Genomic DNA, 114,641 nt, shown 5'->3' with positions numbered 1-114,641 from the left:
CCAACGTATGTGCACACCCTGTGGGACATGCATGGCACAAATTCTGACAGATGACTGGGCAGACAAACTGACAAGGGCAAATATAAGTGTGTCAACCCTAAATAATTTTAGGGGTATACAAACTCACAATAACAAATGTAAACTAGAAAATGCTTTTGTAAAAAAGCGCATGTCTCCCCCAATGCAAAGTCCTATAGGCAAGAAGTCAATGCAGGAGTGAAAGTCAAAGAGACACTGATGGTTGGCTGCAATAGGGATCATCTACTTGGCATGTCCAATCATCCTGCTAAATTTCAACACTCTTGGCCTAGTGGTTCTCAAGTCACTGTTCAGGCTTCTGTGACCTTGACCTTTGATCAAGTGACCTCAAAATAAATAGGGGTCATCTACTCTGCATGTCCAATCATCCTATTAAGTTTCAACATTGTAGGTCAAGTGGTTCTCAAGTTATTTCCTAAAAATGATTTTACATGAACAGGCCACTGTGACCTTGACCTTTAACAGAGTGACCCCAAAATGAATAGGGGTCATCTACTCTGCATGTTCAATCATCCTATGAAGTTTCAACATTTTGGGTCAAGTGGTTCTCAAGTTATTGATCGGAACTGGTTATCAATGTTCAGGCCCCTGTGACCTTGACCTTTAACGGAGTGGCCCCAAAAACAATAGGGGTCATTTACTCTGCATGAACAATCATCCTATGAAGTTTCAACATTCTGGGTCGAGAGGTTCTCAAGTTATTGACTGGAAATGGTTTTCCATGTTCAGGCCCCTGTGGCCTTGACCTTTAACAGAGTGACCCTAAAATCATTAGGGGTCATCTACTCTGCATGACCAATCATCCTATGAAGTTTCATCATTCTTGGTCAAGTGGTTCTCAAGTTACTGACCAGAAATGGTTTTCAATGTTCAGGCCCCTGTGACCTTGACCTTTCACAGAGTGACCCCAAAATCGTTAGGGGTCATCTACTCTGCATGACCAATCATCCTATTAAGTTTCAACATTCTGGGTCAAATGGTTCTCAAGTTACTGACCGGAAATGGTTTTCAATGTTCAGGCCCCTGTGACCTTGACCTTTAATGGAGTGACCCCAAAATCGATAGGGGTCATCTACTTTGCATGTACAATCATCCTATGAAGTTTCAACATTCTGGGTCAAGTGGTTCTCTAGTTATTGATCGGAAATGGTTTTCCATGTTCAGGCCCCTGTGACCTTGACCTTTGATGGACCCCAAAGTCAATAGGGGTCATCTACTCTTCATGACCAATCATCCTATGAAGTTTCAACATTCTGGGTCAAGTGGTTCTCTAGTTATTGATCGGAAATGGTTTTCAATGTTCAGGCCCCTGTGACCTTGACCTTTGACAGAGTGACCCCAAAATCAATAGGGGTCATCTACTCTTCATGACCAATCATCCTATGAAGTTTCAACATTCTGGGTCAAGTGGTTCTCAAGTTACTGACCGGAAATGGTTTTCAATGTTCAGGCCCCTGTGACCTTGACCTTTAATGAAGTGACCCCAAAATCAATAGGGGTCATCTACTTTGCATGTACAATCATCCTATGAAGTTTCAACATTCTGGGTCAAGTGGTTCTCTAGTTATTGATCGGAAATGGTTTTCCATGTTCAGGCCCCTGTGACCTTGACCTTTGATGGAGTGACCCCAAAATCAATAGGGGTCATCTACTCTGCATGACCAATCATCGTATGAAGTTTCAATATTCTGGGTCAAGTGGTTCTCTAGTTATTGATTGGAAATGGTTTTCAATGTTCGGGCCCCTGTGACCTTGACCTTTGACGGAGTGACCCCAAAAACAATAGGGGTCGTCTACTCCAGCAGCCCTACAACCCTATGAAGTTTTAAGGTTCTAGGTCAAATGGTTCTCCAGTTATTGCTCGGAAAGGAAGTGTGACGTACGGACGGACGGAAGGACGGACGGACAGGGCAAAAACAATATGTCTCCTTGGGGAGACATAATGAGTCACTTTCCGAATCAATAAACAGTTAATTTATAATACATCAGACTTATATGACATTATACAGCATGAGAGCACCAGATTTTGTTTCCATTGTTCCATAGGAAACAGCTGGTAAACTGACACGGAGAAAATCAAAACATTGCTCATCAATATAAACAAAATGATGCAATACTACTAAAACACAGACTTTTTTTTTTCTTATGGCCTGAATTTCCCTTTACACTTCAAAAGTTAGGACTGAGACTAGAAAATCTATGCATGAAGGTGTGTGAGAACTATAAGTGCCATTGATGTTGAAGATTCCAAACTGATACCTGTGTGTAAACACTCCTCATTATGTGATATCTATGAAAATATTCCTACCACTTTCAATCTTGAGACTTTAAAAAAGATAAGTATAACTTATATGTCAGGGAAAACTGTTACTACCTAAACAGAACTGGCAGTATAACTTACTTTTGTCCTGTTGAACAAGGTCGCATCAAATACTGGCACATTGGAAGCAACAGAAATGCAAATGCAACTGTAGCTAACACTGAAATGAAATAACATGTTTTCTTCAACATTTGACTTCAACATTTTATTAACATTTTTGATAGATTGACTCCTAAGGAATGTATGAAATTTAATTTTAGAAAAGGTGATTTTCGAAATATCAACTACATATATATCAAGCAAATAAGTCCAGTACATGGCAGCCAAGTATTTTCACAGATTCTAGAGGTTCACCTGAGGAACATTCCTGGAAATTCATACTGAAATCTGGCCATTAGTTCCAAACAAAAAGATTTTCAAACTTTCCTTCAAATATTATACAGAGGCCCTAAGTGCAATCAAGCAATACTATTTGAAAGTTAAATGATGCTTCTCACCAAGTCTGTTGAATATCCATTAAGCAATTCATAAGAAGCAACAGTTCAAAAGGTTTTGTTTCTATTTTTAGCTCTGGCAGCCCCTTGGAGCATTCTAGCTTAATTATCTAAGGTCCATACAGACCAAGGTTTGTGTAATTCTTAGCATAGTGTCAAAGATGTTAAAAGTTAAAACTAGTGGGGATTTATATAACTATTTACCTGCAGTGCATATTGCAAACACCATTTGTAGGGAATCAAAAAACAGAAACATAACAAGTAATGAAATTGAGGCTCCTAGAGGCAAGAACGCCGCTTGACAAGTGTCAATTGTCTGAACATCTGAAATGAAAAAGAAGGTAATATTACACACAACAGAATAAAAACAAGGAGCTGCATTAAATAAACGCTTGATGCCACCCGGTGGCATCCTTGTCGATACAAAGCTACATAAGTCTAAAATGAGGTCAAGGTTAAACTGAGGTCAGGTGATGTTTGAAGATGAGGAATGGTCACAGATTACATCTGTATTAGTATCAATTCATTCTTGTAAGTGGTATTAATGCTAGATGAAATGGTCCCATTTTGGTTAACCAAGAGATGGCCCATATAAAGCAACCTAAGTCCAAAATGAGGTCAAGGTCAAACTGAGGTCAGGTGATGTTTGAAGATGAGGAATGGTCACAGGTTACATCTGTATTAGTATCAATTCATTCTTGTACGTGGTATTGATGCTAGACGAAACGGTCCCATTTGGTTAACCAAGAGATGGCCCATATGAAGCAACCTAAGTTGAAAAAGAGGTCAAGGTCAAACTGAGGTCAGGTGACGTCTGAAGATGAGGAATGGTCACAGGTTACATCTGCATTAGTATCAAGTCATTCTAGTAAGGGGTATTGATGCTAGACGAAAAGGTCCCATTTGGTTAATCTCGTACGGACGGACGAACGGATGGACGAACGAACGGACGGACAGGACGATCACTATATGCCTCCTGCATCAGTAGATGCCAGGGGCATAAAAAGTTGGATGTACTTAAGTTACAGCTGGATAATTATGTCACAGGGTGAGACTTCCTCTTGGTTGAAATGAGCTAATACTATATTCAAATGATCTGTATTCAGCAGCATAATTGGATCAGTGATCAAAGACACTAAAGCTGGAGGTTGCTAGGGTTACAATCAAACCATCCCGTATGAGGGGGGGGGGGGGGGGAGGGTGCAAGCAGGGACAGTAATGTGGATTGTTGCACACCTCTAATCACCTCATCACCTCCCACTTATATTCCAAGTTTTAAGCCAATACCTTGAAGGATTAGCAAGTCAACTCTGGGTAGTGATGGGCCGACAGAAGTATTTTCAATTTTTAACTTTGTGGGACTGAAAACATTCCAGTCTTTAACTAAGAATTAATAAATCGTTATTACATTTTTTGCTCCAAATAATTTTTAATTGTAATAACACAATATCACTGGATTAATACTGTCTGTCTGCACCCTGGTGAAATTAAGACGAGTACCTGAAGTTTACTATCTTCACAAATATTTTACATTTATGTTGATGAAGGGATACAATATAAATAGGATATCTAATTTCTGTGTGTTTCATTTCTTAAGTAATGATATGAAACATACACTGTGAAGTGAACTTATAGATATACAACTAAAATAACCGATTATCCGATTATATCCGATTAATCGAATAGGTTTGCTTGTCCGATTATGCCGATTAATCGGTTGGCAAATCCAACCGATTTCCCATCACTAACTCTGGGCACAAAATATGATAACAAGACAGATTTGACCTTGCTGTGACCTTAACCTCTAACCTACAGACCTGGTTTATGCACTTTCACACTGTCTCACTGTCATCTACCTATATGCAAAGGTTGAAATCAATGCCATTAATGATTATCAAGTTATACTCCTGACACAAATTTGACACATTTGAGCTTCATTTGTGACCTTGACCTTTGACCTTCTGAACTGGTTCATGTTCTCTGCATATCATCTCTTTGCCATCTTTTTACATGCAAAGTTTAAAGTCAATACCTCGAATGGTAATTAATGCCTCAGACAAAAAATATGACAGACAGATGTACGGACACCCCATCACGTAATATTTTCATTTAACCAAAACGGGTGTATAAAAAAGAATGAAATAAGCATTTAACTTTCTTAAAAAAATAAGTTAAAATAAAGGAGTAGCTACACTTGTGACCTTAAGGCCAAAAAAGGTATATAACTATTTTATCAGCAATCAACTTACTGCTCTCTGCTTCAGCATTGTAATTTTTATCTTTCTCTTTTTCTTTGTTCTCCTGTTCTATCATTAGAGATCTAAAAAGCATAAAAACACCCTACATTATAATATTTCTCTTTAAGTAAGCAAAAACTTGTATTAAACTAAATAGGGAGACAGTTCAGTGTTGACAACAGAAGACATAAAAACATATTTCTATGTTAATGAATTATCATTCCTAAAGTTTAAGTCAAAGTGAACATAAAGTAACAACCTGTTAAATTCTAAATAATTCAATATTTCTACTTTTATGAATCGAAAACATGCCATTCTGTCAACAGTATTTCACAGTTATTGGTGTTCTGCATTCTGCACCAGTACTGACTTTATCTCTACAGGGGCTTGAATCCATGAGTCATGACCAACAAGCTCTGGCCACACAGGAAGATGAAACCGACAGAAATAGGTTTCTAAATGGCTTGCCATATAATAGTGTTTACTTACATGACATAAGAAAGTAAGTTCCAAGTTTTTTCTCAAATAGAAAATCTACATTGAACTATTGACTTTAGACTTACAAAGTCTGTTGAGATCAAGTACTCTGTAATATTTCTTTCTTCGAACTGACACAACTGATATTTTCTCAGAAAACCATTTTCTCTCACATTAGAGTCAGAGTTAAGAGATACTGTAAATTTTTCCAGGAAGTGCTATGAAAGAGGATTTTATGGTAGAGATATTTGTTTTGAAGTTCTCTTAATGACTGATGCCAGTCCATAGTAACTTGTCCACAGCACAAACTATGGACCAGTCATTCATATAAGGAGTCATTTAATAAATATAGTTTGTGCTAGTGACCAGTCTACAGTTCAACACGGGTTTGCTGGGCTAACATCAACACCTGAAGAAGTGAAATCTGTGAAAAAGTATTTATGATCTCATGTAATAAAACACTTATTGAATGGCTTGCTTAGTGTATATCATTTAATTTTAGACCAAGTTGTTAGCTGATAGATTTTGTCATCTTGTACTACATGGTAAATGAGAACTGTTTTTGTTTTTATTCAAAATATCCCCTACCATCTCTTCAATTTCCGGTTTTTGTTTTGTACATGTACACCCAAAGCAATACTTAGTTCATTTAAAACATCTTTGATCCTAAACCACAGCTGGTAAACCATTCGGTAAATTTGACTACCAATCAAAGTCAATAAATCAATATCTGTTTGCAGATGGCACGTCATTAATGAAGAACATGTACAAAAGCAAGAAAACCTTACTGTAAAAGCATATATTTCCGCTGGGTCAAAATTTCGCGAATTAGAAATTCTGAGTATGTTTTGCAAAGTTTAATATTCATGAAATTGTAAAAATGGTATCATACTTGAATTTGAATTCGAATGGCGAATATTTATGCGAAGAATAATTTTTGTGAGATGTAGGGCCACGCGAATTGAGCGAAAATTATACCCTTGCGAAACTTTCTGCTTTTACAGTATGCAGCAAGATACGCAGGTATACGACTAGTTTTAAAGAAATAAATTTTCTGTTCAACTTATTGCAATTACAAATTATTTCAATGGTGTTACACTTGTGTTTTGACAATATACACACAACCACTTCATAGCCAATACATTTCTTTTAATTTTGAAAACTGTAGGAGTTACTTGGACAAAGATTTCTGGACAGACAGAATCTGATACAGGGTGGCCAACCCATGTGACTTTTCGGCATTGCACACATGGGGGAAATAGCTCGATTCAGGTAACATTTTGCTTATAATTTTTTTTTATTACTTGATGGATTTTAATAATATAAAAAGCGTCGAAGCCAGGTAAACAAGAACTGTCTTTGGCACAAAGCTTGCCACACATTTTCAATACTTTCTTCAAACACTCTGCACAAATCCCAGTGTGTACATTACCTACACATCTGGTTCATGAAAAACATTTTGATGGAGTGTTTGAGAAGTATTTGGATTGTCTGGCAGACACTTTATGTGGAAGCAAGCACCCCTTTTTTGTTTTTGAAGCTTTTTTATCTTATCAAAATCAGTAAAGTATTAAGGAAATTATAAGCAAAAATGTTACCTGAATCATGTGCACAATACCGAAATGTAATGTGGGTTTGCCACCCTGAGATGGACGGGCAGACAAAGTAGTACCTCAAGAGGTTGGGAAAAAAAATGACTTTAGAAGTAATCACCAAAGAGAAAATTTGCCTCAACCCAAAGATTAAACATTTGAACTCAGATTTGAAAAAGCTATCCCTATTGTTGTTAACTGGGAGAAGCACATAGCTAAGTTAGTCCATTTAAATACATTTTTCCAAGCCTCACCTGAAGCTTCCATATACAATAAGCAGTATTGAGATTACAAATGTTGACAGTCTTGATGAATCCATCATGTTGAATGCCCTGAAAAATAAAACACTATATCCCTGAAACAACTACCCTGTTCATAACAGGATGAAAACATAAACAGGAACAAGATGGTCATCATGGCCCTAACTCGCTCACATTTCACAGCTGACTTGAACACCTTTGGTCGATGTCCAATATTGTGACTGCTGGAGTGCTAAAAGTCAAAATGCAGTCATGCAATGATGGACAGAACAGCTCACCTTGAGCACTTTATGCTCAGGTAAGCACAAAAACAACAAACTTGTTCTGTTTTCTCAACTTGCATTCAAAGTTTCATTAAGCTTGGGCTAAAATTGTTACGTCTAGAGGTTTAACAGTCAACTTACTGATGACGGACAATGGTCGACACATGACAACGTATACATGGTGACCACAATAGCTCCCCTCGAGTACTTCTGTGCTCAAGTGAGCTAAAGAATGAATTCAATCTATTCATTCTTTCAAGAGTTAATATCAGTTACCAAACAGGCATCAACATTTGCTATATTAAGACTAAAACAGGCTACAACTCAAATACAGTGTATTGTAATGAAAGTTTGACCTTGACGATATTATTATATACTTGTGTACCAAAAACAAATTTAATCCAACGCAGGGCCCACACTGGGCTGGAAAAAGTTGGAGCCACCTTTTTTCTTGGGAATGGTAGGGAGGGTGCTGGAGAGGTTTCCCTTCCCGCGGCGCGTTGAAATTTTTTGTTACTTCCCATAAGCAAATGGTGATATTCTAGCTATATAGGGGGACTTTTAAATGAAAGTGGGTATACCTCTAAAGCAAGTTTTGTATTTTAAAATGTTGTTGGATGTTGAAGCAACCTGTCTGAAATATTACAGCTTCTTTTTATTGTGGGCCTACTATGTAAATGCATGGCCTGGGGGGCTGTGTTTTTGGTGCTCTGTGCTTCAGATAAATCTACCCTTACCTATTATCTTCTGTGTTGGTAACTGATACAGGATTACATTTCAAATCCATTCCTATCTTTTAAAGACATTCAAAAAACATGGCAAACACCTTTACTAATTACTTACTAAGATCATGGACACGGGTCCAGTGTATTTTTTTTTCTTTGTTTAATATAAAAAAACAACCTTTTTTCACACAAATATGCTTTCTTTATGTTAGTCAAATGAAAAAAAAAGGATGACAAAAATCCGGTCACAGTGTCGTGTATGATATTGTGACTAGATTTTTTGTCATCATTTTTTTTTCATTTGACTAACATAAAAAAAGTATATTTGTGTTTTAAAAAAATGGATTTTTATATTAAACAAAAAATACACTGGACCTGTGACTAAGATACTGTCTGATGGTGGCGACAACGTTAAAAAATTCATCAAACCATTCATTATTTTGCCGATTTATTTATTAATTATTTCATCCATGGAAATTAAAGGCATCAATCATTTAATCTGCCGTAATGACAACAAAACAAAAAGATTATTTTAACCCGAAAATTGGTTGCTTATTGATTGCAAATTGCATCTCCTCGCGTGTCAAGATGTTTATTACAGTGTCACATTGTTATATGTAAAGTGAACACAGACTGGGTAGTACTATCCCGTAATAAGTTAATTTTACAAGGTAAAATTATCGGAACCAGTCAACTGTTGTTTTTTTTTTTTTAACATAATTTCTCGGAGGTTACGATTTAGAACGTCTGAAACAAAATGGCAGTCCAAATTACGAAGATTTTTTCATTTTCGCCACTCGCGATTTTTCTTCGCCACTTTCATCGCAGATTCGCCAAATGGCTCGAGTGGCGAACGACAGCGTGGGCCCTGCAACGGTCCTTTCAGGAGTTATCACAGGTGCATAGATCATTAGATGCACACACCAACATGATGACTCCAGTATACCTCCTCCTAAACTTTGTTTACAGGAGTATAATAACAGTTACTGCAGAATTTGTCACAATAATTTCCCTGCTATAGTAACCTGATGCCCTTACTTTTCCTCTTGCAAACAAAGTTCTAAATGGGAGGAGCCACAGATCCCAATTTACTTTGCAATTTCTATTCTACTTCAAAAATTAATGAAACCCCTGTGTAAAATGAATCTTAATTAATATTTCATCAGTCCAACTATTAAAATACTTATTGTCACAGTGCCTGTCCTAGCAGTTTATGTATGCATATTCATAATCGGCTCTTTTAAACTAGAACTGTCACAGGAGTGACTTATACCCCCACCATACGGTCTTGTCACAGAAGAATGGCAACCATCAACCATAAGAAATTTTAAAAATACTTAGAACAATATAAAACGTAAAAAAAAAAACTTTTAAAATATTTAAAACAAAATTTTACTCGTCTTTGAAGTACTTCATCCTGGGCTTCCTCGGCACATATAAGTAATACTTGTATATGTGCCCAGGATGAGGGATGAGGTAAATATAAATTCTCTAATAGATACACTAAAAGTGAATACAAAAAAATGTCTTACAGACACATGTTACCACAGAAAAATGTTTTTACTTTTTACACAGGACTAATAATTTTTTTTTAGAAAAATACCTAAAATATTGAAAATCTAAAAATAGAATTTCTAAAAATAGACAAATTCTTGGAATTTAAGGGGAAGTAACTCAGTACAAAAGTTAAAAAAAGGTAACTTCCCTTTGGCTCTAAGCCAATCAGAATGATATATAGAGAAAATGCATCAAAATTAGCCTTAAATTCTAAGTAAAAGGGGGCATAATTCATGAAACATTGGTATCAGAGTTATGCATCTTGTGTCACATGATGTGGGTGACGAGGTGGAACATCTATTTTAAGTTTGAATCAATTCCATTTAGTAATAACTGAGATATAGTGAAAATACATCAAAATTTACCTTAAATTCTAAGTAAAAGGGGGCATAATTCATGAAAAGTTGGTGTCAGAGTTATGCACCTTGTGTCACAAGATTGGGTTGATAAGGTGGAACATTTATTTTAAGTTTGAATCAAAACCATTTAGTAATAACTGAGATTATAGTGAAAATGCATCAAAATTAACCTTAAATTCTAAATAAAGGGGACTTAATTCATGAAAAATTTGTGTCAGAGTTATGCACCTTGTGTCACATGATCTGAGGTGATACATCTATTTTAAGTTTGAATCAAATCCATTTAGTAGTAACTGAGATAATAGATTTCGTGACGTGATGCGACAAAACTGACTCCTATATTGCGCCCCCTCAACATGTTTGGTGGGGGTATAATTAATTTACATCCAAATGACCATTGTTATAACTATAGCATTTGAAATGTCATATTGCCGATTCAAAATTTAATATTAAACTAGAGCTGCTTTTGAGAAAAGCGCATGTCTCCCACAACTGCCTACCGGTAATCATCTAAATAGTAAGTCAGTCTTTATACACTGTTTACTTAGAGCTCATGCACATAAAGGACCCCAAAAGGACTCCTATACTACTAGGGCGCATGCGCATTTTTGACACCAAAAGGACGCCTATACTACTTTTAAAAGTGTAGTGGTCCTTTTGGTGTCAAAAATGCGCAAGAAATCTGAGCGTTTTTTGGTAATTCAAGGGTCATAATTCCGAAGTGCCTGGGCCAATTTGGCTAGTTATCGAACTTGGCCGAGCACTTATTTGCAAACAAGTTTGGTGAAGATCAGATGAGAAATGTTCCACTTAAAGAGTGCGGACCGGACCGGTCCGGATCAGACAGACAGGAGTAAATCAATATGTCTCCCACACCACTGTGTGGTGGGAGACATAATTACTGCTCACGAGAAGCAGATGTGACTAGAATGCAAAAGTACATGTATATGAGAATACTCTCCGTTCTTTCCACTCTGTATAACCCTACATGACCAGACCTGAAGTCATTGTTCAGTTTTAGTGCCATTTCATTTTTGAATGTCAGACATTTGAAAAATTCATATGTGCCTCTTTATTTTTAATTTTAATGGCAGTAATAGCACTGAAAACCTCAAAATCTATGGTGTATATCACACATTGCTCAGTCTAACTACAGGAGCTACTTACGAGAGAGTTGACGCCTCTGTTAGTTGCTCCTCTGCAACACCCATAATTACTGTCTATGCAGTAAGTCTGAACAACTGATTAGAGATGACCTCCTTTACCATACGGTTTCACTTTCCCCTCAACCCAGTAGTCTTCACCATTAGCAGACCAGTCATCCACTTCAACTCCAATGTGACCAGAACCTGGTTACGTCACTTCTTTGTGTCACTCATTTTGTAAATTCATCAGGTTATCAAATAATTTAACCTTTATGTGTATCTATTCTGCCTGCAATCAGCAGTTTGTTTCAGGTCTCTAACACAGTAACACATGTGTTTTTAATCCAATAAAGGCCACTCTTATTTCTAGGGGTGGGGTTGTTGTAAAACTATCCCAGTAAGTATTTTTAAGCAGGTTCTATTTCACTTCAGTCTTCTACAAACACTACCTGAAAGTAAAAGAAGGAGTAAAGATTAACTATATTATAGGAAAACAAAGGCCCGTAACTACACCGAAAATCATTCAACAGTAAAACCCATAGTAATGTGCGAGAGGAAAACTGCAAGGGCAGGGTGAAACAACAAGACAAAGACGCAATCAGCATTTCTCTAAACATGTGGGAACAATTATAGTATAACAGCAGTAATAACATTGACTTTTAAATTTTAGATTTTTGTAGCCAGTCTATATCCTATGTCCTATTTTTGTAGCCAGTCTATATCCTATGTCCTATTTTTGTAGCCAGTCTATATCCTATGTCCTATTTTTGTAGCCATTTTTGTAGCCAGTCTATATCCTATGTCCTATTTTTGTAGCCAGTCTATATCCTATGTCCTGTTTTTGTAGCCAGTCTATATCCTATGTCCAATATCATAATAATATTTACAATCAGTTCCCTGAGAAAATCTCTAAAATTGACTGGCATTTGTCACTATTACACAGAATAAAAGAAACAAGAGGGCCATTGACCCTAAAGCGCTCACCTATGTACAAAGCTTCAAGTGTGTTTGTATAACGTAAATATATTTTCTGTCGGTTAAGCGAAGCGAATTAGGCGGGAAATATTTTCCTTGAATAGGTATAGATCTTTTGTTGTATCAGGCCAATCAAAATCTTGTTTTGATGGTTGTTTTGTTGGTAGCCTTAGTAACGCAAGTTATCGTGCCGATTGTTGTGATTTGTATGGTCATTCAGCTTTGGGCACCTATGCTTACAAACAGACTATTTTTTAAATCTAAATCACGGGAAATTATTTGTTACTTTATTTAAATAAATATATATATATATATATATATATAAATCACCAAGCCCGTAAATCTGGGCAGATTCTTTTCAATTCCAGTACCGTTAGTCTGCCCACTTTTACGGGTACATCTGCCCACTTCTACGGTCCTTTACGGATTGAATCTAATGATCAAACGTATATCTGCCCACTTCTACGGTATAGTAAAGTTATATATATATATATATATATAACTTTACTATACCGTAGAAGTGGGCAGATATACGTTTGAGAATCTAATGATCAAACGTATATCTGCCCACTTCTACGGTATAGTAAAGTTATATATATATTCTACGGTATAGTAAAGTTATATATATATATATATATATATATATATATATATATATACACACATGAGAAGTGAATGTTATTCATGTTCAATGATTGAATTGATACTTATGAATTGAATGGTATTTGAAGTTGTTATATGATTCATGTCAGTATTTTCTTATATATAAATGTAATGGATATTATTGGAAGAAGAAACAATGTAAGATAATCGTGCCCAAGTGCTCATTACATATTATACAATATATGAAGCATATTGTGTTTTAGTTCTTTTGGTACAAAGATCTGTGTAGGTTTAAGGAATGGTACAACTACAGAGTTAGGTTTCTTCTACATTAGCCTACATTATATATACAATGTACATGTCACACACATTTCTGATCCTAGGGCAATAATTTAAACAATTATGGTAGACAGTAAAACTGATATCACATGCCAAATATCAAGGCTCTTGCTATTATCACGGTGGGGAAACCACGTGACTAACTTGGATAACGTGCACGCAAAAGTGCTAAAAATAGGCCCGCTTCAGGTATGTTTTTTCACTATAACTTTTTTGATCCACAATTGTTTTAAACGAGATAACGTGCATAAACCCCGCAATAAAAAGCTCTTTCAGCGCATATATGTAACTTGATGAAACTCCCTCCCGTTTTTACGTAATCCTTGCCCAACCGATTCGAAAGATGCAAAATATTTTGGTAACGAACACGTCTGTTCACAAGTTACGCACCTAGCACAGATTCTGCAGAGAATTTTCGCTGGAATTTAGGTTTAAAATAAAGCTTGTCATTGTCCAAAGTCCTGTACCAAATATTTAACATGACTATTCAGGAATATTAAAGATATCGTAAGACAAAGGGTGCGGTAACGTACACGTTGCGGTTTTTCAGGGGGTGACGTACACGTCATTTTTCCCCAGAGGGTAACGTACACGTCAAAGACTATTTATCATGCATGTAGAACATCTGTCTTTAAATGACTGAACTGTAAACATTTTGATATTGTTAAAAAAGATGCAGATGCTGGGAATAGGCTTTTTTTTCTTTCGGTAGGTTAGTATATACAGAAATGCTACAGTGAAAATGAGTAGCGTCGGTCCTCATCCAAGCTTGGAAATAATTACACATTTACTGCTCTTGTATATCTATACATAAATAGGTAAAATGATAAAATTTTGAAATTATTTTGCTCTAAATCCATCATATGCGCAACTGACCATGTATCTTTGAGTGAAAAAGTTGACAGTTGCTTACGGGGGATAGAAGCCTAGTACTTGTTCTTTCCAGTTACGATAGTTAGTTTAGTTGTCCGCACCATATGATTCTGACTTTGAAAAAGGACGTAAATCAAAGACAAACAAAAAGAAGTATTAAATACGCATATAGGTATCATTGTTGCACCGAGAGTAACAGCAGTAAAACTATTATCTATTTATAGCACGGAGAATGAATATATTTGCCAGGAGTGTGGAATGTCTTTTCGGAGAAAAAGTAATTTAAAGGCGCACGAGAAGAGACATAGTGGTGCGTGAACCTATCACTGTTATGGGAAAAACTTTTTCGACGACCCATTGTCTAAAAATAACAATAGAAAAAACTTGTTACTTCTCTTTTTGACATGTTTATATTTTGTATATCAGGTCAAATAAAAGTCAGTATAATAGATCTTATAGTCGCAGTGTAAATTTATTGTCCAAAAATTATTACGCTTCAATATGAATAATAAGATCGCACGTGTCGCCTGCTGGGGACGAATGCTAGAGTAGTACACATAAGAGAAGAAGAATGACCTCTACTAATGTGCGAAGTATCAAGTCAATCCTTTATATTGTTTTTACTTGGATTCCAGACAGGTTTCTTATACATACAGGGAGGTAATTAAAATTGGAGTCAGTAAGAGTTATGACTCCTTATCACTGCACTTTCTTTCACTGACCTGTATTAATGTGCAAAGTAGCAAATCAATCCTTCATAGTTTTTGGCTTGGGCTTCAGTCAAGCTTCTTGCTTTTCCTTTTCATGCATAAAGGGAGGTGATTCAAAAATGGGGTCAGCTGAAGTAAAGGTTCTTTGACACTGCACTTTGCTTCACTGACCTCTATCAATGTATCAAGTATCAAGACAATCCTTTGTATGGTTTTGACATTGGCTCCAGACAAGTTTTTTGATAGATAAAGGGAGGTTATTCAAAAATAAGGTGAGTTAGAGTTATGGTTCTTGGACACTGTACTTCCTTTCATTGGACCTCTATTTATTTATGTGCAAAGTATCAAGTCAATCCTTTATATAATTTCGACTTGGGCTTCAGACAAGCTTTCTATATAACGATAAGGGGAGGTTATTTAAAAATGTGACCATCACACTGCACTCTTCTGTCAATGTGTAAAGTATCGAGTCAATTCTTCAAATAGTTTTTGACTTGGGCTCTGGACAAGTCTTTTTTATAAGGATAAGGGGAGATAATTGAAAAATGGGACCACCTAGAGTTATGGTTCTTTGATACTGCACATCCTCTCACTGTGTTCGATCATTGTGTGAAGTAACAAATTAGCACCTTTATTACATCTTGAGTTATGCTCCGGACAAGAAGCTTGACGGACGCCAGCTGGTCGCCAGACGGACAGACGACGGAAAAGTGATCCCTATATGTCGCAGCTTCTTTGTAGTAGGCGACACAAAAACTGTCTAAGTCAACTGTACTTGTTTAAAAAAAAAAAAACTCAGATTTTTTGCGACATTTTCTAACTTTTTTTTTGCGATCCAATATAGCTTAGTTTAGTTTAATAGTTAATTATAATCTCGTTACTGCTTATACCTGTACAATAAATTATATAATAATGAAATCATTATCAAAATATATAAGGTATTTGATTTTGTGAATGAACAACCTAAACTTAACCGAGGCTGTTACTTTAAAGCTTTTGGATGTAATTAAGGAGGTAGGTTACCTTGTTACAAGGTTAAATTCAAGTTAGTTGAACCGCAGCATTTTTTTGCATTTCGTGTAATATGGAGTTTGACCTGCTACAATCTCAATTTCGTTTGTCTCTGCCCCTTCAAATTCAATTTTTATCTAGGTTTGAAGAACATGACCCTCTAAAGATATTTCATATTAAAAGAAGAAGGAAAATACGGATATTTAACACTTTTCAGTGTATTTTAGTTTCATTGATATCCGTAGAAGTCTGCATAATTGATAATTTTACTAGTATGCACGTTAGCTTTCTAATATAAGCTTTAAATGCATATGTCGCGGGGCTCGTGTTTCCATGGTAACGCATTTTCTCTCATTTTTAAACAACTATGTATAAAAATAGGCGTTTTCGACGGCCTAAGTGGCATTCTGTTAATGACTAACATGGAATATTTGGGAAATATTATAAGCAAAATACCATGCACTTTACATGGTACCCTATTTTTCTTAAAGTTTACAGTAACCATGGCAACAGAGATGTTTAAAATAGCTTATATCTTGCTTTTTGTCGTAATTTCTTATAAAAAAATATTGAATAAGATTATCTTTCTAGTTAATGTAGCTTTAAAACATATTATTTCTAACGTAAGTTATATTTTCTTGTTATTTGCATTGATTCAAACAAATTTCACAGCTTAGAATACATACGGTAGTACCCCTCGCCTGGCATTTTTCATGGAAAAATCGTTCAGCATGCTGATATTATTCTAATGGATATTGTTGAAATGAAAATAAAAAGCCGAAGTTGTGTTTCTTAAATAGACCAGTGTCAACGCTTTTGAATTTTACATTTAGATACATAGGTCACGGGCTTCGTTTCCATGGTAACATCAATTAAATTTAAGGAACCACATTTTTCTACTGAAATTTGAACAGTTTTAGATCTTATTTTAGTATATAAGTAACAAATTATCAACGGAACCTGAAAAATAGGTATTACAAATTAAACTGCTAGATTTTTTATTTGAAAATGGCCGTTACAAGTAACCTTTCATCCAACTATATTCCAGATAACATTGGTTACCATCATCCATTTTCTTACAATCCGCATAACGTTTCAATATAACTACATAAAAGATGCAAAATGTTGATGATTATTCAGAGCAAAAGATTCATAACAAATATTTCAGCAAATATTTGTTATTTGAAGATAGTTAAAATAAAGAAAATGCACAGAATTACGTACTTTCAAGATAAAAGCTATTAATTTTGCGCGGTAACTGACACGTAACGTCATGACGTCAATGACGTCATTTTATAGCAACATTGTTTTGAAGCGTTTCTGCGGCAGTTGAATCATTATTTCTGCATTATTAAACCATAAAGTATCAGACTGGAGGCAGGTTCATGATTTGTTTTCAGGAGAATGAATATACAAACACATTTAATTTGTCGTAAACGTCGTCGTAAATCGTCACGTTAGCTTCCGGTTGGACATGCGCACATACAAATATGAAGGTAACCTACCTCCTTAACGCATTTATAGATCTATATTATCAGAATATGTCAGCATTTATAATTTAATCAACCATGGAATGGCTATAGTCCTTAGATATGCAAAATTAGGTCAATACTGATATGTTGTTTCAGTAAGGAGGTCTAAATGAATAACTAGCTGACCAACAAACTGTCACTAACCTACAGAAAGAATAACATATTACTCCCGCACGATAATTTAAACGACAACGTGTTTATATTATTGGTTGATTGTTATGGTCCCATGCATGATAGAACTAAAAAGTTTGTCAATGATACAAATAAGGTGCATGCTGTCATATTAAACAAAAAAAATTTTCTGTATTCTAACGTTTTAATGAAGAAAAATCATGGTTATCAAACATGCTATCGTTCTGAATTTATACTAATTCCAGCATCTTTTTAACAATATAAAAAATGTTTCAACGGGTCATCAAGAAGATTTGAACATATGGATTTGATTAAACCCTGCTGACAGACAGAACTACATGGTTTATTCCCAGAAACCTAATTAACTTTTGATATTTGGAAAAAAAAGTTAACAATTAAAATGGCAACTGCTAACAATGTCTACTTGTCAAAATAACATACACGTTTAGACAATAAAATTCCAACTGCTATTCATTTTCACTGTAGCATCTCTGTATATACTAACCTACCGAAAGAAAAACAGCCTATTCCCAGCATCTGCATTTTTTTAACAATATCAAAATGTTTACAGTTCAGTCATTTAAAGACAAAGATGTTCTACATGCATGATAAATAGTCTTTGACGTGTACGTTACCCTCTGGGGAAAAATGACGTGTACGTCACCCCCTGAAAAATCGCAACGTGCACGTTACCGCACCCTTTGTCTTACGATATCTTTAATATTCCTGAATAGTCATGTTAAATATTTGGTACAGGACTTTGGACAATGACAAGCTTTATTTTAAACCTAAATTCCAGCGAAAATTCTCTGCAGAATCTGTGCTAGGTGCGTAACTTGTGAACAGACGTGTTCGTTACCAAAATATTTTGCATCTTTCGAATCGGTTGGGCAAGGATTACGTAAAAACGGGAGGGAGTTTCATCAAGTTACATATATGCGCTGAAAGAGCTTTTTATTGCGGGGTTTATGCACGTTATCTCGTTTAAAACAATTGCGGATCAAAAAAGTTATAGTAAAAAAACATACCTGAAGCGGGCCTATTTTTAGCACTTTTGCGTGCACGTTATCCAAGTTAGTCACGTGGTTTCCCCACCGTGTATTATGGATTCAGAGAAGATTTCCAAAGTTCAATGAACCGGAATCATAGGAACAACTTTGAAAGAGGGCTACCCAGTGATCATTTGTGTAACGTTTCATCAAAATCCATTCACAGTTCAGTAGTTTTGAGATGTCCTTTTAAGAAATTGTTGATGAAAAGTGACCATGTCCTCTGGTGGCCATGTTTTTTTAAATGTTTAAATTTTGTGACAAATTTTTTATCAGTCTAGTGGCTAGTGTACACTGTTGTCACAGTAACACATTAATATCAATAAGGAAGTGAAATACAAGACAGAACTAACAGAAGACAAAATGCAGAAAATATCACACCTTTTTAATTTCATTTTGCAGTTTTACATAGACTTCAGAACAACAATCATTTGTGCACACTCCTGATTAATATACCTTCATTACACTCCGACAGGTAATTACAGAAGGTTTACTTTATATACATTGTATACATTTATGTCAGACCTACTTAATATGATTTTGATTGAAATTTGGAAGAAAAACATGATTGAAAATATTGTTTAATCTTCAAAGTAAGGTGATTGTACTTACAGTTGTTTTTGTTAAATAATCAGTTAAAGTTTTTTATTTCTAAATGTAAAAGTTCACCTACCGTATGTCTTAAATAGGTCACTCGGTCATCAACCTATATGTTGCTTTAAAATACATAAATGACTGAAATAACCTATCATAGCATTAAAATTAACTGGTTTAATCACCATTTTATTTCTGTGTTTTTTTTTTCAAATCGACCAAATTTAATATACACTTCTGTAAAACTGAAAGATCAAAATAAATCTGCTAGTCTGTTTGCAAACAAAAGAAAATAGTCCTGGTCATGTGATTTGTATGTTTACATACAAAGAAATCGTCTTTGTGTGCTATTTTTATCTGGTCTATTCAAATTTTATCTCTTTAAATTTCATACATGTACATATTGAGAGAGAACAATTTTTTTTTTTTGTTTATTCAATTAAAAAGAAAGAGAAAAGAAATTTAAGAAGTAAACAATCCTGTTTAAGTTAACAAGCATTTGTATACAGTCTTAATATACATAACAGCAAGGAGTTAAAAGTTATACTGCGAAAATACCTTTGGGCAATTTGGATGTGCAAACAAGACAAGGGGAAATATGATTAATACATCAAATCACTGTATCAGACAGTCAAACAAAACCTCAAATATTCAATTTTCCTGTATCTTTACTTTAATTGACTGCTAAAACTTTGCTAATTGTTTCAGGTGGAGTTTAATAATTATATCCATAATAACCTATGTCTGTTTAACAGAAGGCAAATAATCTGTCAAAATAATTATTCAGAAATTCATGAAAATGAAATTATATACCTCTAATCATCTCAATTTTACTTTCATAAAATTTCTTGATATTAAACAATCAGTTTCAAGATAAATAGACAAGAGATCAATTAAACTTACTCTATGGTCATTCTCTTCTATTTCTAAATCCCTTTATACCTTTATCTTCTCATGAACTGATCACCCAGTATGCATCTGGTACATCGTAATTTTTGACCATATTTAAAAAATATTAACTATATTGATTTCTTTCTTCTGATGAATGTCAAAAGGAGAGGTAAAATAAACATTTTATGAAACAGCTGCAACTTAGCTCACAAAGGGATCAATATATTTTCTAATTATTGTTGTAATTTACTTATTCATGCATACCACTATTGCAATAAAAAGAAATGTTCAAAACAGATCCTACACAAATAAAGGAAGTATTCACAGGCAATACAGTGTCCTCAAATTGGAATAAAATACTTTCAAGTCATATCACTGTCAGACTTGAACATACTGTTAGAAATCTATATCAAATAAATATCACCTTTGTACATGTATATGAACAAAGCAACAGATGATGAAAGCACAAAGACTCGCAAAAATGTCCCTTAGCCTTGAACTTTACATACCTCTCAACTACAAAAGAAAGTAAAGAGACACCCATCAGTTGAACTGCAAAAATGTATACATAAACAGTAAAAGTTAGATGACAAATTACAGTTGATCTGCAAAGTCTCAATGTACATAATGATAAGGTAAGATGATAAATGACTGTTTATAAACACAAACCGGTATTTCAATTTGGCCATAACAAACTAGTAATCATACTAAAACAAATATCTCAATGTATATGAATCAAATCTGTTCTGTTCTTTATGTATTTAAGGACTTTAAAAAAGGCCTTACATTGTATGTATATACTGCAAGTATCTCATTCTTGCAAGTTGTATATATTTGCTTATTATAACTCATAAAAGCTTCTTTTGTGATACCTAAAGCATGACCATTGTCAATAGCTCACCCTGTATTTCACATCATACAAAAATTGTGTAATTTATTCAATTGTGTAGTGTGCATTTAAAAAAAATTGTTGTTACATGCTGAAGCTGATTACAAACTCATGAACAACCAATTGTTTTTCAAACTTTTCCAACTTTATAAAGATAAAAAGTTTCTATTCATTAAAATCAGTACTGACTTTTCTTCTTCTCAAAAGCAGGCTTTCTCATTTTTTTACACTACAAACTAACAAAGTGACAGTATCCATCCAGTCATTTTGGTATGACCTAACCCTTATCCTGCTAAATTTCTATATTGAATTCAGAATTGTCCATCTTCTAATTTGGACAGCACCATTAACTGTTTAGAGGGGTGCTTACCAGAAAGATACTGGCTGAATAACGAACAGTGCAGATCATGATCAGACCGCATGGACATAGACTGATCATGATCTACATTGGCAGCAGATGTAGAATCAATCAGCATGGTAAGAGTTTGATCCCACCGCATGAATGTTTAATGTTACCTATGTCAACTTTTATCACTGAAAAAACTCCTCAATATAATTTTTTTAAATGGAGTAATGACTTAAACAGACATTCAATATTCTTTTCTGATAACGACAACCTAACCTCAATACATCCAAACAAAACTAATCCAAATACATGATTGTATGAGCTTCATGAACTGTAGGCGCACTTTGTTTAGTACAAAAAAATTATCAAATTTATATCCTTATTTGTTATGCGCATTTCATAAATACATGCATCAAAAATATCTTTTTGGTTCAAATTTTCCAAATGCATTCATGGTCTTACAAGTGTCCTTGATACTTACTTAAAAATGTACGGCCAAATATCTTAATAAAACAATTCTTAATACTGCAGACCATAAATATCGTTTTCACAAACCTTTCCATGGAGTCTGTATGTCTGAAGTATCCAACTGCTTAAAATTCACATTAAATTTACCTATTCCACAATGTATTCAGAACTAATGTATTTTATCACATTCATGGCTTTTCATTATCAGTTACACATAAGACACAAGGGCTTTATTAAGCTGTCTGATATCTCTTAGATCTATTCAAATATTGTCAACAAAGATAACTGATCGATCTTATCTACCTAATCATTCATCTTAAACTCTTATCACTTTATCACCCAAAATTGCCTTGTTCTTATGCAACACCAATTAAGGGAAATGTTGACAGTTTTACTGATCAAACAAAAACACCTTTACAAATAAACTAACCTTATGTTAATTACTAGTGTGCTGTAAAATGATCTGTTTTATTCCCCTGTACTTTCTGTAGGCACAAGTATAACAAGAGGGCCATAATGGCCCTAGATCGCTCATCTGAGTTTCAGAGCTTCAACAGGCTAGAGTGTGAAACTTTGGAAGAGGACCATAATATGCTCTAGGTGTCGAAAGTTCCCGAGGCTGTAGAAGTTAATAATCTAAATTAGTGAGACAGCTAACAAATGGTGCCAATTTGGGGCCGACATAAAAAAATGCGAAATTTGCAACTTTTTGTGCTGTGTTACTATAAATCAGATAAAACATACAAGTGATTCTCCCAAGCATGATGATACCAGCTGGTAACACGCGTGTGTATTGTCTAAATGATTTATTGCATGATTAAAACAGTAAACTAATTAAGTTAATTTTTAATTATCGTTTTGAAAATATTTAGAAATATTTTCCCTTTATTGAGCCCCCTTGGAAACTTCACATATTAATTTGCATATGCACGAGCTGGTCAGTAGGGAATCAGCCGATCACTGCCGAATGGGGTCCTCTTATCTGACAAGGGTTTATTGCGCTCTAGCAACGGGTACACGTGTGAAAATTTACCAATCACAGCCGACTGGGGTTCACATCTAATTTAACACGGGTCCAGCGCCCTGCGCCAATGGATTCTTGAATGTGCATTGCCAGAAAGCAAAATGTCGCTGGACGATAGTAATGATGTTATTTTATCTCAGGCATTGGATTTTATGGAAAGCGCCATGGCTTACGATAAGTTTAATAGTGAAAATGAGGACGATATTCTGTTGTCTCAGGCATTAGATTTGATGGAAAGTAGACCTAGCACTGCAAGGGATAGGTCGAATAGCTGCCAAAGTTTTGATGTTATAGAATTTAACTTGACTCGCACATTGTGCAAGATTGAAAAAATGGAAAATGAAACACTAAGCCAAATGATGAATAGTTATGATGTTCAGCTTACTGACAATACATTTGGAAATTTTAACCTGCGGTTAAACGATGTGACTGGGGACACTACCGGCACTTTGGATGACAGGTTAGTTATTTATCAATCGCTCTCTCTCTCTCACTCGTTTTCGCCTACGGCTGCTTTACAGCGATTGTGAGTCCATACTTCTACAGGATGTTTGTTTCAGTGAGCATCTAAGGTGGCAAATTTCAGTTCCTTCCAATCAATTCACAATATATGGTAGAGTAACCTCGGGAATTATAACTTTTGCATACCCTTGATTAAGGATTTCAAAAAAAAATGTGTCCACAAAAAAATTAAAAAAAAAAATTAAATGCTCAAATTCACTTTTCACACCTACATAACTGTAGTATACTGTGTTGCATAGAGGGTATTTTAAATACTGCATGATTTTTAGGACAGTAAAATATGCAGATTGGAAATTAAACACTGTTTTCCAAAGTTTAAAGAACAGTGCTTTAGGGTAAAGCGAATAGCTAACAAACTTTTCCTGCATTCCATTTCAAAGAAATGAATTTACTGTTGTTGTTTTTTTGTATTTTTGAGGGAAAATTATCATATTTTCCAAACATTCAGCCTTTGTTAAAAATCATGAGTTCCTTGTCTCCATGGCACTGTTTACAATTACATACGTTTTGATTTGGTGTGTAAAGGATAGCTTTGGCCATTTTTTGTGAAAAACTTGAATAAATGCTACGTTACGCAACATGAGATACATTGTTGTTTTTTTTTTCATTTTAAAGCTCTGATGTTAAATCTGAAGAGCCTGATGGAGATAGCTCACTGACTGACAGATTTGCAACAGTGACAATCAGTGAAGATGCAAACGCTTTAATAAATGAACAGAAGTCAAAAAATACAATGAGAAATACAAAGTGGGCGTAAACTGTATTTGAATCCTGGATGGATACCTGTAATAAAAGCGGCCATGAGATTCCAGAGCTTTCCAATATGACGGTAGATGATATGAACGTATCTATGTCGTTTTGTTGTGGAAAAGAGACGGTACTAAGTATCCTCCAAATAGTTTATACCATATTAGTCTGGACTTCTGAGGTACCTTAGAGATAAGAATATAAACGATGAAAACTTTCTCGATCAGTCTGATAATAGATTTTCTTACTTAAATAAAGTCTTGAATTCTGAAATGAAAAAGTTAACGAGTGAGGTTTTGGCATTGCCCCAGAGAAGCACTACCTGTGACGGAAACAGATGAGAGGCAGATATGAGAGAAGGGTGTCTTTGGGGACTTTGACACAATTCCCCTTCAAAGGACAGTGTTTTTTTATAATTGTAAAATATTTGGACTAAGAGCTGCAGATGAGCACCGAGACTTTACAACTGACCAATTCACCACCGGAGAAAAAGATGGAAATGGACTTAATGTGGACTTTAATGGAAAAACGTCTAAAGCATATAGTGGGTCTGTTAAACAACAAAAACTGGAACCCAAACAAATACGTCATTACGATAACAGAAGTGGACTCGTTAAGTTATATGAAATGTATCTTTCGTGTGTGAAAACTGAATGTGAAAATAAAACATTTTCAAACGTGCACTGCCAAAAGTAGGTGAAAACAAGTTTCGTTTCAGTGAAAACGTTGTCGGAATAAACAAGTTGAGAAGTTTCATGAAGGAAATTTGAAAGGCTGCTGGACTCGATGGCAGATATACAAATCACTCTGGGAGAAAGACATGTGCAAAGTCTTTGTATCAAAAAGGTATTCAAGAACAAGAAATTATGCGCAGGACTGGACATAGGAGCATTGCTGGAGTACGAAAATATCAAATGGCTTCAAATGAAATGTTGAAAGACGTATCGAACATTCTCAATTCAAAAGTATCATTTAAGGGTGGTGCCGACATGTCTGCCCCGGCAAAACTGGACGTGAAAGAGGTGAAACCGAAACTGGATAAAAACGGACACAAAACCAGATGTTACAGTTTCATCTGAACTGTTTAAGTCAAATACTTCTGCTTAAGGCAGTTCTCAAAGCATTTGGGATGGGAAATACTGTTTTTATAACTGTAATTTTCAAGTGGAAAAAATGTGAACTTTAACTGTAATTTCCAAGTGGAAAGAATGTGAACTTTAACTTAAAGTTTGATTTACATCAAGCTCCGCCAGCACGATAGTTACCGCAGGCACTAACAATATAGCACCACAGAACAGAGAGTGAAACTGAATCAACTCTAAAAATGAGGATAACCTTAGACATATCCAATATACGGATGCCTCTTTACAAAGAAGCAACGTAGATCCTAAGTAAATATGTAGATTCTCAAGGCATTAAAGACTACACACTAAATGTGCAGCAATAGTATGATATCAAATCAAAAATCACTGAAATCATGCACTGTGACCCAGAGACAGCAAATAACACAAAAATATAAGATGTAACAGGGAAATACTTTTTGTACTCTCAACCGAGTAGGGATCAATATTTCCGGATAGAATGGGAATACTCAGTCACTTCATTTAACTAGCTGATATTTACTTTAATAGTAAAACAAATTTTGCAATTTATGAGCATAATCAAAATCAAAAATACTAAAAAAAAACATGTTTATTATCTGAATCCTTCCATTGCGAAAAAAAAACACGAAATTGATAAAAAATTCCATTACTACGCACAAATGTTTAATTACTATTAAAAATTTGCGATTGTGTTTTTCTCGGGGTTAAAGGTGTTTCCCACCACTTGCAATGAAAAAACGAGAGCATTTTTTTAAATCATCACCTGTTTTTGCTAGATAAATGAAAGTTTACTCTCTGCAAATATCATTGGAGTATTCATATAACTTTACTGTTTACAGGTTGTCTATGGGTCCATTAAACTGACCTCTTGAATGCGGGTCTAGAGGTCCACTGACTGGACCCTTAGCCACAGACTTATACTAAACTAGAAGATGCTTTTGTAAAAAAGCGCATGTCTCCTCCAATGCATAGTCGTATATGCAAGAAGTCAATAGGGGACAAGAGCGAAAGTCAAAGAGACACTGATGGTTGGCTGCAATAGGGATCACCTACTTGGCATGCCCAATCATCCCACTAAGAGGGCCAAAATTCAAAAATCACCTCTTCGTTACTTTCAAGAATCTTGTAAAAATAAGCATTCAAGTTGATACAAAATTAATGTTTTGTGACATTTGCATAAAATCACAAAATTCAAACTCGTTCACTTCTGGCTGTTCAGTTCTCAAAAATGATTCTGTATCGCAGCATGCGAAAACTAAAGGTAATTGAGATTTTCAAACAGTGGTATTTTTCTAGGCAACTGTTGACAGTTAAACTTTAAAGTTAAGATTCTTAATTAAAAGTGTGTCAGCAAAAATATTTTCTGATAAAAATAAATTCTTAACTGCAATAAAAATCGAACTGTTTACTTAATTTTGAAAGTGTTTTTTTTTTTTCAGTTTAGAACACAGAAATGCTACTGATGCTGCAAAATTGTCAACTTTCATGATATCTGCCCGGCAAGTGGCCACCAATAAAAGTGAGACAGCAGTGATTGCGGCACTTAAAAACGTCTACTTCTCAGCAAAACAGAATCTACCAAGTTCAGTTGTCCCGGCACTGAACGATCTGTGCATAAGACAGGTATACATAAATTTTAAGTATTTGAGAAATTCATAATAAATGAAATCAATACAAGGCAATGAGGTTTGTACAATATTTATTTCATGGAACTGTGTGGGTCATTCCAAGTTTTTACGGTAAGAATTGTTGACTGTTGTAATGGTTATTTATTTTATTATCTCCAGTTTTAGCTACTTCTTTCTTTTGCTGTTGTTGTTTTTTTTTTTTCAGAGAAAAGCATTACGTGAGCAGACCTTTATTTTTTTGCAGGTATCAGGCAGTTCCAGTTAATAATAGTATCTTGTTTTTTTCAGGTATAAAGCAATTCCTGTTACTAATAGTATTTTGTTTTTGGCAGGTATCAAACAGTTCCAGTTACTAACAGTATCTTGTTTATTTACAGGTATCAAGCATTTCCTATTACTAATAGTATCTTGTTTTACTAACCACAGTGTTTTATAATTATTATTATTACTTATTTTCAGGGTGTATCACAATTGAGTGACTTGAAAGTTGATAGTCATACCACCTACGAGCATAACACCAGCATTGGCGAGTTCCAAGACTGTCTAGCTGATGTACTGAGGGAAGATTTACTTGTTAAGGTGAAACAATCAGGGAAATTCAGTTTGATGTTTGATGAAACCACGGATATTTCTGTGCATCAAAATTTGATAAGCTATATTAGAGTGTTAGAAACCAATGGTTTTGGGACAGTAGAGCCACATACCTACTTTTTAGGCATTAACCAATTAAATAGGGCAAATTCTGAGAGTATTTTTGGTAAGGTTTTGGAAATGTTTGGCAAAAAGGGGATTGACATTTCAAATTTGTGTGGAGTCAGTACTGATGGGGAAGCTGTCATGGTTGGGAATAAATCTGGGGTTGTCACAAGGTTAAACAAGAGGACCATGATGGTCCTGAATCGCTCACCTATTCCCACATGACCCAGTTTTGAGTATGACATCGTTTTTTCTATTATTTGACATAGTGACTTAGTTTTGAACTTGACCTAGGTATTATCAAGATAAAAATTCTGACCAATTTTCATGAAGATCCATTGAAAAATATGGTCTCTAGAGAGGTAACAAGGTTTTTCTATTATTTCACCTATTGACCTAGTTTTCGAAGGTACGTGACCCTGTTTTGAACTTTACCTAGATATCATCAAGGTGAACATTCTCACTAATTTTCATCAAGATCTCATGAAAAATATGGCCTCTAGAGCGGTCACAAGGTTTTTCTAGTTTTATACCTACTGGCCTAGTTTTTGACTGCACGTGACCTGGTTTCGAAACTGACCTAGATATCATCAAGGTGAACATTCAGATCAATTTTCATAATGATCCATTGAAAAATATGGCCTCTAGAGAGGTCAAAAGATTTTAATGATTTTAGACCTACTGACGTTTTTTACCGCACGTGACCCAGTTTCAAACTTGACCTAGATATCATCAAGATGAACATTCAGACCAACTTTCATACAGATCCCATGAAAAGTATGGCCTCTAGAGAGGTCACAAGGTTTTTTTTATTATTTGACCTACTGACCTAGTTTTTTAAGGCACGTGACCCAGTTTCAAACCTGACCTAGATATCATCAAGGTGAACATTCTGACCAATTTTCATGAAGATCCATTCACAAGTATGGCCTCTAGAGAGGTCACAAGGTTTTTCTATTTTTAGACCTTCTGACCTAGTTTTTGGCTGCAGTTGACCCAGTTTCGAACTTGACCTAGATATCATCAAGATGAACATTCAGATCAATTTTCATACAGATCCCGTCAAAAATATGGCATTTAGAGAGGTCACAAGGTTTTTCTATTATTTGACCTACTGACCTAGTTTTTGAAGGCACGTGACCCACTTTCGAACTTGACCTTTATATCATCAAGATGAACATTCAGACCAACTTTCATACAGATCCCATGAAAACTAGAAAATGCTTTTGTAAAAAAGCGCATGTCTCCCCCAATGCAAAGTCCTATAGGCAAGAAGTCAATAGTGGTCAGGAGCGAAAGTCAAAGAGACACTGATGGTTGGCTGCAATAGGGATCATCTACCTGGCATGTCCAGTCATCCCGCTAAATTTCAACACTCTTGGCCTAGTGGTTCTCAAGTCACTGTTCAGGCTCCTGTGACCTTGACCTTTGATCAAATGACCTCAAAATAAATAGGGGTCATCTACTATGCATGTCCAATCATCCTATTAAGTTTCAACATTGTAGGTCAAGTGGTTCTCAAGTTATTTCCAAAAAATGATTTTACATGAACAGGCCACTGTGACCTTGACCTTTAATAGACTGACCCCAAAATCAATAGGGGTCATCTACTCTGCATGTTCAATAATCCTATGAAGTTTCAACATTCTGGGTCAAGTGGTTCTCAAGTTATTGATCGGAACTGGTTATCAATGTTCAGGCCCCTGTGACCTTGACCTTTAATGGAGTGACCCCAAAATCGTTAGGGGTCATCTACTCTGCATGACCAATCATCCTATTAAGTTTCAACATTCTGGGTCTAGTGGTTCTCAAGTAATTGACCGGAAATGGTTTTCAATGTTCAGACTCCTGTGACCTTGACCTTTGACGGAGTGACCCCAAAATCAATAGGGGTCATCTACTCTTCATGACCAATCATCCTATGAAGTTTCAACATTCTGGGTCAAGTGGTTCTCTAGTTATTGATCGGAAATGGTTTTCAATGTTCAGGTCCCTGTGACCTTGACCTTTGACGGAGTGACCCAAAAATCTATAGGGGTCATCTACTCTTCATGACCAATCATCCTATGAAGTTTCAACATTCTGGGTCAAGTGGTTCTCTAGTTATTGATCGGAAATGGTTTTCAATGTTCAGGCCCCTGTGACCTTGACCTTTGACGGAGTGACCCCAAAAACAATAGGGGTCGTCTACTCCAGCAGCCCTACAACCCTATGAAGTTTGAAGGTTCTAGGTCAAATGGTCCTCCAGTTATTGCTCGGAAATGAAGTGTGACGTACGGACGGACGTACGGACGGACAGGGCAAAAACAATATGTCTCCTAGGGGAGACATAAATATGGCCTCTAGAGAGGTCACAAGGTTTTTCTATTATTTGACCTACTGACCTAGTTTTTGAAGGCACGTGACCCACTTTCGAACTTGACCTAGATATCATCAAGGTGAACATTCTGACCAATTTTCATGAAGATCTCATGAAATATATGGCCTCTAGAGAGGTCACAAGGTTTTTCTATTTTTAGATCAACTGACCTAGTTTTTGACCGCATGTGACCCAGTTTCGAACTTGACCTAGATATCATCAAGATGAACACTCAGACCAACTTTCATACAGATCCCATGAAAAATATGGCCTTTAGAGAGGTCACAAGGTTTTTCTATTATTTGGCCTACTGACCTAGTTTTTGAAGGCACGTGACCCAGTTTCAAACTTGACCTAGATATCATCAAGGTGAACGTTCTGACCAATTTTCATGAAGATCTTGTGAAATATATGGCCTCTAGAGAGGTCACAAGGTTTTTCTATTTTTAGACCTTCTGACCTAGTTTTTTATGGCACGTGACCCAGTTTCGAACTTGACCTAGATATCACCAAGGTGAACATTCTGACCAATTTTCATGAAGATCTCATGAAATATATGGCCTCTAGAGAGGTCACAAGGTTTTTCTATTTTTAGATCTACTGACCTAGTTTTTGACCGCATGTGACCCAGTTTCGAACTTTACCTAGATATCATCAAGATGAACACTCAGACCAACTTTCATACAGATCCCATGAAAAATATGGCCTTTAGAGAGGTCACAAGGTTTTTCTATTATTTGGCCTACTGACCTAGTTTTTGAAGGCACGTGACCCAGTTTCAAACTTGACCTAGATATCATCAAGGTGAACGTTCAGACCAATTTTCATGAAGATCTTGTGAAATATATGGCCTCTAGAGAGGTCACAAGGTTTTTCTATTTTTAGACCTACTGACCTAGTTTTTGATGGCACGTGACCCAGTTTCGAACTTGACCTTTATATCTTCAAGGTGAACATTCTGACCAATTTTCATGAAGATCTTGTGAAATATATGGCCTCTAGAGAGGTCACAAGGTTTTTCTATTTTTAGACCTACTGACCTAGTTTTTGACGGCACGTGACCCAGTTTCGAACTTGACCTAGATATCATCAAGATGAACATTCTGACCAACTTTCATAAAGATCCCATTAAAAATGTGACCTCTAGAGTGGTCACAAACAAAAGTTTACGGACGCACGCACGGACGCACGACGGACACCGCGCGATCACAAAAGCTCACCTAGTCACTTTGTGACAGGTGAGCTAAAAATCATGTTCCTGGGGTTCTAGCCACCCACTGCATTGCCCATCGCTTGGCTCTTAGTTGCAGTACTGGTGCAGACACCATTCCCTATTTGGTCAAGTTCCAGGAGATTTTGAATTCTATTTACAAATACTTCAAATACTCCCCCAAAAACATGTCAAGTCTTTCTGCTATTCAGTCTATCCTTCAAGGTCAAGCCAAAAGGTTTCAGGAAGTGTTTCATACCCGTTGGTTAAGTTTTGAAGGGTCTGTAGATGCCCTGGTCACAAATTACCCAAGTCTCATTTCTGTGTTCCTTGAAGAGAACTCTGGGCAGGCCTTGAGTCTCTACAAGCCTATCACTACATATAAGTTCTTGTATGTTGCCCACTTCCTTTGTGATGTCCTCAAGCCTCTGGCCATCCTCTCCAAAATGTACCAGAAAAAGGACTTGCAGTATTCTGAGGTTTCATCCTTACTTACCTCTACCATTAGCATGCTTGAGGATCTTCGTGACTCTAAGTCTGGGGAAAGGTTACAAGGTTTTCTTAAGGTCGCCCGGGCAGAGCCAACCCTTGACTCTGATGGTCTCTTTACCTTTGAGTTTGAAGGTCATACAATTAGGGACAGTGAAAAACAAAGAACAGAATCTGTCAATGTGTGTGATCAATTTGTTGACAGAATGGTCAAAAGCTTAAATGATAGGTTTTCTGATAATGCTGATGGGGCTATTCTCACATCAATGAGCAACATGTTCAATCCCTTGCTCAAGGCCACTGACCTTTCCAATGATTTAGAAACAATCAGTGACTACTTAGGCTCTGTAGGTATTGAGGGTTCCAAGTCTGAATTATCAGCTTTTGTTCAATTCGCAAGAGCTACCCATGACAGTGGGAACAGATCTGTGACTGACACACACTCTTGTGCAAATTTAGCAATCAAAAACAAATCAGTGTTCCCTGCTTCAGCTGAAGTAGCGGAGAGGTTTTGGGCACTGCCTGTATCCACAGCAGACTGTGAAAGAGGATTTAGTAAGCAAAACTTAATTAAATCTTCCCTGAGAAGTAAGATTTGTTAAGACAATCTGGAAAATCTAATGATTTTAAGTGTAGATGGACCAGAAATCAGTAAATTTGACTACAAAAGAGCATTTAGACTAGCCACTAGACTGATAATAACTATATTTCTATATTTTCCCTTTTTTGATAAATTCAATTTCATAAAGACAAAAGCCAGTCTATTTTAGAGATTTTCATACAGGACTGATGTTGAAATTATCAGTCTAGTACAATCCGAAATGCTCTCAGAGAGATGATTGGCACCTATGGCTATTAGATTACCCATGGATAATTTGGTACATCATGCTAGTGGTCAAGGGTTACGCTGCTGATCATAAATCTGTTTACCTAACTGATTTTTAATGGTGATAGTTGAAGAACCATTATCATGTAGAATAAACTATTTTGCTACTTTTGAAATCTTGATGGGTCATCTTGCAAATATATTTATTAACTATAATATGTTTATTTTATTTAAAGGATTATTCTAATCATTAAAATTCTGAAACTGAAGAATGAATTTTAAAAGTTTATTACAGCATGTCTTTGTCAAAGGCACATTTTAAAAAATATGTCGAGTTCAAGTTTATTCAAACAATAAAGAATCTGCCTTGTATAATACGTGTCAAAAAAGAAGATTAGGATTGCTACCATATAAAACTTTTCAAAAGTGTTAATAAAACTGAGACTTGTTGTCCCATTGGAAAGCCAGTAGATATAGACAAAATTATGAGAAAGCTGTACCAAAATTAAAAGAAACACAGTTGTCAGCATAAAATGTTTTCTATTCAGTGACTAAGCACCGTACTGCAGTCACTGCAGCACCAAACAAAAAAAGACGTTTTATTTTCTTAACAAAGTTTTATAAATAACAAAACTATTGAAGGTCGATGCATATATGGAAGGCTGGTGCACCATTCTTTTTGCCACATATCTAAATGCTAATCGCTAAATACAATATTCTTACCTCATAATAAATGCCAAAATTTCAAATATCTAATATTTATAATGCTGAAAGATAATGCTAATTGTCCATTGATTTTATGAAATAAAGATCTGCATCATGTTTTATGAGTCTGATCTGAAGCATCTTCTACCATGTTATGCCAGCATCGGACAATGCATGTTAGCATTCAGCTTTGTATGGAGGGTCGGTGCGTCATGCTAATTGCCGAATGTCAATGTTAATGCTAAATGCCAATAACTTTATGCTAAATACATATTATTTAATGCTAAATGTCAATTTTTATTAAATTATTTGTCATTTAGCATTTGCAGTTAGCATGGCTCACCGTCCTTCCACAGAATTGTTTTGCCATCGCATTTGACAATTATGACAAAATGTTTAAGTATCAATACAGAGAAATGAAAATTCATTTCTGATAAAATTTAAACTCAGCTGACCCCTGCAGTTATAAATCCCAGCTACTAGTACCAGATGGTCTCAATAAATTGCATAAACATGTGGCAGTAAACCACTGATCTCTATAAGTTAGGCTGTGGTCAGTTCTTGACATTGATTGATAACAAACCTAAAAAGAGGTTTGTGAATTTTCGGATTGTACTAGACTATGATATTGGACATAGGATATAGACTGGCTCAGTTCACTACATTCAATCATAAAAATGTAAAAAGATATAATATTATCATAGTCTAGGAGCTAGTCTAAAGAGCATTCAACTTGTGGGGATCTAAGAAACAAAGAAGGATTTTAAAGTGACATTGTGTAAGAATCAAAGACAAATACATATGTTTTAAACAGTGTTTACAAAACTGAGATACAGTAAAGATTAAAGACTATGAAAATGAATATAAGTTGATGGAATCATCTTTATAATATGATCATGAATCAATACATGAATACATGTCTCATTAAAAGATATAACTTAATAAATGTTTGTTTTTGCTTCATATATTTAACATGTTAAGTTTGTATGCGTTTTTCAGTATAGTATTAATTTGAAATATAATTTCATGACAGATGTTTCTCTCTGATTCTGTCATGGAATTATATTTTAAAGTTAATAATATTCTCTTAAAGGTATAAACACTTGCATCCTTGTATACATACACACAGTGTATTAACTGCATAGTCCATGGCATGGAAGATAACAGTTGCTGTTAAAAAGCTTGTCGCGCCACGTACGATTTTAGGCGTTTGGCAAAAAGCAGTGGCTCAGAGAAATTTAAGGCCATTGTGACCCCTGCTAAGTTTCAACATTCTGGGCCTAGAGGTTCTCAAGTTATGAACTGGATACAGTTTTCCATGTTCAGGCTCCTGTGATCTTGACCTTTGATCAAGTGACCCTGAAATCATTTGGGGTCATCTATTCTGCATGTCCAATTATCCTATTAAGTTTCAACATTCTTGGTCAGGTGGTTCTCAAGTTATTGATTGGAAAAAGTTTCTATGTTCAGCCCCCTGTGACATTGACCTTTGATGGAGTGACCCCCAAAAACAATAGTGGTCACCTACTCTGTTATTCCTATCTCCCTATGAAGTTTGAACGTTCTAGGTGAAATGGTTCTCAAGTTATAAACCGGAAATGGATTTCCATTTTCTATCCGCTGCGACCTTGACCTTTAATGGAGTGACCCCAAAATCAATAGGGGTCATCTCTTCTGCACTACCAATCATCCTATGAAGTTTCAACATTCTGGGTCAAGTGGTTCTCAAGTTACTGAATGGAAATTGTTTTCAATGTTTAGGCCCATGTGACCTTGACCTTTGATCAAGTGACCCCAAAATCAATAAGGGTAATCTAGTCTGCATGTCCAATCAACCTATGAAGTTTCAACATTCTCGGTCAAGTGGTTCTCAAGTTACTGACTGGAAATGGTTTTCCATGTTCAGCCCCCTGTGACCTTGACCTTTAATAGAGTGACCCTAAAATAGATAGGGGTCATCTCCTCTGCATGATCAATCATCCTATGAAGATTCAACATTCTGGGTTAAGTGGTTCTCAAGTTACTGAACAGGAAATGGTTTTCCATTTTCAGACCTCTGTGACCTTGAACTTTAACTAAGTGACCCCAAAATCAATAAGGGTCATCTACTCTGCATGTCCGATCATCCTATGAAGTTTCAACACTCTGGGTCAAGTGGTTCTCAAGTTACTGACCAGAAGTGGTTTTCCATGTTTAGCCCCGTGACCTTGACCTTTAATAGAGTGACCCCAAGATCAATAGGGGTCATCTCCTCTGCATGAACAATCATCCTATGAAGTTTCAACATTTTGGGTCAAGTGGTTCTCAAGTTATTGATCGAAAATGGTTCTTCATGTTCCAGCCCCTGTGACCTTGACCTTTAATAAAGTGACCCCAAAATCAATAGGGGTCATCTCCTCTACATGACCAATCATCCTATTACTGACCGGAAATGGTTTTCCTTGCAGGGCTTTTTCTGGCCATTTTGGGAAAAAGGCCCCTGTGCTTTTTGGGAATTTTCGACTCGCGAATACTGTCATATTGGGAAATATATGTATCGGTTAAACATCGAAATTAGGAAAGTATTTCCATGAAAATCAGTCTTCTTTTTTCCTTATGTATATTCCTGTGATTTCTACTGCTAATATTCATAAAAGGAAACTGCTTTATATTCAAATTCAATAAAATCTACAATACTATGGTTGCACCACTATAATTTGCTTTGATTGGGAATTTTTGAACAGCTATTGGGAAAAAATATGCATATTTGCCATTGGGAATGGGGCCGAATTTCAGCCCCGTGGGACACGCTGAAAAAGCCCTGCCTTGTTCGGGCCCCTGTGACATTGACCTTTAAGGCAGTGAACCCAAAATCAATAGGGGTCATCTACTCTGCATGTCCAAACACCCTATGAAGTTTCAACATTCTGGGTCAAATGGTTCTCAAGTTACTGATCTGAAACGGTTTTTCATGTTCAGGCCCCTGTGACCTTGACCTTTAATAGAGTGACCCCTAAATCAATAGGGGTCATCTCCTCTACATGACCAATCATCCTATGAAGTTTCAACATTCTCGGTCAAGTGGTTGTCAAGTTACTGACCGGAAATTGTTTTCCTTGTTCGGGCCCCTGTGACCTTGACCTTTAAGGCAATGACCCCAAAATAAATAGGGGTCATCTACTGTGCATGTCCAAACATCCTATGAAGTTTCAACATTCTGGGTCAAATGGTTCTCAAGTTATTGATCGGAAACGGTTTTTCATGTTCAGGCCCCTGTGACCTTGACCTTTAATGCAAGTGACCCCAAAATCTATAGGGGTCATCTACTAGGCATGATCAATCATCCTATGAAGTTTCAACATTCTGGGTAAAGTGGTTCTCAAGTTATTGATCGAATATGGTTTTCCATGTTCAGGCACCTGTGACCTTGACCTTTGACGGAGTGACCCCAAAAACAATAGGGGTCATCAACTCAATAAGTCCTGCCACCCTATGAGTGTTGAAGGTTTTAGGTCAAATAGTTCTCCAGTTATTGGTCGGAAATGAAGTGTGATGTACGGACGGACGGACAGGGCAAAAACAATATGTCTACCACAGAGGGGGGAGGGGGGGAGACATAATAATCTCACTCACTCAGTACCAGCATCTACTTAAACAAAATCTCAAAGTCATAATCATACTTCATAAAAATTATTTTAAAGTCATAATTGTCCTCAGATACAATGTCATAGTTACAGTAGATTTAATATTTGATCAAAACATATAAATATTCGCAAGGGGTGACGGTCATAATGTATTGGGGTCAAATTGTCCAAGGAAATTTAATTTTGGGGTCGATCACCCAGGTCCTTCACCTCCATAGGAAAGTGTCTTAGACCTGTCAAACAATGTGTCCACTAACTAATAAACCAAACCAATTTAGACATAATATACCACTATCTGTGTACCTGGTTTTGCACACTTTTTACACATTTCTTGAAATAAACTGAAATATGTGGAAGCAATTTATCATTTTGCATTCTCAGGCAGAAGAATAGATACATGGCTCTTTATTTATGCACTAGGTTATTCTTCATGTGATAACTGCTCACCACTGGTAGCTCTCCAATTTAGCAAGAAAGTGACCCATTATTCAGACATATTTGTACTTGGTTTCGCACACCATGACTAAAAATTCTCTAATTCTTTGTAAAATATGGATATTGGTTGAACTGAAATTGCACAACACTGACACTTCTGTAGAATTTTATTTCTATGCTTAAAGCTGTCGAAATTCACTTTGTTTCTTTTGGAAAGTGTCATGCATGTTATTATCTTAATTATTTTCACCATTCAGCAAGCTAGCTATGCCCTTTCACTTATCTGTGTTTACTTTGTCTCCAAAAGTGTACTTGCCGCATACTGTCCGCCATATTGGAAGATAAACTTGTACGAATGAATGCGGAAATCTTCGGCATTGGAGCAAGCCGAAATAAACTTGAAATTTAAACTTAAAAGGTACAATACAATGAAAGAAACAATTAAAACAAACTAAGTAATTTCTGTTTATTAGTATTGATCACATATCTTTGAACGTGTAATGCTGAGGTGTTACAAACCAATATATAATAAAGTGATCAGGTAATATGCAAGAAGTTTTAATGGCAATCAAATAAGTTTGTAATGACGCAAATACAAATTAATACTTTTTTTAACAAGAGCACCGCCTTGCGGGTGCTGACGCTCATCTGATTTTTTTTGTGTAATAGAAATATTGTCCTACCCATGATTTTCTAAGTCTAAAAAGGGCCATCATTCTTGCAAAAAGCAGGATAGAGTTATGTTTCTTGATGTACAGTGTCCACTTATGATGGTGAAAAACTGTTGCAAGTTTTAAAGCAATAGCTTTGATAGTTTATGAGAAAAGTTGACTTAAACATAATACTCAACCAAGAAAATGATTTTCTAAGTCCAAAAGGGGCAATAATTATTGCAAAAAGCGGGATGGAGTTATGTTGCTTGCTGTACAGGGTCAGCTTATGATGGTCAACAAGTGTTGCAAGTTTCAAAGCAATAGCTTTGATAGTTTAAGAGAAAAAGTTGACCTAAACATAAAACTTAACCAAGAAATCTGATATTTTCTAAGTCCAAAAGGGGCCATAAATCTTGCAAAAAGCAGGACGGAGTTATGTTTCTTGCTATACAGGGTCAACTTATGATGGTGAACAAGTGTTGCAAGTTTTAAAGCAATAGCTTAGATAGTTTAGGATAAAAGCTGACCTAAACATAAAACTTAACCAAGAAAACTGATTTTCTAAGTCCAAAAGGGGCAATAAATCTTGCAAAAAGCAAGATGGAGTTATGTTTCTTGATGTACAGGGTCTGCTTATGATGGTGAACAAGTATTCCAAGTTTCAAAGCAATAGCTTTGATAGTTCAGGAGAAAAGTTGACCTAAACATAAAACTTAACCAAGAAATCTGATATTTTCTAAGTACAAAAGGGGCCATAAATCTTGCAAAAAGCAAGATGGAGTTATGTTTCTTGCTATACAGGGTCAGCTTATGATGGTGAACAAGTATTCCAAGTTTCAAAGCAATAGCTTTGATAGTTTAGGAGAAAAGCTGACCTAAACATAAAACTTAACCAGGCAACGCCGACGCCGACGCCGACAACCGCTCAAGTGATGACAATAACTCATCATTTTTTTTCAAAAAATCAGATGAGCTAAAAATCATTTAAACATTGTACATGTTTAAAACAAATAACATTTAAGACGACAAAGTAGTTTTCATGCATTCATTTTGTACTAGTTTACATCATTCCAATTAATATGGTGGACACGGTATGCGGCGAGTCGGCCAACACTATTGGAGACAGTAAACGCAGATAAATAGAAGGGAATGGTAAAATTAATTAAGATAATAACATGCATGATACTTACTTATAGAAACAGAGTGGATTTCGTCAGTGTTATAAAATTCCGGTTCCCTAGCCTATGCACGGTATTTTGGTTAGAGAACCGGTTCTGGACGAAGAAGTTCGCTGTCTAGGGAACCGATTCCGTTTCTCCAGCCACTGCCTACTGCCAGGAAGGTCTAATACGGGGAGTAGAAACTCCGTATAAATCAGTACATTTATCTGTACTATGCTGTCGTCCATACCTGTAAATATCGACCAGTCGTTAGCGATCGATATTTTGTTTTCGCCACTATCGGTTAGCGCGTAATTAGCATATTACCTCAAATTAATCATGGAGCTATAACAGTTATTGTTCAAAGGGTTTACCAGTCACATGTTAAGTGACGATAATTAGATGATCAGAGATTGATCTAAAGGGATTCTGAAGCAAAAACAGCATGCGACTGCATGTGGTGATATGCTTAATTATTATGAATTAACTCGAGCTCACTTCCCTGAAGAAATATTTTACCACGTAACTTCAAACCTTTATCAAAGGGCCGATTTTTGTTGGATTTGAATAAAAAAAAAAATGGAAAATAACAGAAAGCTGACACTTTTCTTAATCTTGTAGAGCCATAATTATAATTATTGTTTATAATGTCAGATTTCTACATACAGAAACAAACATTCTTCTTGAACGTAGGGAATGTTTCAAACGAAATTGTTGTTTAAACTCCAAAAATTAGTTTAATAAATTTAATCTTAAAACTGATGTGTGAAAAATACAATATATTTAAATTAAAATAACAATATTTATTTTTAAAAAGGCCGACAACGAAGTTACATTTAGTATTCCGAACTTTTAGATAAAACTGCAGAAAATCATCTAGGTTTAACACGCATTTAAATAGTGAAGAACAGAGCAATATCATAAACAAATATTTTCAGGCAACAGTTTAAATACAGTTTTGACTTGCTATTTTCATTAAAATATGTCCTAATTTTTTTATTCTAAATACTCCGAATCAACAAGGCAAATATCATGTAAAAAACGACATCTTTCTCTCTGGGTAAGACAAGTCTAGATTTAGCCATTTTCACAGGGCGAAAAGTAACATTAATGTAGATATTTTCCATTTAAAAACAGATGCAGGCAATAATTTCATGGCAGAACTTTTGTTTTCAACAAAAAATTCAACAAATGCTTTCCCAGATTTTCACTGAAAGGACGAGTTAAACTGTAAGGCGTAAGTGTTTGAGTAATAGCAGAATAACCTACGGCATACGCTTCGATTGGACGACAGCATCAGATAAGATAAATGCCTGTTTCCAGTCCCCGTATCAGTTGTTCCAGCTACTGCCTAACAGATTGGCCTGGAAATAGTGTAAATAAAATGAGAATTGGAGCAAAGCATCATCGACGCAATTAAGAGACCTGGTTTCTTTCCATAATGGGGGAGTTCTGAATGATTATGCTGAAACGAAATTCTTTGTTGATATTATTTATTAGGGGTCAAGGTCACCAAAATAAAAGAAAAAACTGCAAACCTAATATCATACCATCGTCGTTACACATGCATCTGATCACGATTTCTGAAAATGCATTTAATCAAACTGTACATCGCAAAACATTATATATTTGCAAATACTTACTATCTCTTATCCAAACAGAAGTATATATTTTGCGATTCTTTCACCCTGTGACCGCACAACAACCTCTTGAACCCGTACGCTATACAAAAAAGTCCTAAATTTTTTAGTTGTTATTTGTTTTTAGAAAAAAGAAAATCATTTTGAAGCTACTTAAATATAATGATCAAGGAAAATCGATAATAAAAGTATAATTATGCAAATTCTCTTCTTACAAAAAAATGGTGTATTGATAGTGGAATTTTATTTTTTCCTGTTCGCCGTTCAATATCCGTACAGTACTGGTTAGAGACCACCAATTATTTTCCCATAGACTTACATTGTAACATTATGGCGTGTACGGCCTTCCATACATCGAAACATGTATAACTATTTACAAGTTTATCTATCTATTTATACTGCAGCACTCCTCTCTGCGAGTATTATGTGCAGCTGCGCGCCTGTACAAGAAGTTAAAAGTAGATTGGATAGGAGGATAAAAGTAATACACGGTGTGTATTGCAGTATAAATGCAGTTGATAGTGTTAAAAACAAGAAGGATTTACAGATAAAAGCAGTTTAAAAACAGGTCTATCATGTTAAGCATTGTGTACAAGTTTGGTAACACCCTGCTTAAACTGATTCAGGGTGGGGGCTTGCACAATTTGTACTGGAAGAGCATTCCAAAGTACTATGGTGGCTGAGAAAAAAGAGTACTTATAGTAATTACAGGGAGAGAAGATCTGGGTATAGGAGTGGGGATGCACATGTCTAGTTAGACGGGATGGGGGGCTGACATGGGAGGGGGGAGTGGCACAGCAACCAAACCATTCACTATCTTGTAGAACATAAGGAGGCGTGAATCAGATCTCCTATCTTCAAGGGTACGCCATCTCAGCTGACATAGCATGTTTGTGACACTGCTGTAAGGGGAGTAGTCATGATTTACCCATCGCGCTGCCCTCCGCTGAATCATTTCGATCTGGTGGATGTTTTGTTGGGTGTAAGGGTTCCAAACACAGCTAGCATATTCTAGCTGTGGCCTGACTAGTGATTTATAAGCTACTTCTTGAACTTTTGGGTTCTTGCATGGGATGTTTCGTTTAATGAAGTTTAGTGTTCGGGTAGCTTTGGACGTGACTAAATTGATGTGTTTATTCCAATTTAGATCTGAGGATATAGTGACCCCAAGGTACTTTGCATCAGGAACTGTTTCCAAGACTTGGCCATGGAGTGTGTACTTTGATTTAAAAGGTTTTTTTGACCTTGTTATGTTCATAACAGTGCATTTTGAGGGGTTGAACTCCATGTCCCACTTACTTTCCCATATCTGTAACCTATTTAGGTCTTGCTGGAGGATGGTTTCTTGGGCAGGACTATTTACAGTTAAGTAGACAGCAGTGTCATCGGCGAATAACCGAACCTGTGAAATCAGATTTTCAGGCAGGTCATTAATGTAAAGTTAGAATAGAAGGGGGCCTAGGACGGAGCCCTGTGGGACTCCGGACGGTACTGGAACTTCTTCTGATGTTTCACCATTCACAAGGACAGACTGGCGCCTGCCAATCAAAAAAGACTTGACCCATTGCAACGTGGTGCCCTGAACGCCATGTTGATGAAGTTTATACAGAAAGTTTAGATGGTTAACCTTATCAAATGCTTTAGAGAAGTCCAGAAGGATCAGGTCCGTCTGGTGGCTTTGAATTAAGTTTCGGGATAGATCTTCTACAAGTTCGAGTAACTGCGTTTCGCATGACCTTTCTTCTCTGAACCCATGCTGTAGGTCATAGAGGACATTGTTAACCTGGAAGTGCTTGGTAATATTAGAGGCTATGATGTGTTCCAGTAACTTACAGAGGATGCAAGTTAGGGATATAGGCCGGTAATTTGCAGGATTGCTTTTGTCACCCTTCTTAAATAAAGAAGTGACATTGGCCTTGGTCCAGTCAGCTGGGATAGTGCCCGTGTCAAGGGACCTTTGAAAGAGCTTAGTGACTAGTGGTGAGATTTGTTTACTAAGATTTTTAAGAAGGATCGGCTTTAGACTATCGGGACCACATGCTTTATCTATTTTTAGGGACGAAAGGAGTTTCTGAACACCATTTATGCCTATAGTGACCTTTGGCATTTCGGGATAATTTGGTTGGTAATCAGTTGGTATGGAGAGTAGAGACTGCACTTTCATTTTACAGAGTTGGCCCAGTTTGAGAGGTGACAATGGGGTGAACACGGACTGGAATTGACGATTGAGGATATTGGCCTTCTTTTTATCATCCGTATGAATTTGACGTTTTCTAGGAGTGGGGAAATGCCTTGGGAGTCTTGCTTGGCATTTTTGGCAAGGGAGAAAAGTTTCTTACGAGAGAAATTTTGACCTGTTTGTGGGTTATCCGGATCATCTTGACATTCTAGGACATAATCTATGTAGTTATCATATGCTTGTTTGATATTTTTCCTGACAGGATTTTTACAATTTATGTAATGTTGTTTGACCTTTGGGTTGGTGTTGTTTTTGACCTTTTGGAACATCTTATTTCGTTTCCTAATCTGACGTTTAATGCTTTGGGTAATCCATGGTAGTTGGGGTCTTGAGCCTATTCTCTTGGTTGGAATGAATAGGTTCGTAACTTCGGATAGAACCTCTTTGAATTCTGACCATAGGTCTTCAACAGACAGTGTGTTAAAACCTTTAAACAGGGAAGGGGATTTTGACTTTACGAACTGCTGAAATTTTGACCAATCTGCTTTTTTATATAAGTGAACTAGGCGGGGTTTCATTTTATTGAACCTTGGCTTAACATCTGAGTGTACTTGTACTATATCATGATCGGACAATCCCACCATAGTGTTTACATGTTTGACCAGAGTTGGGTTTGAGGTGAGGAAGAGGTCTAAAGTGTTGTTTAACCATGTAGGGAGACTAAGCATTTGCTGAATAGAGAAATCATTTATGATAGAGATAAATTCTTCATAAATTCTACTGTGAGAGCAGCCAGGTTTCAGAGTTGGTGTGCCCTCGGAGTCCCAGGACAGCTTGGGGAAATTAAAGTCTCCGGCAATCCAAATTTTGCCTTTGTTTTTCAAGAACTATCTTAGTTCTACCAAAATATCGGACGAAAAACGCATGAATAGTGATACTTTATTTAAATAATTTTCATGTGAATGAGATGATCCCCTGTTTACATCAATGACATGGCGGGAGAAATTCGTTTCATAAAACTTTTTTTCAATACACATAAAATGTTGCAAATTTTGTCAAAATGTATAATAAAATACTGTAAATGCAGTGAAAAAATATCAATTTTGAAAAAATAATCACTTCCTGGGTTTGTTTACATGACTGACCAGTCAGAACGCACAGACGTTACCTTATTCCCAGGTATACCCAGGCAGAAATTTAAAATCTGATAAATAATCTTAATTCTGCAAATATTAAGCATGTGAACTAATGTTAAGATGTAATTGTCATGTTGTTTTATTGGGTCATTTTAGACACCATGTTGCATTATTTTAGACTACTCCAATATTTTTATCACTTGAGATCATTACTGCACTACTGATCCGTACTAGAAACACTTTAAAATGTTTATAATGTATGTGCCAGTAGCTAATAACTATTTTATATGATTTACATTACACATTGCACACGGCTACGTCCTTGTGCGCCACATTACCGGCAATGTAAACAGAGAGCGCGGAGAAGGGTTGTTTTGTTACAGACGTGAAAACAAGTAATGTTCAATATTATATTTGCTTGAAAATCAGTATGATAGGTCAAGTGTTGTTTGTTTTTATAATGAATTCGCATTGTGGTGAAAAAGTAGGCGTTTTAATATTTTTAGCCAATCAAAAAGTCTTATCTGCACCATAATACAGATCACAGGGCTATGTGGACGCACTGGACGTTGTTCTACGGAGGTGAAGGGCCCCGGGTTCGATTCTTTGCTACTGCGTACGGCGTGTCCTTGGGCAAGGCACTTTATCACGATTGCCTCAGTCGACCCAGCTGTAAATGTATTACTGATTTCTGTAAAATAATTTCTCTACTTTTTCCAGCTATAATGAAAGAAATTAGATCTACCATGTTTTACAACTTATATTAAAAATATATAAAAAGGTTATTTGCTAAATAAAGAATTCAGCAGTGTGTAAATGACGTCATAAACACACAAAATGGCTGCCTCCATGATCAGTAATTTCCTTAAATTTCAAACTGCCATATCTTTTTCAATAGTGGTCCGAATTTAACAAATCTTGAATTCAAGTCCATAAACAATATCTGCCATTTATAAAGCTCTGTATTCCATTCATAATTATATAATAGTCAACTTCCCAAAATATTACCATAGCGAAAAGTTAGGGGGAAAGCAGGAGTCCAACAATGCGCATGCAGTGTCTTGCACACAAACCTCTCCTCTGTAATTAAGCAGCAAAATAAAACGACCTGTCAACTGATTTTTTCAGTACTTTTTGCTGAATTGGGTCTCTATACTGTTTTGGCGTTGACACGTAGAGCTAGTTGTAAGTTTTTAGAACTATCTATCATGGGGTCTCTGACATGTGCCATCAGAGCATAACATCGAACATAAAAGGACTGAACGCCAAATAAGCGAAGTGTCTGAAAATTGTCTAGTATCTGACAGTTTAAAGTTTTTGTATGGTCATTCAAAACAAAGAAAACGTTTTACCTCCACAATTAAATTGTACAGTAAATACTTGTAAGTTACTTTTAGAATTGTTTAGAGAGCATAGGTGCGTATAGATTGTCAAATCGGTTTAAAACTTGTTGGACAATGTATTAGTTCAAGAAGGTATAAAACTATTATCAAATTTATTTCAAACTAAATCAAGTAATAAACAAAAATGTACCGTGCTCGAAAGTCATATTCTGTTATACTGATTCTTTAAAATTGAAGAATCAAATATTTATACTTATAGCTGCTTTTACTATTGATCGTAAGAGGCGACTATTAGGGTCTTAACACTTGGTTTTTGCAGTAACTCTGTGATTCCAGCAGGTGTGCAAATTTTGATTCCATACATCTCGTTTTTATTTCGATGTAAATGAGATGTGGAACCAAAATTGGTAGTCCTGTTTGGCGCCATATAACCTATACTGTGTTGGTGCGCCGTAAAACCCAAATAAATAAATAAATAAATTTATGATTGACCAAACCCATATTTTACTCCCATACATATAATGATTGTGTCATAAAAAGGTTTACAATTTTTATAAGGTGTATCTGAAAAGCTTTTATTAATTTGTATTATACATCAAGAGCGTTTAAATACAAATACAAATTCGTTGACTGTGAAAATATAATTGATGGTGAGAATAAAATACTTAGAAATTTGTATGAGCTTGATTGTAGTACTTCTTGTATTCTGTTTGGGTGGCTACATTCTTTGCATGTGACTTTCCTGTTGAACTATTGTCTTTATTTCTTTTTCATAATTATTAATTTTCTTTTTTTCTTTTGACACATTACCACCATAAATAAACGCAACAATTCTTGTTTTCTGCATGTTAACAGTAAGACAATTTTGAAAACAATATTCAAGACAATGTATATTAATCAAAACTTCCAAAAAACATCGATACTTTGGTGTTTTATGAAATTTCTCACGCGTTTTTTTTTTTAAATATTGTTAATAACATACTGAGATTTCAACAACATTGACTTATGCAATGATTTTATTTTAAACATTTTACCACCACTGCCCATTTTATATACCTGATTTTTTTTAAATGTGCAAATACTTTTTATAAGGATATGGAGTGGTAGATATTGTATCATTGCTAATATAATGGGATCAGATATCAAGCTAAGTTTGGTTAATTCTAAGATAAGAAGTCATCTTGCGTTTGTTACAATTTTCCTGCATTATAATGACATTCTTTTGTTTGTTAATTATTGACATTTATGTTTTTCTTGACTTTTTAGCTCATCTAAGCACAAAGTGCTCAGTGTGAGCTATTGTGATCGCTCACTGTCCGGCGTCCGTCAGTCCGTCGTCCAACCGCCCACCCGCCTGGATGTTCCTTGGGTAGTCTTCTTTAAAAGTTGTGAAAATGGTTCCACTTGGTTGCACATGGGTGGCATCAGAGCTAAGAATAGAAAAATCTTCTATCAACATCTCCTCTTAAACCGTTAGTCCGATTTTGAAATAATTTCACACAAGTGGTCCTTCTGTAACCCTCTGTCACGATTTTTTTCAAATTATTACGATTTGTCAAAAACATGGCCGCTGGGGGCTGTGGTCTCTTTTCTTTGTATGTGTATAATGTAAACCTTAAGAATCTTCTTGTATGGAACTTCTGATCCGATTTTGAAATCAAGTCAAACAAATGGTCCCTGTGTGATAATCTACCAAGATTGGTCACATTATTACGAGTCGTCAAAAAACATGGCCGCCAGAGGGCGTGGTCACTTTTCCCTATATGAATATAGTGGAAACTTTAAAAATCTTCTTGTATGAAACTGCTTGCCAGAGTTTAAATAGTTTCACACAAATGTACCTAGTGTGACCATCTACCAAGATTGACTAAATTATTAATTAAGATTTGTAAAAAAAGCATGGTCACCAGGGAGCGTGGTCACTTTCCCCATATGTATAAAGTAAATATTATTAAAAAATATTCTTGTATAAAACTGCTGGCCAGATTTTAAAATAATTTCACACAAATGGTCCTTGTGTGACCCTCTACTAAGAGTGTTCAAGTTATTGTTTCGACAAAGCATGGCCTTCAGGGGGTGTGGCCACCTTTTCCCTGTATGTATGTATTGGAAATTTTAAAAATATTCTTGTCAGAAACAGCAGGCCCAATTTTAAGATAAATATTACACAAATGTTTCTTGGATGGCCCTTGACGAAGATTGTAGAAATTATCCCTTTTCACCAAAAAGCATCGCCACCAGGCATGTGATCACTTTATCTATGTAGTGGAAACTTTAAAAATCTTCATGTTTGATCATTTCCCCAATTTCTTACCCCACCTCAACTCCCCCTCCTCCCCACCCCTCACCCCACAAAAAAAAGAAGAAAAAAAAACACACACATACACATTTCCACTCTGTATTTATTTAGTAGAAACTTTCAATTGTTCAAGCAGGTGAGCTATATAGGGCCACGATGGCTCTCATGTTGAATTGTTCTGAGATTACAAAACGAATTAAAAGATATCATAACCTGATTCTGTTTCGTTGAAAATTTAATACATGTATTTTATTTAAATCATATTAGTCTATGTTCTAAACTCGGAAAAAATCATGAATATACTATTTGTAGTATGAAAGATATAGCAAAAAAAATGTCGATCGAAAGTAAAAGGTTTTGTTCAAGTGTAGTTGTACAGGTTTTACAGGTCATTCTAAAGATCTCCGTGGGTAAAATAAGGTAGTTTAAGAATTGTGTGACATCTTTAATAATTATATATCATATGCAAATGTATTTCTAAAAGAAAATTCCATGACAATTGCAAAATTCTTTTTTTACAAGAAGTTACAAACGTTTTACTTGTAAAGTATACTTTTATGGCTAAAATTTCAAACAACAAGCATAACGAAAATTTCAATTTTAAATGTACCTGGTGTCAACAGTGTAATTTTGACGACAATCTCAAAGCTACAGACGTCGAATAGATTCATTCGGGAGAAAATTAGCTTCTTATCCCGTAATTACGAGATCTTTTCTCTTTACTACGACTTAAAACATCTCGTTTTTACTATAAAATATTCCGTTATTACAAGAGATAATGTCGTTATTACAATATTGTCGTATCAAGATACACATCTCATTTACATCGAAATAAAAACATGAGGTATGGAATCAAAACAGTAACAAAACAAACAAACACATCTAAAAAGAAGTCGTTCCAAAAAAAAATAAAATTTTGTATAGGTTATTTGATATCACATTCCCATGACTATTGAATTACAAAATAGTACACCTTTGTAACATACACTAAAACATGCCTAACTACAATATACATTCACTGTATATGCTAAGACGTTACAAGCATAAGCAACAAAGTGTATGAGGCACACAGGTATATTCAGAATATAAAATTATGATCGTACTCATAAAAGCAAATTATAGGGATTAATACTTTGCAGGATAAAGAATTTTGCCAGTAAAGCAAAATTAAAACATGGGACAAAGCAAACAAATAATTATATGCATAGTCAGAACCTCAAACAAAGCTAAATCGTATTGTATGGATAAACACATGTGTTTTTCGTGTTATAACATCTGAAGAATCTCGATGGATTGGTTGGTGCCTGAGCCCGGTAGGGCGAGGACACCAACGTTTCCCGAGGGATTCTGATGTTATAACATGAAATGAACAGGCTTTAACGCTATTCTAGCATAAAACGTGTAAAAACTAATAAATTATCCTTCAATATCATTAAATTTCTATGAAACACGCGGAGATATCTGTGTTGTTTTTCACGTTGAAGTCATTTCCGTTTGCATTATCCGTTTTGGGGCCGTAATGCGTTTACGCTTTGTCAAGGATCGGGCATATATAAAAAGGTGTTTTAACAGCACGTGAGTGCGAGAGTCTCTCTGTATACACACGTTTTCTCTCCTGTTAAAACATCCCCGAAAAGTGACAAGAACAGCAGTTCTATGCTAGAATTCACAGTAAATCCATAAAGCGAAACAATAGAGTTTTTTCATAAATCTTTAAAACGACGTATTAAAGGATGTGTTCACTGATTTGTGGCAGCTCTTTCAAAATTGTCAATATAAGGAATATTGTTAAGGCTAGTGTGGAAGCCTATGGAAAAATCAATAGCAGTGCCTGACCTAATGAATACGGTACGAGACGGGACGCGGCTGATTTTATTTGTCCGAGATAGAGTGAAAACGATGTAGCGGAATGTTCGTTTATTATCGTGAAGAATCTTGTTTTAGTTTCTCCAGAATCGTGATTTTTTTGTTATGAATGACCATGGGAATTGCTGATGATCTTAGGAATTCAGCAAAAGGCAGATTATCCTATGAAAGAGAATCAGACAGTCAAAAACTGAAGGTATATACTAGTTTTGCCACTGAATCAGGTCCAAGAAAGTGGGAATATTCAGAAACGATTTCAGGGTTTCCCACCCAATAGGAGAGATCGCCATTACGTCACGCATAAATACCTGTTTATCTGGTGGTGGGTAAAACAAATGTTTTTACACCGTTTGTGTATGGGATCTGAATTTTTAATTTTTAATATCTTTTTCGCTCATTTATGGATTTTAAAAATTAAAAAAGTTTTGGAATGCTTAGGATTTTCATATTTTCCCATTTAAATATCTTTTTAAACGGTATGACTGAATAGCGAAATCTAGTAGATTTCGCGAAATCTAATCAAATTAGCGAAATCTAGACATAAAATTTAAACTAATAAATATTTTTAAAAATCGTTTCAGCGTTCGACACTAACTTTTTTGCCAGGTATCCCGAAGGAATACCTGCTGGGAAATTTAGGAATCCCTGCTGAAAATTAGGAGTCCCTGATAACAAAATGTGGTAAGAACATGAAAAAACTAAAATCTAACAAACACAACTGTTTACAGTACTACATGTATTTTATTTCCACTTTATTTCCATTTTACATCAATGACAACAATAGCTTGTATGACTTTTGCTGTAAAAGAATAATGTCATTTCTGTCCAAGTCCTCTTCCCCCTCATCTTCACTACCATCGCACTCCTCTGCCATTTGTTGTAGTTCGTCTAAATGTATGCCGCCTAGTTCATTCCCCCTTATAACCCCCTTATTTGTAATCATTTTTTTGACATAAAAAAAAATTCCGAAAAGTCTCCCTTAAATAAAAAAAAAATTCAAAAAAAAAAAAATGTTCCGACCTACCTACCCTAATTTTTTGAGCATGTTACCAGATACAAAGATTTTTTAGGCCTTATTAATGCAACTCCCACAGACTTTATCTAAAACTAGTACATTGGTCATAACAGATTTTCTTAAACATTTCATATTTTAGTTGTTTTATTTTGCACATTGCCTAAAAGTGGGTGGGGTTTAGTGTTTGCATGCTTTTATTATCAGCAAATTCTTCTAAATAAGAGCTGCTTTGGCAACAGTGATCATATTTTTCGTAAATGCAGACGTTTTATTGGCTTTTTATTTTAGATTGTACTAGAAAAATCTTGTAAGAAATGATAAAAATGTTCGAAAATGTCGGTCTAGAAAACGAGTGACAAATACGAAAAACAAAAGTAACAGTTAAAGTTCTTGAAAAGATAACTGTTTTAACTTTATTTTCTCATCATACCACGTATAATTTCTGCTTATTTAATTTGTTTTCCCCAAACAAAGCCTCGGCAATGATAATAAATTTGTTATAGACCGTAACGGCCGACCGGCTCATGTAATCGTATCGAGCACACAAAATAATGGTACAAACACGATAATCTAAGGCTGCATTGTTTATCAATTAATTTGTAAACATTGATCAATAAACACCTTCGATAATGACAAGGCATATTGTACTAAATACAAACCGCAAGATAAGCACGTGTCATTTGGCGCGTGGTGTGACTGACATCTGTCGGTAGCTAATTAACATACGACGCTCCGCCTACTGCCGTATTTCCGCTTGTGCCGGCGAACAATATTGAAATTCACTGGGATTTTGATTGACAGGGGGCAGAACTATCGAACTTGGAACGCATCTAAGTAAATTTCCGCGAGTCAAGCCGACGCACGTGCCGTAATTTATGCAGGTAAAATACGAGTTTCTCTCGATTCCTCGGGTCAACTGAACGCCCTGGCTTATCAAAAGACCGATGTTTGAGCGAACAAGACTGGGGAATTTCATTTTTTTAGAATCATATTTTATCTGAAAATCAAGAGTCCCGACGGAACACCGAAATTGTGAACTTTAGGATCCCTTGCAGATTTTTGGTGTCCTCGGGATCCCGGGACACCGTTAGTGTCGAACGCTGCGTTTAAAGCTTTTATTAAAGATATAAATTTACGTGTGTATGCCAATTTTCAAGAAAAAATATTTATATTTAAGGTGTTTTTGAAGCGAAAAACGTATACTGGTCTAGATCATGCGCGGAAATCTCAAGTGTCAGGCAAAATCAAGATATAAAATCTAAAGTGATGAATTTTCTTTCTAAATATTTTTAGGTTTTTATTAAGAATATATTTATAAGTTTGCATGTCAATTTTCAAGAAAAAATATTTATATATAAGGTGGTTTTGAAACGAAAAACGTATACGGGTGATGATTTCGCCAGAGTTTATATGGGCAGAAATTTCAAGTGACAAGTAAAATCAAGACATAAAATTTAAAGTGATGATTTTTAAAAAAAATCCTTTAAAGCTTTTATTCAGAATATATTTCTACGTGTGCATGTCAATTTTCAAGAAAAAATATTTATATAAAGTTTCGTTTTAAAACGAAAACGTATACGGATGTTGATTTCGCCAGATTTTATATGCGAAGAAATCTCAAGTGACAGGCAAAATCAAGACATAAAATCTAAAGTGAAGAATACTTTTTAAAATCCTTTTAAGCTTTTATTAAGAATATATTTCTACGTGTGCATGTCAATTTTCAAGAATTTTTTTTTATACTAAGTATTAATAAGAAACGAAAAATATATACGGATGTTGATTTTGCCAGATGGTCAGTGACATGCAAAATCAAGTCATAAAATTTAAAGTATTGAATAATTTTTAAAATCCTATCAAGCTTTTATCAGGAATAAAAATATACATTTGCATGTCAATTTTCAAGAAAAAATATTTATATTTGGGGTGGTGTTGAAGCGAAAAACGTATACGGGTGTTGATTTCGCCAGATTTTATATGCGAAGAAATCTCAAGTGACAGGCAAAATCAAGACATAAAATCTAAAGTGATGAATACTTTTTAAAATCCTTTTAAGCTTTTATTAAGAATACATTTCTACGTGTGCATGTCAGTTTTCAAGAAAAAAATATTTATATTTAGCAAGGTTCTGAAAAGAATATCCTATGCGAGTGTTGATTTCGTCCTATTCTGCGTGAAAAAAAAAATCAACTCGAAAAATTAAAAGTTTGTATTATTTATTAAAATCGTGTTGAGCCGTTATTGAGAATATAATTATGTTTGCACGTGTCATATTTATCAATCATCACCTAAATTTTTTAATATCTGAAAGAGATTGTATTCAACAATGATTGGAGAAAGAATGCATATATGAATGACATTAAGAAAATGGGCCATATCCTAAACATTTAACTTCAATTTAATTCTTAGAAAGACGTTTTCATATGGAAAATGTGTTAATGAAAAATAAATTGCAAATCTAAATAATTACTGTTTGTCACATAATAAACTAATAATTGTCGGATGATATAAATCGGCACAATTTTGACCGAATGATTACCTGCTGCATTTCGCACCTCTTTAAACGTGTGAGAAAACCACCTTTAATTAAATTATCGTTTACCCCCGCTTAACTAATTGGATTAAATTTAATTTGATTAACTAATCAACTGTATGTGCCGACCAGTGTGACGACCGTTGTATCTTCTGTGAGGTAAGATTAGAAAGATTTAACTTACAGAAATCAAATTTTTGTAGAAAATTATAGTCTCTGTATATCAACGGATTGCAGTTCCGTGAAAATTGTTGGAACGAGCGTAAAACAATCGCATTACTTAGATACATCTGGGATTATTTTCGTCATGTTGAAATCTTAATTTCAAATCTAAGTGATGTTTAAATATTAGTGTACTGATTATACACTCATAGACTTTTAAAATCGGTCACGACTATAACTGCGATATTTTTAATAATATTTAAATTACACGACTGAAATTTCATTCCTTAAAACTTAAAAGAGTTGATTTTGCCTCTCAGTTGAGATTTTAGCGCATATAAAGTCTGGCGAAATCAACATCCGTATAAGTTTTCGTTTATTAATTATACTAAATATAAATACTTTTTCCTGAAAATTGACATGCGCACATAGAAATATATTCTTGATAAAAGCTTAGAAGGATTTTCAAAAAATATCCATCACTTTAAATTTTATGACCTGTCACTTGAGATTTCCGCGCATATAGAATCTGGCGAAATCTAGGCCCGTATAATTGTGTTTTTCGCTTCAAAACCACCAGAAATATAAATATTTTTTCTTGAAAACTGACATGCTAACGTATATTTATATTCCTGATAAAAGCTTTGTGTATTGTGTTGTATATTGCCACCGCGTGCATTGCATGTAACACTGTCCCACTGCAACACGGTCCAATTATTATCACACCTTCCTTATTTGATTAAATTACCAGATTATTATGAAAATAAGTAGCAACTTTAAAACCCAATTTAGATTTAATATTGGAATAATGCATCAAGATACACCCGTATACGTTATACAAAACAATACTATTTTTCGACATATAAATGTGGAATTATATAATAAATAATACAAACATATAATTAACGAAATAACGCGCAGAATAGGATGAAAGGAACACTCTTATAGGATTTTCTTTTCAAAACCATGCTAAATATTAATATTTTTTCTTTAAATTTGACTTGGACAGGTAGAAATACATTCCGAATAAAAGCTCAAAAGGAGGTTTAAAATATTCATTACCTAAGAATACATGTCTCGATTCTGTCTGACACTTGAGAGTTTTGCGCATATAGAATCAGGCAAATTTATAGGCTTTCTATTCAAAGCCACACTAATTATTATTATTTCTTGAAACTTAAAATGGACACGTAGAAATATATTCCTAATAAAAGCTCACAAGGATTTTTTTTTTAAAAACTCTCATTCCTTAAAATTTTAAGATATGATTTTGCCTCTCAGTTGAGATTTCAGCGCATATAAAATCAGGCGAAATCAACATCATTATATGTTATTAATCATACTAAATATAAATATTTTTTCCTGAAAATAGACATGCACACGTAGAAATTTATTCTGAATAAAACCTTTAAATGATTTTCAAAAAATATCCATCACTTTCAATTTTATGTCTTGATTTTGCCTGCCACTTGAAATTTCTGCGCATATAAACTCTGGCGAAATCATCACCCGTATACGTTTTTCGTTTCAAAACCACCTTATATATAAATATTTTTTCGTGAAAAATGACATGCAAACTTATAAATATATTCTTAATAAAAACCTAAAAAGATTTAGAATGAAAATTCATCACTTTAGATTTTATATCTTGATTTTGCCCGACACTTGAGATTTCCGCACATGTAGAATCGGGCGAAATCTAGACCAGTATACGTTTTCGCTTCAAAAAAACGCTAAATATAAATATTTTTTCTTGAAAATTGACATGCACACGTAAATTTATATTTTTAATAAAAGCTTAAAATGATTTTTAAAAATATTCATTAGTTTAAATTTTATGTCTAGATTTTGCCTGCCACTTGAAATTTCTGTCCATATAAACTCTGGCGAAATCATCACCCGTATACGTTTTTCGTTTCAAAACCACCTTATATATAAATATTTTTTCTTGAAAATTGACATGCAAACTTATAAATATATTCTTAATAAAAACCTAAAAAGATTTAGAAAGAAAATTCATCACTTTAGATTTTATATCTTGATTTTGCCTGACACTTGAGATTTCCGCGCATGTAGAATCGGGCGAAATCTAGACCCGTATACGTTTTTCGCTTCAAAACCACCCTAAATATAAATATTTTTTCTTGAAAATTGGCATGCAAACGTAGATTTACACTTTTAACAAAAGCTTAAAAGGATTTTTAAAAATATTCATTAGTTTACATTTTATGTCTAGATTTCGCTAATTTGATTAGATTTCGCGAAATCTACTAGATTTCGCTATTCAGTCATACCCCTTTTTAAAATGAATATCCGTTTTAAATGACATAAGATTTTAATAGCGGCGTAGCGATCCTCCAAACATTTTGAAAAAACACTGTAAGTTAAGCGTTCATAATTAATCCATTTAATTTCGAATTTATAATCAAAAGTAATCAATAAATTGCTTGTTTTATACACTTTCCATTGATCAAAAAATTATTGATATTATTTGTGTTTTAAGAAAGTTTAAGCCGTTAGAAAAACATCACTATTTACAAAAAACATGGACGCTCGGCGTCGGCCCACCCGGTCTTTGTCTTATCAGTTCTAAAAATAGAAAATACAATGGATTTGTTTACAAACACGATCACTCCTATTAGTCTAGAGATGTAGAAACCAGGCAATCCTTGCATGCATCGGTGCTAAATATCGGGCACAATTAGGGGTCTATTCAAAAAGACCTAGGGTCTGTATCAGTTTTATTTTAGGCAGTGACGTAAATTATCCTAGCCTCAATGAAGATAGGACCAAAATAAATATGTGTGGTTCAGGGATTCCATCCGACCCTATTTTTACCTGGCCTTACAATTTTTTTCCCCATTTTTTTTGTACGAATTTTTTTAGCAAGATACATTTACGAATCCGATACTAGCCTGGAGTTACCAGTATTGGTGGGGTTAAGGATTCATCTCCTATGCATTTGTCTAAACTTGGATTAAATATATCAAAATGAACTTATTTTGATACATTATTTACTTGTGCATCCTAAAGAGATCCAAGTTATTTAAAACCAGCTTTCAATTTCAAATCAGGGCCATTTTAATAACATGACCCCTATAAGCAGTATGTCTAAATGCCGTCACCTGAATCAGTGTACTCATAGTCCATATGGTTAAGTGATATTAAAATGAAGAAGTATGTCCAAAACATTAAAGTTATCATAAAAGCAGTAGGTTCTTATGAAAATGAATATATTTACTGGTATTTGTAATAACAAGTAAGGTTACCATACGTACTGGCAGTGAAAACCACTATTCTGTCTATCTGCCATTTGCGAACAGCAGTATAAGAGGTGGATGATGGTGACATCCTTTGTGGTTACATTCTCCAAATTGAGTGAATACAAATGAGATGCAACTATTTAACTGCAATCTTTCTATTTCTGGCTGAAAAACAAGTTTTATTTACTTTCACATGTAAAACAATTTCAACAAATGGAGGTAAAACAGTACTTTCTACAACAAAAATATATAAGAAGATGAAATTTTGGGAATACCCTGCATGCTAATTCTGGGTAATGCTTATTATTTTACTACTTATTTATAATTTCGGCAGATATTCACACAAGACTTGAAACTACATCGTACAAAACATTGTTTCAATTGGTTAAAAAGTGTGGAAAGTGGAGGAGATTTTGGAACAGTGGTAAAAAGTAATAAGAAATTCATGAAAATTTACACATGGGTATTTTAAATCATCATTACTTTTTATTTAAAATGACATTTTGCAAAGTTTGACAACTGTGATGTAGTTGATAAGTTTACACAACCAGTGCAAAAACTTATCATGTCATACAACCCTGTTCAAACAAGGAGCATGCTTAAACAAAATACACCGATTCTGGTGCCCCACTGATTCAGGTAACTGTACAAAAGTCATAAAAATCGACCGATGTCTTCTATCCCGCATCCATTCTCGCATACCAGAGGTCTACCATGGTTCCCCGGATGAACTCAAGATTTTGATGAATGTCTAATGGATGAGCATGTCCTGCATCTTGATTTGTAAATTTATACAAAGCAGTACTTTTCCCCGATGAAAAGGTGCCACCATATTGAAAGTGCCCGGCCACAAATGTCATTATACGCCAAAATTTTAAGTTGAAATTTACACAAAATACGTTTGTTCAAATTACATATGATTTTATTAATTTTGCAGTTTGTGTTTATATTTGTCTAACATTGAATTGAGATAATAAAAAGGAAGAGAATGAAGTTTAAAGTATTAAAATACGGAGTTATATTTCAGTATTGATTCTCATTTTCAGTTGGAATTAGATCTTTAAATTTTTTGTAAAATACATGTAAATATTAAAATTTTAAACTCAAACTCAGCTGAGACCGAAAAATGTTTTGTGAACACGGGGCCTGGTGACTTCTGTCAGCAGGTAAAACTAAGATAATAAATGTATTGATTCTGTTAAGCAAGTTAAGCATTATTCCATACTATCCTTAACTACACTAAATTGACCAATTGCACAAACGAAATGCTAAGAGACAAGGCAAATAAAAAGACGATTTTAAAGAAGCAACTATCACATGAGGGCTTATTAAATGTGAAATTATTATCAACTCCACTACTGTGTATAGTTAGAGGTACCACCAAAAGAACTTAACCGTTTTTAACAAAATGCACAATACATAAATTGTTATATGCATAGAGATCACAGAATAAATCACTTTTTGAGTACATTATACTATTTCTTAAAAGAACAGAAAAAATAGTTCTCAAGCAATCATATCACAGGGCTCTTACTAGTCTGGCTACCGACTAGATAATCTGTTGTTTGTTTTTTTAGAAAAAATGATTATTTTATATATTCTGACTTCATCAGTCTTGGCTCTGGTTATCTACTCGTATGTTTTGAGAAGAAAAGGGACATAATTATACAAAATTTGAATAGCCTCAGTAGTTATCTCCTATGAACAAAACATACGGTCTGAACACAGACTAGGCTCTTACTGACGTTTCTATGTCCAACTATGTAGCACTCTTTTCATCTAAAAATACGTTCAAAAGTGCTTTACACAAAAGCATCTATAGAATGTTCAATAAAAATGGTAAATATTGAATGAATTTATAAATATTACATTATGGTAATAAGATGCATAGCGTTTTAAATTAAAGGTAAGCAGATCAAAACATGAAACAAAGTACAATAGCATAAAAAAATTAACTGACTTATCAAAGACACAGGTTTGAGCAGAATAGAAAAGAATATATCTTACATTTTGAACAGACAGAATTGACCAGTATGATGCCATTGAAATGCATCACAGCATGCAAACCGTCCCGGATGATTTGGTCAGTCCCCACCTAAAGGGTACGGAGAACATCTATGATACATCCGTTCGTTCGTTGTTTAAGTTTAATAAGGGTCCATCTGCCCTCTTAGGCACAATATAGCTTTCGCTACGTAGAGTATAGACCCCCAGCATGTCACCAGGCATGCCGTTAAAGATGCTTTTTGAAGCCAAAGTGGTGAAAATTTACCTGTACGCAATTTCTGTAGAGTATATGCCAAAGATAATAATTTTGAAGCCAAAAGGGCGGTTTATGCCGCAAGTGCAGGCTGGTCCCCCGTGGTGTTGATGCCCCTCCCCGCTCGCCACTCACGTTGAGCGTGAAATTTGAGCAGCTCGGGGTCTTCTCTGCATGCCGTCTGTGGATTCGTCGAAGTACTGGCAGGTCTTCTGTCTGGTCTACACGTTTGTGCCGCTCTGAAGTGTCCCACGAAGATCTGCCGCAGCGTTCAGTTGCTCATTGCCGTCTGTCGCCATGCAGGAGTACCATCATTACCACCCAAGTTGAATGGAGCCCGTGGCCGAAGCCTTTTCGTGAGTAAACAACCGAAGTTGAGTTGATGGCTCCCCTGGGTAGAGTCGTTGGAAGTCTGCATGGCCCATCCTCGTCGTCCTATCCTTTGTAGGGCCACTCCCTCCGGATTAGTCAGGACACCATCAGTTGTCTTGGCTCCACATCTGGCAGTGCCCTGTGCCTTCTCTGCGACGTGCACGCTCCAGAGGGAAGGAGAAGTCTATGATACATCCCACTGAAAAATACTGTTTATATTATTCTGTCACACTAGTGTTCTTGAGTAGAGTTTCTGATTGGCCAGCAAAGTACCTACATAATTCTACCAGGTAATTAGTGAGATTAGTTTTTAGCGCTTTTTTATACGCCCGAAGGGATGTATTATGTTATACCCCCAGTGTCCATCCGTCTGTCTGTCCGTTAACAATTTCGTGTCTGCCCTGTAACTCTTGAACCCCTTGAAGGATTTCAAAGAAACTTGACACAAATGTTCACCACACCGAGACGACGTGCAGAGCGCATGTTTAAGATGTTTCACTTCAAGGTCAAGGTCACCAATAGAACAAGCTTCCTGCTAAAATGATAACAATTCTGTACACTAGAAAATAGCATAAGGATTTGTCTTTAGGTGTATTCCATTTTACTTTTGCAGTCTCTACTGAAAGAATGTTCTTCACCACCCGGCATTCAAGTATCACCGAAATTCTTACAAAACCTAAAAATTCAAAATGAAGACAGTGGGAAGAAAAACGTGGATAAACAAGAGAGAAAGAGCATACTGGCTTGCAATGGAGGGACAAAACATAGATCCCTAGTACACAGGAACTCTTCATCAGAATTGTCGGATAATTCTGGGTAAATGTTTGCATGTTTTTCAAAATGTAAATAATGCACAGCATAATTGTGTTGTTTCCTTAACTTAAGCAGTTTGGGGTGTAACTGTTATAAGTTATGTAACCTATTTCGGTTACTTTTTCAAGCATTTTATAACCTGTATTAGTTATAAAATATAGTTAACTCAGGTAAGTTATTCAAAAAAAGTCTTTTTGCAGTTCTCACTAAGTGACCTTTAAAGTGCAATTTATAATAGTAGCAACCTGTGGTTAATCAAATTCTCTTTTAGTCTGATAAGCATAATGGGATGTTAAGAGTTTTATAGCTTTAAAACTTCTGCGTAAAACTTTATCAGCCTTGCATAAAAATTTTTACTGCATAGCTGGAAAGATAAAAGTTCAAGGATTCAGGAAATAATTGCATTAGTCTCATTCAAAATGAGGAATTGGCACAGGAGGGCTTTGTAATATTTCATGATAACTGAAACAAGTTATGAAAGTATAAGCAATAACTCAAATGGGTTATAAATTGCGATAACTTGAAACAGTTACACCTCTTGACTGTATACTCACTATTTCCCCCAAAATGTATTGAAGTCAGAGATATCCTGTCTTGACTTTATCATGCTTGCCTGTCAGTTAAAGATTCTGTTTGGATGGTCACGACTAAACCTGGCTGAAGCTTTGGTACTGTAGCATTCTGTACTAATCATCATTGTTTTCTAGTCTAACAGGTTATGAACCTTACTTATTGTAATTTAAGTAGCAGTATGAACTCCAGTGATAACCTCACAAGTTTCATTTGCAGGATGAGCCACTTTAATGAAACTAGTGCATGGTTCAAGTTGAGCCACTTTAATGAAACTAGTGCATGGTTCAAGTTGAGCCACTTTAATGAAACTAGTGCATGGTTCAAGTTGAGCCACTTTAATGAAACTACTAGTGCATGGTTCAAGTTGAGCCACTTCAATGAAACTAGTGTATGGTTCAAGTGTAGCCACTTTAATGAATCTAGTGCATGGTTCAAGTTGAGCCACTTTAATGAAACTACTAGTGCATGGTTAAAGTTGAGCCACTTTAATGAAACTAGTGTATGGTTCAAGTTTAGCCGCTTTAATGAAACTAGTGCATGGTTCAAGTCGAGCCACTTTAATGAACTAGTGCATGGTTCAAGTTGAGCCACTTAATGAAACTAGTGCATGGTTCAAGTTGAGCCATTGAAGGAAATGTAGATACATGAATATTTTCAGGAATCAAGGTGATGTAAGAATAGTGAAATGTATTGTTACTTCACCGGAGTTTGGAATGTCAAGACTTGCTATGCGTAAATATGAAGAAGAACTGGAAAACAAAGCAAGGGTATATACCTGTCTCGTCTACTTTCTTATTGTTACAACATACTTTATTTAAAGCTAACTTTAGAATGTTTGTTTATCTGTCTGTCTATTTGTCAGTCACAGAAAGTGGATCTTTAAATAACTTGTATGTGCAAGAGATTTTATGCCCCTACCATTATGAATAGTGGGGCGGGCATATAGTGTTTCCCTTGTCCGTATGTGTGTTTGTGTGTGTGGGTGTATGTATGTACACAAAATCCTTCATGGCCAGTACCATATCTTTGTTGTGCTGAGTTGGATTTTGGAATAACTGGCACAAACGTTCATGATAACAAGGCAGTATGTGACAGTTCTGACGCATTCTCCTACCTTAAATATTAAGGCCACACTAAAAGTCTTAGAGGTCAAAGATTTAAATTCTTTTTTCTGTCCGCTTTATAACTTCTTAATGCATGCATACATATCCAAGTACCTCGGCACAAACATTTGGCATTATAACTAGACATTGTATTGCAAGCAAGACTGCACCCCTAGCTAAAAGATCAAGGTCATTACTTCATTCTCCTTGCCTGTCTATAACTTCTGTATTTTGTATACATAGATTGATATTCATAGATGGAAACTTTCACCATATTAAGATGATGTGTTAGGTCTAAGACTTTAGAAACCTAGCTCAGAAGTTAAGGTCACACTTAGAAGTCTGTGATGTTATGTCACTTTTTGTTGTTGTCTAATCTGTAACTTTTGTATACACAGAATGACAGTTAAACAACTTAGTAAAATCTTCCAGCATAACAAAGGGATTTAATCATTTAAATAAGTATTATGCCCCCGAAGGGAGGCATATTAGTTTTCAACTGTCCATCCGTTCGTTAGTTAGTTCGTTTGTTCGTTCATTCGTCACAACGTTAACTTTTTGCATGAAGGCACTTTACTCGAGAACCACTGCACCCAGGACCTTCAGACTTCACCTGCTGATAGTACTTATTGAGTACATGACCCCTACTGACTTTGGGGTCACCAGGTCAAAGGTCAAGGTCACAGTGGCCAATGTTAACTTTTTGCGTGAAGGCACTTTACTCGCGAACCACTGCACCCAGGACCTTCAGACTTCACATGCTGATAGTACTTAATTGAATACACGACCCCTATTGACTTTGGGGTCACCAGGTCAAAGGTCAAGGCGCTGCGGGGGCATTTGTCACCATTAGTGACAGCTCTTGTTTTTAATACTTTTTGTCCTTCAGTCCTTAAGTTCAGTATATGGGTTTTACTGTCAGATTACCATAACAGGATTTACACTTTTGGGTTGGCACATGGTGGGGGCATCTGTGTCCTATGGACTTATTTCTAATTTTTCATGAGTTGGTGAGAAAGTTTGGAGAATATGCATCTCTTATTTTTACAGTTATAATATAAAAATAATATTATTCATGTGACAGCAAATGATATACATTATTGTTGAAAATAGGAGAAATGCCGCTTTTGCTTTATGCAAAATTGTGGCAGCCAAAAGTTCTACTGTCCAAGGTATATGCCCCATTAGATAGGATACATTAATTTCTAGGCAATGAAAGTGGAGTCAGGACTCAATCCTTAGGTTTTATATTTCAGAGAGCTAGACTACAGAAGCAGAGAGAATTTGAGGAAATTCAGAACAGAATTGAACAGGAGGCAGAGCTTAAAGTACAAGAAATTGAGCAAAAGGCCAACTTTGAAACTCTGCTAAAAATACAAGACATTGAACTTAGAAATGAATCACAGTAAGTAGAGACAAATAACCACAAAAATAGAACAACTAATTGAGCTTATGGCAGCAGATGTGATTAATTACATTTTTTTTTGTTTCATTTTTCCCCATTACCATGCTAAGGGTGCTGACCATCTTAAACATAATACCAACTTTCGGTTCGCAAAACTTTGCAGAGGGCATCCTTAGTGGGGCATGTCTAAGGTTTGTCAAAATATTTGGCTTGATTATACAAAGGGGCTGCTAGAGCTAAAAAAGAAAAAGAAAAAAAATGTAAGCATTTTTTCTTAAGAAATTCTTTACAGATTTCCAGCAAAGTTTGTTAAGGTCAGAAGGTCACATCAGCAACTGAGGGTCATCCCAGCTTACTTTTCTGACCTTTATATTTACATTTTCCAGAGCTGCAGAGATTGTTAAACAGCACAGACTTCTGAGAGAAACACATGAACAAAGGAAACAGGTATGTTCATAAAAATTTATATTCTTTTGGGTTGAGAATGGTGGGACATTGTTTTCATTTTCTCTGTCTCTCCGTCAGTCCATTCATCTGAGTTATTGTCCTGTATGATCTCATACACAATTATTTATGAAACTTCTGTTGACTGTTCCCCCTTATCAAGGTCACATACAGAACCCATGTTCCTATTGTGCTTCCCCAATGTCAAGGTCACAGCTGAAGGTCAACCTTTTGAGCCTGTAATTCCTCTTCTTGTCCATGTCTTTTTAGATCCTTTGAAAGACATGTTCAAATTGTGCCAGCCCATTTTCACAGCTGAAGGTCAAACATTTGAGACTTTGATTTTGTGTAAGGTCCATATTTTGTAAATCCCTGAAAGAATATTTATAAAACATGCATAACACATGTTAGAGGCTGCCAGAGCTAAATATAGAACAATTATTCACATGAACCACTTGATAAATTTTCACTAAATTCTTAAATGGACCTTTCTCAAACTTTCTTATCTAGTTTTGACTGCAATTAGAGCTTTGCTAAAAGTATAAAAAAAACACTTTAAAATGACTACTCATGAATGGTCTGATGGATCCATAGCATCCTTTGATGTACCTTTCTTAATTTTGTTCAAATTGTTCCTCTTGACTGCACTATGGGCTGCCAGAGCTAAAAACTGAAGAAAACAAACCTTAAAACAACTTCTCATCAATCAGTTGATAGATCTTCAGCAAAGATGGTCTGTAACATCAATGGATGAGCCTTCTTATTTCTGTTCCGTTATACTTTGGGCCCACTAGAGCTAGAAATAGAAACATCTTTTAAAAACTTCCTGTGGATTGATTGCCAATCATCAAATAAGCAGAAGCATCCTTGAATTTACCTTCTTCATGGATAGGGTGGATTGGCAAAGTTAGCCATGCTTGACCCATCATGGGTTGGCTTTCAGGGGCTAGCGTCTCTGTCAGCCTGGATACTGCTTGCAGCCTTCATGATACTTCTGACTGCCTGTAGTCTTGGTTGCTGTGACTGCCCGTAGTCTTGGTTGCTGTGACTGCCCGTAGTCTTGGTTGCTGTGACTGCCCGTAGTCTTGGTTGCTGTTGGTTGCAGTGACTGCCCGTAGTCTTGGTTGCTGTGACTGCCCGTAGTCTTGGTTGCTGTGACTGCCCGTAGTCCCGGTTGCTGTGACTGCCCGTAGTCCCGGTTGCTGTGACTGCCCGTAGTCCCGGTTGCTGTGACTGCCCGTAGTCCCGGTTGCTGTGACTGCCCATAGTCCCGGTTGCTGTTATTGCCCATAGTCTTGGTTGCTGTAATTGCCAGTAGTCTTGGTTGCAGTGACAGCCATAGTCTCGATTGCCCACTGTTGTATAGCAGTTTCTACAAAGACAGTGCATGAAACACTTGGCATCCAATTTCATCAGGGTAACTCCAAGTTTCTCTGAACTACTGGGCAAGGAGTTCATTCAATGATGCAGCTTGTTTGCACTTGGGGTCCTCAAATGCTGTAAGAAATTAACTAGAAGAAATTTGAAAGTCTTCTTCCCATGAACAGCTTGACGTATTTTCCAAACTTGATCCATAGTATCTTTTGATTGACATTTCTTAAATTGTACAAGGTTCATCCCTGGTTGCACCTGTGTGTCACCAGAGCTTAAGAAAAAAACCTTTAATAGACTCTTTTTATGAATCACATGATTCATGTTTAGAAGCATTCTTGCATGAAACTTTCAGATTCGTTTTAAAGTTCTTTTTTCACTGTATTTTGGAGCTGTCAGAGCCAAAAAATGGAAAAGTCTTTAAATTCTACACAAAGCCTTGATTGATTTTGATGCGATCAGAAACAAAGCCACACGGTCAGATGAGCAACTTTGGTCCTCCTTGGCCCTCCTGTGATGAGATTTGTTTGTACCTTAGATATATTGATGCCTTGTTGACTGCAGATTTATACATTCTGAACTTAGATTCACGATGCCAGAATACAGGAAGCAGAACAAGTCAAGAGAAAACTTCAGTTGGAGGAAATCAGAAGGAAGTAAGTTTCCTGAAATGTTTGTTTCATTTCTGTCATTATTTCTCCTACCTTATACATTTTATGTCATAGATGCTGAAATGTTCACCCCTTCTTTGAATGGGTAGTCTTAAATATATTAACTTTACAGGACAAGTGAAGTCATAAATATTCATGGGGGAATAATTTTCATTGATTACGTTCACAAAGAACTTTCCAAATTATTATATATTTATACTTTGAAATCCACAATTTTATCTTAAGTGTGACTTAGTAAATAACTGTTTTGGTCAAAAACACAGATTTGTTTATGTTATTGAAACAAAATGACTTTACATTGAGACTAGCTTGTCAGCACAAACAAACCCAAATGAAAATAAACTGTGCATAATTTTTTTTTAGGGAGAAGGAAAATAAAGAGCGACAAGAGAAACTGTCAAAGAGTGTTACCCAACTGAACCAACTATATACCAAAATACAAAGTGATTTTACGGCCAGTAGATACCAAAGTCACATTTCTGAAGCTGCCAAAAAGTCACTAACCCTGATACAGTCGTTGGTGAGTAATGCTGATGCTGTGAGAAGAGCATGTGAGCAGAATGGAGAAGTCACCACAGAAAATTGTGAAGAATGTGTGAACATACTCAACCGTGCTAGCAAAGCTTATGAGCTTATCAAGAAGGATTTAGGTAAGAATTAAAAAAATTTAATGTCTTAATGCTCCCATCATAAAATAGTGTCGAAGGGGCATGTTCTGTTTTCCCTGATCATGTGTGCACCCGTCCGTCTGTGTGTGCATTGAGAGGATTGTCTCTGGCCAAACACTTTGTTATACGTTGTCTGAATTTAAAAAAGTCCACACAGATGATCACCAATGTCTTGCATCCAGTCCATTGACCTATGACTCAAGGTCAAAGATTTAAGGTAATTTTTTTTGTCACCCATATCTGAAGAAGTATTTGGCCTATAGACCTAACAAAATTATAGAAATTTTATTTAGCATTATATGTTGTACACCTGGCGTTTTCTATGGGACCTAGAGTAGTGAAACCATATTGGTATGTTATTCAGCAATTAAAGTTGTGCATCTTGGGTTTTGTTTGTGATTTCACTCGGCAGGACCAGTTTTGATCTTTGGTGCTTCTTTCAGTTGGTAGATGATTTTGTCGACGGTCAGTAACTAGTGAATGTTTGGTTTCATAGGTTGATTGCCTGTGGTCACTGGTCAGTAATGGCCCTTGTTCTTGGGGCCAGTGAGTCAAGATTAAAAACTATTTCCATGCAGTAACTGAAGAACCGTTAGACATACTGCCTTCAAACTTCAAGCATTCCTGTGGTCAGAAGATGACCCATAAACTTCTTGGCACCAGTAGGTCATAGGTCAATGTCACAGTGATCTTGAGAATGTGAACAGTTTCCTCTCAATAACTAAATAATGTTTTATCCTGCATTTTATTCCAACTTCTTATGATAATTGCCTGCAGTCAGTGGATGACCACTATTGTTTTTTGGATCAGGAGGTCAAAGGTGAATCTGAAAATTGTTTCTGATCAGTCATATCTAGAGATGGCATGGGCCTGTGACCTTAAAACGAAGGATGATTACCTGTAGTCAGTAAATGACTTCCCCTATATTTGAAGTCATTATGTCAAAGTTTAAGGGCACAACATACAAAATTACAAACATAATTGCCTCAGTCAGGCCATCATTAGCCGGGGATGGGGAGGGATGGGCAGTGGTGCATATGTGTCTTACAAACAGCTCTTATTAGCTCACCTGTCACATAGTGACAAGGTGAGCTTTTGTGATCACCTGTCGTCCGTCCGTCCGTCAATAATTTCTTGACTGCACCATATTGGTTTCATTTATGATTTTATTTTAACGAAACTTGCACAAAACTTGTATCACCATAAGATCTCGGTTCCTTTCTTGGACTGGCCAGATCCCATTATGGGTTCCAGAGTTATGGCCCCTGAAAGGGCCAAAATTACCTATTTTGAGCTTGTCTGCACAATAGCAGCTTTATTTATGATTTGATTTTTACCAAACTTGCACACAACGTGTATCACCATAAAATCTTGGTTCCTTTCTGGAACTGGCAAGATTCCTTTATGGGTTCCAGAGTTATGGCCCCTGAAAGGCCCAAAATTAGCTATTTTGACCTTGTCTGCACAATAGCAGCTTTATTATGTCTCCCACCACACAGTGGTGTGGGAGACATATTGATTTACTCCAGTCTGTCTGTGTGTGTGTCTGTCACGAAGCTTGTCCGCACTCTAAGTCGAACATTTCTCATCCGATTTTCACCAAACTTGAACAAAATGTGTTTGACCATAAGACCTCGACCAGGTTCAATAACTAGCCAAATTGGTCCAGGTGTCTTGGAGTTATGGCCCTTGAATTACCAAAATCGGTCTTTTTACTCTTGTCCGCACTCTAATTCAAATATTTCTCATCCAATCTCCACCAAACTTGAACAAAATGTGTTTGACCATGAGACCTCGGCCAAGTTCGATAACTAGCCAAATCGGTCCAGGCATTTTGGAGTTACCCCCCGGTACGGCTCTTGAATTATCGAAAAATTGGCCTTTTTACTCATATCCGCACTTTTAATCAAACATTTCTCATCAGATCTTCACCAAACTTGAACAAAATGTGTTTGACCATGAGACCTTGGCCAAGTTCGATAACTAACCAAACCGGTCCAGGCATTTTGGAGTTACGGCCCTTGAATTATCGAAAAATCGGCCTTTATACTCTTGTCTGCACTCTAAGTCAAACATTTCTCATCTGATCTTCACCAAACTTGAATAAAATGTGTTTGACCATAAGACCTCGGCCAGGTTCGATAACTAGGCAAATCGGTCCAGGCATTTTAGAGTTAAGTCCCTTGAATTATCGAAAAATTGGCCTTTTTACTCATGTCCGCACTCTTAATCAAACATTTCTCATCCGATCTTCCCCAACCTTGAACAAAATGTGTTTGACCATGAGACCTCGGCCAAGTTCGATAACTAGCCAAACCGGTCCAGGCATTTTGGAGTTACGGCCCTTGAATTATCGAAAAATCGGGCTTTTTACTCTTGTCCGCTCTCTAAGTCGAACATTTCTCATCCGATCTTCACCAAACTTGAACAAAATGTGTTTGACCATGAGACCTCGGCCAAGTTCGATAACTAGCCAAATCGGTCCAGGCATTTTAGAGTAGGCCCTTGAATTACCGAAAAAATCCGTCTGTTTACTCTTGTCCGCTTTCTAAGTCAAACATTTCTCATCTGATCTTCACCAAACTTGAACAAAATGTGTTTGGCCATAAGACCTTACCCAAGTTTGATAACTAGCCACATCCGCCCAGGCACTTTTGATTTATGGCCCTTGAATTACTGATTGGATCCACTCATCCAGACCATCTAATTGGATCCGCTCGTCTAAAACATGTAGAGAAACTAACATTTTACATAGGGGCAGTTGTGGGAGACATGCGCTTTTCTCAAAAGCATCTCTAGTTTATGATTTGATTTTTACCAAACTTGCACACAACTTGTATCACCATAAGATCTTGGTTCCTTTCTGGAACTGACATTCCATTATGGGTTCCAGAGTTATGGCCACTTTAGGGGTCAAAATTGGCTATTTTGACCTTGTCTGCACAATAGCAGCTTCATTTATGATTTGATTTTAACCAAACTTGCACACAACTTGTATCACCATAAGATCTCGATTCTTTTTTATATGCCCGCAGGGACGTATTATGTTATCACCTCGGTGTCCGTCTGTCTGTCTGTGTGTTGGTTAGCAATTTCCCTTCCGCTCTGTAACTTATGAACCCCTTAATGGATTTCAGAGAAATCTGACACAAATGTTCACTTATTGAAAGGATGTGCAGAGCGCATGTTTCGAATGGCTAAATTCAATGTCAAGGTAACACTTAGTGGTCAAAGGTCATATGACTTTGTTTTATGTGAATATTGCTCTGCATTTGCATTGCATTGCATTGCAGTGATCTTGTTAGCTCACCTGTCACATAGTGACAAGGTGAACTTTTGTGATCACCCTTTGTCCGTCGTCCGTCCGTCAACAATTTCTTTTCTGCACGATAGTGGTTTCATTTATGATTTTATTTTAACCAAACTTGCACACAACTTGTATCACCATAAGATCTCGGTTCCTTTCTTGAACTGGCCAGATTCCCTTATGGGTTCCAGAGTTATGGCCCCTGAAAGGGCCAAAATTAGCTATTTTGACCTTGTCTGCACAATAGCAGCTTCATTTATGATTTGAATTTAATCAAACTTGCACAAAACTTGGGTCACTATAAGATCTTGATTCCTTAGTTGAACCGGCCAGATCCCATAATGGGTTCCAGAGTTATGGCCCCTGAAAGGGCCAAAATTAATTAGCTATTTTGACCTTGTCTGCACAATAGCAGCTTCATTTATGATTCGATTTTAACCAAACTTGCACACAATTTGTATTGATCACACAAGATCTTGGTTCCTTTCTTGAACTGGCCAAATTTCATCATGAGTTCCAGAGTTATGGCCCCTTAAAGGTCCAAAATTGGCTATTTTGGCTTTTGCAGCCATATAGAGACTTCATTTATGATTTTATTTGATACAAACTTCAAAATAACTTCAACAACAATAATTCTTGGATTCCATGACAAATCAGATCCAAGCGTAGGTTCAGAGTTATTTTATATCTGATTACCTCCCCTGATTGTATTATTTGAAATTTCAATATTGTCATTAGTTGGACTGAGCCAATCAGGGTAGATAACTATGGACTGATTTTATGTCAAATTATTTCCCTTTATTTCAAATTAAAATGGGTATATCTCCGTAACTAATGAAGATACTGATCTGAAATTTCATTTATGTCAACAGATTTATTTGGCAGATCCTTCTTTTGTTCACTTACAATAATTTTTTTTTAAATTACTTCCCTTTTACGTTACTATAAATAGCTTATTTTAGTAACTTTTATTATTATTGGCCGTAGGGAAAAACTGAGACCACTTTTCTGTGGTACAACATGGATGGTACCTCCAATTTGTAGGTGTATTTTGACATATCTGTACCTTGTAAGAATTTTTTTTCTTTTTGGTTAAATTTCTTCCCTTTGTTGTTACTGTCCTTTGGACTTAGATATTTTTTCTAAGGACCTTCTTGTCCTCAAGTGCATTGATAACAGGTGAGCGATATAGGGCCATCATGGCCCTCTTGTTTTTATTTGGCAGATCCTTCTTTTGTTCGCTTACAATATTTTTTTTATTACTTCCCTTTTATGTTACTATAAATCGCTTATTTAGTAACTTTTTTTAGCTCACCTGTCACAAAGTGACGAGGTGAGCTTTTGTGATTGCGCGGTGTTCGTCGTCCGTGCGTCGTCCTTGCGTCCGTGCGTGCGTAAACTTTTCCTTGTGACATCTCTAGAGGTCACATTTTTCATGGGATCTTTATGAAATTGGGTCAGAATTTTCATCTTGGTAAATTTTAGGTCAGGTTTGAAACTTGGTCACATGCCGTCAAAAACTAGGTCAGTAGGTCTAAAAATAGAAAAAACTTGTGACATCTCTGGAGGCCATAATTTTCAATGGATCTTCATGAAAATTGGTCAGAATGTTCACCTTGATGATATCTAGGTCAAGTTAAAAACTGGGTCATGTGCGGTCAAAAACTAGGTCAATAGGTCTAAAAATAGAAAAATCTTGTGACCTCTCTAGAGGCCATATATTTCACAAAATCTTCATGAAAATTGGTCAGAATGTTCACCTTGATGATATCTAGGTCAAGTTCGAAACTGGGTCATGTGCCATCAAAAACTAGGTCAGGAGGTCTAAAAATAGAAAAACCTTATGACCTCTCTAGAGGCCATATATTTCACAAGATCTTCATGAAAATTGGTTAGAATGTTCACCTTGATGATATCTAGGTCAAGATCGAAACTGGGTCACGTGCCGTCAAAAACTAGGTCAGTAGGTCTAAAAATAGAAAAACCTTGTGACCTTTCTAGAGTCCATATATTTCACAAGATCTTCATGAAAATTGGTCAGAACGTTCACCTTGATGATATCTAGGTCAGTTTCGAAACTGGGTCACGTGCCATCAAAAACTAGGTCAGTAGGTCAAAAAATAGAAAAACCTTGTGACCTCTCTAAAGGCCATATTTTTCATGGGATCTGTATGAAAGTTGGTCTGAATGTTCATCTTGATAATATCTAGGTCAAGTTCGAAACTGGGTCTCGTGTGAAACTGGGTCAACTGCGATCAAAAACTAGGTCAGTAGGTCTTGAAATAGAAAAACCTTGTGACCTCTCTAGAGGCCATACCCTTGAATGGATCTTCATGAAAATTGGTCAGAATGTTCACCTTGATGATATCTAGGTCAAGTTTGAAACTGGGTCACGTGCCTTAAAAAACTAGGTCAATAGGTCAAATAATAGAAAAACCTTGTGACCTCTCTAGAGGCCATATTTTTCAGTGGATCTTCATGAAAATTGGTCAGAATTTTTATCTTGATAATATCTAGGTCAAGTTCAAAACTGGGTCACATGAGCTCAAAAACTAGGTCACTATGCCAAATAATAGAAAAAACGACGTCATGCTCAAAGCTGGATCATGTGGGAAGAGGTGAGCGATTCAGGACCATCATGGTCCTCTTGTTATTATTGGCCATAGGGAAAAACTGAGACCACTTTTCTGTGGTACAACATGGATGGTACCTCCAATTTTTAGGTGTATTTTGACATATCTGTACCTTGTAAGAATTTTTTCTTTTTGTTTTTGGTTAATAACCCCAGTCACACATACGGGGCGGATAGCTACGTCTAGCCATGGATAGAAATGTAGTAATCCATATCGATCCGTACCTGAGCCGTACCTTAAAGTAGTAACCCGTATCAATCCGTACCAGTCCGTACGGCTCAGGTACGGATCGATACGGTTTACTTCGTTTCTATCCATAACTAAACGTAGCTATCCGCGCCGTATGTGTGACTGTGGTATAAAGCAATGGTACTCAGGTGAGCGATATAGGGCCATCATGGCCCTCTTGTTCTATAAGTTATGGCCCTTCAATTTTTATGCCCCCAAAGGTGGGCATATTAAAATCGCACTGTCCGTTCTTGTGTACGTCTGTGTGTCTGTGTAAATTCTTGTCCGAGCTGTAACTCTGCCATCCATGAAAGGATTTTGAAAAACTTGGCACAAATGTTCACCATAATTTGGCATAAATGTTCACCATAATGAGACAATGTGTCATGCGCAAGACCCAGACCCCTAGCTTCAAGGTCAAAGGTTAACAGGGTCTGTTTCATGTCTTGTCCATAACTCTGCCATCCACGAAGGGATTTGGCATAAATGTTCCACATAATGAGACGTGTCATTGTGCAAGACCCAGACCCCTAGCTATAAGGTCAAGGTCACACTTGGAGGTTAAAGGTTAAAATGTTCTGTTTTTTGTCCAGTCCATAACTCTGCCATCGATGAAGGGATTTTAAAACTAATTGGCATAAATGTTCTCTATATTAAGATGACGTCTCATGCACAAGATCAAGATCCCTAGCTCCAAGGTCAAGGCCACACTTAGAAGTCAAAGGTCAAAGGTTAACATGGTTTGTTTCTTGTCTGGTCAATAACTCTGCCATTCATCAAGGGATTTTAAAATCACTTGGCACAAATGTTCCCTATAATGAGTTGAAATGTCATGTGCAAGACTCAGACCCCTAGCTCCAAGGTCAAGGTTAACTTTGGAGAACATTTTATTTTGTATGATTCATACCTAAACTATTCTGGCATATTTTGCACAGACAACTGTAGCATTCTTGGGCACATTTCGGGGGCATTTGTCACTAAAAGTGACAGCTCCTGTTATACATAGAATGTACATAGTTTTGTTAGCTCGACTATTCGAAGAATAGTCTAGCTATTCTACTCACCCTGGCGTCGGCGTCGGCGTCGGCGTCGGCGTCGGCGTCACACCTTGGTTAAGTTTTTGCATGCAAGTACATACAGCCATCAATTAAAGGCATATAGCTTTGAAACTTATTTTTTCTTTTTCTAGGTCAATAACCAACCTCTCTGGGTCAAGTCCCATAACTCTGACATGTATTTTGAGCAAATTATGCCCCCTTTTGGACTTAGAAAATTTTGGTTAAAGTTTTACATGCAAGTTACTATCTCCAAAACTAATGCAGATATTGATTTGAAACTTCACATGTGTCTTCGGGGTTATAAAACTAGTTGATAGCAGCAAGTCCCATAACTCTGACTTTCATTTTGGCCAAATTATGCCCCCTTTTGGACTTAGAAAATTCTGGTTAAAGTTTTGCGTGCAAGTACATACAGCTATTTCTAAAAGGCATATAGATTTGAAACTTATTTTTTCTTTTTCTAGATCAATTACCAACCTCATTGGGTCAAGACCCATAACTCTGACATGTATTTTGAGCAAATTATGCCCCCTTTTAGACTTAGAAAATTTTGGTTAAAGTTTTACATGCAAGTTACTATCTCCAAAACTAATGCAGATATTGATTTGAAACTTCACATGTGTCTTCGGGGTTATAAATCTAGTTGATAGCAGCAAGTCCCATAACTCTGATCTTCATTTTGGCCAAATTATGCCCCCTTTTGGACTTAGAAAATTCTGGTTAAAGTTTTGCGTGCAAGTACATACAGCTATTTCTAAAAGGCATATAGATTTGAAACTTATTTTTTCTTTTCTAGATCAATTACCGACCTCACTGGGTCAAGTCCCATAACTCTGACATATTTTTTCAGCAAATTATGCCCCCTTTTAGACTTAGAAAATTTTGGTTAAAGTTTTACATGCAAGTTATTATCTCCAAAACTAATGCAGATATTGATTTGAAACTTCACATGTGTCTTCGGGGTTATAAAACTAGTTGATAGCAGCAAGTCCCATAACTCTGACCTTCATTTTGGCCAAATTATGTCCCCTTTTGGACTTAGAAAATTCTGGTTAAAGTTTTGCGTGCAAGTACATACAGCTATTTCTAAAAGGCATATAGATTTGAAACTTATTTTTTCTTTTTCTAGATCAATTACCAACCTCATTGGGTCAAGACCCATAACTCTGACATGTATTTTGAGCAAATTATGCCCCCTTTTAGACTTAGAAAATTTTGGTTAAAGTTTTACATGCAAGTTACTATCTCCAAAACTAATGCAGATATTGATTTGAAACTTCACATGTGTCTTCGGGGTTATAAATCTAGTTGATAGCAGCAAGTCCCATAACTGATATGCATTTTGGTCAAATTATTCCCCCTTTTTGAACTTAAAACTCTTTTGATATTTAACCTTTTTGGGTAATATTTTCCTGCTTCTGGGACAATATTTCGAATAGTCGAGCTTGGCTGTCTTACGGACAGCTCTTGTTTGTTTTACACCCACAAAACGAAGTTTGGGGGTCTATATAGGAGTGACCTTGTCGGTCTGGCAGTCTGTTGGTTTTCATAGATGCCGGACAATAACTCATGAAAGGCCTGACAGATTTTAATAATTTTTAGTACACAGGTGTAACATTATAAAATACAGGTCAAGTTCGACTTTGAGATCAGTAGGTCATAGGTCAAGGTCACAATGACCCGGAACAGTTAAACGGTTTCCTGATGATAACTTGAGAATGCTTGGGCCTAGGATCATAACTTTTGGTACACAGGTGTAACATCATAAAATACAGATCCAGTTCAACTTTGAGGTCAGTAGGTCAAGGGTCAAGGTCATAGTAACCCGGAACTTTTAACGGTTTCCAGATGATAACTTGAGAACGCTTGGGCTTAGGATTATGAAAGTTGATAGGGAGGTTGATCATGACCAGCAGAGGACCACTATTGATTTTGAGGTCATTAGGTCAAAGGTCAAGGTCACAGTGACCCAGAACAGTTAAACTATTTCCAGATGATAACTTGAGAACGCTTGGGCCTAGGATCATGAAAGTTGATAGGAAGGTTGATCATGACCAGCAGATGACACATATTGATTTTGAGGTCAGTGCGTCAAAGGTCAAGGTCACAGTGACCCGGAACAGTTAAACGGTTTCTGGACGATAACTTGAGAACACTTGGGCCTAGGCTTATGAAACTTTATTAGGGAGGTTGGTCATGACCAGTAGATGGCTCCTATTGATTTTGAGGTTTGACTGTGACATTGGCTTACTTCTGTTACAAGACCGTACTGTGGGGGTATAATTTGTCACTCCTGTGACAGCTGTAGTTATTATTGGTTTACTTGTAATAATTTGTTTCTCTGTAAAAAGTTAATATTTTCTTCCCCATTCTATTTCCTAAGAAAACCTGCTTCAGCAAGATTAAATGCATTGGATGACATTTTTATACCCCCGGCATCTACTGATGCGGGAGGCATATAGTGATTGTCCTGTCTGTCCGTTCGAGGTTAACCAAATGGGACCGTTTCGTCTAGCATCAATACTAATGCAGATGTAACCTGTGACCATTCCTCATCTTCAGACATCACCTGACCACAGTTTGACCTTGACCTCTTTTTGGATTTAGGTTGCTTTATATGGGCCATCTCTTGGTTAACCAAATGGGACCGTTTCGTCTAGCATCAGTACCGCTTACAAGAATGAATTAATACTAATACAGATGTAACCTGTGACCATTTCTCATCTTCAGACATCACCTGACCTCAGTTTGACCTTGACCGTGACCTCGTATTGGACTTAGGTTGCTTTTATCAACAAAGATGCCACCGGGGGCATCAAGCGTTTATTGAACGCAGCTACTTGTTTTCTTTCAAAAAAGCACCCATCTAGTTTCTATATTCTGCTCCATTAGTCACTGACTAGTATTCAACAAGTTTTATGACAGTAAGTGTGTCCATCAGTCTGTCACATCTTTGTATGGTCAGTAGCTTTGCCACAAATTGATGATTTTTCAAATAATCCAGCATAAATATTCAAGGAAACAAGTTATGTGCAATACTCAGAATCACAGCTCAAAGGTCAAGGTCTTGCTTACTGGTCAATGTTTTAAGAAGATTTGATTATGTCTTGTCTATAACACTTGTATACTCTGTATTTTAGATTGAATTTACTAAATGATATGTTTATGAAAAATCTTGTAATATCTTCATGTACATTACAGAAAAAGCTGAAAAAGAGGGCAAAGAAGCTGAGGCAGAGAAAGAAAGGCAAGCCAGGATACAGGAAGAGCAGGTACCAGGGCCTTCAGATTTATGACAAAATTTTCAAAGAAAAACTGAGCTGTGGTCATTTTGTCAGAGCAAAATGTGTATCAGTCCATAGGTGTATGGTGGGGTGCTGTACTATTATGGTATTACTTTGTGTGAAATTTAACACTGGAAAGGCCTAGAACCAAATGGACTGTTAGGGAAATGAAAGCAGTCAGGGGAATGATTATACCAGAGAGTTAGAAATATTAATTTCCAGACATTTCAGCATTAATAATCATAAAATGTTCAATATGGATTATAATTGCCCCCTTGTTAATTTTTCAAGCAGTATATTGTGCAATTTGCAGTCAATTTAGCTCGTCAAATTTTGGGAAAAAAAACCTACGAGGTATTGTCGTCACTTGATCGTTGGTGGTGGTTAACATTTTTGTTTAGGTCCACCTTTTCTCAAACACTGTAAGAGCTACAGTTTTGAAACTTTGTTCACTTGTTTATCATCATTAGGTGAGTAAGTAGACCAAGAACTATAACTCTAACCTGCATTTTGTCAGGATTATGGCCCTTTTTATACTTAGAAAATCTGAACTATGACTCTTTTCTCACATACCCTGAAATCCCGAAAATAAGCCACTGCTTATTTTAAATTTTCATAAGGATTTGGTGGCTTATTATTGAGACCGGCTTATTTTTGAGTCCAGCGAACTTTTGAGTACATATATTCACTAACGGTTTAAACGGTTTATTTTAGAGTACCGAAATACTGAAGATACGGATGTCATATTTTTGCTTTTTAGGGTATTGTCCAGCACTTGCAGACGAGAGATGGCATCCGCAGGCAGTGCTCTTATTAGCTCTTACATCACCTGAGCACAAAGTGCTTGGTGTGAGCTTTGTGATTGCTCACTTTCCGGCATCTATCAATCTGTCCATTGTCCATCCATCCACACTTTTTAGCTCACCTGTAACAAAGTGACAAGGTGAGCTTTTGTGATCGTGCGGTGTCCGTCCGTCCGTAAACTTTTGCTTGTGACCACTCTAGAGGTCACATTTTTCATGGGATCTTTATGAAAGTTGGTCAGAATGTTCATCTTGATGATATCTAGGTCAAGTTCGAAACTGAGTCATGTGCCATCAAAAACTAGGTCAGTAGGTCTAAAAATAGAAAAACCTTGTGACCTCTCTAGAGGCCATATATTTCACAAGATCTTCATGAAAATTGGTCAGAATGTTCACCTTGTTGATATCTAGGTCAAGTTCGAAACTGGGTCACGTGCGGTAAAAAAACTAGGTCAGTAGGTCTAAAAATAGAAAAATCTTGTGACCTCTCTAGAGGCCATATATTTCACAAGATCTTCATGAAAATTGGTCAGAACGTTCACCTTGATGATATCTAGGTCAAGTTTGAAACTGGGTCACGTGCCTTCAAAAACTAGGTCAGTAGGTCAAATAATAGAAAAACCTTGTGACCTCTCTAAAGGCCGTATTTTTCATGGGATCTGTATGAAAGTTGGTCTGAATATTCATCTTGATGATATCTAGGTCAGGTTCGAAACTGGGTCACGTGCGATCAAAAACTAGGTCAGTAGGTCTAAAAATAGAAAAACCTTGTGACCTCTCTAGAGGCCATATATTTCATGAGACTTTCATGAAAATTGGTCAGAATGTTCACCTTGATGATATCTAGGTCAAGATCGAAAGTGGGTCACGTGCCATCAAAAACTAGGTCAGTAGGTCAAATAATAGAAAAACCTTGTGACCTCTCTAGAGGCCATATTTTTCATGGGATCTGTATGAAAATTGGTCTGAATGTTCATCTTGATGATATCTAGGTCAATTTCGAAAGTGGGTCACGTGCCATCAAAAAGTAGGTCAGAAGGTCAAATAATGAAAAAATGTTGTGACCTCTCTAGAGGCCATATTTTTCATGGGATCTGTATGAAAATTGGTCTGAATGTTTATCTTGATGATATCTAGGTCAAGTTTGAAACTGGGTCAACTGCGATCAAAAACTAGGTCAGTAGGTCTTGAAATAGAAAAACCTTGTGACCTCTCTAGAGGCCATACCCTTGAATGGATCTTCATGAAAATTGGTCAGAATGTTCACCTTGATGATATCTAGGTCAGTTTTGAAACTGGGTCACATGCCTTAAAAAACTAGGTCAATAGGTTAAATAATAGAAAAACCTTGTGACCTCTCTAGAGACCATATTTTTCAATGGATCTTCATGAAAATTGGTCAGAATTTTTATCTTGATAATATCTAGGTCAAGTTCAAAACTGGGTCACATGAGCTCAAAAACTAGGTCACTATGTCAAATAATAGAAAAAACGATGCATACTCAAAACTGGGTCATGTGGGAAGAGGTGAGCGATTCAGGACCATCATGGTCCTCTTGTTTTTAAAAGACATCTTCTGTGAAACTACAGGTCAGAATTGCATATACTGTAAAAGCACATATTTTTGCTGGGTCAGAAAATTTCGCGAAATTGAAATTTTGAGTATGTTTGCAAAATTGTAAAAATAGTATCATACTTGAATTTGAAGTATACTTATGGTGAATATTTACGCCAGGATGAATTTTCACGAGATGTAGGGTCCCACGAATATAGCGAAAATCAAACCCTCGCAAAAATTTCTGCTTTTACAGTAATGAATATTCACTTGTTCCTTTGGTTTCATTTTACTGCACTTAGGTACAACCAGAGCTAAAAATAGAAAAACTTTAAACAGTTTTCTCTCAGGTTCGTTCAGGTGGTTCTGCAGACTTAATCAGGTGGACCTTTCTCAAGTTTATTCAAAGGGTTCAGCTTGACTGAAAAAATAAAGATCTTGGTGCAACTTCATCTCTTGAACTTTCCAAACTTTGTCAGATACTTCCTTTGATTTTAATTTCTCAGACTTGTTCAGATGGTTCCACTTGACTGCACTTCTAAGCCATCAGCGCTAAAAGAAGTAAAAAGCTAAAAGAACTTCCCATGACCCAATTATTCAATTTTCACTAAGCTTTGTCCGAAGCGAGGTCAAAAGATAGAGGTGGAGCTCAAACCCATAACATTGAGCTGCCAAGAAATTTACCACTAGACCACTCCTTCCCAAAAATGATTAAGATACTGTATGACCAGAACTGCCTATACCTTGGAAAACCAGTATTCTGAATACTGGTACCTTGTTAAAACTTAACCAGTTTTAGCATGGAAAACTTGCATTAGTGTCCTAACCATCCTTAAAGACATCTAATCAGTATGGCCTGCAGCAGTTTGTATATGTAAAGCATGAAATGTGCAAAACTTTACCTCCAAATATATAATTGAGGTTGTTTTTTGTAAACTTTGGAATTGGAATACAATGAGAGACATGAATATATAATGACTGGTTTATTAAAATCAGTTTATCATCGCTTTTACAAATTGAGAAGTGTTTATTGATGTAAGAATAAATTTCTCATGCAAAATAATAAATTTTACCTCTAGACACTAAGAAAGCCTATACCTGTACCTATCCTGTAGTCTGTCTGGAAGACCGTTGGGGCACCACAGAAGATTGCCATTCTTCCCAGTTCTTGCATGCTCTTAGACTCTTACAATAGTACAAATAATGCCTTTAAAGTAACAAACTCTACAGTAACCAATTAAAGTTAATTACACAAGGTTTTCACACCCAGTTAGTATCCCATAGAATGTAAAATATTTGATTATTACTTACTATCTAACACTTACATTTTTTGTCAAGGGTATTATGTTCTACCCAGGTGCCCACTTGTGATGAAATAATGCACGGAGGGGCACATGAGGTCTTCCTTCACCATCAAAAGCTGGAAAGTCGCCATATGACCTATTATTGTGTCGTGTCGGTGCAAGGTTAAACCCAACGAAAAAAAAAGGGGGTATTATGGTTATATATGGGCTGTTCCATTCATATAGTGTATGAGATATGGCACACAGATAGGGGGAGACATGTTCTTTCATAAAAAAACAGCTATCCAGATTTGTTTCAGAGACAAGCAAGCACACAGGTTGGAGCCCCAGTAGCTGCTTCAACCCCAGTGGGGGCTGCCCATACACAGGCACAGATCACAACTGGTAACATCTCTGCCCAGGCTGCTTCAAGTAGGTATCATTCTGTACACATGTATAAGGAGTTTTTGATTTTATTTTATTTTGTCTGTCTTGGAAAAGCAGTATTATTGTAATGATCAAAAACATTATATTTATGTGGTATTTTAAGGGATACCATTATCAGGTAGGACACATCTCCTGATTTGGGTATATAGCTTGTTAATTTTTTTTTCATTATTTTCTGGGGATAAGCCGACTTTACCATTTACAGAATTATTGTACAGATATTGCTCTTATATATAATGCTTGCTGGAAATAGTTGCACATTTAATTACATGACAGGTCTCAGGCTTTCTCACATGAAGAATTCAACACCTCGATGTGGGTTCCAGCCTCACTTGGGGCGTTGAATTCTTCATGTGAGGAAGCCATCCAACTGGCTTACGGAAGGATGGTGGTTCTACCCAGATGCCCGCTCGTGAAGAAATAATGCACAGATGGGCACATGAGGTCTTGCTGCACCATCAAAAGCCATATGACCTATAATTGTGCAGTGTGATGTTAAACCCAACAAAATAAATAAATCTTGCATCCAGACAAGAAATCATGTATATATAATCATACAATCTTTTACAGGAGGGGAGAAACTGTGTGTTGATATAGAAGCCTTTCAGAAGTATACAGAGTTACAGAATAAACTAAAGGACATAGAACAATCAACCACTGTGCTGTCTTCCACGCCGGAGGTACTTGTTTTTTAGTTCAATTGTCACGTAATGACAAGGTGAGCTTTTGTGATTGTCCTTTGTTCGTCCGTCCGTCCACAATTTCTTGTGAACAGGATAGAGACAACAATTTGCCATCGATTTTAATCAGACTTGCACACTACTTGTATTGGCATAATATCTCGGTTCCTTTCAAAAGCTTGCAAGATCCCATAGTTGGTTCCAGAGTTATGGCCCATTAATTTGCTATTTTGGGTTATGAACACCATAGAACTTATTTCTGGTTTGATTCGATGCAAACTTGCAAAATATCTTTAACAACAATAGATCTTGGATTCCATGATGAATCCTTCAGATCTGATCATAGGTTCCAGAGTTATGGCCCCTGATTGACCTTTTAAAGAGCCAAAATTTGTTAATTTTTACCTTGTGAACATGATAGAAGTGGCATTTTACATTCGATTTTAACCACACTTGTTAATTATATTTTGGCACCTACTTTAAAAGAAAGGGAGATTTCTAATAGCTATACAATGTATAAGTAGTGAGGTTTAATGGAGTCAGCTTAATATATGTCTATCATGTGGTTTGTTGCAAGAAATTATTTTGGAAATAACTTCCAGTTTTATAGCTTCACTATTCAAAATATTTCAGGAAGTGGAGCTGTTGTTTTCACTCTTGAGTCGGCATTAGCAACTGCATTAAAAAAGCACTAATCGGCCTGATGCTTTCAAATTTCACACATGTATTCAGCATCATGACACAGGACAAATTCAATAACTCTAGCTATTGTTTTGTCAAAATTCTGCCCCATTTTAGCTCTACTTTATGGAGAGTGATCGTAATCGCCCTGGCGTTTGTGTGCATTCCACGTCCAGACCTTGATTAAAGTTTTTAAAAGCTACTAGGATAAATGCTTTCAAACTTAAGACATGTCTTTGGCATCATGAAATGACTTCACAGGGCAAGTTACATAACTCTTTCTTTTTGTAAAAAGTATGCCCCTTTCTAACATGGAAATTTTATGATGCGTCTGTCGTCCGTGCATGTGTAAACATTTGCTTGTGACCACTCTAGAAGTAACATTTTTGATGGGATCTTTATGAAAGTTCAGAATGTTCATCTTGATGATATCTGGGTCAAATTCGAAACTGCGTCATGTGCGGTCCAAAACTAGGTCCCTAGAGGCCATATTTTTCAATGGATCTTCATGAAAATTAGTCAGAATGTTCACCTTTATGATATCTAGGTCAAGTTCAAAACTGGGTTAACTGCAGTCAAAAACTAGGTCAGTACATGTAGGTCTAAAAATAGAAAATCCTTGTGACCTCCCTAGAGGCCATATTTTTTAATGGATCTTCATGAAAATTGGTCAGAATATTCACTTTGATGATATCAAGGTCAAGTTTGAAACTGGGTCACGTGCGGTCAAAAACTAGGTCAGTAGGACTAAAAAATATAGAAACCTTGTGACCTCTCCAGAGGCCGTACTTTTCAATGGATTTTCATGAAAATTGGCCATAATGTTCACCATGATGATATCTAGTTCAAGTTCGAAACTGGCTCACATGCAGTCAAAAACTAGGTCATTAGGTCAAATAATACAAAAAGCTTGTGACCACTCTAGAGGCGATATTTATCATGGGATCTGTATGAAAGTTGGTCTGAATATTCATCTTGATGATATCTAGGTCAAGTTCGAAACTGGGTCAACTGCAGTCAAAAACTAGGTCAGTAGGTCTACGTCGTCCATGTTTAAACTTTTGCTTGTGACCACTCTAGTTTAAGATCTAGCCTTGAAATTTGGATGACATGTACAGTTTTGCACACCAATCTTTAAACTGTCTTTCAGTGTCCATAAATGTGACCTACTGATCTACTTTCTAATATTATAGCATCAGTTTTCCATTTGAAACATGTTCAATATACTCAGGTGAGCAATTCAGGGTCATTATGACCCTCTTGTTATGAAAGCTAGTATTAAGTGGAAGGAGTGTGCTCTTGTTCAAGAATTCCAATGAAACTTTATTCTTGTGATCAGCATAAGATATATCATATAATTTTATAGAGTAATATGGCATGTCACCTTGTTTATTGTGACAAATATCAAGAGGTCAGGTTGGTAAAGCAGTATTTTAGGGGTACTTATCACTTCTAGTGATCCCTTTAGTTGGCTTTTTGAACAAAGTTATTATAATAATCAGAGCTAAGACATTCATTTATATTTATGACAGATTAATGAAGTCACCCTTCTGATCAGAAGTCTACAGAGGCACTACAGTAAAATTTCCAATATTAAGCCATTGTAACTAAGTTGTTTTGGATTTTAGGGGCAAATTCAACCAAGTCTTTTGTATCTGTTATTATCTTTTATTACCCTCGACGAAAGTCGGAGGGATATAGTTTTGGCGTTGTCCATCTGTCCGTCCTTCTGTCCGTCTTTCCGTCCGTCTGTCCGTCCAGAGCCATATCTAGGAAATGGTTGGGAATATTTATTTAAAACTTCATATACGTGTTCACCACTATGAGTTCTTGCGGCCCGTCAAGTTTCAGTCAGATTGCCCAAGTAACACTAGAGTTATGACCCTTAGAAGTTTCTAGTGTTAACTATATAGGGTACTATAAATATGGCAATTTCTGCATCATAACTTTTGATATATTTGACCTTGAACTATGAAACTTTAACAGAATTTAGAGCACTATAATGTGGTTGTGCACACACAATTTCGTATGGATTTCTTTCGAACTGCAGAGTTATTGCCCTTTAATTGTCTAAAAATCCACATATTTGTACATAACAAACTTGCCATTTGGCAGAATTTCATTAAATTTCTTTCATTCTTTTCTGTGAACATTTATTATAAACATGTGAAGTTGCGCACCCACACCTGGTTGCCCACTTGCCTTGGTCACCCGGGGTGACCCCGGGGTCAAAATTGACCCCGCCCCAGGGGTCACTTGATTTTACATAGGAAAATCTTTAAAAATCTTCTTCTCAAAAACCAGAAGCCCTAGAGCTTAGATATTTGACTTGTAGCATTGCCTAGTGGACCTCTACTGAAGTTGTTCAAATCATGACCCCAGGGTCAAAATTGACCCCGTCCCATGGGTCACTTGATTTTACATAGGAAAATCTTCAAACATTTTCTAAAAATAAACCAGAAGATCTAGAGCTTAGATATTTCACATGTAGCATTACCTAGTAGACCTCTACAAAATTTGTTCAAATCATGACCCCAGGGTCAAAATTGACCCCGCTTCAGGGGTCACTTGATATTACATAGGAAAATCTTCAAAAATTTTCTAAAAATAAACCAGAAGGCCTAGATCTAGGTATTTGACATGTAGCATTGCCTAATAGACTTCTACAAAATTTGTTCAAATCATGACCCTCAGGGTCAAAATGACCCCGCCCCATGCAGGGTTTTTTTTTACGACTGGGGGAAGAGGCCCCAGCCTGTCATTGGGGGAAGAAAATAGCGCGCGACAAGCAGTTTTGGGGGATTTTTTCACTCAGCGGGGAATTTACAATTATGCATAATAAACACTTTAAACTATGTTTTTATTACATATTCTTGCAACTTTTAGCAACTATACACACTGTCACTTAGCAATAGATGGACTTGCTCTAATGTTCACTTATCATTGTAACAAGGTGGGTGGAGAGAGTTGAAATGCTCAAATCATTGAATATTTAAAGGTCACATGCTTTCACAAAAAATGCTTTAAAATAAGAGTTGCTCTTGCAAGAGTCATCATATTTTTATTAAATGCATACTTTTGTTGACTTTTTATTTCAATTGTACTAGAAAATCTTGTAAGAAAGGATAAAAAAGTCCGAAAATCACGATCGCGAAAACGTGTGACAAATATGAAAAAACGAATGCAAACATTAAAAATTCTTGATAAAATACCCGTTTTAAATTTCATCTTTTCACCAGAACTATTCCATACTTATAATATCTGATTACTTAAAACATCTATATTTTATTTTGCTCTAGCAAAATACCTCGGCAAAGATAAAAAATTTGCGTAACAGCCGACCGGCTTATTTAATCGAATCAAGCACATAAAATAATTACTTTAAATTAACAACACATATTACACAATTCAGCATAAGCTGTTACCGCTAATTAACAAGAGGTACAAACACGATAATCTGACGCTGCATTGTTTATCAATCATCTATATTACATACTGATGATAACACGTGTCAGTCGGCGTGTGGCGTGATTGACATCTGTCAGTAGCTAATTAACATACGACGTCCGCCTACTGCCATACTTACGCTGGTGTCGACAAACAGTATGAAGTTCACTGGGATTTTGATTGACAAGGGCAGAGCTTCGGACTCGTTACACATCAAAGAGTATTACCGCGAGACAAGCAGACGCACACGGCATATTATGTGCGGGTCAGATACCAGTTTTTATCGATTTTCGCTTGTCAAAACCGGAACCTCGGGTCCACTGAACACTCTTCTAACATTTTTCTACTATTTCTAAAGGTTTTCACACCCATTGAAAATTATGAAAGACCGTCTGCAATTGTGAACGGGTCCAATATTCGGTCGGGAAAATCGCTGGGAGTAATCTCCATTGCTTTGTTTATGATTTGGGGGGGGGGAATTTCGGACGTAGGGGAATTTCAACTGCGGTGGGGGAAATCCTTGGCTGTGGGGGAAATCCTCGGCTGGGGGACGAGGCCGATATTCGGCCTCTGCTATAGAATAAAAAAAAACCCTGCCATGGGGTTACTTCATTGTACATAGAAAAATCTTCAAAATTTTCTAAAAATAAACCAGAAGGCCAAGAGCTTAGATATTTCACATGTAGCATTGCCTAGTAGACCTCTACAAAATTTGTTCAAATCATGACCCCTGGGTTCAAAATTGACCCCGCCCCAGGGGTCACTTGATTTTACATAGGAAAATCTTTAAAAATCTTCTTCTCAAAAACCAGAAGCCCTAGAGCTTAGATATTTGACTTGTAGCATTGCCTAGTGGACCTCTACTAAAGTTGTTCAAATCATGACCCCAGGGTCAAAATTGACCCCGTCCCATGGGTCACTTGATTTTACATAGGAAAATCTTCAAACATTTTCTAAAAATAAACCAGAAGATCTAGAGCTTAGATATTTCACATGTAGCATTACCTAGTAGACCTCTACAAAATTTGTTCAAATCATGACCCCAGGGTCAAAATTGACCCTGCCCTAGGGGTCACTTGATTTTACATAGGAAAATCTTCAAAAATGTTCTAAAAATAAACCAGAAGGCCTAGAGCTTAGATATTTCACATGTAGCATTGCCTAGTGGACCTCTACAAAATTTGTTCAAATCATGACCCCCGTGGTCAGAATTGACCCCGCTTCAGGGGTCACTTGATATTACATAGGAAAATCTTCAAAAATTTTCTAAAAATAAACCAGAAGGCCTAGATCTAGGTATTTGACATGTAGCATTGCCTAATAGACTTCTACAAAATTTGTTCAAATCATGACCCTCAGGGTCAAAATGACCCCGCCCCATGCAGGGTTTTTTTTTACGACTGGGGGAAGAGGCCCCAGCCTGTCATTGGGGGAAGAAAATAGCGCGCGACAAGCAGTTTTGGGGGATTTTTTCACTCAGCGGGGAATTTACAATTATGCATAATAAACACTTTAAACTATGTTTTTATTACATATTCTTGCAACTTTTAGCAACTATACACACTGTCACTTAGCAATAGATGGACTTGCACTAATGTTCACTTATCATTGTAACAAGGTGGGTGGAGAGAGTTGAAATGCTCAAATCATTGAATATTTAAAGGTCACATGCTTTCACAAAAAATGCTTTAAAATAAGAGTTGCTCTTGCAAGAGTCATCATATTTTTATTAAATGCATACTTTTGTTGACTTTTTATTTCAATTGTACTAGAAAATCTTGTAAGAAAGGATAAAAAAGTCCGAAAATCACGATCGCGAAAACGTGTGACAAATATGAAAAAACGAATGCAAACATTAAAAATTCTTGATAAAATACCCGTTTTAAATTTCATCTTTTCACCAGAACTATTCCATACTTATAATATCTGATTACTTAAAACATCTATATTTTATTTTGCTCTAGCAAAATACCTCGGCAAAGATAAAAAATTTGCGTAACAGCCGACCGGCTTATTTAATCGAATCAAGCACATAAAATAATTACTTTAAATTAACAACACATATTACACAATTCAGCATAAGCTGTTACCGCTAATTAACAAGAGGTACAAACACGATAATCTGACGCTGCATTGTTTATCAATCATCTATATTACATACTGATGATAACCACGTGTCAGTCGGCGTGTGGCGTGATTGACATCTGTCAGTAGCTAATTAACATACGACGCTCCGCCTACTGCCATACTTACGCTGGTGTCGACAAACAGTATGAAGTTCACTGGGATTTTGATTGACAAGGGGCAGAGCTTTCGGACTCGTTACACATCAAAGAGTATTACCGCGAGACAAGCAGACGCACACGGCATATTATGTGCGGGTCAGATACGAGTTTTTATCGATTTTCGCTTGTCAAAACCGGAACCTCGGGTCCACTGAACACTCTTCTAACATTTTTCTACTATTTCTAAAGGTTTTCACACCCATTGAAAATTATGAAAGACCGTCTGCAATTGTGAACGGGTCCAATATTCGGTCGGGAAAATCGCTGGGAGTAATCTCCATTGCTTTGTTTATGATTTGGGGGGGGGGGGGGGGGAATTTCGGACGTAGGGGAATTTCAACTGCGGTGGGGGAAATCCTTGGCTGTGGGGGAAATCCTCGGCTGGGGGACGAGGCCGATATTCAGCCTCTGCTATAGAATAAAAAAAAACCCTGCCATGGGGTTACTTCATTGTACATAGAAAAATCTTCAAAATTTTCTAAAAATAAACCAGAAGGCCAAGAGCTTAGATATTTCACATGTAGCATTGCATAGTAGACCTCTACAAAATTTGTTCAAATCATGACCCCTGGGTTCAAAATTGACCCCGCCCCAGGGGTCACTTGATTTTACTTAGGAAAATCATTAAAAAATTTCTTAAAATAAACCAGAAGGCCTAGAGCTTAGATATTTCACATGTAGCATTGCCTAGTGGACCTCTACAAAATTTGTTCAAATCATGACCCCTGGGTCAAAATTGACCCCGCTCCAGGGGTCACTTGATTTTACATAGGAAAATCTTCAAAAAGTTTCTAAAAATAAACTAGAAGGCCTAGATCTTAGATATTTGACATGTAGCATTGCCTAGTAGACTTCTACAAAATTTGTTCAAATCTTGACCCCCAGGGTCAAATTGACCCCGCTCCTTGGGGTTACTTGATTGTACATAGAAAAATCTTCAAAATTTTCTAAAAATAAACTAGAAGGCCTAGATCTTAGATATTTGACATGTAGCATTGCCTAGTAGACTTCTACAAAATTTGTTCAAATCATGACCCCCGTGGTAAAATTGGCCCCGCCCCAGGGGTTACTTGATTGTACATCGGAAAATCTTCAGAATTTTCTAAAAATAAACAAGAAGGCCTAGAGCTTAGATATTTGACATGTAGCATTGCCTAGTGGACCTCTACAAAATTGGTTCAAATCTTGACCCCCCAGGGTCAAATTGACCCAGCCCCAAGGGTTACTTGATTGTACATAGGGAAATCTTCATAAATTTGCTAAAAATAAACCAGAAGGCCTAGATCTTAGATATTTGACATGTAACATTGCCTAGTAGACTTCTACAAACTCTGTTCAAATCATGACCCCCAGGGTAAAATTGGCCCCGCCTCAGGGGTTACTTGATTGTACATCGGAAAATCTTCCAAAAAATTTCTAAAAATCATCAGTTTGACATTAGAAACATGTAGCTCATATTACTCTGGTGAGCGATCTTGTTTTTCATTTTTAATCTTCCATCAATATTTATAATCAACATGTGAAATTTTATTTCCTGCCCAACGCCCTTAAAAAGATAAATATATATACATAATTATATATATTTCCATTCCTTTTTTTTTTTTTTTTTTTAAATGTTCAAACCTTCAACATGTTAAGTTGTGACTGCACAAGCCTTGCCCTCAGTCATGTTCAAGATATCTTACCAGTGTTCTCATAAGGACATCTGTTTTTTAGCTCATCTGATTTTTTGAAAAAAAATGATGAGTTATTGTCATCACTTGAGCGGTTGTCGGCGTCTGCGTCGGCGTTGCCTGGTTAAGTTTTATGTTTAGGTCAGCTTTTCTCCTAAACTATCAAAGCTATTGCTTTGAAACTTGGAATACTTGTTCACCATCATAAGCTGACCCTGTATAGCAAGAAACATAACTCCATCTTGCTTTTTGCAAGATTTTTGGCCCCTTTTATACTTAGAAAATATCAGATTTCTTGGTTAAGTTTTATGTTTAGGTCAACTTTTCTCCTAAACTATCAAAGCTATTGCTTTGAAACTTGGAATACTTGTTCACCATCATAAGCAGACCCTGTACATCAAGAAACATAACCCCATCTTGCTTTTTGCAAGATTTATTGCCCCTTTTGGACTTAGAAAATCAGTTTTCTTGGTTAAGTTTTATGTTTAGGTCAGCTTTTATCCTAAACTATCAGAGCTATTGCTTTAAAACTTGCAACACTTGTTCACCATCATGAGTTGACCCTGTACAGCAAGAAACATAACTCTATCCTGCTTTTTGCAAGATTGTGGCCCCTTTTGGACTTAGAAAATATCAGATTTCTTGGTTAAGTTTTATGTTTAGGTCAACTTTTTCTCTTAAACTATCAAAGCTATTGCTTTGAAACTTGCAACACTTGTTCACCATCATAAGCTGACCCTGTACAGCAAGCAACATAACTCCATCCTGCTTTTTGCAATAATTATTGCCCCTTTTGGACTTAGAAAATCATTTTCTTGGTTGAGTATTATGTTTAAGTCAACTTTTCTCATAAACTATCAAAGCTATTGCTTTAAAACTTGCAACAGTTTTTCACCATCATAAGTGGACACTGTACATCAAGAAACATAACTCTATCCTGCTTTTTGCAAGAATGATGGCCCTTTTTAGACTTAGAAAATCATGGGTAGGACAATATTTCTATTACACAAAAAAAATCAGATGAGCGTCAGCACCCGCAAGGCGGTGCTCTTGTTTTAACTTCAAATGTACATGTTAAACAACAACACCTGGTGCCAAACCACTCAAAGACAATATTTCGTTCCAGTTAAACTTCAAGCTCATATTTCAATTAGCTGCATTTAATTTTAAAAGCTAAGCTTATTACAGTAAGCATATCCCATTCAAAATAAATTCTTTAGTCAGGATCAAAGTATCATACATTTATTATGTACTCTTTAATTAAATATTTGTTTTCTGTTAAATTGATTTTGACTAATGAAATTATTTGCTTCTTATTAACATCCTTAACTTTCTGACGGATATATTTTTTTGCCATTCCTCACCACAAACCCTTTCGGCGGGGGATACCAATTCATCGAATTTGCTTGTTAAATGAGGTTTTGCCTACATTTAGGAATGTTTTAGATTGCTAACTTGAATTATTTTCCCTGTGGGACCGGAAGCCATCTCGTTTTTTAGCTCGACTTTTCGAAGAAAAAGTAGAGCTATTGTACCCGCTTTGGCGTCGGCTTTGGTTAAAGTTTTTGAAAAAGTCAAATATCTCTGTTACTACCAAAGCTTATTGACTTGAAACTTAAAATAGGTATTTACTATCAAAGTCTGCACCAGGAGAAACAATCCCCATAGCTCTTATTTGAATTTTGACAGAATTATGCCCCTTTATAACTTAGAATTTTTGGTTAAAGTTTTTGATAAAGTCAAATATCTCTGTTACTATCAAAGCTATTGACTTGAAACTTAAAATACTTATTTACCATCAAAGTCTACACCAGGAGGAACAATCCCCATAACTCTGATTGAATTTTGACAGAATTATGCCCCTTTTTAACTTTTTGTTGAAATTTTTGATAAAGTCAAATATCTCTGTTACTATTAAAGCTTTTGGCTTGAAATGCAAAATAATTATTTACTATGAAAGTCTACACCAGGAGACACAATTCCCATTACTCTGATTTGAATTTTGACAGAGTTATGTCCTTTTTTAACTTGGATTTTTTTTACTGGCAAAGCTCTAATTCAGAGTCAAGCACTGAGAAAAGTCGAGTGTGCTGTCTTACAGACAGCTCTTGTTTGGAATTTCAGTGGTTGTACCCAGATGCCTGCCAGAAGGGCATCTGCCACTTGGTTCTTATTCCACCATTAAAGCAATAATGTCACAACCTAAAATGTGTTGGTGTGACTAAAAATACATTTCTATTACAGTTGAAGAAATTCAAGTTTGACATACAGAAAGGAGTAAACACTTCCATCAATGCAATATCACCTGTTAGTGGTGATCATTTACGTGACAAGTTGAAGCGTCTTCTGCAGCTCCTGTCCTGTCAGCCGGTAGAAGTATCCGGGAGACGTATTCGACTCGATCAGCATGCACAGGGTCCTGTATTCTGTAAACATCTCATTGCTAAAATGATTGTGGTAGGTGTTCCATGTATGATAATTATGCACCCTGTGTGATTCACACTATAGAAAGGTTAATCTGAGATGATGTTGATCAGTAGTGTTTCCTAATGAGCTCGACAGTAGTCCAAGCTGTTCTACTCACCCTGGCGTCAGTGTGAGTCAGCATTAATTGGTTAAAGTTTTGCATGCAAATTTGTATATTATTTAAAGACATATAGCTTTGAAACTTACTTTTTATGCCCCCGTCATAAAATGGGGGGCTGGGGAGCATATAGTGTTACCCCAGTCCATGTGTGTGTATGTGTGTTTGGGAAAGGGTGATGTTCGTTTCCAGGTCATAACTTTGACATTCCAAAATAATTTGACACAAATGATAAGCATGGATAGACGATGTGTCATGCGCAAAAACCATTTCACTAGCTCAAAGGTCAAGGTCACAGTCCTTGGTTGAACTTAGCCAGTTTTCACTACATATACAGAATACTAAATTTTCTGGTTTTCCTACAATATTTCTGTTTGTAAATAATTTTTTATTGTAAATAAATAGGGCCAAGGGTCCTTCTTTTAGTTTGTGAGCAGTACCATGCCTGTGACCTTTCTCATGTTGTGGGGCATCCATGTCTGTGACACATTTATAGTTTCTTTTTCTAGGTCAATAACCAATCTCACAGGATCAAATCCCATAACTCTTGTCTTTTTGGGCAGATTATGCCCCCTTTTGGACTGCATGCAATTATTATCTCCAAAACTAATGCAGATAATGATTTGAAACTTTACATGTGTCTTCGGGGTTATAAAACTAGGTGATAGTATCAAGTTCCATAACTCTGACATTTATATTGGCCAAGTTATGCCCCTTTTGGACTTAGAAAAATCCTGGTTAAAGTTTTGTATGCAAGTTACTATCTAAATATTGAATTAAAAACTTCACAGGTTTCGTAGTGTTTATGAAACTAGGCCATAGCATCGAGTCCCATAACTCTTGACATGTATTTTGCAAAATTATGCTCACTGATTAATCCCAACAAGGCTTTAGACTAGTTTCAGGGATTTCTCTTTTCCATCTGTCATCCAGTACATCCTTTCCAAATTTCATTTCTACTCAGTCATTCTGCCGTATGTCAACGGATTTTGATATTTATGTTCCCAATAAGATATGTCATGCATGATATCCAGACCCCTTTCTCAGAGATAAAACTTACTATTGGAGGTCAAAGATTTATTACAGGGTATCAACAGTCCGTTTCATGTCTGCTCCATGACCCTGCCATTCATTAAGGGATTTTCATATTACTTGGCAGGAATATTTCCCATAATGAAAGGATGTGTCATGTATAACACCCAGTGTTCTTGCTCTAAGGTCAAGGTCACCTAGGAGGTAAAAAGTTTCAGGTATTTTTTATGTGTGCAATAATTTCCATGCACAGATTTATATTCAGATAACTTTGCACTAACCTTCATCCCTTGCTCAGATGTCAAGTTTACTACAGGTCAGAGTTTTACAGTGTCTTATTTGTGTCCACAGTAACTGTGCTATCCATCCAAGGATTTTAATATTACTTGACACAAATGTTAACCTTAAACAGACAATGTTTCATGTGTAATATCTAGAATACTAGCTCAAAACTATGGTCACATTTTGGAGGTCAAGGTTAACAGGACCATTTGTGTTGACTTTATTAAGTTTTCATCTAGCAAGGGATTGATTATGTGTCATGCACAAGACTAGGACACCTAGCTCAAAGGTTGAGGTCACACACAGAATTAGATTTAAGTCATTTTTCTAGTCCAGTTTGTAACTTTTTATGCATGGATATTCGAAAAAATAGCTTAAAAATTTATCCGTCGTCAGTACTATTAAGTCTGTCGTCCATCCGTTGTCAATAATTTAACTGTTAACACTAGGTCACTAGGTCAAATCAAAGGAAAAAATTTGTTAACACTTGTCACAATTTGGGCCTAATCTTAATAAAACTTGGTCAGAATGTTACCCTCAATAAAATCTTGGATGAGCTCGATATTGGGTCATCTGGGAGCAAAAATTAGGTCACCGTGTCAAATCGAAGGAAAAACTTGTTAACACTCTGGAGGTCACAATTTTGGCTCAATCTTAATGAAACTTGGTCAGAATGTTGCCCTCAATAAAATCTTGGATGAGTTCAGTATTGGGTCATCAGGATTCAAAAATTAGGTCAATGGGTCAGATCAAAGGAAAAGCTTGTTAAGACTCTGGAGGTCACAATTTTGACCCAATCTTAACAAAACTTGGTGACAGTGTTACCTTAAATAAAATCTTGGACAAGTTTAATATTGGGTCATCTGGGGTTAAAAGACTGGTCTGGATCTATGCTGGTTGCAAACGCACTGTGTTGGTTTTCTCATGGTGCTCATATATTGAATATATTTCATATTGTACATCATTGATGTAAAACCAGGGATCTTTGAGTTTGGTCCCTGCTGCTCTAACTAAATATAATAAACATTGGGACAAGTGTCCACTGTATTGGTACTTTGCACATGGCACATTTAAAAACTAGGGAAGCTTCTGGAATTGGAGAAAATTTTACCTTGCACTGTCTTCCCACTAAAATTAGTAACATTGCTCTTGACTAATCGTCAATACGGGTTTCTTGTAAGTCTGCATACAAACAGATCTTTGTCATAAGGTTCTATGTTCATTGAGATAACAGTCTCCTTCTTGTAGTGGACTTTGTATTTCCACAATACTTCCATTACTGAAACTTCCCAATGTAGCTTTCAGAAACGAGACATGTATGTAAACAATTTTTACAGAAAAAGGGAGATGAGCAGGTATCATCGAAGCATGAGTCAGCATTTGCTATTGGAATGGTGGCTGCGGGACTCTGGAGGGAATCTCCCAGTATTGGACAACTGTTACTGGCACACTTCCAAGCGCAGTGCCCATACCTAGTACCCTACTACATACCCAGACAGGAAGGACAGAGTGATGCAGATTATTTCAAGTAAGTCGTAAATATTAGTATTGTGCTATATTAAGAAATATTTAGTTTCATGGACATAAAATTTCATGAATTCAGCAAACATGATAAAATTCAAAGGGGTCTTGAATTCATTGATAATAAATTTTGAAGAAAGAAAATATTGTTTACTGGTTTAGATTGATGAAACCACAAAATCCAAAATAAAAATATGACAGACAGTTAGGATTCCACAGACACAGTATTTGACAAAGACATTTTTTGTTTTATAAAGTTATTTTTTGAAAAAGCTTGGTAACATCACTGTAATGAGTGTTATTTCATTGACGTTTAATCTTTGACTCTGTCACATTAAAATCAAGGTTTTGATTGCTATGGAACTATAGAACTTTCTGTTCTGGTCAGTAACACCTTATAATGATAATCCAATGAAAAAACTCTTTCTTTTTTTTGCATTTCCAACGTATTCATTTCTCAGAAATTCTGTAGTTTAAGATTTTCAACAGAATGATTTTTTCATACTTGATCATTTGCCATGATATTTTTCATTGTATGTTCTATAATATACTCCATTTCCATTTAGATCGAGAGGGTACAGGTATGATGATGGCGTTGTTGAAAAACATGACAAGTTTCTGAAGAGAATGTCTGGTATAATGAGACTCTACTTTTCCATTATTGTTTCTGCCCCTCCAAGAGGAAATCATCCACATGGCATAGAATATGCGTGGACTTGGCTTACACGTGTGTTGAACATTGATCCGGAACCAGACATTACAACAACAATGATATATGACTGTCTACAGGTTACAGGAAATGCTCTTTGTCAAGTGTACAATAAACAGTTTCTAAAATTGTTACATATTCTTGTAAAAGAAATGTTGCCAAAGTTAAAAAATGTGTCCTCTGATGCTGGAAGTGGGTCATTGACACGGTTACAGTTGCTACTGGAAAACGCTGTGAAGCATCATGGGAACATTCCATCACCAGATGGATTCTTGGAAAAGAGCTTTTGGTTGTCATGATAAGAAATGTACACTAACATGGTTCAATACAGAACTGGGTGGGGGGGGAGGGGATTTTGGTATGCAGATTTTATAGGATGATGCAATAATTTGTGATGTAGTTCAGAAGTGATCTGTATTTTTGTAAAAACTATAAAAAAACTGGTGTATAAAGTAGAGCTAAAATGTAATGAAGTTATAAGTAAGGCACAACACATATATTGCAAGAAGTTCAACTTAATGTGTTTGTACTAAAATGTGCACATGTTTATGAATACATTTGTGAATGATTACATCATGCATTATGACATAATTAATGACCTTGCAGTTTAGTAATGTTATTTCTAGAGCGACGCAACGGGGCGCCCCGCCCTGCCCTTTTTTACCGCCGCCACGCTGCCCTTAAAATGTGCCCTCTTGCCTTTGATCTTCTACCAAATCCCGCCAATTTCCCTGTTGACATGCCTCGACGATTTTTTGATCAGCAAATTACGTCACGGCGAGTGCACACAGGTAACGAGAATCAATGAAGTGTTAAAACTAATTGATAAAGAGTATGGATCCTGTGTAATGTCAAAAAGGCGTTCGTAAGCAGCCAGCTGATTACCGAGCACATGAAAAGTGCCCTAGATTATTTTGTGTGCAAAATTTAAATTAGCCTAGACGGTTGTTTAGTGTAATGACAAGTATATATCAATGCAGTTTGATTCTACTGTAATTTCAACTAGAAAATGCACAAATTTTAATGAATATTGAAAGTAAAAGAAAGTTTAGAATGTCCGTTCACAAGTCTTATTACTCCCGATGTCGTATGCATTTTTTCCATATTTCCTTCAAAAAAGCGGACAGTCAGTGTATTTTTCTTGATGAAAAACATCAAAAAATGAGGAACTATCTTTGGTTTACCCTAGTGGGTCATGTCAAAGAAGTATAAAATACACAAAATGGCAAGTGGCTGTAATCTCACGTGAGCTCGTGTCAGAGGGTGATTCGGCGTTATCTTACTAAAAACAAACATCGGCGAGCATGGCGTTACAATTTGTACCTTTAAAACTACATTTAAAATACATGTTAGCTTCTAAAACAATATTAGTATAATATGAAATGGTCTTAAGACATGAAGTACACGTTTTTTTTTGCCATCGAAAGAAGCGTGGTCATACGGTGATAATTATTTTACCGATGAATAATTGCTTTCGCATACAAAATGGCGTGGAGAAAGCACCACTTCCGGTAAACGAGATCTCGTTTTTTTTGTCACGGGAGGTTGGCAAGATTTGCTCTATATGCCTTTCAAGTTGCCAATCTATTTATTTTTATAGCTCTTTGGTCATGTAAACTGAGTAAAAGCTACTTTCAGACAACATTCCGAAAGTGTACCAGTATCCGGATAGTATATTTTGGATATGCGTTTTAGTAAAACACTTTTCTGTTAATGAAATATTGATGAAAGACCTGATCAATACAACATGACTTTCGATAATTATTAGTTTACAATGTGACCTGAACAGGCCTTTTACTTTGTTGTTTACAACATGATCTTGGTTTCAAGATTAAGCTTATATTAAGGCCCTCCACTATTATATATGAACAAGTTGACACTCTTGGTGACATTTTTTAAGAGAAAGGCTTGAATGGTTTAAACTAAACTATAAAGTAAGTAAAATATCTTTGTAAACTATGTTACTGGTTTTGGGAATATTTACCACTTTACCTCTGTGACATTTCTTTAAGTGTGCAATAAACATAAATGGAATACATATTAACTATAGACATTTAGAAATTCAACTACTGCTATGGTAACTTTCACGTCTAAAAGAGAACCCTGCCCCTTTCGGACAGCACCCTGCCCCTTTTAGTCAGCACCCTGCCCTTTTTGAACTCTAGAAATAACACTAGTTTAGATAACCTACTTGTAAAAATTGGATGGCAATCTATTTACAAGTCATTTCAGTCATGAAACGTGATATAATCCACAGTGTGTTCGCCATATTTTCCAACCCCATGTACATTGGGGTAAATAAAGATTAAAGTGTTTCATAGGCTGGAAAGTTAAAAAGTGTAGGTGATTTGGATCCTAATAAATACGCTCATGTGCATAATTTGCTTACATCGGACATTTAGACTCGCCCATGCTGTTTGTGCTGTTTGCTGTTTTACAAAATTATGCCCCCTTTCTGACATATTCATTGACAAGGCTGTTGATTAGTCGAGTGTTGCTGTCCTCCAACAACCCGTGTTATGTATTATTCAGGAATCAGGAATTTAAATTGATTTAAATTCTATATATAGCAAAATGTTAAAATGAAGTGAAGGTATTTAGACAAATTGCACTTTCTTGCCCAAATTGTAATATAAACCATTACTATTCAATGATACTCTAACCGAAGCAGGTGAAGTGCAGTATCAAGGAACAATAACTAACTATTGTTTGAACTCTCCTGTATGAAGGGGATATTGCTGGTCAGTGTCACAAAACTTTTATATGAAAGGTTCAGCAAAACTTCTGAACCAACTCACAAAAATTTTTGACTTAACAAGATGACATGATAGGACAAGTTTTATATCTCTTAAACAAAGCTTAGGTATTGATGTTTCTTGGTTGATCCCTGTCCAAACTTGTACTGACAGGTCCACTTTACTGCAAATTAGCATCCCCAGCTTTAAAGTTCTATAAACAACATCACCTTTTGAAGTTCTTGTCCAATTTTGAATTAATTTCTCAGAAATATACCTCAACCAGTATCATTCAAATAATTGAGATGTGTAACAAGTTTGGCTACTACTCTTCTACTTTGTCAATTAAGGGAAATAAAATAAGGCTGTTTAATCAAGTTAAATCCAGCCATGATATATACATGTTATATATAATAACTGCAATATTATGTGACAAATTGTCCAATCAAGAATTATGGTAAAACTTGACATCATATAAAAGAAAAGTGAAATATGACATTTGATAGGGTGTTTTTTTTCTAAATTGGCCGGCAAAGTTGTACATTTATGTCATCATAGTAAGTAATACTCTATCAGTCCCCCACTGGTGGAACACCAGTTTTATTAACACTACAGAAACCAGACATACGTGACCCATGCTTGGTGGTCAAAGGTCAAGGTCACTAATGAAATAAAAGGAGTTTTTGTTCCTTAGCTATTAAATGCCTTCACGCATTTTTATACACTCACACATGTTTCCCATAGCTAGATGATAAGTTGCTTGTGTCGCTCACATGTCCCATAGCTGTCAGTCAAAGGTCAAGGTGACTATTAAAGGTCAAGTAAAATTGTTTCCACTCCATAACTTTTATGTTTATTAATGAATTATCTTAGGACTGCACATAAATGTTCCCCATGATGAGACAATGTTTTACATACATGATCTATACTTATAAGTCAAGGTCACTATTGAAATTTAAGTAAAAATAGTTTTTGCCTCTTAGCTATGAGGCATTTTTAGTCCTACACTGCTGCCAACAACCACAAGGGATGATCACTAACAAAGTTTTCCACTGTTAGGGGGCTTCTGTATTGTCACTAAGCCACTTGCTCTACTTGAGTGTATCAAAAATGAGCATTTCACTTTTCGAAAACATAAAAGAAATTAAATTTAAATAAAGGCTGTTTGTATCTTGCTTAGTCATTTCTTTCTGATAAGGTTACATTATGAAAAGATACACATCTCTGATTACAGATACCAGTAAATTCTGTGTATGAATATAAGTTACATGATTATTTCAATATTATTTTCAATATTAGTGTAAGTGAGATAGTGTAGCCAATATCAGCCAATCAAGTAACAGAATGTGAACACATGATAAAAACTGCTAAATCTGAAATGTTGTGTGTCCAAATCTTGAGTTCTGCATTAAAAAATAAAATGTCGTAAGTCTGAACACTCACAATGGGAAAATGTCATACCTACAAACAAATAAAAATTTTGACTGAACAACAAACGTTGAAAAGTTAAAAGGCCAGATGTTGCCTATAAAATACTAAAACATAGCTGCTTTGGAGTTTTCAAAAAAGCTTTTATAACAAAAACGTTTTGGCGAGTTGAAACTTCGATTTCTGGAAAAGTGGAATTTGGTAGTTACAACAAATTGTTTTTAGTGTGACTATTCATAGAATAGTAGAGCTATTGGACTCGCCCATGCGTCGGCGTCCGCGTCCAAATTTGGTTAAGTTTTTGTATGTAAGCTGGTATCTCAGCAACCACTTGTGGGAATGGATTGAAACTTCACACACTGTGATAAACGGACTTACATTGCACAGGTTCCATAACTCTATTTTGCTTTTTTACAAAATTATGCCCCTTTTTAGACTTAGAAATTTTAGGTTAAGGTTTTGTATGTAAGCTGGTATCTCAGTAACCACTAATGGGAATGGATTGAAACTTCACACACTTATTAACGATGATAAACTGACTTACATTGCACAGGTTCCATAACTCTATTTTGCTTTTTTACAAAATTATGCCCCTTTTTCGACTTAGAAATTTTAGGTTAAGGTTTTGTATGTAAGCTGGTATCTCAGTACTCACTAATGTGAATGGATTGAAACTTCATACACTTGTTCACTGTCATGATCTGACATGCACAAAGTAGGTCCCATAACTCTATTTATTTTGCTTTTTTACAAAATTATGCCCCTTTTTCAACATAGAAATTTTAGGTTAAGTTTTTGTATGTAAGTTGGTATCTCAGTATCCACTAATGGGAAAGGATTGAAACATCACACACTTGTTCACTGTCATGATATGACATGCAGTGCAAAGGGTCAATAACTCAACTTCGCACTTTAGAAAATTATGTCCCTTTTTCAACTTAGCAATCTGACATGCACAAAGTAGGTCCCATAACTCTATTTTGCTTTTTTTTTACTAAATTATGCCCCTTTTTCTACTTCCTTATTCATTCATTCGACAAGGCTGTTGAATAGTCGAGGGTTGCTGTCCTCCAACAGCTCTTGTTCAGCAAGTGATTTGTGTACGTACAGGTTAATTCAATATGAATAACAATGATTTATGCATATAATAATTAGAAGCTATTATTTCAGTTCAGCCATACAATCTTGAAATGATACCAATGAAATATATTATTGTCTTTGTGAAAATCCGGCATTTCTTGTGATGTAAGTGTACTCATTTCAGATGAGAGATGTAAAGTTGTTGAAAAATATGATTGTAATAAAAATCAAAATACTGTTTTACTCTTTTCATTCTTACATATAATACAGATGTTATCTATAGAGTAAATTTATTAATTTAACAACAGTCATTTATATAAAGTTATATAATCTTCAGACAGTCTGTAAATTTTATCCAAGGGAATATGCTCTTCCTAAGTTATTTTTTGACAATTTTTTTATGTTTTATGCTCCCTAAAGGGGAAGCATATAGTCGCAGCTTTGTCTGTCTGTCCATCGTCCATCCAGCAGTTGTCCAGATTATTTTTCAGCAACTACTTGTTGCACTATCAAGAGGAGATGGGCATATTATCTTCCTTTGGGTACCATGATTTATCACAGACTTATTGCCCTTCTATTATTTAGCACAGTATACTGTAGTACCATTTTTTTTTCAGGCTCCTAAAGAGGGTAACCCCATGTATTTACATCTTTTTTCTTTGTTAACACTTCCAAACGAAATTCATTTTCTATTCAGATGATTTTCACTGAGTTACTGCCCTTGAATGATTCAACATAAGTAAACTACAGTGCTGTCGATATGTTATTTTGTATATCATTCTTTTTAATATGAATAGATCTTTATAATGATAGCAAAATAGATGCTGGCTCAACATTTCACATTCTTAGACTCAAAATAGATGGTGTGAATTAAGAGGCTGGCTCAATATTTCTCATTCTTGGACTCAAAATAGATGGCGTGAATTAAGACGCTGGCTCAACATTTCACATTCTTAGACTCAAAATAGGTGGTGTGAATTAAGAGGCTGGCTCAACATTTCTCATTCTTAGACTCAAAATAGATGATGTGAATTAAGACGCGGGCTCAACATTTCACATTCTTAGACTCAAAATAGATGGTGTGAATTAAGAGGCTGACTCAACATTTCTCATTCTCAGACTCAAAATACTGTAGGCGTACATTTATTAGCGCGGCAAAAATTTAGCGCAAACGCAATTTTTGGTGAAATATCTAATTAATGCGTGGACGTGAATTAGTGCTCTCGCGAGACCGCTAATTTCTAATTTTAGCGCTGTCCGAGGTGAGACTATTGGAGATTTACGGAGATTCACAAAAATATTCGGAAATAAACTTAGCCATCGGCAATTTTTATGTAATGTGTTTCTGCTGTAATTATACGTCATACTGATTATGAAATCAACTTTTTTCACTGTTGGCGGGCTAAAGAAAGTAGGATTTATTTTAAATTATTTACTTAAGCGTTATACCGTAAATCTCTTCTTGTATTTAATTATAATAATCTGCGTGTTATATATTCTGTATACTAGTTATAATTGCTGAAATAAAACGAGATTGTCACACATTTTAATCATTGAATCTCCTTTGTCGTACGTGCATTGTGTCTTAATACAAACATTCACCCCTTCCCGTAAACGAGCGACTGCAACAACAGACATGCCCGAAGGTGATACGGAAATCGATAACAACTTGATCAAATGAGAAAAAACACAAACTACAAGCTTAAATATTTTATTTTGTATGATGATATATTTAAAATAATAATATGAACAATAAACAGGAATATCATACGAACCTTAAAATATTAGCAAGCAGTGTAACTAGTGCAAACTGTCAAGAGTATTTATTTGCAAAAGTTCGAAGAAAACATCATCAAAGGAAAATGTACATGAAAATGCTTGGGCAAATTAATGCGCGTAAATGAATTAGCGCACGTGCGATAGCGCTAAAAGCGCTGTTATTAGTACACCGCCAAAATAAGTAAGCCTACAGTAGGTGGTGTAAATTAAAACGCTGGCTCAACTTTTCTCATCTTAGACTCAAAATAGGTGGTGTAAATTAAGACGCTGGCTCAACATTTCTCATTCTTGGACTCAAAATAGATGGTGTAAATTAAGAGGCTGGCTCAGCATTTCTCATTCTTAGACTCAAAATAGATGGTGCGAATTAAGAGGCTAGCTCAACATTTCTCATTCTTAGACTCAAAATAGGTGGTGTAAATTAAGACGCTGACTCAACATTTCTCATTCTTGGACTCAAAATAGATGGTGCGAATTAAGAGGCTGGCTCAGCATTTCTCATTCTTAGACTCAAAATAAATGGTGTAAATTAAGAGGCTGGCTCAACATTTCTCATTCTTAGACTCAAAATAAATGGTGTAAATTAAGAGGCTGGCTCAACATTTCTCATTCTTAGACTCAAAATAGATGGTGTGAATTAAGAGACCGGCTCAACATTTCTCATTCTTAGACTCAAAATAGATGGTGTGAATTAAGATGCTGACTCAACATTTCTTATTCTTAGACTCAAAATAGATGGTGTAAATTAAGACGCTGGCTCAACTTTTCTCATCTTAGACTCAAAATAGGTGGTGTAAATTAAAACGCTGGCTCAACTTTTCTCATCTTAGACTCAAAATAGGTGGTGTAAATTAAGACGCTGGCTCAACATTTCTCATTCTTGGACTCAAAATAGATGGTGCGAATTAAGAGGCTGGCTCAACATTTCTCATCTTAGACTCAAAATAGGTGGTGTAAATTAAAACGCTGGCTCAACTTTTCTCATCTTAGACGCTGGCTCAACATTTCTCATTCTTGGACTCAAAATAGGTGGTGTAAATTAAGACGCTGGCTCAACATTTCTCATTCTTAGACTCAAAATAGATGGTGTGAATTAAGAGGCTGGCTCAACATTTCTCATTCTTAGACTCAAAATAGGTGGTGTAAATTAAGACGCTGGCTCAACATTTCTCATTCTTGGACTCAAAATAGATGGTGTGAATTAACAGGCTGGCTCAACATTTCTCATTCTTAGACTCAAAATAGGTGGTGTAAATTAAAACACTGGCTCAACTTTTCTCATCTTAGACTCAAAATAGTTGATGTAAATTAAGACGCTGGCTCAACATTTCTCATTCTTGGACTCAAAAAAGGTGGTGTAAATTAAGACGCTGGCTCAACATTTCTCATTCTTAGACTCAAAATAGATGGTGTGAATTAAGAGGCTGGCTCAACATTTCTCATCTTAGACTCAAAATAGGTGGTGTAAATTAAAACGCTGGCTCAACTTTTCTCATCTTAGACTCAAAATAGGTGGTGTAAATTAGGACGCTGGCTCAACATTTCTCATTCTTGGACTCAAAATAGGTGGTGTAATCTAAGAGACTGGCTCAACATTTCTCATTCTTGGACTCAAAATAGATGGTGTGAATTAAGAGGCTGGCTCAACATTTCTCATTCTTGGACTCAAAATAGATGGTGTGAATTAAGAGGCTGGCTCAGCATTTCTCATTCTTAGACTCAAAATAAATGGTGTAAAATAAGAGACTGGCTCAACATTTCTCATTCTTAGACTCAAAATAGATGGTGTGAATTAAGAGGCTGGCTCAACATTTCTCATTCTTAGACTCAAAATAGATGGTGTGAATTTAGAGGCTGGCTCAACATTTCTCATTCTTAGACTCAAAATAGATGGTGTGAATTTAGAGGCTGGCTCAACATTTCTCATTCTTAGACTCAAAATAGATGGTGTGAATTAAGAGGCCGGCTCAGCATTTCTCATTCTTAGACTCAAAATAGGTGGTGTAAATTAAGATGCTGGCTCAACATTTCTCATTCTTGGACTCAAAATAGATGGTGTCAATTAAGAGGCTGGCTCAGCATTTCTCATTCTTGGACTCAAAATAGATGGTGTAAATTAAGAGGCTGGCTCAACATTTCTCATCTTAGACTCAAAATAGGTGGTGTAAATTAAGATGCTGGCTCAACATTTCTCATTCTTGGACTCAAAATAGATGGTGTCAATTAAGAGGCTGGCTCAGCATTTCTCATTCTTAGACTCAAAATAGATGGTGTGAATTAAGAGGCTAGCTCAACATTTCTCATTCTTGGACTCAAAATAGGTGGTGTAAATTAAAACGCTGGCTCAACATTCCTCATTCTTAGACTCCTTTTTTAGGATTTTTTTGGACTTTGGTGGCAATAAACCTCTATCAGTCTCCCCAAATGTTTTATCATGGTAAATTTTTCTTAATGCTGGAATGAATGGCATATGATAATATCCAATGAAATGCTAATTAATGCAACCTGCGACCAAAATCCTATTGTCAATTTTGACTAGACTAATCTTGAGACGGGGTTCTTTAGCCATAACACATTGATAATTAAAGGATCCTTTATCATATAAATTGAAAAATGATTTATGTAATGAGTCTGGTGATGTACTTGAGCCATGGGTTATCAATGTGTTATGTTTACCAGCCGAGCCACGAGGAGGCAAACCCCAATCGGCCAAAATTTTGAATTTTGATGGTTATAGCCAAATTAACCATTTAATTGCAGTCAAATAATTCCTAATAAAATTAATTGATATGTAAATAAACATTTGTTTTAAAAATTTTAAGGGGCTGTACTCGAGATCTTCTCAGAATTGCAAATTGGAATAATCTATGAAATATTTGTTACATTCTTACAAAAAAGATTATGGAAAAATATCCCTAAACATCACCATGCACAGTGAACGCAGGTTTTAAAAGACTTTGAATAAGAAAATATATTTTTATACCTAGTACTGGTTGTTCAGATTTCGTTGAAGTGTGGTATGAATGTATACTTAGGTGTGGAAATTCCAAATGCCATTACAATTTACTGATTTAGAGCATAGTCATGACCCTTACTTTAAAAGACCCTTTCTAGATGAAGTTTTTTGTCTTATTTTGGTACGGATGTGACAGTGATGCAGGACAAATGCCATCACAATTCTATTTATCTTTAACCGAGTTATGGCCTTCTGTTACATTAATTCAATATGTTTTTCAACCCGTTGTCATGTCTTTGCAGTGGTTCGACAAACTTTATTGAAACTACAGATGTTCAATTTAAACATGGCTAGGCGAATGCTACATGTAATCTGCTATGACCCTTTTTGGCTTTCAGTTAGTCATTTTTAGCTCAATAATTCAAAGAAAAGGTAGAGTTATTGGACTCGCCCGTGCGTCTGTGTCAGCGTCTGCATCACAGTTTGGTTAAGTTTTTTCAGTCTAAGCTGGTATCTCAGTAACCACTTTTTGGAATGGATTGAAACTTCACACACTTAATTACTGTGATAAACTATTTCACACTGCACATGTTCCATGACTCTATTTTGCTTTTTTACAAAATTATGCCCCTTTTTTACTAAAAAAATATTTGGTTAAGCTTTTCTATGTAAGCTGGAATCTCAATACCCACAAATGGAAATGAATTGAAACTTCACACACATGTTCACTGTCAGGATCTGACATGCAGTGCACAGGTTCTATAATTCTACTTTGCATGTTTACAAAATTATGCCCGTTTTTCAACTTAGCAGTTTTTGTATGTAAGCTGGTATCTTTGTACCCACTTACCAGAATGGAATGAAACTTTACACACTTATATAAACTTGTATAATGTCATGAGCACAGGTTCCATTACCGCGTTTGTATTTTACAAAATAATGCCCCTTTTTCAGCTTTTATATTCATTCAGTTGACAAGTCGAGCATTGCTGTTCTCTGACAGCTCTTGTTTGTATTGACATTTAAAGATATATAAAGTATCCTATAATTTGTATTATAACGTCTCCCTATGCCAGTGGTTACAAATTCGTTCATTTGTTACTGTTTGGTGCTGTGCCAGGTTTGAATCCAAGACAGCTGAGTGAGGCATATTTCAGTTTAGATGCCAAACGTTATCTTCAAAAATTAGTTTTGAAAAAAAAACAACACCAAAATCCTAGCAAAGCATTAAAAGTTCATTTTATCTTTTAAAATTAAAAAAAAAAAACATCTTACCTGATCAGAACCATAGCCGCAACATGTTTCAACCCATGTTATATTCTTCTCTCAAATTCTCTTTTAAATGAAATAATATCCTAGAATCTACAGATAATGCACACGGTACAGTACAAGAATGCACTGACAACAGCCAGCCTGGTAATAAATACCATACTTAAAAAAAGTTTATGTATATCTTGCAAGCCCATGCCTCGATCTGCCGTTTTCAGGAAGATCTACAAAGTTCATGTAGCATCTGCCATCAACAAACGACCTTAAATTATGCCCTTACAACAGAATGAAAATGATACATCGCGAAAGCCCATGTCACTGTCTTTGATGATAAAAAGTATTCTGTCGTTTTCTGGAAGATCTACAAAGTTCATGTAGCATCTGCCATCAACAACCGACCTTAAATTATGACCTTATAACAGAATGAAAATGATACATCGCGAAAGCCCATGTCACTGTCTTTGATGATAAAAAAGTATTCTGGCGTTTTCAGGAAGATGGACAAAGTTCATGTAGCATCTGCCATCAACAAACTAGATGCAACAAACGACCTTAAATTATGACCTCATAACAGAATGAAAATGATACATCGCGAAAGCCCATGTCACTGTCTTTGATGATAAAAAAGTATTCTGGCGTTTTCAGGAAGATGGACAAAGTTCATGTAGCATCTGCCATCAACAAACTAGATGCAACAAACGACCTTAAATTCTGACCTCATAACAGAATGAAAATGATACATCGCGAAAGCCCATGCCTCTGTGTTTGATGATAAAAAGTATTCTGTCGTTTTCAGGAAGATCTACAAAGTTCATGTAGCATCTGCCATCAACAAACGACCTTAAATTATGACCTTATAACAGAATGAAAAAGATACATCGCGAAAGCCCATGCCTCTGTGTTTGATGATAAAAAGTACTGTGTCGTTTTCTGGAAGATATACAAAGTTCATGTAGCATCTGCCATCAACAAACGACCTTAAATTATGACCTTATAACAGAATGAAAAAGATACATCGCGAAAGCCCATGCCTCTGTGTTTGATGATAAAAAGTATTCTGTCGTTTTCTGGAAGATATACAAAGTTCATGTAGCATCTGCCATCAACAAACGACCTTAAATTATGACCTTATAACAGAATGAAAATATATATCGCGCAAGCCCATGCCCTGTGTTTGTAATAAAAAAGTATAATGTCGTTTTCAGGAAGATCAACAAAGTTCATGTAGCATCTACCATCAGATACACAAGTATACTGTTACAAAACTAACGAAACAAATTATCATTATTTCAGAGTGGATTTGTGTGAATTGTCGTTACTTGTTACAGTGAACATGTTAGACTAATACTTCTTTATTTAGACTCGGTTTATCGTACTGGTCCAAGGTAACGTCTAACGACTGCCATGTGTACAATTGTACCAGTAGTCGTAACAAATTTCCTCACGTTTTGCGACATTTTTCGTGGTTATAAATAAAACCACTGGTGTTCCGTCTCTTATATAATGTACAACGGGCTTTACATTTTGTTTTGATTTTGAATGATTTATGATTCGCCCTTTCAACAGTTTCTTTGGGTGGCATTTGCAGTGTTTTTCATTTGAGTCGATGTAGTACTTTTTCCCCTCAAAATAAAAATTGAACATATAATTATTTTCTTTGGACAAATTCTGTGTATAATTTTTATCACTTTTGTAAGGCAGAAATTCGCCGTAATAATCACAGACCACCGTGCCAAACTCAATGTCTACTATTGCTTTGATTCCTTTCCCTTTTCTGCTACATGGTGTTATTGCGGGCCAATCTTGCCTGTTTACTGACTGCAAAATAGTTCGGTCTTCAATTAAAGATGGAATTCCTGAAAGAAGTTCACGTGCGTATGCTTTTTTCCGTTTGGAATTTAGCGCCTTTAGACCAAATTCCTTTTTCGGAACATATGATGGCTCATTCACAACATCGATAGAATATCCGTCGACTTCCTTTTCTATACAACTAACGCGTTCACATCTAGACCTAGTTACCGAAGGTGGAGAGTTATCAGGGATTCTTACGTTTGATCGGGGTGAAGTGTCGTATTCTGGGGACGAGATTATATCTCGCTTTCGTTTGCGTTTTACTTTGGTCGGTGAATCAACAAAAGTTTCTCTCACATAAAACTGGTCAGTACGATTTTCTTCTATGTGAGAATCAGAAACTCGAGTTGATGCACGTTCTTTAGAATAAATTGTTTCACCAGGGCAATTTAGTGACGGCTTATTTGCGAGCTTTACAGGGATGTGTTCCGACGGCAATGGAAAAGTCACAAATTCGGGCGGGGATGCGCTGGTAGCATTAATTCCGGTCTTAGATTGATCATGACAACTGCTAGCAGCAGTATGAGACATTCCACTGCGCGAAGCAACATATAGACTAGAGGGGGCGAAAGCAGACTCTTTCCCTTGATTGCACAAGGTACTGGTTGGCGGAATGCTCGTGTCAGACGCGTCGTCCGATACTTGGGGAGTTGTGTTTGAAACTGAACGGACCGGAGCCAGTGGCCTTTGATTTTTATACCATTGAAATGATAGTTTACCCTCAATATCTAATACAAATTTTCCTAAATTTTGATCATGACAGTGGGCTTGTAAGTCTCTTACTGAATTCACTGCCTTCTTTTGTCCAATTACGATCGGTACACCTATAGTAACATAGGCATGGGCAACTTCGGGCCACACATTACCGTATTTACTCCTAAGTTCCTGAACAGTGAAACTTTTCAGTCTTAAAGAATCAGCCCTTGCATTCTCTGCACTCAACATATCATTCGCACTTTCCTTGTTAGCCTGTCTACAGAATATAACATGGGTGTGAAACTTTCCCTTTACCTCACCACAAGATACACACATGTGTTTCCTGAAAAAAAAATCAACGTTTCACTAAAATAGTCTGAAATAAACTTTGTGTCTTTGTAGCTGTCTCTGGTTTCCGTCATAGTATCATAGCGCACGTATTAAGTTTTCACTGAAATCAGGATAATTTATTACTTACATCATAAAATGGAAAAAAAAACATTTTTGGGAATCATGCCGCAGTCGTCCTCATGAGGAAAAAAGAAAGGGTAAAACTGCGAAACCCCTCATATTTTTAAAAACAACGCATGAGAAAAATAGAAAAAAATGCCATAAACATATTTATTACCTTTTATAATAAATACAATATACGTCAGAATAAGCATAATTCTAATTGATAAAATTATTGCAATAATAAAAGCCACGAAAAGACTGATAGCCAGTGCTTACTGAGTGAACCGATACACCTGAAGAATCAACATTTCATTGTGCATGTTTTGAACAATGTTGGTAGAGGTCCACCAGACACTGCTACATGCCAAATATCTAAGCTCTGTGACAAGAAGATCTTTAAAGGTTTTCTCTATACAACCTTTATCTCTAAGTTTGCACCATTTGAGTTGGGCCATTTACAACCCTAAAACTAAAACCTAGCCCTAACCCTAGAGCGGAGTGATTCCAAATATTTCAACTGTGAATATAAAGCTCATAATAATTATAGACTCCGTTGCTGTTTGTCTTTGTTGTTTAAAACAGTAGTCCCTAGTTGCTCACATACTCACACAATACTAAGATTATAAAAATATAAATATACGACTATTTTTACAAGTCCAGAATAGTTTGTGTGATGCGGTCACATAGAAATAGAACGGAAATAAGGGAAATTCAAATGACGCGAGGTTGAAACAATTGCTAAGCATTGGCCATTGGCACAGTGAAAATACCAGAATCGCCGCCTTTTTCTGTCAATGCGCCTAGCGGTTATTATTATTTATTTTTTTTTTTGAAATCGTGCTCGTGGTTTTGTCCAGACAAGTTAATCACATTATGTGCTTCAATATCAATCAGTTTTAATTCCATTCCAATACATGTATGCGTTTCATGTACCAACGTGAAATTTTCAAAAAAAAAATTCGTTTAGGTTCCTACTTTTATCAAACTAATATATTAATATTAATATTGATTGAGTGAATATCTAAATATCTTAGTGCGCCCACTAACTTAGTTAAAGCCGTTATAATACAATTAAGCACATTTACTTGTCTGACTTCCATATTTAACGCCAACATTTTTAAATTTTGACTGACTGACTGACTGACTGACCGACCGACCGGCTGACACAATCACACAAGAACTTCCAATGCACCGCTGCAAATCAACAAGAACCAATGATCATTAATGAGACACATACGAGCTAACACGAATGACAGACTGCAGTCACGATCGGACAGGGAATCTTCTGTCATGTAAGCTAAATTATATGTATTACTTTCCGTAATTAAGTTTCATTTGATGACTCACTCACTCGCTCCACCCACTCACTCACTCGCTCGCTCGCTCACTCGCTCCCTCCCTCCCTCACTCACACTCACTCACTCGAAATAATGATCGGATAGGGTATGCAATGCCATAATTTTCTGTAATAGAGGCTAAAATCTAATGATTGACTTCCATATCTGTAAATGTCATATACGCGAACATATAATTTCTGACGCACACACACTCACTCACCCGCACAACTTGTAATCAAAAAGCTATAAAAATAAATCAACAAGAACCATCGATGACTGACTGATTGAGACCTCACCCACATTTGGCATAAAACTTTTAACACGAACTTTGACAGGCTGCAGTGTCGGACAGGGTAGCCCCGGTAGGTAATGCCGAAATTTCCTGTTTTTCTGTCATTCAAGCTAAATTTTACTTACTTATAAACTTTCATGGATCCGTCATTATTATTATTATTATTATTATAAACCACATTTAAATAGCACTCTTTTCATATAAAAATACGTGCTTTACATAAACATTTATATAATGTTCAATAAAAAATGGTAATTGAACTATTATAGAAGAACTTACATTACATTACAAATTACATTACCGTAAGATACCAAGCATTTTAAATCGAAGGTAGGCAGATCAAAACATGAAACAAAAATACAATATCGTAAAACATTAACTGACCTGTCAAAGACACAGGTTAGAGCAGAATAGAACAGAAGATATCTTACATTTCGAACAGACAGAATTAGCCGGTATGATGTCTGCGAAATGCATCACAGCATGCAAACCGTCCCGGATGATTGGGTCAGTCCCTACCTAAACGGTCCGGAGAACATCCATGATACATCCCACAGAAAGCGCTGATGGTGGCTGCTTATCAATGTGTAAAATATTGGAAAGACAGTGACATCTGAGGAATTAATCCTTTTTCACTGCCAGTCATTGTTTACATACACACTGATTCAGTCTTTAGCGAATAGCTTTGGTCTTTTTTGGTTATTTGTGACGAACACCAAAACATAAATTACATCGACGGTGTTTTCACTCTAAATAAATAATTTAAGCTTTTTTCCAAATCATTCAGCTTTTAAGATTTCTTTCTTAAGCTTTTGGACAGTGCCTGCCATTAATTATATACACACTGATTAAGTCCTTTTAAACACCACAAACATGCACCACAAATGTACCTCAGAATGTCAGTTCTGCAGCCAGTGTATTTTAGAGGTGCACTAATTAGCACTCCATCTCTTATACTTAAAAGTCCGCTATACATAACAGCAGACTTACTGCAAAAATACTGGACATTCAGTCAGACAAACTTACAACTTTAGTCAGACCGAGAAAAAATCGAAATATATGTAACTGGCGAAAAAAAACGTTTAAATTTTGATACATATATTTGTATCAACCCAGACATATTCTTCTATAAAATTTGAGCCGCACCATGAGAAAACCAACATTGTGCGTTTGCGACCAGCATGGATCCAGACCAGTCTAGTTAGGATCTATGCTGTTCGCTTTCAAAGCCTATTGCAATTAGAGAAAGCGCTAGCGAACAGCATAGATCCTGACCAGACTGCGCGGATGCGTGGGCTGGTCTGCATCCATGCTGGTTCGCAAATGCACTATGTTGGTTTTCTCATGGTGAGACTCAAATGAATTTAGCTGAAGTGAGCAGAATCTGTCTTAAAACAATTTGAATGTTTCAATATTTATATTAATGAGAAAACGTAATGGAGGAATGAAAGAAATTGAAATGTTCATATTTTGAGGAAAAAATCATTGAACTGTTAAAATTTAAATACACTAATGAAATCAAAGAGGTTTAGGGCCTACACGGAAAGAAATCCAACATCTAACACCACTGTCAAGAAACTTAAATATCTATGATATTTTTCTTAATTTTGAGAACATTTGAGACGAAAAGTGTAACCGTTAAATAATAATACAGATTTTCATCTAACAAAAATCAGTTATTTGTGAATACTGTGAGGACGAAACAGGTATATAGTATTTGTTTATCATCGCCAATTTTTCACAGGAGATTTAAGTTTTCTCAAGATCTTAATATTTAAGTTGATCAAATTTGTTATCCGACGACTTGCTACAGCTGTAGTAGTAGATTGCCGTTTCAAAAAGTTTAGCATTAATTCACCGCTGTAGGTTCATATACGGCACATTTTCACGAGCTTACTAGTTGATAAAATTGTGAGACAGTAGTACAGAGCGAGCTTGCAACATTTCCACGTTGATAATTCGTGTTGTTGTTGTTTTTTTTTCAGACATACCTAATACATGTGTATCTATGCATAAAATAATTTAGTGAGATATTTTATGCATAGATACACATGTATTAGGTATGTCTGAAAAAAAAATTAACATGTGGTCATATTTTCGCGTAACGAAAAATTCGGCAACATTCGTAGATCACTAGGGTGGCATTAATATAATATCGTATGTAAGTATGTTACAATTTGATAGCTATGACGAACATTTAAGTTTATTCTGACATATCTGAAAATTTTTACACCTTGCTGAAAAAGCTTTGGGAGGTACAAACTGGTATTGTCTATGGACCAGAAATGTCCGGAAACATTCTTGATGTGTCTTTTCCTTTGAAATTCCTTTTCTATTTTTAGCCATGGATTATTGCACACTGGCCATAGCTTTCGCAGAAGCGGTGGTTCCAACGCCGCGGCGGTGGAGGATTCGTCGCAGAAGCGGTGGAGAAATATGGCCGACTCACTACATTTATGCTGTCATCGGTACGTTTTCTAATGACCTTTTCACGTTTGACTGAAAACAAGCAGTGAGACAGGAGCCCACATGTGTAGTCTTCCAACCAGAAACACTTGTTCAGTGCAATTCTTTGTCACTAATGTAAACACTTCTGTACAGTTTGACGAGGGACTGCCGTTTTTGTAGAGTTCCCATTAAAAATGGTAAAATCATGTACAAAACGACCCATGCGCACGTTTGAAGCAAATCATAAGTACGGCCATGTCAAGCAAAAACTATTTCTTCGTAATAGGTGAATTTTCATAACAGACATATGAAAAAATCGACCAAAAATGATTCCAACGCAGTGTGCGGTGGATACTATTGCAACGCATTACGATGGATCTTGTTTCTTTAATGTTCGTTATGGACTTTGAAATTAAGTAAACAGCATTTTCCTGGGATTTTGATTGGGGGTAGGTCCATGAAATCACTTTGACATCAGACTGCAACAGAAACATTATGTTTAGTAATAATAAAATATTGATTTGCACTTCCGTTCTGTTGAATGCACACACTAAATTAACTGCCAAATAATAACGCCATGTTCTTTCGTACTAAATACACCATAATTATGATTATTAATATTAAAGCATGAAGGTTTTCTTCATTTTCC

At 36.1% G+C, this 114,641-nt stretch overlaps 3 protein-coding genes across 7 annotated transcripts in view; 2 read left to right on the top strand and 1 right to left on the bottom strand.

Annotated features, from left to right (window-relative positions):
• The window catches only part of LOC123534099 (signal peptide peptidase-like 3), a 58,454-nt gene extending 17,497 nt beyond the window's left edge, over positions 1-40,957 (bottom strand). The window contains exons 1-6 of one of the 5 annotated variants that reach the window (XM_045316168.2): positions 40,704-40,957; positions 11,491-11,917; positions 7,414-7,491; positions 5,103-5,173; positions 3,058-3,177; positions 2,441-2,519 (exon numbers count right to left, since the gene is read on the bottom strand). In XM_045316168.2, the coding sequence (XP_045172103.2) occupies positions 2,441-2,519; positions 3,058-3,177; positions 5,103-5,173; positions 7,414-7,491; positions 11,491-11,534 (392 nt within the window). In that variant the 5' untranslated portion in view covers positions 11,535-11,917; positions 40,704-40,957. Of the gene's footprint in view, positions 1-2,440; positions 2,520-3,057; positions 3,178-5,102; positions 5,174-7,413; positions 7,492-11,490; positions 11,918-19,365; positions 19,564-20,189; positions 20,385-21,967; positions 22,122-40,485; positions 40,533-40,703 lie in introns of those variants that run through there. The other 4 variants (XM_045316172.2, XM_045316170.2, XM_053519541.1 and 1 more) reach the window with 4 other exon arrangements.
• LOC123534103 (uncharacterized) lies at positions 26,713-27,831 on the top strand. Its single transcript, XM_045316177.2, has 2 exons — positions 26,713-26,899; positions 27,364-27,831. Exons 1-2 carry the CDS (start codon positions 26,762-26,764, stop codon positions 27,823-27,825), a joined length of 600 nt encoding a protein of 199 aa, XP_045172112.2. The 5' UTR covers positions 26,713-26,761; the 3' UTR covers positions 27,826-27,831.
• Positions 40,958-49,531: 8,574 nt separating the features above from the next.
• LOC123533951 (mRNA export factor GLE1-like) lies at positions 49,532-101,149 on the top strand. Its single transcript, XM_045315944.2, has 13 exons — positions 49,532-49,719; positions 59,742-59,944; positions 61,173-61,281; positions 62,874-63,022; positions 63,409-63,469; positions 65,423-65,493; positions 65,872-66,158; positions 76,604-76,674; positions 80,648-80,759; positions 81,345-81,454; positions 91,785-91,997; positions 94,776-94,966; positions 95,526-101,149. Exons 1-13 carry the CDS (start codon positions 49,633-49,635, stop codon positions 95,965-95,967), a joined length of 2,106 nt encoding a protein of 701 aa, XP_045171879.2. The 5' UTR covers positions 49,532-49,632; the 3' UTR covers positions 95,968-101,149.
• The last annotated feature ends 13,492 nt before the right edge of the window (positions 101,150-114,641 follow it).

The sequence above is a fragment of the Mercenaria mercenaria genome, chromosome 12, assembly GCF_021730395.1.
Source record: "Mercenaria mercenaria strain notata chromosome 12, MADL_Memer_1, whole genome shotgun sequence".
NCBI classification, from domain to species: domain Eukaryota; kingdom Metazoa; phylum Mollusca; class Bivalvia; order Venerida; family Veneridae; genus Mercenaria; species Mercenaria mercenaria.
This window is presented reverse-complemented; position numbering and strand designations above follow the sequence as displayed.

Bases quoted from the DNA above. Each gene is read 5' to 3' on its own strand.
- LOC123533951 (XM_045315944.2), top strand. From the start codon at position 49,633: ATGACCATGGGAATTGCTGATGATCTTAGGAATTCAGCAAAAGGCAGA. The intron at 59,945-61,172 runs GTAAATGTTTGC...GAATATTTTCAG, and splicing joins GAATTGTCGGATAATTCTGG to GAATCAAGGTGATGTAAGAA. The intron at 81,455-91,784 runs GTACTTGTTTTT...TTTCTATTACAG, and splicing joins TGCTGTCTTCCACGCCGGAG to TTGAAGAAATTCAAGTTTGA.
- LOC123534103 (XM_045316177.2), top strand. From the start codon at position 26,762: ATGATATCTGCCCGGCAAGTGGCCACCAATAAAAGTGAGACAGCAGTG. The intron at 26,900-27,363 runs GTATACATAAAT...ACTTATTTTCAG, and splicing joins ACGATCTGTGCATAAGACAG to GGTGTATCACAATTGAGTGA.